The following is a 121,896-nucleotide window of genomic DNA, read 5'->3' on the forward strand; positions in this document are numbered from 1 at the left end:
AGCATCATCCCAGGACGGGCGGATAACAAACAAAAAAATGGAATCCACATTACTTCAATTGAGAGTTGGAGTCAGATGTCCCTGTGATCTATTAGTTTACTCTCTGAAGTGTGATGAGTAAACACGGCACAGCGGGGGTCGTTGTAGAAGCCGTGTGCGTGGCTGCCAGCGCTGCGTGGGAACGCTGCTCCGTCATGAAACGCATCCTGCTCCCTCTCGCAAGACCAAATGTGTCGAGGAGCGGGGTCCTTTGATGGAGCCGCCGGAGGACGAAGGGTGCGGACGGGGACGCTGCACACTGTTTGAAGCCTGCCACCAGCGCTATGATTTATTGATCGGGTATTTGCGTTCCTGTCGGACGGGGGAATCTGTGGCGGATTATTCTGGGTGCAGGATTCAGACAGTGTGTGGGATCCTTTTCATTTTCTGCGCCCTGTAAAAAAAAATCCTCATCACCGAGGAGCCAGATGTGTGAGCAGAACGAGTGTCTGTTTGTTTCATAAGGACTGGACTTAAATTGCAACCTCGGTGATTCTGCAACATCCCGTTACGTTTGTGCACATTCCATTTCCTGTTTTTCATTGTTCATGGCTGAAAATCTCCTGTCTTCTCATTTCCTGTTGGCGGTCACTTTGCGTTCCACACACCTGCTACCTGGTCAGTTTCCTGTCCCTGTGTTTGCCGCCTGGTAAACCCCCTTCGTACGGTACAGTCTGCCCATTCCATCGTTCTTTGCCAGATACCTTTGTTACCCTTGTACATTCCAGTGTTTTTCCCTATAGAGTTTCTTCACCGTGTGTGACCTTTGCATGTGTTTTTGGTTTTCTTATCTGGCCCGACTCTTTTTGTGTGTCTGATATATCGGACCGATGAGTCAAGACTACGCCCTTATATCTTAAACCTTGTCTCCTGAGTGTTCTCTGCATTTTAAGCCGTTTTCAGACGTGAACTCTGCAAAATGTCCATAAAATTGACTGAATTTGAAGAACGCAGCGGGAGATTTTCAGAACAGCGGCAACATTTTCCAGAACATTCAGGAGAGGATTGCCGCCGGGATGGAGCTGCACTTGCTCGCCGTAAGTGTTCTGGAGAATTTCCTGCTGTATTCTCACATTTTCCTGAATTGTTTTTTTACAAGGGGACTGGCAGGAAAGGTTTTGGAAAATGTGCGGACTTCAGTGCATGTCTGAAGGCAGCTTTAATCCAATTCCTTCAACAGTTTCACATATTCGAATAGGACTGCACATGCCATCTGGATACACGTCCTCATTGTTTGAATGGAACACAACACTGGAATACAATGTATTTACAACAAAGTTGTGAGGTCCTGTGTGTACGTATAAAAATCCATACAAATTTTAACACGTGAATCCGAAGAAGAAGAAAAAAAAGTAGAAAAAGTCAAAATTCTCAATTGAATCACTTCCAGATGTCCGGGACAGAAATAAGCTCAAACACAATCTGCCTCAAAATTGAAATGTTGCAGAAAAATGTCCAAACATCGCCGCGCCACTGTTTATCACCAGTCAAAATATTTTCCCCGACATCCTCCACATCTGTCCCCGCCCATGTCTGCTGCGCCCGGCTGCGCTGTTGACAAGATGTGCAGATTGAAGGGCCCATTAGAGGCCTCGGTGACACCGAACCCTGTATCACAGGCGGAGCGAGGTGGGGCTCCAGTAATCCCCGTCGACGATGTAAACAGTTTGAAATATCACAGCGTCCGGAACAAAAGAAGGTCATTATATACTGTACGCGTGGGGGAATTTTTCGCTCATTATTTGTGATATGAGGCTGCTGAGCTGCAGTCGGGCAGAGCACTCTCCGTAATTTCACATTTGAGTTGGAGCCATGCACTCATCGCCCGAGCTCTTGCCAATGAAGTACTCTGTGTATGGACGGTCCATTTTTTACTGCACATCACTGATTCAGCTCAGTCCTAATTAACAATTATGTCTTATCACATCAGCATGCGGGACGTGGTGCACCATAGTAGTTTATTATCTGCTCTAGGGGAGCGTATAAATCAGATTTTCAATTTTTTCAAGCAGCGGCGTTTAGAGCTACAGTGTTTAATATTTAGAAGAAATTATTCACAGAAATTGAATATATTGTCCATAACTATGTGTTCATATATGTACAAATCACCTGCAACTAGGAACCAGTGTTTTTTGGTCAACTCTGAATGAGTTAAATATAGTGACATGAGGTGGACCCGACCTCCGTGTGAGTCGCCATGTTTGCTACGTCTCGTTGAATACGGCTGTTGCACAAAACGCTCCAGAATACGTCGCATTGAATTTTCGGCGCCGCCCGAAACCAGAAATGGAATTTAGCAGTGGGCCGCGTTAAAGTGTCCCCTGTCGGGTGCTCAGGTGGTTGCGGTTTGCACCTTTACCACCAGATGCCGCCAGAAAATGACGAATATTCCCCACTGGGGCTTTAGGATGGACTGCTCACAAGAACAGGGCAGTCAAAACAATGGCAATCTGTGGCGACGACGTCTGCCGCACGCCATTCTCTTTTTACTGGAAACTAGAAATTATGATGGTGGGAAATGGTCAGCGGTAACATTCAGTCAGGAGGCCAAAATAGCAATGGCTAGCAAGAAAACAAAACAAAACGCATTCATTCATTCTTAAACTCGGCCATCGCATTATAATCTCTGTCGAGTCAGACCGACGCTCCTGTGTACATGCAACGTTTAAATCCAAATCGCATTACATTCGACGGAAAATATGCAGAGGCTGCCTGTGGTGCTGTGGTGCCTTGAGTGCCCGGGCCTTTGTTTAGTATCTGTCATCCCTTCGTCTTGCATCGCGTGAGGCGGCGAACGTGTCTGCGACGAGAGCTCGTGTGCGCTGTTGTTCTCAGTTTGTTATTAGAAGAAATGCGCCACGGAGTCAGATTTATCAGATAAGATTTGATTGTTTTACACTGAAGACAATTCGGCCTAAATGAAAGCAGAGGGGCCGCGGTCATGTGCATCTGGTTATGTCAAGACTTGACCTGAGCTCAACTCTCCAAAGTTGGTCTCTGAAGAGGCCACATTTTCCTCATTGTACAGTAGGCCGCGGATTAGTAGTCCAGCACACTCACATCATGTTATGTCACTTCCATTGAAATGGTCACTGCCTGTTTCTTCTATCCGCGGACAACGGATAGAAAAGGCGGTGAAGTCTGTACATCGTTTGAGCAGACCCTTCAGCGGCGTGCATTGCAAAGATAGTCTCCATTCGCGCCAACATGGAGGCGACAGAATCACTGCAGTGTGCTGCTAGATACCAGATTCAAACGCGTGACACGTGGAACTTATTAAGGATTCTGTCGGGACACATGCTGATTTCTGATCCTACTCCTTTGTCTCCAATGACATGTATCGCTCTTCTCCCCAACATGTAATAATGTCATTGCCAGCGTCAAAGATGGTTGGTTTGCTTTCATGTGTAATAACACATAATCCCTTTGACCACATCATATCGGACAAATTACAGTCTAAGAGTAGTTCTAAGATTGCGTATCCCCCCCCCCCAAATATCAATCCGGACCGAAATCCTGATGCGTGGCTCCACGTGAATCTCTGGCTCTGAACACGACTGGAGCCGAGGGGAAAGAGAAAGACGCACGAAAGAACAAAGGAAGGAACCGCTCGCCTTTCCCCGCGTGCGTGCTGTCCTCACCGCAGAAAACTGCGCCGCAGCGTGGAAAAGGCGCGAGCGTGGCAACAACAATTTGCCCGGCGCGTTGTCTCCCGCGAGAGAAGTGAGTCAGGCAGCGACAGGAAAGGCAGGAGGAGGAGAAATTGAGACGGAGGAGGATGGAGGGAGGAACTGTGCGCCATGCGTGCTGGCGGAGGCGAGAGGGGCAAATACATTTGGTATGCAACGTTTGACTTTGGCGCATTAGCATTCAGCGACGAGTCGTCCCTCCGCTGTGTGCTCGGTCCACAATAAATCACACGGCATGTTTACAGTGTGGGAGTGCACCGACGAAAGGGAGCCACGGCCTGATGCGAGGCCCAAGACGAGACCACTCTGAGCGCTTCGCGTTTGATTTTGATTTTGTGCACAAAAAGCCGGCGGCTTCGAAGCTGGTTCGCCCAAATGCTGATGGCATCCGGGAGAGCATCTTGATGAAATTGATTTGACTGATAATTGGCATCCGACGGACAATAAAAGCCCTTTTTGCCAGTACTGTGTCGTCCAGTAATTCAATTCAATTGCAGTTAACTGATTTTCCCTTCAGAAAGTTTTGGCGTGAGCAAACACTCGATTGTGATACAGTCTCTGTGATAGCATCTATGGCCGCTCCGAGCTAATAATAACGTGTTTCGTTTGGAGGAGACTTTCTGTTTTTTTTGGGGGGGATTGGTCCCACAGATCCAAGCCATTGTAGCTTGGTGAAGTGGGATATTGATATAGAATACACTCAGCTAGTGGCATTTTTTTCTTCTGTTAAAACGTCCCAAATATTCTGGCCCAAATCATATGATATGAGAGCAGTGAGAGCTTGTGGGATAAAAAAAAATTTGAGTTAAACACCAGAAAACCCCAAAAACAATGTGCTATAAAGCTCTGAAGTGGAAGTTCTTCCACACAGGTGTTTTTACTCATTTTGTTTCTCGGGCCTCTTCTCAGGCCTCTGTGGCCGCGTAGAGACTTTACTTGATCGACAGCTCCCATCCTCTTCACCTTACTATTATAAGTACGTACAGTGGATTTGGTGACTCCATGTAATTCCCTAGCATTGCTCGGCACGTTGCCGCAACGGCCCTGGTTAACCAACACGTGCATTTCCTTCTTTGACAAGTCAAAAAAGTGTCTGCTGTGTCAGAGGGCTGTTTTGAAAAAAAAAAAAAAAAAAAAAAATACGATGTGCTGTGTGTATTGTTTCTTGGCTTCTATTTTTAGAAACAGGTTAAAGTGGACTCTTTTATGATAATGTTTCCTAATTTCCTTCCCTCTGCCGGCCCACGTCACCAGCGCAGTATGCTGCTGCCTCAAAACAGCTGCCAAACTGCACGCGGAGCCAATACGCTCCCGACCGGCGACCATAAAATTCTCTCTCCGACCCCGTCTCAAAACGTGACATAAAAACACGCGCACACACACACACACACACACACAAGATCCCTTAACGTCAACAAGACTTTCGTTCACATTTTAGCCCTCCTCTTGTGAGCACTTACCGGAGGAGTCGCAGCTGGGGCAAAAAGGAGGCCCTGAGCCGGACTCGACTCCGCTCGCCTCTCCCATCCTCTGCTGAACGCATTACCTCCCATCAGCTGCGGTTCTCATCAGCGGCACCGGCGACCGAATGTTACACATCAAAAAAAAGCGACTGCGACCGATGCATAAACGCATGGCCCTTGTAAACAGGCGTATTGGTCTGGTGCGTGTGCACACACACACACACACACACACACACACACAAACACACACAACTTGTCTCTCTGGCACACATACTGTACAAGCACACACACACACACACACACACACACACAACTTGTCTTTCTGGCACACATACTGTACAAGCACACACACACACACACACACACACACACACACACACAACCAGCTAAGGTCGCGAGGACGGGCTCACGGCGCTGTGTGTTCATTAAAATGATTGTGCATCCTCTCTCTGAAATACATTTGTGGTTGGGTTTAGGTGAGAGATATGCCGGCTAAGTTTAAACAGTCCTTTGCGTCTCATTAAAAAGTTATAATTTATAATTTACATATAGTACAGGTTGTTGCTACAGATCAAATAGATTGTATAGTTCTCCAGTTTTGCAGACAAACATCGTCGCATTTATGTGTAGAATTGTACGGGGTTTCAAAATCTACTTTCCAAGTAGATCATCATTTCTGGCCGCGTCGGATAGCTGTGAGAGATTCTCCTTGTCGTGAGTCGGCTCAAATGTCCTTGGTCCAAAGAAGAAGTGCAACCTTTTTCCGGCCCGGAGCACGAGTCCGCACAGCGCCGGTTGTGTCACCTGCGCGTCGCCAGTCGCTCGGGATGCGAAGGTTATAGGTAAAACAGAAGTTTCAGCAATTGTCTCTCCGGAGGGGAGTGGTTGATCCGACCGTGGAAAGACCTTGCTGCGGGTAATTTCACCGCTCCGCCGCCGACGACGACGACGATGATGATGATGATGATGATGATGATGATGATGATGTGAGCGCCCCTTGTGTCTGTGACCGACCGTGCTGAAAAGGACATGTGTGCGCTGGCAGGGAGCGTGCCACCACCACCACAAAGATCTGATCAGTTGCAGCTATTCCCTTTCCTTGGGTTGAGTTAACAGGGGGGAAGAAAAATGGCATTCAGAGAAAGCCACAGCATTCCTCTGACAATGCCTGTGTCTATATAGCATAAACAGATGGGAGCTCTTGGCTATACGCTCAACGTTACCTCAGGATCTATTGTTTTTATTTATAGCGGCCTGCTGCTGCGTTGGCATCTTTCATCCTGTTGGAGAGAATCAAAAAGAACTGGAAGTTTACCGAAGCCCCTCCACAGCTAATGATAACGCAAATGGAAGTGGACAGTTAATATAACAGGTTTCATGCAGAGTGTCGAAACTCACCATGGAAACTGTTCGTTTTTGTTCATAATTCCGCTGGCTCTCCGTTCGCGCAGACAGTTTTTATTGTTCTTCTTCTCTGTCTTTCAGCCATAAATAACCACCTTTCCTGCGGCGCGCTGGCCATCGAACCTTTTCACCATTTCTTCTGCCCTCGCTTGTCATTTCCGGGGCCGTGGCAGTGCAACGAGAGCGGCGAACGGCGCGGACGCGCGCCTTAGAAGGGGAAAAAAAAAAAAAAAGGAAATCAAAGCTGTTTGGCCACGGCTCACCTACTGCGATTGCCTGCTTTGATTTCACCTGGCAAATGACGAGGATCTGCCTCTGAACTTGTGGCTTAAGAGAGAGAGAGGGAGAAAGAGAAGAAAAAGGGTGTTCCCTTCCACTCCAGAGATCAAGACTTTCTCTCTTTGCTTAGACTTGAGAGAGAGGCTGCAGGGGTCATCTGGGTTCAAAGCAAGAAGCAGAGCTTGCCGATGCACTCCCTAAGATGTTGGTTACTTGAAGATTTAAAAAGAATAAAGATATTGCAGCTCATTTTAAAGAGACAAAGCGCCTCGGGGTTATGTACCAAGGATTCAGGCATGTTGGTCCTAAAGATAATAGTGCAAGCTTTGATAAAACGCAGAATTTTTCTCTTCTCAGGATTAAATTGCTTTTTAAATTGGAAATGTTGTTCTCCATGCGCCGGCGCACACCGAGATCTGGGTGCATGTATGAGTGAGCTCGAGGAGTTATCACCTTATATACATTTAGACAGACGAGGTGCAGTGTAATCTTCCTTACATCACCGAGGCTGGCAGCTCGAATCTCCCCAGACATTTTTTACATTTTTTTTAAAATGGCATCAACGCTCCGTACAGCGGCGTCGATCGAACGACCCGCTCCTCCGTCTCCGTCACACTTAATGGAACCTGCCACATCGCTAACTCTCTCACGAAAAAAAGAGAAGGACAAATTATATTAATAGAACAAAATGCCAATGCCGCGTCTTTTGACGGACACGTACGCTTCTCACGATGTGCCCGTCAGCATCGCGTTTCCCTCCGACTCACTGCACCGTCAGCCCTGAAGTGAGAAGTAATTTACAGATGATAGTTCAGGACACTGCTGAGTAAGGGGCTTGGAGATGAATCTTCAGAGTTTGATATCTCACAGTAACGGTTGTATATTTTTCCTGATTGGAGGAGACTCAGGTGGAAAAGCAGAAATGTGAGGGAGGACAAAGAGGAAGGAATAGATGAATGGATGGACGGATTGGATGGATGGATGGACGGATCTATAGATGGATGGATAGGTAGATAGATGGATTGATAGATGGATGATGGATGATGGATGATGGATAGATCTATAGATGGATGGATGGATGGATGGACGGACGGATCTATAGATGGATGGACGGATGGATGGATGGATGGATGGATGGACGGATCTATAGATGGATGGATGGATGGATGGATGAATGGATGGATGGATAGACGGATAGATAGATAGATAGATAGATAGATATATAGATGGATGGATCTATAGATAGATAGATAGATAGATGGGTGGATGGATGGATGGATCTATAGATAGATAGATAGATTGATGGATGGATCTATAGATAGATAGATAGATTGATGGATGGATCTATAGAGAGATGGATTGATGGATGGATCTATAGATGGATGGATGGATGGATAGATAGATAGATAGATTAATAGATGGATAGATGGATGGATGGATGGATGGATGGATAGATAGATAGATAGATAGATAGATAGATAGATAGATAGATAGATAGATAGATAGATAGATAGATAGATAGATAGATAGATAGATAGATAGATAGATAGATAGACGGATAGATGGAATGATGGGTGGATGGATGGATGGATGGATGGATGGATGGATGGATGGATAGATAGATAGATAGATAGATAGATAGATTAATAGATGGATAGATGGATAGATGGATGGATGGATAGATGGATGGATGGATAGATAGATAGATGGATGGATGGATAGATAGATAGATAGATAGATAGATAGATAGACAGATAGATGGAATGATGGGTGGATGGATGGATGGATGGATGGATGGATGGATAGATAGATTTCCAAACTGGGAAATTCCATTGTTACAGTAGAAAGCTATCAGGCAGACAACACAACCACACAAATAAAATTAAAAAAATTAGAATACAAATGTAAAAATAAAAGAAGTATACAATACAAGAAATAGTTAAGAGTAATATTATGGGACAAAAGGTGGAAACAGTACTTCTGTTTCCATTTTTGACTCATCACAATACAGCACCTGCTCGCATTTCTTGTTTTCACTCAAGTTATCATTCATTACACGCTGTCGGATTGAAGTGTTCTCGTTTATAGACGGAAATTCTGAGTCCCCGCAAAACACCACCAGAGCACACTATAAGCCTCTTGGCTTCGTGCAAAGCCGTCCTTAAGAGAGCCTGCGTAAAGCATCACTTTCTGTTTCACCACACTTGTGTTTCTCCTCCTGGTTTTTTTTTTTTGTTTCCATGCAGAAGTGATTTGGCCCTCAGACGTGGCTCTGAACCTGTAATTATCCAACAGCCAGAGCAGTGTCCCTGTAATTCCTTTAAAACCATCCAGGATCCAAAGACGTACAGGGAGGTCTTCCTCTGTCACATACATCAGGCTCTGAAGACCCGCCCACCAGCACCGCCCTCTTTCTCTCGTTCACCCACACACACACACACACACACACACACACACACACACATGGTTTCACTTTGGCTGGATACTTTACATATGTGAAGCTGAGAACTTATAATGACTACGTACAGTTACTGTGATTCCCTAACACAGAATTTGTGCCATTAAATTATATTTTGTTCAATAAATCTCTCCCTACATCAATGACTCTATACAGTAACTCACTTAAATAAAGGTACAGAAGCGTTGTCAGCAAAAATATTTAAAGTATTAAATGAAAAAAGAAAAACTCACATGCAGGAGAATGGTCCCTGTAAGTGCATATATTGCTTTTTGGGATTATTGTTGCGAATGCATCAACACGTACAGTAAGAAGCGTTTTAATGATTTCCTTTAAACATACGATAAGCTTTTGGTTGATTGACAGAAAACTATTTTAAATAACTGAATAATTGTTCTCAAATGTGAGGATGTGCTGTTTAAAATTAATAATTTTGGACTATTGTTTGGACTAAACTACGACAAAATATGTTATTGAAGAAGATGATCTTGTTACCTCGACCTCTTTGATCTGCATTCCTCATTAGTTGTTTTTGTTTTAATCCAGGCATCGTCACTCGCAACTCTCTAAAAAATATATTTTTTGAATCCGCTCCACACCGTATGACTTCAACCGCAATGTGCTAAAAGATAAATGCGTCAGTAATAATAATTTAATGATGTTATACATAAGCAGTCCAGGGCAATTTCATGCATTGAGTACTTTTACTTTTTATACTTTAAAGGCACATTTCTAATAACTCATAATTATAATTATGTGCTAGTTTCAATGCAGTACTTTTACAGTGTGGTATTCAGTACAGGATACGAATGTTTTACCCATCACAGTTTCTTCATAATGTCTTCGTTTGTAAAGAGTTGGTCTGCATGTACCAGTTATTTCCATGATTGATAATAGGCACTATTGATTAAATATCAATATAATCACTTGCTCTTTAAAATGTAAGAAAAAGTTCTAAACTGAAAGAAACTCAGTGTTTGAGATTCTGAGAGAATACAGAGAAAGAGAAGCAGCTATTCATGCATTTCTTCTTTATTTTGTTATGTTATACAGTGCGACATTCAAAATGCACACGCATTCAACCCAATGGGACGAACAACATTGGCGGCCTCATGTTGTGATATTTCATCAGTCCCATCCAGAACTGCAGTTTTATTTTTTTTTAATACAACAACCTTGTGCCGGTTGCTCTGATCGGTCTAATGAATTCCTGAAACGTGTTACATCACGGTGTCCTGCTGCTGTCCGGTGAAAGGCTGCATTGAAGTTTGGCCCGACAGATGGAGGCTGTCTATTGAAAACAACCCTGAATCAAAATGCGGAGGGCCAGGCTGCTTCCTTTGTCTGTGAAGCACTTTAACAACTATTCTTTTTTCCCCCTCGTCCTTCTTCTGCCTCCTTCTTTGCTTGCTGGTCCACTAACGTCTTTATATCGTGCAGCATCCTCTGTAGTCCAAGAACTTTCCAACAGTCGTGACTACAGTGCGAGGGTTTGATGATAAAAAAAAAGGCTGAATATTGTTTTTGGAAGTGGGAAGCATGTTATTCATCCCTAAACAAAAATTGATGATACAAGATCCAGTCTTGGAGAGTATGATGATAAGCAGATGCTGATGTCATGAAGAAGAACGCTTTCTACCCCTCTCTTTTTTTCTTTATTCTACCAGTGATTTAAAGACTTAATTTTGGAGCAATGACATAATCACTGGATGATTACAGGAACAGCGATTGCATTTATTTATGGACTGCGTATGTAATTGCACATCAGAGGCTGACATGAGGACTTGCATGATCTCCCCACAGACACAGTGCACCGTGAGCCCTCTACTGGTCACCGTGGGACCTGCAGCTTTTTATCCCGCTCCAACCTAAATCAATAGAAAGCAATTACTGGAAAGACACTGTCGAGCCTGCCAGGGGTCGACGTGATGAACATGTCACCTGTCTCTGCACAAGAGGCTAGAGATGTGCAGATATGATTCAATCAGATTCAACTTGTCCTTTTGTTTCTCTTCTCTGACATTATCTATATTCACTGGACTCACAACAAAGCTGCAGACTATAAACTATATACATATATATTTTTTTAAATGAACAGAACTAACTGGGAGTTTGGTTTTTTTCCTGCCTTTTTCTCTGTGAACAGTAGTCACTTTCTTTCTAGTTTCTTTTACAGCTGCTGTTTTTCATGCAGCTGTGATCATTTATGTTTGGGATATTGAAGCCAGAACTAGTAAAAAAAATTTTTTTTTTTTACCAAAAATCAATTCACAGCTCAACTGAGTGATTTCGCAGCGGTGCCACGATATTCGACGTGGCCTCGTCGTTGTTCTTTGATTGCGAGGCAGACACACAATGTATTCGACACTGTAGGTGGTAGATGAGGAATGTGACACAGTCGATTACAATTATATTCCATCCATTGTGGCGCTAAACCCCATGGGAAATTAAGTCATTGTGAAATCAGATCAAAAAAATAACATTAATAAATGATTATGTTTAGGACCACCTCCACGTCATGGGGCTACTGTTGGTGACAATATTAAGTGATGCATCCACGTCTCTGAGGGGGGAGCTGGGTAGTGCGCATGCGCACGAGATCTCCCAACCACATGCTTTTTTGCATCAAAGCCGCTTCAATTAAACCGGAAAGAGCGGAAGGGGAGCAGATTTTCCCTCCAAAATAAAAGGGAGAGAGTCGCATTCTGGGGCAATCAATGATAAAAAATGTAATTAAATTTTGTTTGATCAGATATGAATGTATAAATGTGATACTTGTTCACAGAATAACAGTATAATGGGAAGTTGTTTTTTTATATATATATATTTGTGCAAATGACATTATTTCTGACATTATTATTATTTGACATTATTTTTTTAGGATACATACATTATAGAAAAATATATTTGCATTTCTGTCACCTTACTTGTTACCACGCGATGTTTATTTTGTGAAAATGGAAGGAAGCATTTGCATCCTTGATTTTTATGTTTCGTCTTTGGCTGCAGTTCTACGCATTCAAAATAAGAATTGTTTCTCAGCGTGTTTTATTTTGAAAAAAGTCAGACCGGACGTTGCGCGTGCGCCGCCGCCAGCTTGACCGCGCGGCTCACAATCACGACGGTCCTCCTCCTCCGCGCGGAGCATCGGAGCGGCTGATCCTCCTCCGGGTCGGTGCAGGCGTGTGGCGGGTTGTTGCGCCGGACTGCTGCTCGTCGTGTTTCATTTCACCACACAGGGAGAGCAGGGACGCACAGACACGGCGGAACCGCACAGCCTCTGACATGGGTTAGGACGAGAGGATTGTCCCCATGGATTATCCACTTTGTGCACTTCGGCGAGGAGGAGGATGATGATGAGGATGATGATGATGGTGGTGGTGGTGGTGGTGGTGATGATGGAGGGGGGACTTGTTTTCGCAGAGACACCCTGACAAAGACGGGGGGAGTAGAGATTCGGCATCCGCCGCCTCTCTGTCTCGCTTTGCATCTCTTTCTTTTTTCCTTTTTTTATTATTCTATTCATTATTTTTATTCCCCCCCCGCGCGTGAGTGCGGCGCAGAGAAATGTTTGCAGAAGTGCTGTGCGGCGCCGTGGCTCTGCTCCTGTATGTCAACACTCTGGGCGCCGATTTCTGCTACGATGACAGGTACTTTGGCTTGAATGAATGAATGAATGAATGAATGAATGAATGACATCCAGCCTCCATGTGGCTCATCATGCCACCGTCTCTCTACTGTACATAACCTTCACCTGTGATATGTCACAGATGCATTGTGTTGCTCTGAACTCTGAATGAGGCGGGATTTCACACTTGCATTGAAGTCTTTTTCATTGATACATCAAGAAGCAGCCTGAAGGCAAATGCCAATGAATCAATATGCTATAATGCTGTGATTCCCAATGTCTATTCTCCTCTCACTTGTGTGTGCTTTTAGTGACTTTTCCTGTATGTCATAATCACAGTGTTTTCACAAATTCCTATGGCAGCTTTCGCTATAATAATGTGTGTGTCTGTGTGTATATATATATATATACCTGCAGCGTGCCTTTTTTTGTTATATCTTTGCAATGTCCCTTTAGTTTTCTATAGGCTGAAATCAGTGGTGCAGTCTCGTCTCCATGGAGCCCGGACTTGTTCTATGAAGTCCTGACTTGTGCTGAGCTAAATAATTGATCTCTGGAGGAGAAGACACACACACACACACACACACACACACACACACACTCCTCGCTCCTCCACAGCAGGAGTTCCCTTTGTGGAAACAATGTGGAGCCCGCATGCTGAAACTTTTCTGTACGGCAGTTTTATTATGTCTTTACTAAAATAGGCTGCGAGTTGCCATCCTCCACCATCAGCGCGTCGCTCATGGCTGCATGGTCCCCCTACTTTCCATGTTTTCAATGGCTGAATGGTTGACACGCGTGCCCTCGGGCCCATCCACGGCTTTGATGTAGGTCAGAGCGCCATCCTCCCGTTTTTTTTTTTCCTGCGTCGCTCCATCCTCCTTCCTGTATCTCTACAGCCAACGCAGGCGGGTTCATTCGTGAGTTTTCTATTCAAATCATCACCACGTGCTTTGTGTATTTTACGACAGGTGTTGTGCAGGCTGTGCAAACGCAACCCCAGAGGGTATACGTGCTCACGCCGCATCAACCCGCTCCACATCCACTGGTGGTGTGTTTGCCTTTTTCCAGGCGCGCCGACCGCTCTGTGTGTGCAGAGCGTTTTTTCTGCTCGCTCCCCGAGGCCTTTTTTTTTTGTTGTCGCTGAAAGTCTGATGCTTCCCTCGTGGTGTGGAGCCACTGCCATGCGTTTTGCACTTTGCGCTCGCGGTCAGGTGACCCGGGCCTGTCCCGTGCAGGACAGACGGTGTCCGTGTGTCCATTAACCTGTCCGGGAGCGGCGGCACTTGTGGAGAGGTGAGAGGCCTCTGCTGCTGCTGCAGGAGAGGAAGACCTTCAGGCCTCCAAGGTCTTAAAAGACATAAAGGCGACGTTTTTGATTATTCAGCGAGGAGTTGTTAACATATTTATTATCGTACGAGGACTGGTTCCAGTTAGTGCAGGTTTCTTATGAAACAGAGGAATGACAGCTTGGGATTTACATTTTTTTTTTTTCTAACGAGTTCTGTCTCTTGACATGTTTTCCGTTGCAGGCTATATATATTTTCAGCTTTTAACACCGTGCGTTTGGTTCAGGCTCGCAATTAGCAGCCGTCTCCTGTCCCCTCGGGGGCTCCACCGGCGGAGGGGAGGGAGACCAGGGGAATGGCGCGGGCGCATTATGACAAATATGATTTTTTTTTCTCTGGCTAAGCGAACCAGTCCCGGACGTGGAGACTCATTTAACTTGCTAATGCCGCGTGCTTGTGTGTGGAAAAACGAGCTGACGGGACTTGCGAAGAAGCTGTCATTAGGGAAGAATAGGAAAATGAACGCGTGCGAATGACAATAAATCAATGTGCGTCATCATCTGCCTGCAGCCTGTACGCTGGATTTTACCCTCACCGAGAATCTGATGGTAATATATGGATGGTTCCGAAAATTGTTTGTCAAAATCCTCATCAGAATCCTTCAGAATATAGGGGCCAACATGCTCCGAACATAAGCACGCATAGCTGACGTTTCATTTAGCATGCATTCAGAAGTGAGCGCCTGTGATGAATAGTCGCAGATGCATCGCGTATGGATATTTCTCTCACAGTGCAAAACATTGATTCCTCTCCGTGGGAAGACGGATCGTGCTTCCGCCCGTCGACTTCAGCAGCTGTGAAACCGATGCATTGACTCCGCTCATCTAGTGATTAAAAGTTAAAGTTGGCAAGTGTGTGTGTGTTTGGGCGCATGCCTCTGGGCTGCAGAGCTGGAATAAAAGACCCCTGCAGGATTTGCGATCGATCGGGAAAAGGGAGTCTTGGTATGGCGCCGGAATACATAATGACTTTGCTGCTTTCTTCCTCGGTAGGGTGAAGTTGGAGTGTACAAGAAATGAAAAACCCATAACCGCCTGGCGCCACATTCTTCTCTATCGAAGGTGTGTTCAGCGGTTAAACATTAATGTGAGCAAAGGCCACGAAGAGGTCACAGTGAATGCAAAACGAAAAAAAGTTAACACGTGTTACAAGACATTTTATCCTCCATGATAAAAAAAAAAAAAAAAATCCCACGCGAGGCAATTCTCTGACCCTGCAGTCAGTCACGGCCCCTCCCTCGATAAAAACGACAGCCTGGAAGAGAGTCGCTGCTCGGTGGTGCCAAATCACCCCGGGGAGCTTTTCCCCCTCTCCCCCGGACACACTCGTCATTAGCGCACACACACACAACTTTGACACCTGCTCTGGAAAATGGGGATCATACATCACGTAGCTCATATCTCCGCTGCCGCAATCTACCGTCCGAGCTATAAGTGAAGGAGGAATGGGGAAAGCCCAGATAAACGTCAGAGGGAGACATACTGGCGCAATATTCTGTGACTTGCAGGAAAAAGGCCTGCACGGTGAAACGGCAACGTTGGCTCGATTCCCGGCGGCGAAATTCATATATCGCGCTCCCGAGGGCGACACGACAGCCGAATGGTTAACTGGATAGTTCAGTGATTTTGAATTGGGGTTGTATGAGTTACTTATGCATAGTTAATATGTCACCATATGGAGATGGTGATCAACGATGTCATCTAACGGAGTTTGGAGGAGAAGTGGAAGTGGCGTAAGTCTGAGTCCCACTGTTGTAGAGGGGACCACCGAAAAACCTCTTTTCCGCCACATGCCGATGCAGTATCACAACGTAAATCAGCTGTTGGACTCGAAGCTACCGCGGCGAGTTGGCGCAGCGATACATGGTACACGGTGATTCAAGCACGCTTGGAAAAAAAAGTGCAAACTTAAACGGCTGTCTAGCGGAAAACTGCAGCAGTGAAAAAATACGTCCTTCAGTGGATATAATTGAACGGATATTTTTATTTTAGGGTAAGCATTTAAACATGTGGCGGTGGTCCCCTCTTCAACAGTGGGACGCTTCTTCCATTTCTCCTCCAAACTCCGTTAAATGACATCGCTGATCACCATGTCCATGAGGTAGCATATTAACTATGCGTAAGTGACTCGTACAACCCCACTTCAAAATCACCGAACTATCCCTTTAAGGCGCATACCAATTGGGCATCTATGCCCTCAAGCAGCAGGTCCCCGGTTCGACTCCCATTTATGACATTGTCCTCCTCACTCTCTCTGTTTCTTGTCACTACCAAAAAATTATGTACTTAACAAATGATACCACCTTCCTCGAAGTTTCTGTATTAAAGAATTGTTTGTGCCACAGGTCAACGGAGGCGAATCTAGCATTGGTGAGGCCTGAAAGTCAACAGTTAACAGTTTATTCTTTTTTTTTTTTAAGCTATTCAGTTTTTTTCTGTCTCGACCCAGGCACACTGGTTCTGTGGATTACTGCTCCCCCTCAGTATAGGCTGATGGATGCGATGAACTGCAGCCACCTCATTTTTCTGTCCTCATTCAGTGGGTTTCGTCTGCGTGTGCAGGTCACGCTGAAGGACGCCAGCCTCCCTGGGCGTGGGGCGATGATTTATAAGGCCTCAGATAACTCGGAGAAGGCGAGTCACTTGCATCGCTCCATGCCCTGAAAGCTTTATTAGCAAATAAGTCAGGGAACGGTGGTGGGGGGGGGGGGGGCAGAGCCCGAAACACTTCACGGCTGATGTGGTTTTTGTTGTGTGCTCCGACTCAATGACGGCGAGGCCACACAGGGCGGGTGACTCATGTTGTTTAATGATCGTGTCAACTGGGGTGAGGAAAAGAAGATAGTGAATCTTTGTTTTTGGTTTTGTCAATTCTTTATTTGCTCTCCTGAAACTCGGGCGGTTAATATGCGTCTTGTCGTCTGTCCCTGAAGGCCAGAAGTTTATCTCCAGCCTTCACAGATCTCGTGTTACCGATCCGAAGTTTGTCCGTGTGGTCCCTGTCAGGTGGGAACCAGTCTGGGGTTTGGCCTATACCTGGGCCGACATGGATTCTGTGTCACTGTCTGTGCCCACGACCGCCCCTTCCTTGGCTCCTTGTGTCGGTTGCACTGATCCGGAACCCTCCTACTCCCATGGCCTCCAGTGAAACGATGGGCTGGTTAGCGTTGTGGTTGTGTTGAGGGTCCAAGGGCGGCAACCCAGCAGTCTGAGCATCTCCACTTTTTCCCCAGTCAGGGTTTCTCTGTCTGCGCCCTGTAATTACCGCCCTGCCTGCAGAGAGGCGGCTCACGACATGGTTTGGTAGACGTAACTGCTCCACTGTCTCTCCATCTCTTTCTCTCTCTCGTTCTCGCTGTCTGCCTTCTTTCTCCTACCCCCTGAAGCCTTTGCAGGCCGCCAGCTTCCATCAGCCAATGACTGCCGCCAGATGGTCCCGCTTGGTGAGCAGTTTAGGGTTTTTCTCCCTCCCGCAGTTTGGAGGCCAAAGGTTTGAAGTGGATTCGAATGGAAGATGTTGTGTTTTTGCTCATAATTGCCGGGATGGAGACATCAAAGATCCCAATGACACAGACGGTCGGGGCGCGACAGAGTCAGCGAAGGCGAGGCCCCGAGACCAAAGCATATACATACATAGTATCTTTTTTTTGTAGAGGCTGTAATCAATAATTTTGTAATAACTGTAGATCAAAGGGCTACGGGTAATGTGAAAGGGATCGATTTTAGTGAACCACAGAGAATTAGTACCTCGCTGTTCAGTTCCTCACAGCTACGGAGCGTTAACACCATCTTTTAGGTCATGGTTTTGGTTGCAGGGTTCACAACTTTACTGTTCTGGTCGAGAGCGGCTACAGACACAGTTTTCCTCCAAGATTTGTCGGAAAGCCAAACGTAGCTAAAAAGGAGAGAGAATATGTGATTTGCCAGTTGACCAAAAAAACCCAACTCTTCAAATGCAAGCTTGTGGCAACTGGTAGCCAAAAACCTGTACGGATAGTGTTTGACGCTTGTTTCTGCCGCCTCTGATTGGCCAGTAAAATCAGTTGTAGCAGGTTTAATTTAAACGTCAAATAAGAAAATAGGGAGAAATTATAAAAATGACGGATGACCAGTGTGGTTCTGGCTGTTTTGGTTGTGGTTATAAGGGCCCTGAAGGATCAGCTCAGTTTTCACCACAGATGGATTGGATCTCCATTTCTCTAAGCTCTCTGCTTTCCAACAGATAGACGATATGAGCTTTCTATAGTTATTTTCGCCCTCGCCACAATTGCAGATAAGCTGGTTTGGCCCGAAATTCATTTGTTTCTGAAAATACCGGCGATGAGGGGTTCAGATATGTTTGAGAGTTGTGTCTTTTACCCACAGAACCCTATAGAAGTAAGCATTTGAGACGTGGATGGGGGGAGTTCGCACAGACTGTCATCGTGCCCTGAATATATACATGTGTGTATATATATATATATACTGTATGTTATTGAATTTCACCTCTTAAACTAAATTTGGAAATGTTGGCCCTTCACAGTGGATGCAGAAATATCCGAAAAACCTGTATATTTGAAAAATGTGCATTAGAGATCAAACTTGAAAGTCTTTTATTGGTCCACTTCTTAACCTGATGAGTGTTTCAAATGCACAGCACAGCAGAACACGACACTTTTATCTTGGTTTACTGTGGACTTCCTCTTCCCCAACTTTCCATTCGTGGTCACCAAGTTTCTCCGGTACTGTCAAAGTCATTTTTCGGCCGCTGCCAATCAAAAAAACTTTGTTTTTTTTCCTTCTTTTTCCACAAGAAACTATTGAAATGTCAATTATGTTTGTCTACTTTCAATACTTTGTATATATCTGCTATGTAAATAGAGGGACACTGCTTCAGTGAAGTACAACATGTAATAAAACATATTATTGGGATTACATGATTAAAAACACATAGCAACCAATAAGTTTATTAGCTGTAGGGCAGTGTTGCAAAGGGCTACGAGCATGTGTGTAGACCTTATAAAGCAAGACTTTGTGAAGTGTTTAGGTAAAAAAAATAATTGACAAATTTGAGTTTGATGGCTGAATCAAATTGAATTTGACGACTGAATGGTTAGAGCACATACCGTATGGCCTTGAGCAGCCGGACCTCGGTTCGACTCTTGGCCAGCTCCGACCATTTACCGTGTGTCATACCCTAGTCCCGCCCCCCATTTCTTATCTCTAATGCACCTGAACTGTCAAATAAAGACAGAAGAAATGTCCCAAAAAGGTTGACTTTTTATTTTTTCCAGCTATCAAGCCAACTAACAGGATAACTATTCACAGATCAGGCTACAGTATATACTGTATGCATTGTGGCCAAAGCTGATTTGTGTGTGAACAATGCAAGTTTTCATGAGCATGTTGTCACTCACAGTAATCCTGAATTACATTTGACATGTGGGGAACGTAGGTCTTGTGTCGCCACAGGACCACCGATAACCTGCAGGCCCAGATGGCGTCTAGACTCTCGAGAAACACAATGAGTCTCAAATACCTGCGATATCCTGATGCGGAGGTGATCACACAGTGAGTGAGGAGGAGGCCTTCCGGCCTCACTGTGATTACAAACTGCTATCTACCATTTGATGAAAACTGAATATGTGTGGCAGCGCGCAACGGGGGAGTTGCTGAATCACCCCATTGATTGCCCGCTTCGGCTGATTGTCGTTTGTGATGTGCTGCAGCGGTTAGAGCGGGTTTTACTGTGGGACTGAAAAGCCGCTCACCATGCCCTCGCTGTGCTCCAGCCAGGCCACAGCAAGCCGCTTCAAAGCTGCGTTAATCAGGCTCTGATGCTTTTGTAATCACCCCTGCTGGTATGCGGTAAGATCAGAAATGGGCCATATGTACTGTAGATGTGGGGTCCGTTGGCTGCGTTAGAGATTGCCTTCGCTGCGCCACGCAAGGCGTTGACCTTAGTCCTCTTTGGATATTCTCAGTGCTCCTTGCTTGGCTATTTAATTAAAAGCCAGCAGATTATCTTCCCAAAGTACATCATGTGGTTATAGCAGCACACACACACATACAGTATACTAATGCTGGTACACATACACACTCACAAACAATGATAATAATCGCCTTAAATGGGGAGTAGCGTGTAATTCCAGACTGAATCATCTAACAAGTAAATCCTTCACATGGGCTGTGTGGTCTGGCAGACAGTCAACACATCTACTCAATAGTAAAACACATTAAAGCAGCCATCAGTCGTAATGATGATGAGATCTGCTGTTGTACCGACAAAATAAGATTAGCCGTGTGTTATGTACAAATAACGGCGCATGTCTATTCGTGAGAGCAGTGGTGTGATGATCAGCTGAGGCCCGGCTTTAGGTTATGCTCCCGTCATTAGACATGGGTCTCAAATGATTTTACTCTACGCAGGCTAAGTTGTTAAATGGGTCTAGACAAGGGTTTGGATTTCGAGGGGCTAATGCTGGCTGATGGCTCTTAAGCCGTGGCCACTCTCGGGCTCTTGGCCCTCTTCATATTAATGGGATTAACAGGACTGTGGATGAGAGGGGGCATGACGTGTAAGCAGAGAACCCAAAGCCATTAGAAACAAAAACTCCCCTGTCCCTCCCATATTGCAACGGGGATGCTATAGTTTGCCCCTTTTCAGTGAGGAAGAGGAAGACGGTTACACCTCTTTCGCCGGGCCTCCCAAATCTCGTTGGCCTTATTCTCCAACGAAGAGCACTGGCTCGTTTTCGATGAGCTTATGACACAAGTTGGCCGGTTTGGGGTGAAATGCCTTTGTCCATTGTAGGACCGAATGGGGGGCTGTGTGGTCCCTCTGTTCTCCCCTGGACCTAAAAAGAAGGAGGCCATTTGTTGCCACACAGAGGGGGAATTTAGCTCTGGTTGTGTTTGGCGCGTTTTGTTTATGAAGGACAAAGAAACAAGACCTCAGTGTTTGAGCGGAGCAGAAAATTGCTGCAGTTTTTGCGGAGCAAACCTGTCAGAACCAATCGGGCGAACTCATGCTCTGGTTGGCGTTTTCAAGAGCTTGAGAGCAGAGGGATTCACATTTGGTGAGGCCAACAGAAGCATCATTGTGTTACGAGGGAGCCAGTTGAACTTGTTAGTTTTGGGTGGCATGAGGTGTATCGCTGGAAGGACGAGGCATCGGTCGACGCGCTCTGGGAAATGCGGCCTCCCACGCTTTTAGAGCTGATTGGCCGCTTAGAATCCACCCATTTGCTTTTGGTTGCCATGTTTTAGTCGGTTATAATTAGAGCAATTATGGTCTTGTTTAATTATAAGCCACACTTATGCTAATGAAAAGGTGAAATCAAGGTTAAATATAGGCTGCATCAAACAGAAACCAAATGTATTTGTCATAATCCACTTGTTATTCTGGAGGGGTGGCGGTTGCGTTTGAGATGACGTTTTTCCAGAATTACCTGATTTGCTGACTTCATATTCTGAGGTGTGGTTGTTTTGTTTGCTGCTGTAGTGCCCTTTCGTTCCTGACGTGTTTACTATGCACTACCTTTTCAAAGAGTGAGGGCGTTTCTTATTCTCCACACATCGCTGAGTGGAGAAGCGTGGAAGCTTCTCCACTCAGCGATGCAGTCAAGTGTTTTCTAGCACAGAGAAAACAACAAGCCCCCCCCAAAAATCTAAATCTAGAACTTATTGACAAATTGTTCCCTTACTTGTCAGATTCAGGTTCCTTTCCTTAAAGGACACGTGTGATGGAATTAGTCTGACTGGGTTCAAGTGGACTTCAGATGTGATTACAGTATCTGGAGTTTCCTAAGTGTGGGAGGTGAGTCAGATGCTGCGCAGATGGGCCTGTGGTCTGGCCAAGTTTAGCCACTGTAGGCAACCTGCTGCTCCCGTTAGCCCCTAAAACAGCGGGACGCCTATGAACATGTGCCCATTGTGTCCTTTATGCTGATGCTGTGTGTTCTCTTAAGTACAGAGAGGAAGCATCATTGTCCATTGAACTTGGGAGGGATTTCTTTTTTTTGAGGACCCGCAAACAAGCTGACGGAGCAAGACGAAGCTCGAATACTTGTGGAACGGTATACTCGGACGGTCGCAGCTGTAGGAGTTTCCTCCTACCTCTCTCTCTCTCTCTTCCCTCACTTCCTATACCTCTGACCAGACCACAGCGGCGGAGGAAGAAGAGCATCTTTTCACAAGCTGCCCTAATTGATACTGTGGAGCCCTGGGAACCCAGCGCATGGTTTTCACTGCTCTCTGAAATGCGTGCAAAGCACAACAGCCTCTAGTATGCCACCCTCTGGGACACCACAGGTTATTTACGACCAGACGGCCAGTCTGGCTCAGGTTCCTTGTATAGTTTCATATAAGTATGTTAAAGAAAGAAATACCCACCGCACTTGTGTGTGAACCTTCCCCAAGTCTGTCATCAAATCTGAGGAAAGGGCAAGAGTTGAATCTAATCCAGAGCTGGGATCTCAGACCTAAAGGGGCTTTTCGACTAGATGTTTTTTTGTGGAATATGAAAGAATGAATTACTACTGTTGGTTCTGGCTTGTTTCCCTTACCTTAAATGATTGATGAAATGATAAGGTTTTTAATTAATGGAAGAATTTTGGCCTCATATTTATTTTTTCATGGGTGGATGTGTGTATTGGACATCACCAAATCCAATCAAATGCAGTTTTAATTGACTGCTTCTAATGCCGCGTGTCATGGCTCGGCGAGGCAGACGAGTCTGACTTGGGAATGGCTTGTGTTGTATTGTGTTTCACGGACGGAGCCAACTCTCTCACTCTCTCCCTCTTCCACTCTCTCTCTCTCTCTCTCTGTCGTCTGGAATAAAATCACACCAGTGACAGATTGATGGAGTCGTGGCGGTTTGCAGGCTTGATTTCAGCGGTTTATTTTGGCTGAGCGCTGACCCTCCGTATCTGTGGCCATGGTGTTTTTTCCTCATCGCTGACCTTTTGGCATGTGTGACTTTCCCACCCAGCCATTCTGCCAAGTGAGGCTCTTCCTCCTCAGCAGCAAGATGGATACACACAATTGGACCGAGTTTATTTTTGATCCCGCGGAGGAAGTTTGGGTTGGGAGAGAGAGAAAAAGAAAGATAAAGTACGCAACTGTTTTTCCCTTTCACCAGCCCCTGAGGTTTGGAGGATCTGGGGAGAAAGCGCCGTCAGCCGCTCTGACAGAATAATGAGATGTGCTCTCAAGAAAAATAAATTTCTAATCTTGAGAGAGATTGAGGGCGTGCTAAAGAGAAAAGAGCAGAGCTGGCGAGAGCGAAAGCGGATGACTGATGGAGCATTATGGCATTGTGTGAAGGTTGGCTCCCCGATGAAGTGTGGCCGTGGAGGCCTTGAGGCTATCTGTGTCGGCCCGCGCCGAGCATGTGCTGTGCTGACTGTGAACTCCAGCTTACGACACTAAGTGGGATGAGATGTTAAGAGGGTTCAAAACCACACCGGCTCCCCCGTGAGGTTGCCTCAAAATACGTCCAGCCCGCACAGCAGACGCGTTACCCCGCCATCACACATGGCAGACGCATCAGTGGCTGTTTTAATTAGGGAGCAGAGGAAGAGGAATCCATCCTCAGTGACGCCGCCTTGTGAGGTGCGAGTGACTGCTGTGGTTCGCTGGTGAAGACCCGACACTTCAGAATCCTTGAACTTCCTCTTATTCTTGCCCCCCAAAAAAGGGTTGCCCAGAGTGAGTCTTTTAGCCTCACGGTCAGACTTGATGTTTTATTTTCCTGGAAAACAAGCTCCGCTATCTCGGGAGAAGACAAATTACCCTCGGAGTGACATTTATATCAAGAAACTTTGCGAGGCGAGTCGGATTCTGTCGAGGATGAAGTGGAATTATCTCACCCCGCTGGCAGATTTCCTTCACTTGTTGTAAAGAAAAACACACTATCAGCACAAAGAGCACCAGATTAAACCCCTGGCGCAGCGCTCTTGTCCGCCTGCCGCCGCTCATTTAGTAGCCCCTCCGAAGCTTTTTGCTAATGCGGCGCGCTCCCATCACTCCACTTGATTGATGGAGCTGATGATACTCACGCATGACAGCTGAAGTAAAACAGGACGGGCCCTCGGGTACCGGCCCCCACGTGGGCTCGTCTGCTCCCCCCCGAGACACGGCCCCATGTTGTTTTGGGAGAACGAGGAACTCTCGACTGGGGCGGATAGATCATGTCACCTCCCAAACTGCACATCCTGCAGCTCTTATTCTCCTCAGGAACTACAGCACCTGACTGCCGGCATGCAGCTCATTGAGAGGTTATTGATTTTTTAGGCGGGGGGGGGTTTCTACGGGGAATAATCCACCGCAGTTTCCCAGTGGCTGGCCACTTATTAGGTGAATAGGGATTTCATTTATTTCTTCCCGCAACTGTTGCAGAGCTCATCCATTCATTCCATGAAGTGTAAATCCATAGTGGAAAATGAATGGCCTATACGTCCGCCTGCCTTCAGGGTCACGACAGTGTACATCTGTATAAAAAATGAATCCTCTGTGGGAGTGCTTACTCTTCCAAAATGGCTTTAATTGTATTTTTTTTTTATGGCTGGATTTAGCATTAAAATGTACGAGCATGAGGAAGTAAATACAATTTTGTGTGTGTGTGTGTGTGTGTGTGTGTGTGTGTGTGTGTGTGTGTGTGTGTGTGTGTGTGTGTGTGTGTGTGTGTGTGTGTGTGTGTGTGTGTGTGTGTGTGTGTGTGTGTGTGTGTGTGTGAGTTTTCTATGTGATCTACTGCACGTGGCCAACAAGTAAGGATCAGATTGATGCGGGAGATTATTGTGTATCTCACAACTCTGCTGCTGGGGACGTTTTTGGCTTTGAGTCGCGCGGATGAATGATGGATACCAGCTGTCACCGTGAACAGATGAGTTGGCACAGGAGCCGCGCTGGCGTGTTTGCCTAGTGCTCAATGAGCTTTTAATTTTTGCGGTAACGACTTGACATCCGCCAATACGGGGGGGTGTTGGGGAAATCACGAAACTAAGACTTCTGTCGAGGAACGGAAGAGCGGTGTCGTTCGTATGTACCTGTTTTCAAGGGGCTCTGGCCTGCAGACTAATTACTTTTAAATTCTTTTGCGTAAGTGGCACTGAATGTGGCGTATTTCTCCTATACAAGTACAAAAGAAAAGTTAGTTGCAACTTGGGAAAAAAAACATGAGGAACTAATCCTGTAAACTTTTTCTTTGTTTCTTCTGATATTAGACATCTTGACTCATTCAAAAAACCATTCCAAGTTGCCTCCTTTGCTAGTTTATTAATATTTATGGTGTTTATGTATTTAACACACGATTATCCCCCCCTTCTAATTTTTTGGCACATTTGTTTATTTCCAGTGTAAATTGGCAGTTTTTTTAATGGGCATTTTGTGTTTTTACACTAAATTCAAACTTGGCTTTCATCCTGTGCAATTACAATTCCCCCATCTGAGAGTTTCCACAACCTTCTTAACTCCGGTCGCAGTTTTTTTTTCAACAGTCAATATATTGTGTCTGCTAATAATGATTTGAGGAGAAAGTTGAATGAATGTGCTGTGAAGCTCTTCCTTGACACGTTGCCCTCAAGTTTTTTGTTTTTTTTTGTCATTCAGACAGTTCTACTGCATCACATTTCCAAGGCCCTAATAGTTTTACAATTCACTGTCTGAGTGAGTTTGCTGTTGGAAGGGACGTATCTGAAACTGTGCCATACTCACATAATCATCATTGTGAATGATCTCATGGTATTTATTAAGAGGACCTCTGGTTCTCTTCAAGAAACCACCTCGGCTGTCGCTCACCATGCCCGGTATCTGACTGACATTTGAAATATTGCTTCTTTTTTTTATTGTTCTTGGAAGCCATCTGTTCCCCCCCACACACACATACATACACACACACACACACACACACAATATAGAATTTTTCATCAGTTTTACATAACCTGTTCTTCTCTACTTAAATGCATTTAATCATTGTGTTCGGGGGGAATCCTTGGTCCTGGAGATGAAAGGCGGCGCTGAGTGCGACACTGTGGGGAGTAGAAACCTGAGCAGAGCTGGAGGGGGGAAAGCCACAGGTCCATGGACTGTCCCAGTGTTGTCCGCAATAATCAAAAGCAGATTTTGCGATGTGTGGAGCTGCAGGTTCTTGAAACCTGCAAATAATACTGTAACGATAATATTGGCAGAGAGGTACCTGCTCGTTTTTGAAAACTATACAGCAGATGGACGATACACAAAATAGATTTTCGAATGAATTCATTATATCGAGCTTTAATTATTTGCAGATTTGTCAGATTTGTGCAACTGTCAGTGGACTCCCAAGGGTGAGTCAGCCGTCGCAGCGTGGACGCCCACTGCCCTAAACCAGATTAAGTGTTTAAACCTTTTAGTCCCCAGTGGAGAGGCTGTTGAACTTCTCTAGACTAAGATCCATATGTTTCTTGTGTGGGATTTATTATTTTTTTTTTCTTTTTCATGCAAGAATATATAGTATTTTCCCAGGACAAAAAATGTCAATGCGATGATTTCTAAGCTCATGACTTCACTGAATTCTTAAAGGTTAAAAAAGAAGAACCTTGAAGGCAAGGTGGATTTGATCTGGATTGGAAGATCCATCAAAAGGATTTTGATTGATATCAGTACGTATCAAAACTGGTCAAACATCTTGATCCTATTCGGGAAAAATTGATCAAAGGATGAACATGTACAACCGACTGCAGCTGGAGATACAAAGACAAAACCCAGTTCTCTGTCTGAGAGCATTGTCTGGGTCTTCACCCCCTATGGTCCCTTACATATTCATAAACCTTGGTGTCACTTACTCACGGATGCTCGGCTAAAAACTATTTTCACATCTCTGCAGACAATGTGTTGCTGTGGGGGGGGGGGGGAAATGGTGCGACTGCTTCTCCAGGTAAGTACGTCATGACTGCACTGCGGATCCCAATGAGTCCAGACGCGTCAGTCTGAGCACACCGAGCATAAACACCATCCATCAACAACACTGGGTGCAGTGTGACGCGACCGTACAGTGTAAAACGAACTGCAGTAGTAAAGCCGCCATGATGCAAGTTCAGCTGTGTGTGGTGCAACCTTTGGCTGATCCGCGAGTCTCCATCTCCTTGCCAGCTTTGTGCAGTAGCCAGCGTTACTTTTCACTGGAAAAAAACCTTTGTGAACTTTACATTCTCCACTTTTATTATGGAGAGTTTTCATAATTCTAATCCTTAGCAGATAGTTATGAGGCCAACCCAGCCATTCCTTGTGTTGCTATACCGCTTATCCTTGGTCCAATGCCCTGGTTCCCAGTTGACATTCAGTGGTCGTCAAGTCTATCACAGGGCTGACATGTGTTCAAAAAAAGAGGAAAGTATACCGTCTACTCTTTCCTCATCCAAAATAATACTGGATTCTATCTAAGTAATAAATCACTTTATCCACTACTGTGGACAGATAACCTGGAGTACATCCATGCATATCTCCAGCATTAGATCATCAAGACAATATTTCCTCACACACACACACACACACACACACACACACACACACACACACACACACCCACACACACCTAAAGGGGCTTGATGGCACATAGTTGCGTGGCGATGTGTTTATTGCCGCCGGGGCCGTATTTATTTAAGCGCGATATGAGCAGGCTGTTTATTTTGAGAGCAGCTTCTCCCAGTTTACAGTTGGATAATTTTGTGAGATTTACGAGTGGGATGAGACGCCGGTGTTCAGCCCGTGAGTGTTTCGCTGATTCGTCTGCTTTTCTTGTGGATAACTGTGAAATTTAGCAGCTGGATCAGAATGAACAGAAGGTACCTGATACATTTTTTTCCCATGAACGCTCCCGATTGTGAGGAGAAAGTAGGACTGCCAATGATTAGAACAGGGTAATAATCCAGTTTCTGTTCTGTCCAGCTTTAGTCTTAAACAGCCCAAATATTTGGAAGTCTTAACGCGAAGCAGATTTTTTCACGTTGCGAGTTTTGCCGCGAATACTCGGCCTTATTCTTCCGAGCGCGGATGTCCGTTGTGTCGGGAGAACGAGTTCAAATATTTCCGCTCGAGCGAGTCAAATTGAATTTCATTTCATATGGAAATTTGCGTCTACTCGCTTCTTTGCATCGACTTTGTGCGTAATCTCATCGGGCGAAACATTCGTTTCGTGTTCCGCGTGAACACACCCTGAGCATCCAAGTTGAATTCTAACATACTTTTATTTTTCTCTCCATCCTTCATAGTCCTGCTTTCTCAGCGGCATTAATCGAACGCAGAGATGTTTACGGGCTGACTCAAACATATCGTGTTTTGCCTCAAAGTCCAGAGGCCAGTGGCGGCTTGTGATACGGTTACTCAGTTAGAGGCTGGTAATTGATTTGTTAAAGCCCCCCCACCCCACCCCACCCACTGCCTCGGTGAAATGAGCTGACAAGTACAGTCCCTAGGCGCTGCTGAGCAGAGGGAGACATGAGGGGAAAAAAGGGGTCCGTGACCCCACAGGAGGATCAATACTGCATGACGAGGGTCTGGAAATGGCGCTGCAGCTCTTTGTCCTCATTTCAGGCCCCGCTGCCTTCCACCGACCGTCTTTGCTGTACTTCACGGGGGTGTACCTCACTTCTCAGTGACACAGGCCATTTGTTTTAACCGGCCACGTGTTTGACCATGCGGTTGTTCACACAACAGGCAGAGAGCTGATTGTAAGCGATATCAAGGATATAAAAATGCAACGCGAAACCCAAACAAAGGTTTTTGCATACGCCATTGCATGGACTCGTGTTGCAAAGGAATGGAGACATCACACGCGTGCCGTGCGTTGCGAAGTTCAAATACCGCATTAGAAGTCGTTACCAAGATTAACAACCAACAATTCTGCTCCATTGGAAATAGATGAGCTCACGTCTTTGGGATGTGGGCTTGATTGCAGTGTAGCCGCTACAATACGTGATGTCTGGGGGAAAACAATTCCACCGAATGCTGACGTTTGCTCGGGTCGAGTTCTGCAAACTTTCCCAGCGTAACGTGGGTGATACGAATAAAGGAGGAGGGGACACCAGCTTTCACACCACTGACTTGTGTTTAGTCCTCTTCCCCGCCGCCCTTCGGCGTAAAAAACACCACTTTCAGTGTCATACAAGGATGACGGGACGTCACATCACGAACAGCTTCTACCCCTTCGTTTTGTGAGTGGCGGGTGAGCGGTCTTTTCCTGCTGGCTCCCCCCGCATGTCCACAGCTGCCAGTCGACACCCGACACATCCCCCCACAAAGCGCTAAAGAGTGTTTTTTCTGTCCCGTGCCAGAAATGCGAAAGGTTTTCAAGCCTGAACTGTTGGCTACTATGGATGTGTGCAGTGCGTGGTGTGTTAACCCAGCTTGCATGACTTTTTGAATTTTTAATATCTGCCCCCGGCCGGAAGAATGCATTCTGTTGCACTGGAGTAACAGGCGTGGGCAAGAGGGCACCGTCTCCGTTGCTTTGGGGGCAATAATCGCAGACTGTGCTAGAGCTGACATTGTTCACATTGGATTTGTGCGTTCCAGTCATCGGTTGCGGTGCGTTGACGCCGAACGTGACGCGAAGAGACGACGCCGAAAAGAAGAAGAAGAAGTTGTGATAATGATGAGAAAGAAAGTTTTGCTCTGCACCTGGGCCGTGTAGTCGATCTAAGAAAGAGGTGGTCCAGAGCATGTTGCCAAATTTTTCTTAGCCAAACCATTACTCTGGACAGCGTACGGCTCAGGTAGGGGGCTGAAATGAATCCTTCCTTCCTCTCTTAATTCACCGACTTCATCACGGGTCAAACAGGGCCGGTAAAACCTCTCCTCTGAGAGGACTCGTCCTCCTCTGAACTCTGTTGTCAGTGATCTGACATGCGACAGGTTTCATACATTCAAAACCCAGCTGCCTTGCTCACATCTGCATGCAGCTGTGTTTCACTTGAGTCTCTTTGGCCTCGACACATTCTGCCCCCAGTGTGTGATTTTTTCAGCGTTGCAGTTTGCTAGTAATTAATAGCCTATTTGTTCTGGTAATACTCTAGGGACGACAGACTGTCTTTCTTTTTTTAATGCACAGATATATATATATATATAGGCCTGTCACGATAACTACATTTTGTTGCACGATATATCGTCTGAGTATTATCAATGTTATCGTCCCCTTAAGATTGTTTTTTGAATCATGTGAGCTTGGTCGTTGCGTGTGCAAGTCCATCACGATATTTGATGTCGCTGCTGAAAGAAATGTTATCCGACATTTTAGAAAACATGCAAAGAAATCCATATTTTCTGACAATTTATAGAGCGAACCCGCGATTGATGAATCACAGAACAGACGAGAGGGGCAGAAGCAGCAAGACTTTGCGGGACTGTTGTCTTATGTCAACCAACACAATGGCTTTTATTGAGGTCAATGAAAAAAAACTTGATTTCATATTCACGCAACATAACGACAGAGTCAAGCACACCTATTATTTCCGTGTCTTCATTTTAATCCATTCATCTTAAGAGAAATGTCAGAAAAATCTTGTCTAACAGTCCAAAACACGACGTGGTTCCATGCAATTGGGAAAATATCCAAATCCTCACACCTGAGCATGACAATTTCTGTTTCTTGTATGAAAGTTAATCAGCTAACAAAAAAAAGTTCACGCTCCACTCGTGATTCCAGCGCCGACGCTGCTCGTCTTGTACATCCCGTCTGCACCATCATAATCCTACTACATCAGGTGAATGGGGATGGAGGTTTTATTCTTCCCCCACAGCAGTCTTGAATATTTCATCAATACTAATCTGCCGCAGCAGGTCCAAGGGGGATCACCATCCGGGGGCCGACGTAATTTCTCCGCACTTCGCTGTGTCGGCCGTTACCCCGGCACCGGTAACGAGGTGAACGTACTGTACACCTTCCGTCAACGTGTTGGGTTTTTTTTTTTTTTGAGATTATTGCTTCCTTGCTCCTTCGCGAGGAAATTGGGTTGACACAGTGAATTTCTCTCCATTTAGGCAGCCTTAATACTTAATGCTGTTTTGTCTGCCCCTGGGGCCCCGCTGAGTGCGCTTTGCACTTTTTCTGGGGCTGGCACACGCTCTCATTACCCCCCGGAAAAAAAAAGAAAGAACCAACTTCCCATGTTCATGTAAAACGGTGTAACCCGATTCCCCAGACTGGAAAGAGTCTGCGGGAGATTTTAACATCCTCCACACAGTTTGGTTGGAGGCCGACGCTGCTTCCCAGTGCCGAGTCACATGAATGGAACACGGCACGGCGTGCGCACGGTAAACACTATAAATATCCCAGATGACAATAAGAACATTTGCTCTAGGGAGAGGAATTCTGGGTAATCAAAGGAGACAAAAGGACTGACACAGTGATGCTATTCCAGGTATTCTAACGAGGCCAGTCAAAACTGAGCTCTCTACAATCATATTGATTTAAAAAAAACTGTCAAAGTGTCTTTTAATATTAGCACTATTTTCCTTTTGGCAAATAATATTAGGAAAGTGCGTCATCTAGCAACCACCCTGTTCTTCTGTGGGATGTCGGACAGGTACATAATAATAATAAGAAGGCACAGGGGTTACAGACACGTTAACGCTGAAATCCACCTAAACTCCATCGAAAGGATGGTATTGCAAAATGTTCACGAGACGCCATCTGTTGCACGCTGAAGGAAGCTGTATGCCTCACTCCCGGATGAGATCATCTATTTTCACCCGCAACGTGTCAAGCCGGGGGCCGCCCAAAAAAACAGAAAAACAAATCACACAGCCGCGATTGGATAACAATGGGCCCCTTTGAATCCTCTAAGACCAGCGATCGACTCCGTGTTCAGCGGAAAAAGTTGAAAGACACGTGTTTGTTTGTGCGCGCCAGCTATGAGTGCGTGAGCTTTTGTGAGTAAAGGTGTGTGTTTGTGTGTGTGTGTGTGTTTATGAGCCCGTCTGAGTGATATCCCACGGAGAGCGCGCCTTACAGCCGGATTCCTCCAGGATGAGTCTGACTGTTTGATGGAGCGGCCCCATGGCGTTCTCCCAGGCTCCAGCCTATAATGAGCACCGTGTTCTAACAGGTGGTCCACCAGAGCAGCGAGGACAAGAGGAAGTGCGGCGGTAGAGTGCATGTGCACAGGGTGTTCCCGGCGACTTTTATATTCCAGTAGTGGAGGACATCCAATCGTAAACAGAGCATTTTTTCAGATCGGCGATCGGCAGCCTAAGAGGCCGTGTGGCAAGTGATCAGACAACCGCAGCCCGCAGGGAAGACCGAGCCTAGTGACTTGTTTGAAGTGGCTCAGGTTTCGCGCACTGTCTGCATTCTACCGCGAGCGGGGCCACGGTGTGTTTTTTCCGCGATCCCACGATGGAGAACTTGTAAAACAGGGGGCCACGGCTTACACAGCCCGGAAGGAAAAGAGCGATAAAAGTGCTAATTGCCTCCAGATTAGGTGAACGTGCTCAACACTTTGGACGATATTAGGAGTATTTTGCTTTTTAACATCCGGGTGTCATTCGTCAGTCGGTGTAATTCCATTTTTATTTCTTCTGATGCACTGTTTTAACTTTACCTGCCAAATCGGTCACGTGCAGAAATCACAGACCAAATCTCCACCTCTTTAATTTCTTTTCGTCCGTGTGACACAAAGACAACCGCTTCATTTATTTATTTTCGCTTTTCTGCTGAATTCACACAGGTTCCACTCCAGGTTAGGAATCTTGAAAAGAGATGAGAAACATGAAAGGAGTCTTTTTGGCTCCCTCCCAGATGAAAGTTGCTGCTTTGCCTCATGTCGGAGGCATGATGAATAACTCCCCCATCTCACGAGTCTGCTACAGTCTGAGGTTTTTATCTGCATGATATGGAAGTGCAACGAAGGACCCTTATCTCAAATTACATTTCATTACCTTAAGTTTTATTGGGTTTCTAGTTTAAAGTCGATTACTTGATTCCTCCCCGTGTCTTGTCATAATTACAGCTCAACTCGGGATACGGATGAATTGAGCCTCTGGAAATGAAACAGGATAAGATTTATTGTGAGGCCGACAACAAGTGTGATTTGTTTGCTCGTTTCCAGACGTTAGTAAGTAAAACGCCATCTGCCGTGATTGCAAATGCCTGTGTCCTTCTGCTCTTTTTTTTTTTTTTTTTTTTTGGTTGCTGCTCACATCTTCACAGGCGCGTCCTTTCAATAAATTATTTTTACAGCCGCATTTCATACGTCTGCTGGTTGACCGGCGTTACAGTACGCGTCGGACACAAAGCAGCGTGTGTTCGGCATGACCAGCGCATGTCTTTTGTTTTGGAGTGCGCTCATTAAGCGGTGTGTTAGAATGCAAGGCCTCAGGATGGGGTCCGTGCCCCCGCCCCCCCCCCCCTCTGCATAGCTGCTGCAGCTGACTTTTAATGGAATCTGATTTGAAAGCTTGTGAATAATTCCCCTGGGGTTGTGGTTTGTAGGTCATTGTGCCATTACGGCTTGTTCCTGGCCTGTCTGAGGCAGGATATAAGTGTGTGTGTGTGTGTGTGTGTGCGTGCGTCTGGGCTGTGTGGTGTTGTGCGGGGGGAGGGGGAGCCAGAAGCGAGGCACGGAGGAGGCGGCGTCGTCTGCTCGTCTGGCCACGGCATCGTATAGCTCCTCTCTCTCCGTGCACGCTGTACAGTAGGTGGACACCCACCCGCCCCCCGCCCCCCGCCGCAGCCTTGACCCACAAATCCTTTCCTCTCGGCAACAAAGGGATTACGGGCGAAATCTACTTTTTTGCGAATTTACTTATGCACATGCGGTGTTTGCCACACAAGACCCCGCCGGTGGCTTAATCTGAGAGAGCAGAACCCCGCTGCAGATAGATTGTTTTTCTGTTTATTTCATGGACCGCAGCTGCACTTGCTGTGCTTTACGGCGGAGCAGCACAGACAGTAGAGCGCTGCAACGCTCCGTCCGTCCTTCAGAGACTTTGTTTTCTTTATTTGGGATACTTGAGAAGGAACACTGGGCTTGTAAGGGGTCCACCTGCAATAACACATTACTCCCCAGTGTGTAGGAAACATCCAAAAGCAGCACTCCGGATGGTTTTGGTCTTGATTTATTAATATTCTGCTTATGCCTGAGGGCTGCGCATGACATATTGCTCTGGGGTGTTGCAACATGAAGAATATACCTGTGCGAAGGGGCTCTCCGGCCAGACGCATTCAGTAGCACGTACCAGCAAATGACAGTTTGTTATTCGGATGAATGCGCGGAGCACAACTTTCACCTCGGAATGGTATTTCTGGCTCGCTCCTCTCGAACATCTCTGATGTCTTCCTTTCGGGGGTTTATATCTGGTTGTCATGTCTTTATCTGCCGGCGAGGTGGGAGGTGAGTGATGGTGAGCGAACGCGACTGAACACGGCATGAACTTATCGCCCCGTCTCTGGCCAGACAGATCGGGGCGAGAGCGTTTCACCATCGCTGGCTCTGCCTCGCTTGTTTAAACTGTTCCCCGTCTCGATGGTGTGATACGGCATATCCCAGGCTACTTCAAACAGTCCAGAGAGAAATAAGCCAGGGGATTTTTTTTTTTTTTTTGTGCGGTGAAGGTTTGAGCTTTAGAGATGCATTAAAAGCTTCTTGGCAGTGAACACGTTTTGGTCCCTCCTCAGACGTCTTCAGACATTTGGAATCAGGTCGACATGTTGTTCGCACGTATTGTAAGAAATGATTGTTTCCTCGCACATTTGGCCCGATGATGAAAGATGCTGTGTGATTTTCTTCTTGGGTGCTATTTATCTGAGAGGGGAGAGTTCTGAGCGCGTGGTCCGGACAGCGTTTGACTCATTTCCCAGACTTGATCCCAGATGCCGGACCTGGGTGGTCACACCCATAGCGACGCGTTGCACAATTGCCCCGTTTACTGCCTCGTTGTTTGTTCACCAAACTGGTGTTTTCCTGGTTCTATATTAAAAGAAAAATCCGACCCCGACGCAGTGGGGGCATTTACCGCACGATTTAACAGACAAAGCCACTAAACTGTCACAGTGATATTCACATTTCCAGATGTTTCTAAAGATGTCCTCATCAGCCCTCGCCACCTCCGTTTTCACAATGTGTTCACAATGCGAGCCAGATGGGTCGTTCTCGTCCAAAGGGCGGAGCAACGATGGTCCAGCAACATGGACGTGGGGACTCACTCTATTTATACACTGGCCTGATTCTGAGCCAGTTTTTTTTTTTTTCAAATGGACAATTTGAAAACAACAAGAAACAACTACTCAGACTTCACAGAAGGGAAACTTTGAATTCGGACCTGGTGTCAACCCGCAGGTCGGAGCCTTCATGCAGAAGCTTGGAGCGTTTCAGTTCCCTCGGCCCTCTGGGAAACATGAATGGGCCCCTGGTGACTTGTTGATTTTGTTGCACACAGTGTGAACCCAGGGTTAGACCCGCTCGTTCGTTTTATCACTTAAATGTGACCAAGAAAAAGGGGCGCTTTTACTGCTGTGCAACATCAACTATCATATTTTACAAACGTCATGTCACACCAATCTGATCCAAACCTTCCGCGGTGTCACCGTTTATTTAACCTTATCAGAGCTCATTTCAAACACGGCGCGTTGCATGGAAACGGGGGGGGGGGGGGGGGGGGGGGGTTAAGCTCGTCAAGCACGTTCCAGGCGTCTCCCCGTCAGACAAGCTGCCGAGTGCTGTTTTGAAGGGGTTTGCATGTTCATGTGCTATACATACCCGCCACTGACGGATATGCATATGACACTTGTCAGATACGATGCGCTGGACATCCCGGATGAACGGGCGATTGCGACGGAGCAACATCTCCAGCCTGCTTGCTCTTTGAACCCCCCCAGGTCTCATCTGCTGTTAGCGGTGGATAACAGCAGCTCCAAAGCGTCTTGTGTAAGAGACCTGATCACTGACACCGGGACGGAAGGGGACGGGGGCATGACGTAAGCGTCCGCTGGTTCTTCCTTGCCCTGATCTCTAATCCTTGGGGAGGTCGGCGGCTCTGCTCCGGCGACCTTAATTCCTTAAAGAAATGTTTCCTTGGAAGAGTCGCCGCCTGCTCCCTGCCCTCTTTTGGCGGCTGACCTGAACCGCCTCCCTGTTTTGTTTTTTGTTCAACCGATGAAGGACGTGGCTCCATCTGTTTCCTGCTGCCGAAGGGCTGCGGCATTTCGCAGTCAGATCGGATGAAGACAAATGAATAAACGGAAGGATGAGTCCCACAGCTTTATTTTTCTTGTTATGACAAGTGCTTCTGCTTGAGCGCGTGAGCCTGGAAATATTGACGAGCTTGTCAAGTGACTTTGAGGCTGTTTCTTTGGCAGGCGTCGTTATAAATGGGTAAACACAAATAATAGACAGTTCCGCTGACAACATTTTTCATCTGTACCTGTTCACAGCGATTCAACATCTCGATGTTTGCTGTGTGGGGGTTCCATTGTTTGCTCCCTCACTGAACAAGCCAACCCAAGATGTAGAGCATAAACAATTGTTGTGCTTCCCCCCAGGAAGCTGTCGTCCTCTCAGGAGTGTCTTCTTTATGGCCTGCCATCCACCTCACACACTCGAAACCCATCCGTCTCGTTTCTCGGGCTCCGTCCTCTTGTCTCTTGCCCCGGCACCTGTCAGCTCCCATTGTCCCTAGTAAACCCTACACAGGCAATGCTCCTGCGACCTTTTCACCGGCCCCCCTCCCATTTGGGGGACGGGTGCCTTTGTTCCTCGAGCCTTTCTTACCAGGTTTTGGTTGCAATCAGCAAGAGGGCATCCGTCTTCCCATTTAGGGAGGCGTGGTGCTCGCTGGTCGCTGGATGTGATAATGGACCACACATGGTTGTGCTCCAGTGACTCACCAAGACCCGGGACTCGGTGCGTGGGCACAGGCCCCGTGGTTTGCCCCCTTCTGTCGCTCCAGCCAACCCCAGAAAACGCTCTTCTTCTCTGGCTTTTGTCAGGGCCCTTTTACTGAGCCTGGGCTCCGCTGGGCCCCTTTGTCCTCCAATCTGGGGGCCCGGTGCCTCAGCGTCCACTCCCCCCAGCCCTTTGTTCACTCCACCTCCAATGTGCCACCAACAAGTATTCCAGAAATGCAATGAATGCGCGTCTTTCTATCAGATTGAATGTGCCTAAGTAAAGATGGGGAGAAAGAGGTTTTTTCATTTGATGTTGCTCGGGAGGTTCTGCTGACGATGTGGGCTTCGTGTTGAGCTGAGCTGATGATGTGGATACATTCATTGGGACGCCATGTGATAAAAAAATAATTTGTATATTACTTTTAGAGAAAATAAAGGGAGATTCTTCCCTTGAATCAGCATTTTGAGGGATTGCTGTTTACGCCATGCACTTTCCTATAATGTATTCTAAAATAAATTCACTAATAAATAAAGTATTACTGGTGAATCAATCCCTCATGTATGTTGGCTCTGCAGACAACTCAACTTAACAGCACACCACAGTCCCACGAGTCTGTATCCTTTGAATAATCTCCATAACAGACTGCATAAATCCCAGAAAAAGATTTTTTTATATGCATATATCAGACCTGTAGACATATTTATCATACTTGACTGAATTAAAAGAGCCCCCCAAAAAAATAAAAAAACAGGCGTCAGAAGTCTGGATACGGCATAAAAAGACTTAATATATGTCCCACTGTCTCCACGTCCACCAACATGTCTGACTTTACAACCATAAATCTTTATATCCCAGGGCTTATTAAGTTTCCTTTTTTTCCCTTTTTATCGGCAGAGTGGAGGGTTTTTGATGTTTGACACATGTCAGTGAGGTTTTCTTTCTTCTCTGTTTCATTATGTCGGAGGCCACGCTAATTTAGAAAACTTCTGTCAGGGCCCTGCAGCGATGGTACCACCCTGACGCTTTATTAACATCAGGCATGTGTATGGTGTACATGATGCCAATTCGCTGAAATCTCAGTCCCCTCCTTTGGCTAGAATTTCATTGTCAGGGCTTTAGACTGTCATTTAACGTACTTCATAAAAATCATTCACCAGTTTACCATGTGAATGGCACTGATTTGCTGCTGCTGCCCGCGCAGATCTGCAGCAGGGTGAAGCATTAACATGCAGTCGTTCATGCTGTGGTCCTCCCGCACCACATGGCCCTTTATTGTTCTGCCGCTAACCAAGAATTCAGAATGTGGAGACATCAAAGTGAAAACGGCAACCTCTTGGGTAGTCTGAGCAAAAGTGTTTTGTGGTTTTTTTTGTCTTCATTTCATTCATTCAGGTCACCATGCTGCCTGTAGTAGTTTTTTGAAGTCCAAGTAAGTTTTTCGAAGGCATTGTTGCATTGAAAAAACTTCCATCTACAGAGCGGGGTCAGATTGTTTTCAAAATATCCGTCTGATCCGATTCATGTAAAGTTTCCAACCCCTCTTTACTCGCCATCAAATTATTGCCACTAACTCGCTGTAACATCTGATCTCAGCCGTGCCAAACTTTTGTAACCCCTCATCAAAAAAAGAAAAATACAATCTTCAAAACCTCTGAGGCCAATGTGCTGCACACCCTTCCTTCCACATTTGCAGTAGGATTTAAAATTCCCCGTCATAAAATACAGACTTTGTTCAGTGCAAAGAAAATGTAGGTGTGTGCTCAGTATTTTACCAACACTAATGCTGCGTTCACACCGGACGCGACGCCTATTTTCCGCGCGGGTAGAGGACACGCAGAGGCAATGCAAGGACGCGACCTCGAATTCCGCGTCATTGAGTCGGGCGACGTGAATGGCGAGCGTCGCGCGAAGACGCGAGATCCGCTCAAGCGAAAATATTCTCGTGACGCGTGGACCCGAAAGCCAATTAGCGTTGAGATCCTCCCTCCGTCACTGTCGTCCGACGTCCGGTCGTTGTATCAGGAATGGAGAATCACTACTGTCCGGTGCGTCAGCGTCAGCGCTGTTTCTCAGGGCAAATGTTGAAATCGAGCAAACCCTCCCTCTAATCTTCGCCAGCCACTTATGAAACACCAAAAACAAGCAGGAGTCTGTTTAACCATTAACCGGCTCTGCCCTCATGACTGGCACTAACACTATAGATTGCTGTGGTCTGATACTCGGCCCAACACATTGATTACTGCTCACTTTATCCAATTGATTCTGTGGAGTTCATCCCGCCGTCGTTCACAGTTAATTTCACGACCTCATTAAAGTCTGACTCATTGGAGTTTTCTTATTTTATCATCATATAATCGTTTCAAACTAAATTTCTCGTCTTGTATATTTTGTGTGAAAGGTGATCACTGCCACTGTCAAACGAAAGGGCTTTTACAAAAAGAATCCAATCAAGCCGACTGTTGCAGTTTCCTGCCGCGTTTTAGTGCGGAATTCAATTTAGCCAGACAATGGGAACAGAAGAAAATTGCCTGCGAACGTTATTGACTCGGAGAAAGAAAGAGATTAACTTGGGGGAAAAATCTTTTGTGGTGCATAGACAGGAGTGACAATATAGTTCAATACAGAGGAGACATGAAGACATAGGAGGAAAACATTACTCTTAATGGAGGACGTTTTCCATTTCAGGGCCTATTGTCATATACATAACAAATCTCTGTTTTTGCATACCTTGGATAGATGGAATCAACTCTTTGTTGTGTTCATTTTTTCTTATTTTGGTGTTTGAGAACGTGGAACCACTTTCCACGTTGAAAACTAAACGAGTAACTCCAGAGTCTGTAAAAAGGCACAGGCACTGTTTACGGAGGCCGCTGTGGTTTGTGTGATTTGGTGGCTGTAAAAAATTTAAATGCGCAAATGAGCTCCTTCGCAAAAATGCAAATTGACACCATGTGGAAGACAAAAGCATTTAAAAAACACATAAGAGGCTATTTGGGTTCCTCCCTGACATGTTTATAGGTTTACAAGGTAGCGCAGTCTCACGCAACGGCCCGCCGACGCTGGAGATATGTGGGGTATCCTTCACGTTGATACGAGGTTTCAGGCCGGGGAGATGGACCTAATATAAAGTTTTGCTCTCCTCACTGTTTCTTTACTTTTGCATTCATCTGTTGCTCTTATAGTTTCTCTCTTTCAGTCGCACATTTGAACACTTGTTTACCAAGTGTTAGCCCCCGCAGCCCAGCTGATCTCTCGTCTCCTTTTTGTATGGCACATAAGCGTCAACCCCCGTAAGCCTATTTTTTTCCGCTTCCCATTTAAGTTTAAATGAATAACAGATTACGGTTGCGTCCTCCTTCCTGATAGCCTCTTCCGCGTACCAGCTCACACCGGCCCTGTCTATGTGAGAGCAAGCAAAAGTTAATGAGGCGGCAATATCACTTATGAGAGCTTCATTCGTCCGGTCTGTTGTTGAAAGACCGGCGCTCGCTCCTGAAGGAAACACCAAACCCCCCTGTCCTTCCACTTAAAGCCTACACACACACACACACACACACACACACACACACACACACACACACACACACACACATGGGCCACAGAGCTCTGTGTGAGTGGGTTACATGTGCCTTCAATTAGGGCTCGGAAGTGGAGCCCAAATGGGGAGAGTTTTGAAAAAGGCTGGGTTGAGAGCAGAGTGGGAATACTGGCCTGTTGTGATAGTATCTAATGAGATCACTCGGAGCTGCATCCTTGAACACTGCCACTCATTAATGCAATGACTCTTTGTGTATGTGCCAGTGTGTGTGTGTGTGTGTGTGTGTGTGTGTGTGTGTGTGTGTGTGTGTGTGTGTGTGTGTGTGTGTGTCTCCTAATTTGCCAAATGGGCTTCCCTGCTGTTTTCACATTGCAGGGAGAAGCAAAACATCAGCTCTTGAAGTTCATATGAAGCTGATAACACTATGATCTGGGAGCCAGAGAAAAGTAATCAGTCGCTGTCTTCCTCCCAGTTTCCAGCAGCGCGCTTCCTCCAGCACCGTCGGAGCCCTAAGCTGATTGTTTCTCGCGTTTGATTGATTGCGCCGGGCTTCTAGAAAAATAGCCACTAATCACGGCGCCTATGAGGAGGATGAGCTCCCGTGAGTCCTCCTGCACTGCGGGCAGCTTCTTCATATTTAAACAGGAGAGCCTTATAGCCGCGAGGGTAGACCGGGACACGACACAGCTGTTTCAAATGCGGAACATATAAGATGGTCGGGGGCACTAAAGATGTCCTCTCCTTTCTGCTCCACTGGCACTCTCAAAAGGCTCTCACTGCACTTAAGCGCCCCATGCAATAAACATCAGTGAGCGGAGGCTTTCCGCAGTGCTGCGCCATGATTCAGGCCCATCCTTCAGGGTAGCTGTGCCTCGTAAAGCCATGCAAAAAGGTTTGGGAAGAAGGATGGCAGAAGGAGATCTATGCTGAGCTCTGGCTTGTGCAGTGTATTGTTTTCCATACTGCTCTGCTGGTCCCATCTGTCTGGTACAGGTCCCAATGAACCCCTTCGTGGGTCAACATCCTTCAAGCCCAAAAGCAGAACGCTCAAATAGACCCCAGTGGTGGGTCAGGCTGTATTAGTCTGGCACGCAACAGAGCCACAAGCCCTGGAAGAGTTAGCCTCCCCTGAATTGATCTCCCCTTTCCACGTGAAAGAGAAGCACTCTAAACACGAGAGGAGGAACAAATCAAACTAATTTATTACCGCATGGCCAAGAAGGTCAGAGCGTGACAAAAGCCCCCCTGTTGTGAGGAGGAGTGCCGCGGAGTGGCCCCATCCCGCCAGAGTCTGGGGGACTACCGCAGCATTAGACATGGGTCAGGCTGAGGGGAAACACGGAGGTAGAACTAGTCTGGGAACAAAGACCTTGTTCTTGGCTTTTTTGTTGGGCTGTGACGTTTATTTAATAAACCCCGCTTGGTCAAATTTTCCATTTTAGTGATAAATTGGCTAAAAAGCCCTAAGATGACACTGGGAAATTACATTTTTCAATTTGGAGACCACATTGTTGCTATTTTCAGACGGTCAACGAAAATAAAGTCACGTAAAGTTCATCAGGAAGGCAAACGTTGTAATGTCCTTGTTAAGTGAAGACCTCTTTCATCGATCACGTTGGTGGATCCTAGGTTATTAGAGTGTCAGCGATAAAGACCTGTTCATTTTTACCGTTTGTCCTCAGCTAGGTAGACAAACTTTGTTGATCCCAAACTGGGAATTTCCGGACATGTCCTCAACTCTTTTAATTTGCCGCGCTAGCCGTGAGTTGTGTTTCCCTTCCATTTTCTTTCAGCGGACAGGTGCCTGTGCGTCACTTTGTGGAAATGCAGGGATTTGTATGTTCCAACGTCTCCCTCGGGGAGTAAGGCAACTCCTCACGAAAAACCACCTGAACTCAAGCTGTGGAAAGTTCGACTGCCCCACACTTTATTAGCACACCTCACCAACGAGGCGGCCGGTCGAAGATAGAAGTGAAGTGACAGATTCTGTTGAGCTGGAAGGAAAGGGGGGAAGAGTTAGTAGTTAGAAAGAGGGAGAAGGAGCAAGGGAGAGGGAGAGAGGCCCACAGGGGTGAACCCTGCAGCTCTCTGCTGTCTGGCCACAGGCCCTGCACACGCTGACAGATTTATTGGATGCAATAATCACAGTGTAGCCTACTATATCAGCCCGCTCCGCTCTCTGCACGGGCAGCTCCCGTAATTGGCTTTTACACCTGGAGCTCACTATAAACATCACACAGCTACTTCTTTTTCTTCTTTTTTTCTTGGACTTCATCGCGGAGGACTGAAATTATGAGTTTGACTTTAACGGGATTAGTTTGGGCGGCCGTGATGGACTGCGCCGGGAGATGCCTTTCGTCAGCAACGACTTCCGTGAGGGCCACTGTGGGAGAATATGGGTTGATTTAAGATGTATACAAAGTAATGTATGTAAGTTGAATGCCGCTCATTTTAGTGTAGTGAGTGATGTTATACAGTTGAGCGAGCTGGGAGTTTTTCTACCGTGTGACACAATGTAATATGATTTTTTTAAACACAGTAAGCACTTTTTAAACCAAATTCCATCTCCCGTCCTTAGTGTCGGACGGAATTTACTGTGCACGCAGCTCGTTCGTGGCCTACTTTGACATTTCGATGAAATCTCACAGCAACATTCTCAGCCACTGTGAAGGCAAATTAAACAGCTTTTTACATGAACAAATTCTAATGATTCCGACCGTATGAACGGATGTTTTTTATGGAGATTTTAAGCTCTGGATATTTTAGCTAAGGAAATATTATTTAAGTGTTGAAAGCTTGACTCCTATTTGGCCGAAACGTAGTAAAGAGAGACTTCCAGACAGCTTGATCACACATGGCAAGAAACCCTCAGACTTTTGCCGCACAGTCAACGATTTGGCAGATCTCACAAGTGCAACTTCACACCATGAGATTCAAAACTGGACTGCAGGGAACCTGGTTGGCTGGGAAGAAGTGTGGCTTACTGGTTGGTTGGTTGGTTGGTTTGCTGGCTCGCTGCTAAGCTCTGGTGATCGGTATTCAGGCCATGCCTTACTGTGCCTGTCCCGTGGAGGACAAAGGGCTGATCAGGGATGCGAGGCAGCAGCTAGGCTCGGGGTATTCACCGAGCTCAAACACTCTGCAGAGCCGGATGAGCTAACCCTTCTCCAGACTCGGTGTCTCAGTGTCCCAGTGTTTGCTTGTCTACTGTGCCATGAAATGGAGCGAGCGTGTATGATTGTGCCAGTGGAGCAATTGCAAGTACCCGCCCTGAGGGGAAGACCTATTCCACTTAGCTGGGGAGTGCTGCTGGGTGATAAAAAAAATTTAAAAAAACAGTGTTGCATGTTGCACTCTGGAAAACACTTTAATTTCTTTTAGTTAAGCCTTTTGTAGAAGATCACTCTTTGTGCATCTTAAATGCATGCACACACACATTCATAGTATGAAGATGATAAGGTAGGTTCCTAAAAGATATACTCATAAACACTCACAGCAAATCATTCATTCATCAATTGAAGTGCTAAAGAAGCAACAGACAACTTTCGTGCCCCTTGAGATTCCAGGTGGTATTATTCTTTGGTCTCTGTTGTAAGGACGATGTAATCGAGTCGCCATTTCCTGCAGAAACTGCGTCCAGGTGGCCAAGAGAATAACATGGTGAAAACAAGGCCTACGGCGGACCAATATAAGCAATCAGTTTTATCGTCACAATTTTAAGCCAAAGAGTTGTAAGTGGTGGTCTTTTCTTGATCAAATGGATAAGTTGTGACTTAAAGTGACACAACAAGATATTTCCATAGCTGGAGAAAGAAAATTTAACCATCTAAAATGTCAATATGAAATGTGTTACCACCCTTATATCATTTTATCAGGGAGATTCAGCCCTAATTTCCGTGTAGTCCCTGACCTTTATCGCCATCACCAGTTCCTCACCCATCCTCACTCCCCTGTCTTTCATTAATTTCAATGATGGAGGGGAGGCAGGTGTCCACAGCCGGCGATGATAGTGTAACCGCCTCTTCTTGATTCGCACTCAGGAATGCTAAATTTATGAAAATGAATCCTAGTGCTGTAAGTCCATTTGAGATTACTTATTTTGATTGGAAAATGTGATGAAGTTGAGCATTATAGACCACTGTTGAAAGTTGCACAACATTGAATTAAAATGAAATAGAATCAGATATTTCTTCTACCCAAACAATTGTCATCTGAAAACAGTGCCTCGTGGTTAAAATCAAACATTCGCCGTCCCCTCCAGCGCTTCCCCGGGGCTGTTTTTCTTTCATTAAGAGCTTTTAGGTTTCCTAATCACACATGTCAAACCAAAGAAAGCAGCCATTCATTCTAAACAATGGGGATTTTAGGGCGGCCTCAGTGGTGGCGTGTTTGCTGCAGTGATCTATACCCCGCATCCGTCCTCCTCTTTCACTGCCCTGTTGTTAAAGCTAAAAAATATATTAAAAAATATTCAGCGACACTTTTAATAATTACGGCTTAGCCTGAAGAAAATACAGAAATCAAAAGTTCTGAATATAAGCCAAAAGGAATCTGGACCGTTTTTCCTCCATGTTGAATGGGACCCAGGTGCTTTTTTCTTCATTTTTTTCCTTCTCCCTAGCTGAGCTCAATGTTAACGCTTGATTACATGTCATCTTGTTTGGGGAGCGTTGCCAATGGCTGGCGGGTCCCATCTTTATCCCCCATGCTTTGAGAAGCAGCAAATGGTAAATAGTAAGATGCTCTTCCCTTATTTTTCATTTTTCTTTACGCAAATTCTGTTCCTTGTTCCATATTTGTGCTTTTCCTCCTCGTCACCTTTTTTCGCATTAATAATTGATGTATTCAAATTAGCTTTTTGAGAGTTGCATTTCTTCTCTGATGCACTGAATACATTAATCTCATTCATCTAAAGACGCACAGAAAATATAGGACATGATTAATTTACATGCCATGAAAAAGATTGAGAGCAGCAAGACTAATATTTTCTTAATGGTATTATTTAAATGTATTATTTAAACTATGGTTTAAATTCATTTTCATATGGCATTAAAAATGGCATATAAACAATAAGAAAAAATACAATTTCTTCTACATTAGGTACCATCAGTGCAATGCAGCTATGCCTTTAATGACCTGCGAACATGCCCATGGGAAGAAACATTAGACAAAAGCGTGCCGGAAACCCTGAGCCGGGCTTCCCCCGGTGTCTCTGTGGGCAGTCCGAAAAATACCACTGTGCTCCTTTCAGATATTAACGCTGGGTGATGACATATAGTTGGCAGACCTTTGATCACTTTCTCCAGACACCCACCGGATTTGATTTTCTTTTCACAAACTGACACAAATGGAAATCTTTATGGGCTTTGTATTTTAAAGGGCTGTTTTTTTTCCCAATATCCATAGAGTGCACTGGTTAATCTGTACTTTTGTCACCCACTGTGGAACCAGTGTGAATATTATTAATTGATCTAGTCTAGTTTAGTCTAGTTCGTCACTTCTGGGTCAACGGGTACCATCCAATGGGAACTCCTGACCCATACACGCAAGGTTGCTTCACTTGTAATTTCAATTTTGGTTGACGTTTCTCTTCATCCATGTACGTACATTCTACTTCTTGAATGAACCTAAGTTTTAACCCCATATTTAGAGCTATGTAAAGCTTATTTTACCGAGAATCAAATCTGCTTTCTCTTGTGAGATTAACTTTGAGGAAGATGTTTTTTATTTTTATGGCCACGTCCTTGAGATTTTGGAGGGTTTTGAAAAAGGGTTTAGGTCCCTCAGCTCCGTTTCACTCACAGCTTCATCTCATATTCATCGATTAGCTGTAAAGGGAAAAACCCTGATGGCATCGTCCTTGGTTTTCAATCTCATCTCTAATATCGGTCTCATCTCTCACGTGTGCGACTGCTGCCCAGAGCAAATCAATCTTCAATCTCTGACAGCCTCTTTTTACATGGGATCCTGTAGTCGCTGGACTTTGGTTTATATTGTTTTCTTCATTCCGCTCATGCGTTCGCGGGGTATGTGAAACTGTTCCGGGGGTAAAGAGGTTACCTCTCACATGATTATTTCTCAGCAAAGGAGATAAAGAGATAGCAGGGACATTTTTTATGGAAATGCTTTTAAACTCTGCTCCAGCTATGCCGATGTAGGAAATTGATTTTACTCTGGGTTTATAATTACATTGTGTGCAGCTCTGTGTGAGCAATATTCCTTTGTTAGAGGTTTATTCATGCGAATTTTAGTTTTCGCAATGGAATGATACGGACAAGATTCTTTGGTTTAGGGGTATGAAAAAAACCCAATAATCTAACACATTTGCCAGCTTTGTGACAAACTGGGAACAGTCACTGCTTTATAAAAGACATGGGTCATTATAATGGTCGTTTTTTTCCCCATGTGTCTGATCTTTGGAATTGTTCACTTTTCCAGGGTCGTTGGGTTCACCTTAGTCATCCAAATGAGCTCCACTGAGTACGGGATAATGCGTACAGTAGACACAAAAGCCTCTATTAACCTCATCCTTCTCGCTGAATAGCTTACTGTATTTACACAAGTAAACAAGCCTCGGCTTAAATAATCAGAGACTTAAGCTTACGTAACAAAAAACTAGGATAGGAAAACAAGGATAAAACTTTCAGCTTTGAGGCCAAGTCGTGACAAGCCAACAGATTGTGACGGATTGAGGCGATCCCGAGGAGCTGCGGAGGAATCGAGGGTGGCAGCAAGAAGTAGATTATCGAGACGCAGCCAGGGGAGGTAGAGATGTTTTCGGGGGGCCTGCTCTCGTTAGCGGCGACATGATCCCCCTCGTTCCTGTGGGAGTCGGCGTGCAGGCTGGCGGTCAGGGGGAGGAATGCGCTCCCGGCTGGAAAAGGTCCCGCCTGCTGCCAGCTCCTACTGAGGAATGGGCCCGACCAGCCGCAGAAACTCAATCTTTCTCTCCGACTGGCCTCTTAGCTGGAGGAGAAGTAGTCGGGTCTGAGGACGACGGAGAAAATTCGGTGGATTAATGACTTGCCATAGACTGGGGGTGACTCACCATGACTGGTTTGGTCACGGTGATTTCATAGCGGACTGCGAAGCCACTGTGTTAATTCAGCTGTGCGTATCCCTTTTATCTGCGCGGACTAGTTATCACTATTATCCCTGTACGACCGAGGCAGTTCGGATTCCCAATCATGAACCAATTCTTTGTGGTTCAACAGCCAAAGATCTGGTTCTAGGACAGAAGTGGCACCAATTCCTTCCGATTATGTCAGGGGGGCGGGACTATCGACACCATCAAGAACAAACGCAAATTTAGTTGTGTTTTGTTCTGGGACATCGGAGACGTTTACCGTGACGCAATGACGTGGCTCTGCGACGGCTCTAAAAAGCAAACTGGTTCTTAAAAATGTTTGCGAGTTGAACCAACTCTAAACCGGCTCTAGTACTGCCGTAGGTTCACGTTGTTCAAAAAGGGGTAGGAGTGGGTAAAGAGGTTGCACCCCCCTTTTCTTTCCCTGTGTTCCTTCTCAACCACAGTACGTCAGGTGATCATCAGCCTCTGTGACATATAAGAAGGAGACAATCCGGCCAAGGCCATAAACTCAGGGGGCTTTTTTTGACTGGCATTGGCTTTTTTGTCTGCGCTTTGCTGCCAGAAAGAAAATCTGGTGTGGTTTTTTAGAGGCAATATATAATGTATCTGGCCCTCACAGGCTCCGCTGCAGTGTGCAATGGAAAAAAAAGGGCCACGCTTGGTTCCAAAAAGAGCTCTGAGATGCAAATGAACCATAATGCCTCTTATGAGAACATCTCACAGTGAAATGGAGATCTCACTTGACAAATGTGCCAGAAGTAAATAAACTGGCGCGTGTGAGTCATGAAGTGGAGAGACTTCGGGCTACCGGCTCTTCAGCCCGCCAGTGGAGGGGCCTGCAGACTTTTCTGAAGTTGGAGAAACCCAATCGTCCGTGTGCCGACATCCCAGGCATTTCTATTATATCCCAGCTGTGTATTTCTGTGCCCCTTCCAACCTCCCGAGGCCAGGTACTATTTATTTTCCTTAGAGCCATCATAAGGAGGAGCTGGTCCTATTCCCCCTTCTCCGAAAGAGCCAGTTCATTTTTGGGAGCTGATGAATTCCCTCCTGCGCCACACAGAACTCTCCCTGTGGGCCTTCTGGTATGGAGAGGTGGCAGTTGTTCGTCGGTCTTTTGCCAAAGTAAAGTGTTATGCTTTTGGAGCTGCAGATCGACGGAGGAAGTGGTTCATTACTCTTGAGTCAACTGTGGATTTCATTCTGTTTTCTCACTTGTACGTTTATTTTAATTAATATATTGAAAAAGCGCCGTTTACGACTCGCCTTGTGCCGTTTTCAGGCTCCTGCTTCGCTTCTCCAACCCTACTCCCCCCGAACTAATTGAGTGTGCTAATCGTGGCTGTCGTTGAGGACGCATTACAACCTGGTGGTGCAACGTGCCTTGTTATCGCTTGTCGTGTCCCATTTATCACGCGTTTAATTACGATGCTTCTTTGCCGCTATTGCCAACCACCTTCTCCCCCGGCGGAGTCTTCAAATTACCGGCAGCACCGTCCCCAAGTGAACGCAGCATCTGGTACGACACCTCACACCCGCATGGCTGAAAAGATGGGAAACACATTTCACATTTATGGAACTCCTGTCGGGAGGATCATGCCTTTCTTGTCCCTGTTTGGACCCCTAACAAAGGGGAAGTCAAACTGGCGTCTATCTTAGTCGTCATGCCTAATAATAGACGTACTGTATCTCTCTGTTTTGCATCGCCCCTGCTGCAGCGTCCTTCTGGCGTTAGGGCTACTGCGTGCCCGAATTTGTTTGTGGTGAAGGGTGTGGTGCTCTCGCTTAATCCCCGGGTCCAAAGCTGTGAGTGCTGTAGCTGCGGTGGCACCAAGGCCGCCCAGATGTTGAAGCTCTCGCACTTTGATTTTCTGTTTGTGAATGACGAATGACCACACTCTCTATGTTCTGCTTAGTCCACACTGGTAAAGAATAACTGTGCATCCTCCTCAGAGACTCTGCAGTGCGTTGCCAGTAGAAATGTGCACTAAACACTGTTTTCACCTCTTTTATTGAATGAGGCAGAGATATAAAGTAGTCATGAAATGAAACTGACGTTTATTAAATTGACAAAAACTGCATCAAATTAAATTTTTTCCCGTCTATTTACAATACTTAATGGGTTTTTTTATTTTCTCTTTACAGCCGGGCAATCAAGACCAATCAGGACCTGCTCCCAGAGACCCCCTGGATAAACATCTTCTACGATGACTTCTGGGGCACCTTGCTCACACACAGCGGAAGTCATAAGTCTTACCGGCCCCTCTGCACCTTGTCCTTCCGCCTCAACCACGCCGTGGGTGGGCTGGAGCCCTGGGGCTACCACCTGGTCAACGTGGCCCTCCACGGGGCCGTGACGGGCCTGTTCACCTCGCTGGCCCGCCTGCTGCTCGGAGGAGGCCTGTGGAGCCTGCTGGCCGGCCTCCTCTTCGCCTCTCACCCCATCCACACCGAGGCGGTGGCGGGCGTCGTGGGCCGCGCCGACGAGGGCGCCGCTCTGTTCTTCCTGCTGTCCCTGCTCTGCTACATGCGCCACTGCACGCTGCGGGGCCACGCCGGGCCCTGGCGGCTCGCGGCCTGGCTCCTGTGCAGCCTGGCGTGCGCCGCCTGCAGCATGCTGTGGAAGGAGCTCGGGGTCACCGTCCTGGCTTTGTCGGCGCTGTACGACGTCTGCGTCTTCCACAGGCTCAAGTTGCGGCAGGTCATCGTGCTCCTCTACAAGGTAAACACGTTTTTGTCAAACTTATCAGATTTCCCGCATCTGCCCTCTGACTGTCAAGAATCTCTTAAACAAAAAAGCGTATGAAAAGAAAGCAGACAGTAGAATGTTCTACTCCGAGTCTGTGCACGAGGCACATTCATAAGGGTATCGAGTATCATTAAGGCATTAAATCATCAGTAATGCGTTTATCTTTATCCGTACAATCTTAACCTTTTCAGACTCGGGACTAAACAGACTTAATTTGTAACGAGGGGTCACAGTCTGGTCTCGTACATCATTTCAGGATCATGACTTCCTAGTTCAGTTCACCTCTGTCACTGTCACGTGGCTCTGAACCTTTAACGGTGACATTTATTATTTTGTTCTCTAAGATAGGAATTTGTAACGACATTTAGCATCCGAATCAAGGACCAATGTTGACGATTAGGCCAAACTCGTAGCTGATTTCCCATGAATGCACGAGCAATGTTCATTTTTTGTTTTGATGAATGAGTACCTTTTTTATAGAGCACACTGTTTAAAAGTGCGTGAGTGTTTGTGTGTGTTTTTTGGAAGAAATAGAAATAGATGGCCCTCTCATATTTTCTCGCCACTTTTGAATCCATAAAGTACCCTTTTCCCCAACAACTCCTGTCAGAAGTATTTACTGTTTGCTGTCCAGGCAATGTCACATCACATGACTCTCCACCCATCATAACAAATTCGACAGGACACTGTGCGCAAACGTGAGAAAAAGTGCTCCAGAGCAGCCAGCGGGAGGTTCCTGTGGCAAGGAGGGAAAGGCGTCAGCGAGTAGAGAGAGACAAAAACAAAGACAGGGAGAATAGTTGAAGTGAAGTTCTGGTCCAGCCACTGTCCTTCCTTTCACTGCGCAGCTTTGTGTGGTAATGAAGACTGAGAGCGTCTGCTGCTGCCGCCGCCTTCTCCACACTGTCCTCTCGTGATTTAAGCCTCATCCGACTCCCGGTGTCCTCTGGAGTGCGGCTCATCCATCGCTGCAGGCGGACAGGCCCTTTTACTGGCCTTGTCAGGCATTGGCTAGACCGGAGAGGAAACGGGGCCAGAGGAGCCGGAGGAGATGACGGCTCAGAGCTTGACAGGTTTTCAACTCTTTGATTGAAAATCCCTGCAGAAACCCTGCTGATCTGGTTGTCTTTCGAAAAAAACGAAAAAGCGACAACAACAACACATGGACAGGCAGATCCTGGCGCGGAGCCGGCAGCTTTCTGTCTTGCATGGTTTGCCATCGTGGTTAACAAACTTGGCAACTTGTGTCCAGGGGCAGATGTGTTCACAGCACATCCACTTTAGCTGAGATGCTTTAAGTGGAGTTGATCGCTCTTCAGTTATGTATCAGGAAATTTAAGGGTGTCTAATGTGTGACACCTTTCATGCATAAGATGCAGCTCGAAATAATTACATAAAAGATGAATTTCAAGTTAATACAGTCTTCTGCAAACAATTAAAAATACAATGAAATAGTGCAGAGAGTAAAACCTTTAAGAATAACCTGTGTGTCAAAAAGAAACTACATGAAAAACAAGATTCAGAATTTAAAATTTAACCTGTTTCTGTTAAGAATTTAAAGTTTGGACGTTGATTTTGGATTAATTTGGTCAACAATGAATATACGAATATGCAAATCTACGTACCGCTCCGACACCACGTCTTTAAAGTAGTGCCTCCCAGATAAAACTGCACTTTCCATAGTGAGACATTGCCAAATCGCTGGCAATTTTCTCTCGCTCTGGCCAACGACACACTTTCGGGAATCACTTTTCACAACAGCAGTTGCGTTCTACTGACACCGGCAAGTAATTTCCAGTAGTGTAGCGTCAGTGACAATGTCAGCAACTTGGCATTATTTAGCACTGGAAAGTCCAACAAGTAAAATCAGCAATGGGTAAAGTTTCTTTTTTTTATACTGTGACTGTGAAAGACGCAGACTAAGTGTATTTAATTTTTTTTTCTAAACTGTGGCTGCATGTTAACAGTTTTTAACAAAAGATCTATTGAAATGCACTGGTATCAGATTTCTGCTCGGTAATCGGCCGATAGGCGAAGTCCATGTAGCCGGATCGGTATCGGGAAGAGAAAAATGTTATTGGAACATCTCTATTTAAAACATGCAAAGTTTGTGTCAGTGGTGAATAGACAGTTTTGCAAAACCATAACGTTAACGGCTGTAGGTTTATGTCATTATTTTCAACATTGCCCACTGCACCCATACAGGCCGTATAAATACTATAGGCTGTATATTTATTCAGATGTACGTATATGTATTGTGTCGTACGCTTAAATCACAATGGAAAAACTAGTCAGCATCGTGTCCAACCTGTTTATGGAATATGTGGAGAAACTAACACAGTGTTGGAAAAGAGAAATCTCGTTATTTATTTTTCCGGCGCGCTGAGGTGAAGCGAGGCTACAGCTCGCTGCCACCGGGTCCACTTGGCACCGAGCAGACGAATGAGGAACCGCGTGGGACGTCAGGCGGGGGGGGAAACAACAAACGTTTTTGTCAGTTTGCTGAGACGAGCCTGTAGAGCAGAGTATCTCTCTCTCTGGGAGCGAGGCTGCGATGCAACGCGTGGCTGGATTCTTTTCCTAACGTGCAAACTCAGAGCTGACAGTTGTCGTCGCTGCAGCGGTGCCGTGTGACGCGCCGACAGGGAGCTGTCATCATGGCCTCAGTCACGTCAACGCAGGCTCGTGACGTAATGGTCGCTCTGTGATCCCAGATTGGCGTGTCTAAGTATTGTGATCCAATCTCTTGTGCAAAACGGTCTTATAACTCATGCAAGCGCGTACGTTTGTCTTTTGTCTGCGGAGGAGGAGCGGTTACTTTGACTGATGAAGGGAAAAGGGGAGTTGTTCTTCAAGGGCCTTCGACTGCCTGCGCGATCATTAGTTTCTGTGAAAAGGATCGCAGTGAAAATAAAAGACTCGGCCTCGAGATATCTATCAGGTGCCGAAGACTTGGCCGCCAAACGTGTACGACTGGGGGAAAAAAGCCGCGTTAAAACATTTAAACACCGTGATAAGAGGGAAACTAGGCATGAAAGCATGAAAAAAGGAACTGGCACCATCTTTCTCCTCGTCTGAGAACTTCACAGCCGTGAATCAGTCGGACTAAAGAGGCCCCCCCCCCCCGCTCGCTGCGTGACAGACGGGCCACAGTGGGCCAGTGCTACGTTTTTATTGCCGAGCTCTCCGCTCAGCCCGAGTCATTTGACATTTAAACGCTGGAAACGGTTAAAATGGGCCTTTTCTTATCTGATTGCGGCGCACAGTCAATTACATTAGAGTTTTTATATCGGCTGCAAATCTCCCGTTTGTGTCGTCACGGCTTCTGTGTGCGGTCTGAAGTTTTGCGGGCTTGTCGAGATTCACTGCAACTCACCACGCGGAGCCTCGTGCTTTTAACTGGAGAGTCTAGGGGGTGACGCACGGGTATTATCTCGATTCATCGCTTACATGTTGCATGAATTAACATCTATATCGCAGGTCCCGGTGCAGAAGAATCATGCATTGAAGAAAAAAAAACACGATATCCGAAAGGATTGTTGACATTTTGCATTCAAGCACGGCGTATTTGAAATTAGGTCAGGACCAACTGTCGAGTTGAATAGACCATAATTTCTGTGCGCACTGTGCATGTGTCTCCTCCCGCAGGCTTTTTGTCTGTGTAGTGTCAGCGTCGGAGCTTACACGGATCCCGCTTCTTCCCATTCATGAACTTTAATTGTCCCTGGGCAATACAAACGTCTTTTAAAGGGCGATTAAACATTCAACATTTGCCCACAGGACTGTTCATATTTGCGTTCATCATGTCGAGCGCTGCAGAAACTCCGGAGATAAAACAATAGAGCCCCGGAACGGTAATTGAATAAGCGTATGTTGGGTCAACGGCGACGCTGGAGTCAAAGCTCTTGGCGTCCTTCAGCATCCGAAACTCCGCTGAAAGCTTTTTTATTAAAGGGATCTGGTTTAACCTCTGGATGCTTTGGTTGTGTTCTAGTGTGGCGGTTCGTGTTCTTTAGATAAATCAGGGTCAGGCATCGGGACGAAACAGATTTTTATGAATATGAATGTGGAAAACGCCTCTTTCTGGTAGCAGTTTTAACTTTTTATGACCCATAATCTCCTCTCTCTCTCTATATATATATATATAACTTTCTACAAGAATTACACCCCTTTCCTTTTTTCCCCCTTCCCTTCATTTAGTGTCAAATCTACCAGCGTTTACAGTGTGGATAACCGGTGCCAACAGTGTATATAATTAGTTCTCTCCGAGACATGTACTGTCATTAAGTTGTTTACTCAAGCTGACCTTTACAACGGTGATATTCAACAGTTGCCTCGGTGCCTGATTAAAAGCCTTTACGGCCATATGTTCTTATGTATTGAGCTACTCGCAGGCAGTGAGTTAACGGCATTCAGATGTAGCATAGTTGGCAGTGGCGAGTGCGCCGTGTGGCGTGACCACGGCTTTTGTGGGAAAAAAAGTGTTTCTTTTACGAGACTGTTCCTGCACAGCCTTAGTTAACCGGGCTCATGTTCAATTGGAGATGCTGAAACCCAATTAGAGCTCTTCATTTAGTTAAGGAAAGAATGCTTTTTTAAAAAATTATCTCAGTGTTAAATCCATATAGTGACGCAATAAGTTGCCTGTCCTGAGGTGTTCTTTCTTCGATAGTTGACCAATAAAATAAATGTTTAGACAGTTGTAGACGGCGTAATTGGCCTAATTGCAGGCTCTACATTGGGGAAAACAGGAACTCTTTGGACATATAATTCCAGGTAAACATTTCCACGACAATTTTTGTTTGATTTGCTGCTCTTAGTCATAACGGTCCGTCGTTTTCTTGTGTGAATGTTGACCTTTCCCACATAATGTTGCACTCGTTGTCCACATTTTGACCCGAGAGAGAAAGTGTTGTCGAGTTATTTTTGCACTGGGGAGGCGACACCGGTTGTTGACATGCGGTTTCAGTGCGAGCCAGAATCCCCGAGGGGGCTGACATGACCATGACAAGAGCCACCCTTTGAACACACAATACAGAAATCCGATGCTTTGAAAGCGTGAACTGGATAAAAAGACATTACCCCTGTGATGTCATGCCGATGCCTTGCATCCATCAGTGCCTCCTGAACATACCACGGCTCAAATTTATCATCAGAGGAATTCGAGACCTACCTCCGCATTTTTCTTTTGTTCTCGTCCCAACATCCGACAACGCAACCGCTGGAGACTGATTTCCAAAACTGGGACAAGACCCAGCTGGCCCTCGGTGAATGTCAAGCTCACACACTTTATCTTTTTTACACCTCCCGTTTTCTGTTCACACCTCGGCTATTAGTGCAAGGTCACTGCTCCAGGCGCGTGTGCGCGGAATATGTCTGGAGGGTGGGAGAGTTGACCTGGACTGTGAGCTCAGGTGTTAGGGAGCTGGCGAGGCCGGCGAGGCCTGACCCCTGGGGTTGTCGGAGATGGATCAGACTGGGGAGGGGGCAGATGTGACATGGGAGGTCCCTCCAAAGTCCAAACGCACGTGTATGGTGTGTGTTTCCATGCTGAAGTGTGTGTGTGTGTGTTTGTGTGTGTGTGTGTGTGTGTGATTGTGTGGGTGTATGAGCTATGGGCCCTACATACAAAATATGGCATTGCTGTGCTGTGTATTAGATGAGGTAAACAGGAAACACAGCCCACCTCATACATCCTCACCTGGGGCTCCACAGATGCTCCTCCGTGCTCTAATGGCTCCTGTCACTGTGTGATGGATTGGGCCTGGTGGGCTCCACTGGTGCCCCCTGCCCTCGCCCACCTGCCTCTCACATGGGGATACACACCACCGCTCCTGGTAGGGAGTCGGGCAGTCGGCAGAGTAATGCCAAAAAACACACTTATGCAAAAACAAAAAGGTAATACAGGTAGAACAGTAGGGACATTTTGGATATATGCAAATGAAAGAGGCAAAAGACAACTTCACTGCCCCCTAGAGGTTCCACTCTGTTTTCTGGCTCCTAGCGTTAACTAGCAGCAGCGTTAGCATCATGGCTAAGTCAGTGCCATCAGTCTGGCTACTGTCCAAAGCGGAAAACAAATGTCAAAAATCTAAATTTGAACGATAACCCTTCAGTTAAACATCAAGTATTACTGATAAGTAGGCTGGTTGTGTTACTTACTGATCAGCTAGGAAGAAAACAAACTGCATTTTGTTTTTTGAAGCCTCTCGAGTCGATGCCCGTCGGAGGTTCACTCTTGTTTTATATCTCTTTTCCCATCACTCCCCTTCTTCACCTGCCGTTGCTCCACCGTCAATGGGATTCTTTTTCTCTTGCGAGGTTGAGTTGTTTTTTGTCTTTTTGTCTGTTCCACCATCTGCCATTTCCATCACTGGGAACACACTGGGAGAAAGCTCTTCCCCTTTTTTGTTGCGGCCTTTTTCCGCCAAAGACCGCAGCCCAGTGGCCAAGAAAATGGTGAACGCAAGGCTTATATGGGACCATATTACACTGTTCAATCAGTTTTAACATCATAATGAAAAGTTCAAGCCTAATAGTTGTCTATTGACGCTTTAAATATAGGAAGCTACTGCTAGTTGAAGGTTAGCTTAGCTTAGCAAAAAAGAGTGGAAACAGCTATAGCCTGGAGTCTGATGGGGATTTATGAGGTTGCCAAGCAAAGACTTCAGGAATACGCTGTGCCGACCAACAAAGCACAAGTGGACAAACATGGTATCGATTCGTGAGCTTTAGACGTGGTGGCAGGTCAGGTGTTGCAACCTTTTTCAACAGAGCCAGGCGAGCTGTTTTCCCGCCGTTTCCAGTCAGCTGCTAGGCTAAGCTAACCACTAGCTGGCTGCATATTTACTTACATTTATCTGTCAGCAAGAAAATGTTCTTTAACATACATAGGTACGGTTTCTTTGTGTCCGTTTTCATTCTGAACAATACGAAGGCGGCAGGGTAACGTTGGAGACCCACAGATGATTGAACAGGTCTCTGGATGGCTGACTGTCATGGCTCTGGGATAAAATGAGGCGAGTGCAGACACAGTGATGGAAAGTGACTTGAGCAGGGTTGGCTTCAGTCGACCGTTCATCAGGCGTAAGCGAACCTGACAGGCTCGGTGCCAGCGACAAGCCGGCACTGGGACCCTGCCTCTGCTTCATACTGTGAGGAGATGTAAATGGATGCCAGAGGATGAAAATGCCTCAAAACAAAAACCTCCTTTTGACATAAAAAAAACAGCTGCGAAATCCGGCATGAGCCTCTAAATTTTTCCCTATTTCCCCCTTCGCTTTGCTTCTGGCTGAAAGCGGACTGCATAACCCGTTCTTTTTATAGTCTAGCGCGTCTGAGAATCGATAGTGGCATGTTATGTAATACGTCACTTCTGGAAAGGAATGTCCCACAGCAGCAATGTCCTGTAAGTGTGGCATTCTTGTACATGCACTGAATGTTCTTAATGGAGATGTGTACAGATTTGCTGGTTTGTCTGTTTGCCCCAAATTCATTTATCATCTTTATTCAAACAAGGGATGATTCTTTCACCCAAAAATATTACAGCCAATAGCCTACTCACTGCGATTAAATCATTTTAATTAAGTAAGACATGCTTTCAGTGTTTTGTCATTTCTCAACCTCCACTGAACCAGGTTAGAACCGTTCATCACATTGCACATTCAACGGGTCAATTGATACCTTGGATTTGAGGTGCTTGTGAAATACAATTTGGGCCTTAGTTGCAGTTGCTGACCATAGCTCTTAATTTTTTGTTGCTTTTCATGGTCTCAGCAAATAAACTGGCATGAAAAATCCTATGTAAGGCTTTGTATGGCCTTACATGGACATATTGTGAAATTTCTATAGACTTTTTGTCCTTGAAATATGAAACTGAAAGGGGTACTTCAACAGAAACCATGCTGAATGATTATGGTGATTAGTCACATTCAATTATCACAGTTCTACATATTTTTGTAGACGTTTTTTTTGATTTATTGTTAGTACAGTTAGTTAGTCAATATGAAAAACCGGAATGATTCAAAGCCAAGACAGCTGGTTTAGACGGCTCTCTGAAGTTATTTTTATTTTTTATTGGCTGTTTGTATAGTTGCAGTATACAGCAAGTATGGCTTTTATGGAATCCTATTTAAAACAAGCAACCAGATACCCAGCAAACTGTACAAACTGCTGCCAACACTGTCAAGATGGATAAGCGAAATGCAATCATTCAGATGCAGGACGGGCAAACTGCCACTTCAAACACGCAAAGGAAAGGGGAAACAAATCAGGGGCCATGTGCAGATTCATCTTCTCATCGTGTTGCATAATATTCCTGAAATGCTGCTGAAAAAGCAGAGTGGTCCAGTCGAATACCCTTAATTGGTTGGCAGTTTGCTGTAGAGCCGGAAGAAATCCCCCTATACAGACGGCTACCAACACAGAGGGAGGGAGGCGAAGAGGAACAGGGCATGTGCAAAAGAGATGGAGCCAAAATATGTTCAAGAAGAGGGGAGAGACAATATTGGATGGGGCAGCCAAGGGACAGAGAGACAAAGAAAAATGTATTTTCAGGCGGCACAGTGTGTTTGTGTGTAGTGCTTCTGCCAGATGGCCTGTCGCTGCCCATGAACCAGCAGCCGCTGTGTCGGAAGCTTTTTATCCTAAAAAGATTTAAATTCTAGCGACATGCAGTGTTATATTTGAGAGAAATGACCGCAACACATATATTGCCCAAACATGCTTTACATTCAACTTAAACAATTAAGTAGAGAACAAGATTAACAATCCTAATTTGTTCAATGCTGTATTAGGATTATTGTATAAATTATTGTCAATTGTTTTATCTTTCATGTCAAAAGTTCTATTTTTATTTTGATCATGGTTTCTATGGTTATTTGACCGTTGGATTACGGTATTGTCACATTGCGCTCTCTCGAATAATCTTGAAGTATTTCATAGCTGGGCAGAACTGCGTTATACGAGCTATGGATTCAATTTAGTTGCTCTTTTACGAAGTTCTGTATCTGCACTAGGACAAACAAACCACATTCAGTCTTGTGGTTTGTAGCTGTAGATGAAGCCAGGGGCCCATTACGTTTTTTGTAAGGGACCTGTTCACTTTTTTATAATTAATCTGTGAAGAGATAGTGCCGTGGTCAGACTACTCCAAATATATCCTTTCACGTAGTCTGTTTTTGTTGGTGTCTCATTATTATTTATACGATTCCTCAGATGATTTACGAGCAGCCGGGGAGTTTCCCTTTGACACGTACTGAATTTCGATCAACTTTTGTGATGAAGCACATGCAGATTGTGGGGCACGCCAGTGCAGCCATGGATGAGCGAGAGCTGCTCTTCAGCAGTATTGCTGCTCTTACAGTATCCCCTCTTAATTGTTTTCCACTCTCTCTTGTGGAGCTGCTGAGTTGCACTTTATTTTTGTCCTTAAACAGTCAAGTCAGTCGACCATGTGGACGAAATGGACTCTGGCCGGCGCCCAATTGTAATTTCTCCGCTGTGACACATTGGAATGATTATCGCGGCGGTAAGGCGAAGCCACACGGGACAATCCGCTGGTTGTAAACATGCAAATTGTGGAAAGAATCCCGGTCCGCATTAGGATCTGTGGAAGGAAATTCCAGTAGTATCGAGAGCGCGCGATGATTAAGTCCCCTTCGTTTTGCGTGATCAAAGCTTGGCTTTTATCAGCAGCGACGTGTTCATTCATTGGTGTAGTTTCTATACAAATGTAACTCTGCGCTGAATCGAATTGATCACACGCAGAAAATGTTCATAATCGTGACAAAGGGAGGAGTGAGTGTTCCGGCGGAAGGCACCCAGACATGCAGGTGCCTGGTTTCTGTGCCAGCACATCTGGGAATTCTTCCCTCCCAATCCCCAGCTTCATTGGTAGTCTCGGCTGCGCGCCGCTGTAGAATTGAGTTATCACGCTCTTGTGCGAGTTTCGCAGACATGCGGATGCTCGGAGACCTCCAGGACGCTGAGCGCAAGCATACGCCCACAGCACTGAAGGTTTCTCTTCGTTTTTTCTGCTTCGTCTTTCAGGGTGTTCCTTTCTTTTTGTCTGTTCTTTCTTTTTCCTTCTCCCTCTCGACTGATGATTTTACGAGTCTGATCTATGGCTCCACCTTACAAATTAGGCTTTGCCCCTTCTGAGTTCGCTCTACCAGATGGATATTGTGTGACTGCCTTGCATTTAACAGGGTTGTGGAAAATGAAATGTCTCTGTCTGTTTGCAGTCTCTTTTGTCTCATATCAATCAGTCGATCCACATTTATTCATGCAGCGCTTTACTGCGCCCACCAGATATCCAAAGTGCTTTGAAATGACATAAAAAAGGTCATAACAAAAAATAAAATCTCATTTTTACTGAATGCATAGTTTGGTGGCTGGAGTCGTGCCTCTTAAAAAACACTCTTTCACTCTCACACTTTTGCTTTCCACTTTTCTGTGAAGACGCACAGCTTTTATTTCTAATTTCATTTTACACGCACACTCACTCACCCGTCCTCATGTCCACTGGTAAAAAAAAGAAAAAGAAGCGAAACAGAATCGTTTCCTGATTCAGCTCCAGGATCAGAATTTTGACCGTTACCGCTCTTACGGTCGACGCTCGCTCCTGCCGTTCATCATCCTCCCTCACCACAAGCCCTCTTTTTTCCGCCGTATGGTTTGCTGAGCTTCTGCCGTGCTTGTTACTAGCCAGTACAAACAGCAACAAATGGGTGTCCTGTCACTGACATGTGGCGGTCAACCATTACGTGACACACTGGAGAGCAATTTTCTAAAAGTGGTTCGGGGCGAGGGGGGAAAAATTGCAATCGGAGCAATTTTTTCGACATCCAGTCACTGACGTCCCCCCGACAGCAGATCTGATGGCTTTGGATCCCGGCTCTGGCTCTGCGCGTCTCATTCATGCATGTTCTCTAGGAGCTTACTGCCTCTCTAAACCCTGCAATAAAATGGCTCTGATCTCCCAAATGCATCGTAATGACCGGGAATCCGTGCACGGGCGGCCCTCATCCCCGCTCGGATACGACTGGCTATGTGCCCCAGAAACAGTAAATCTCTCACTTCTTCTCTGTCTGTATGTTCTTTTTGCACTTTTTCTTCCATGTCCCCCGGGAGACCACGCACTTACCCCCAACCCCAAATTTCACCTCGTCCCTCCCCGGACCTTGAATCAGCATCTCGTCACAGCAAATTTGCAGGAGCCGTCGTACAACCTAGTTGGCCCCTCGCGGTAGAAATAAATACGGGAAAACGAAAAGAGCAGAAATCAGGAACAGCCAAGTTTGTTTTCCAAGCCGTGGCTGTGGTTTCACTCAATAAATGTGTCCTCTGAAATGTTAAGGGTTTGAGTCGACTCTTGGTTTTCCATTGTCACTATGTTCTTATTGTTTGGTCTGCCCGACTGTTTCTGTGCCTTCAGACGAGGGCTACTGAAGATGGATGTGGAGTTGTTTCATTTCGGGGCTTGTGACAACAACAAAAAACGACAGAAAAGCAAAATGGCACCAGCTTCCTTTCTTTCTCTTTTTTTTACCTGTCAGCAAGTCGTGCTGGTGCTGGAGTCAAACTTCAGGAGGACAAATTGCCATTATTTTTTGGGGAAAAAATAAAATACTTTTTGACTTTTCCCTAATTTTTTTCTACTCCGCTTTCAGTAACCATTGACAACTTGGCAAAGTGGAGGATTTTCCATTGATTAGCTGTTTATGTTCCTTTCCTGAGGCTCTTCCCTCAGCTTCCCCCCCCCCATCTTCCTGTAACACACTTGCTACAACACACTTACTATAACCCCAGAAGTTCGGATTTCATCCCCCTCCAGAAGCACCCTCCTGGTTGAGGGGGAATGAGATGTGTCTTTCCTGTGCCATTAGCTATCTATTGATGTCTGATTGCCACTGATGAGAAAATAAATCCACCCTGATTTCGGCACTTGGAGATGGGGGGGGGGGGGGACCCCCTCGTGGCCCCCTAACCCGGGGTCGTCTGGCTTCAGCATGAAAAGAAGACATTTTTCAGCATGATTGGGACATGGAGAATAAGTGTGTTTGAAGAGGTTGAGTTAAAGTGAGGCCGAGCAAGACGAGCTGGAATGTTGAGTGAAGGTTTTCGAGAGAGAAATGGATCCCGTGTTGGTTCAGTGATTATGGTTAATAGAGGCTGACCAAGAGAGTGTGAGCTGATGTGTCTTAAGATGTCCTGGTCAGAAATGTATTTTGCTGAGATTTGAATGCTTTCGCCACATATACACTTTTGATTCCGACTTTATTTATTTTTTTGGAGACGGGCAGAAAATGTTCTTTTCAAATTCAGCATGTGCATTTAAATTGTCAGATTCTTTATTTACCAGACAGGCACCACTTAATGTGAGTTGGTCCGTTCCCATGTTATTTTACCTCCTCTCACAATCCCACATTGAAAGAAACGCAAGTCTCTCATCAATAGTCAATAGTTGTTGAGGAATTTTTCATCTATCCTCCCTGAGAAACTCATAAGACGAGTGTTCTCAGGCACCGAGCAAGGTCATCTCATACGGCAAGCAGAAACAATCATTGAGCGGAAGTCTCTCGCGGGCAGATGACGACATCACTCTAAACTAAATACACTGCAGACACCGGGGATGGGCAGACTGTCTCGGGACGCCGAACACTGTGAACCTGTTGATCTGTGAAGCCAACCGGAAGTCTCCTCAATATTGAGCTCTTATAGTAAATACTTCTGCTCAAGACATCCACGGTTTCCTACTTCCTGATTCAGCATCCACTCATCACACATCAATTATTCCATTTCAATAGTCTCCAACAAATTCCTGCTCCATCACTGGTCCATATCCCGCCCCCCTCTGCTCTGTCTGAGGCGGTGATCCCCTCCCTCGCTCATCTCTGCAGCTCTATCCATCCAACAGCCAGACCAGCTGACTCTGTGGGTTTTCTGACGGGTTCACACCACGGGGTTAAAAGCTTTGATCACGAGCAGTGTGAGGCCGGTCCACCGCGGGGTTCGACTCTGTGACCCCTTGGCACCACATGGCCCCGCGGTCCAGCAGCGGGCCACTTGACTTCAGGTCAACCGGAGCTACACACGGTCATTTATAAAAGCGTTATCTGCCCCTCGAGTGACGGCAGACTCTGTGTAGTTTTCTCGGAATGATAAATTAATTGTGTGTGTCATGAGATGTTTCACGACCTGATTTGCGAGGAACTGCTATAGGAAGTAAGGCAAGGCATGTTTATTTGTATAGCACCATTCATACATAAGGTAACTCAGAGTGCTTTACAGAGGCATTGAATTACATTAAGACAAAGAAATTGAAATTAGGAATGAAAGCAAAATATTAAGACATTCAAATTAAAGCATTTTATTAAAATAGATATTAAAACCAGAGCGATAAAACATTATTTAATAGCAATAAAAGTGCATTTAACAGAAAAGAATGAATTATTAAGATTCATTTATAGGAAAGCTGCAGAGGACAACCGTGTTTTTAGGCCTGATTTTCTTAAAATTCTGAGTAAAAATCATCCAGATGTTATTTTTTTTAAATCTTAATCACATTGCCAAAACATGAGCCAGCTGTTGGTAATCCATTTAATGTTGTAAGGAAGCGACTAGTCGGCCTCTTATCTTGTCTTGTCCTGCTAACAATCAGGATTTACACCCAAAGGTTCTCCACAGCCTCGGAGGAGGAGGAGGAGGAGGGGGGGGGGGGGGGGGGGTCGCAGCGGCAGCAGCTGCTGATAAGAGGGAGGAAAGATAGATCGGTGAATTTGTGGTTCATCAGCCACAAGCCTGATGAGTTGATCCAGCAGTCGAGCAGCAAAGCAAACAAGCTGATTGTGAGTCCATCCATCAAACCTTCAGACAGATTTACGCAGATTTTTTCAAGCGGGATCTGGTTTTCTTACCCAAATTTGATTGTTCAGTGTGTGTGTGTGTGTGTGTGTGTGTGTGTGTGTGTGTGTGTGTGTGAAGGCTTATGTTCTCTGATTGGTACCCTGCATGTGCTCATTTTCACTTCCATTACAAGTCCATCAATGTGAAGCAGAACCTGATGAATGGGCCTCCGCAAGACAATTGATCTGAGTAATGATGAAGAGGAGGGGGATAGGTCAGACCTGCCACTGCTTCTTTCACAAGATTTTTTCTGAGGTGCTGAGTCGTGGCTGCGTGGCCGTTGGATGGACCGGTTAGACGTTGTCATGCAATGGTTTCTTTCTTTCAAAAGCTGCGGTGTGCATCGGCTAAGTAATCAAAAGAAGCCCATTTTTACCGAGAGAAAGTATTCTCCAAAGTAATTAATTAAATGTCTCCCTGAGCTCTTTCTACATTATTCTGCAACAAGACTTCTTTCACAACACGCTAGCGGATGTTGGAAAGGAAAAACAGAAAAAAGAAACTTTTTTTAGATTGAGTTTCCCTCTCAGTCAATTCCACCTAATCAAAGTGTAGAGGGGAACGGGGGCAGGCACCGCCACCAATAGGGTTTCCTTAATTGGCCTGTTTTGCATTCCATCTCTAAGGATATTTTATTCACACGCCTGCCTTATAAAGGCTAAATTGTTTCAGTTCTGAACTGATTGCACTTAAAAAAAAACAAAAGGGAGTAGGGGAAAAAAACAACACTGCCCTCATGCCTCCTACGGGTTTGTGCTAAAGCACTTATTTCAAACTAAACTGGATTAAAGACAAAAGACACAAAGCTGGAATGCCTCGGTTTTTCCTGCATAATAGAGCCGCAGCACCCGGGGAGCCGTTGCCTGGCTGGTAATTGAACTTATGCCTTTGAATGGGTAGACATTTTTTGACTGCAGGCATATTGAGGAGGATGCACATGCACATGCTTGTTTATCCAAGCCATAATAGACGTGCGGTTCATGTTGTCCCCTGGTAGTATGTCCTCCAGAACATCTCTAGAGCATTTCCTCTTTGGGAAAACCCCTCTCTATATGTTTTCCCTTCACATTTATTTTCCTTAGAAAGTCTGAGAAAGTTGGAAAGTAGGCCAAGAGAAGGAGCAGTGGGGTTATAAATGTGTGCTCAAGTGCAATCGAAAGACTTATTCATGCATCGGAAGAAAGAGAAGAAAGAAAGAAAGGAAATATCAATGTGCAAGTGCACCGCAAGGATATAAATAAAAACACAGCATCAATCCTTCAGCGTCAACACATGGATGTGGTTAAGGTGGTGGTGTTGTCTGGGAAGAGTCCGGATGACATATCTGTCTGTCACGGTGCCAGGTTCGGATGACTGTGTGTGGGAGCAGTGCCAGGTCGTCGTCTGCAGCAGTTCTGCAAGGACCTGCAGAAGTGTGTGTGTGTGTGTGTGTGTGTGTGTGTGTGTGTGTGTGTGTGTGTGTGTGTGTGTGTATATATACACACGTGTAGCATATCCTTAACCCCTGCAGCCAGAACAATGCTGCTTCGCAGAATAAAAGGTGCTGCAGAAATCAGCCGTGAACAACCACAGAAAAACCTGAGAGTAGCTCAGGTTGTCGTCTGGAGGGGGGAGGGGGGGTGGGGGGGGATCCTGGCACGGTGCCATGTCTGCATTAAACCCAATTTTCAAGTCACCCTGTTCCTCCCGTTGAGTGCTCGGCACAAAGGACGATGTCTCGAAAAGCCCTCGCTTGGGCCGGCAAGTCCACTAGAGAAACCCATTGAATAGCCTGGTAAATCCAAGCTGGAAGTCCAAGAGGCACTGATCGAGATGTACCAACACTCGGCAAACCTCCCTGGCGAAAAAAAAACCAACTTCACAAAGTGCAGCCCCCCCGGGGCCTCGCAGCCCACTTCAGTCCACTTCATCCCAGAGTCTCAACTCGCCTGCTCAGGTTGAAAGAAGCGTCTATACGGGACAATGTTTCTACGCTCCAGTGATTTTTAGGGATGGAATAAAATGGCACATTGAAACTCTCTGAGTGAGATTTGAAGATGATGACGGTCGTCCATCCATATCCGGAGAGTTCGTATGCAGTTCAGATGGCAGATTTTTCAAGTACCTTTTTTAGAGGACGGTGAATTTGAATGCCCCTGCTGTCCTGGGGACTTGCATCACTGTAGAGTTCTTCAATGCTGAGACTTCTATGTAAGTGTGAGCTTTTCCGTGTGCATGAATATGGAAATTTTCCTCTCACTGAAATTAGATACATGTAATCAAAAGCGCAGAGCATATACCCAATTTAATCCTATATTGTAACCACTAAGTGGTTAAAGGATAATACTTTCACTTACATGTCATTTGTAGTACATCTTTTTCTACATTGGAACATTTTCCATAAAGTTATTTGACATTTTCATTCGGTATCTGATTATTTTTAGAGGCTATAAGATTCACACAAAATATATAATATGAATAATTCAAAAAATCTTTTGAGACCTTAACATACAAAAGACAAACTTTGAACAAAATCTGAGATGATAGTGAAACCAAACTTTCTGGATTCTGTCTGACGGAATGACCATTAATGGAGTTTGACATTGTGGGAAATACATTCAGCGGCTGCGAGTCATATAGCTTCATAATAATTATAGCACTCTGGCAGATGTGAGAGTGGTATCAACCTCTGGGTTAGAAACTACAAGTTTACTATGTCTGTTTTTGAAGCTGGATAGAAGGATCTGTCTCATCTAGTCTTTATTGATGTGTCCATTTTTGGTTTTTAGCGCCTCGGCAGGCAATACCACTATCAGCAGTAACACTGATGAGGGCTCTGGTGAAAAGGACACTTAGACATGGTATTCATTTCTGTTTGGCAATAAGTATAGGGCCTATTTATTCATATTTTTACAGGGAAATTGAATCATGTTTTAAACTGGCAAAGTTTCCGGAACATAAAATGAATTTGCACGTGAAAAAAAAACACTTTGATCCTCTTTTGTTTAATCAGTTTGTCCTGTTTGTACCCTGGTATCACTTGTTTGTGTATATACCAACACACTTTCCATCTTTTACTTTTTGCAACATAAAGGTAACTCGGTTTGTTTGACATGAACTCCACTGTTTTGTGTCCAGTTGCCTAGCTGTGGTCTTCTGTTTTTCAAAGTATGTTGGACTGTTGTCACAGGCGATTACAGATGACCTGTTAAAGCGGTTCATCCGTGAGCAACTCGGCTCCATATTCTTATTTTAGCTTTATTAAAAAGCATCTGAGAGTAATTTACTGACATTTTATATTCTATATAAAACGTCTTCTTTGGAGATTTTGACTCTGTTCTCGCTCCAGCCCACATTTCTCCTCCCCTGGATTTCCATGCGGAGATGACGGAAACACCTTTGGCGGTTGTTCAAATTAATGAGAAACGGTGATGCGGATCGACACGGTGACCTTTTGTTGCCAGGGCGACGGACGAACTTCTTCAGCGGCGGTATATCCTCACAAAAAAATACTGAAGCGCCACCACGGGTTGTTGTCAGGCCTCCCCTGAAGGTTTTGGCAGCTGACCTTTATATGAGATTTTTTTTTTTTCTGTTGTATACAAATATTCAGCTCCCCATTGTGGTATATTTAAGCCACGCTAGTGCACTTGATGCTCCTCTGAGCTCTTAAGAAGAATACATATTCTGACTTGGGTGACTGAATGAACGATTGAAGTAATTATCTTTTCTTCTGTAATATTATGATTGTGCGTTCGGGATTTCGAATTTGTTGTGTTGAAGTGCGTTACATTGTCAGGTTCTCCTGTCATCATGCAAATCCCCAATAGGGCACCTAGGCATGGGCCGGTATAAGATTTTGACAGTATGATCACCTTTGGCAAAAATACCCCAGTTGCACAGTATCGCGCTCCTCTAAAATGTGTTATTTGAAAATCTCTCGGGAAAAACAAAAAAATGATTGCACATTTTTTGCCATTAACCAAATGGCATATGGAACGTTTTGATACATTAGTAAATGTTGTATGTTAACACACAGAACATGTTTATTGTCTTGGGGGGAAAAAACAACACTTCTACATTAAATTCTAATCTATGTTTGACTGCTCTGTACGCACCGCTGAAATTACCATAATGATTTGTTCGCAGATCAGCTCGAGGGGTTCGTCTCCTGTGTTTTTCAGCCGTACCTTGCGTTGCTTAAATGTCGGAGCTCTTTGCATTAGCAGGGATCGTTAGCAGGCAACAGCTTCTCCCCCCGTGGCCACGTGTGACCGGAGCGTAACTGAAGCCTCTCCCCCCACAGACCCTCTCTGTACATGACGACGGACAGGGCGAGGGAATCAATAGTACGACCCTCAAAGCAGCGGCGGTACGAAGTCTAGGATCACACATGACACACGTTGGTGCCCCTTGGCATGTGCACACGGAGACGGATCACGTCCGCCGGTCCAAAGGCAACGTGAGGTCGGCCTGTGATGCGCCGGGTTTAAGTTTAAATAATGACAGAGAGATTTAGATTCAGATTGTGGAGACCAATGGAACAAGACCAGTGCTGCATACCTCGTATTTTGATTGTCTGTGTTTGTTTTGCCTGTTTTTCATTTTTGATGTATTTTTCAAGTACAGCGCAAGTTATTGCTGCGCAAAGCTGCCGCGCATGCTTTAGAAAAAGCTCCACATGTTTCCAAGTTGAATTTTTTAAAAAAGGTCCAAAGAGTGGAACATGCTGTTAGAGAAATATGCCCAGTCATTTTTCAGTCTTCTGCCAGCAAAGTATTAAACAACCCAACGCACTATAAATATTTCATAGGCGTTTCCACATATGTATTTAGCAAAGTGTTTAATAGCAAGTCTGTAATAAGATAAATTGAGTTCAGAAAGTTGTGTTCTTTCTTTGTTAAATCTATAAATGCAATGGAGATTTTTTTTTTTACATGAATAGAAAGTTATGATATTAAGTCACCTTCGTTTAAAAACAGATCGTGTGGATGTTCTGGCTTCAATAAAAATTGTTAATGTGCCAGTTCTCCTCCTTCATTGGCTTAAGAAGTCAATAAAAAAAATCCCCAGAAAGAAATGGCACTGAACTGTTCTTTCTTCACAGGTTTCCCCCCAAAAAATCACTGCAGCCAAAACAGAACGTTTTTGACGAATCACATCTCAGAGCTACTTAACTTCGTCATCATTTACAAAACTGATCTTGAACACACGCTTTCCGGTACCGTTGGCATCACGCCGCCGTGCTGCTGTTTGCCACGTTGCTATTTAGTTCTCCAGAGTTGGAGGTGAAGTAAGAAGAGACAATGTCCAGTCCAAAGTCTGCATCAAATTACAACCACTCAACCCCCCAAAAAAACAGCTTTTAGTTGGAAGCCCTCAAAAGTGCAGTATATTTTCTCCGACAGATGTTCTTTTCCCCTTTCCCCAGTCTATTGAGGTTTTTCAGTCCTGTGTCTTGTGTTTGCTTTGTCTTTCAGAGAAAGAACGTCCACCTGCTGCTGAATGTGTTCCTGCTGGCGGCCTGGGGAGCCGTGCTGTTGGCCTGCCGCTTCTACTGGATGGGCAACAAGCCGCCCAACTTCTCCAACTCCGACAACCCGGCGGCCGACTCCCCGTCGCCGCTCTCCAGGACGCTCACCTTCTTCTACCTGCCCGTCGTCAACTTCTGGCTCCTCCTCTGCCCGGACACGCTCAGTTTCGATTGGTCGATGGACGCCCTGCCTCTGGTCAGGAGCCTGACCGACGGGAGGAACCTCCACACGGCCGTCTTCTACGTGGGACTGCTGTCGCTGGCTTGGTTCGGCCTGCGGACGCGGCACGCGGCCAGGGGCAAGGACACCAACGGCAAAGCGCATCATTACACCAACGGCAGAAATGGCAGCAGCAACGGACACAGTTACCAATACAACAATCACGAACATATGAACAATTCCCACGCTGGCACTAGTAGTCCCAGTAATGGCGCAACAAATGGCACCAAACATCATTACGAGATCAGGACTCCACTGCCGACCACCGAAAACGTGGTGGTGTTCTCTTTGGGCCTGTTGGCCATCCCCTTCCTCCCGGCCACGAACCTCTTTTTCTACGTGGGGTTTGTGATCGCGGAGAGAGTTATGTACATCCCCAGCATGGGCTTTTGCCTGCTGGTGGCGGTGGGGATGAGGTCGCTGTACGTCCGCCTGCGGCGCCGGTCCCTCAGGACGGTGCTGGTGTACGGCGGCGCCGGCCTGGTTCTCCTCTTTGGTGTCAAAACTGTCTTGAGGAACCGGGACTGGCGGAACGAGGAGATGCTCTACAAGTCGGGGATTTACGTCAATCCTGCTAAGGGTAAGCCCCCAACTCGCATGCACGCCGTCGTTCACATGAGCACAAACACCGTTTCATACACATGGCTTCATCAAATCCTCCTTTTACCCTTCATATTTGGTTGTCTGAGCAAACTTGACAGTTTCAGACTTTGATCAAAACCTGACTGTCCCTCCTGCACTATCTCTCTTAGTCTACTGCCGCCCTGAATAATTCAGAGTAAATCTTCCTCGGAGTGTCTTGTCTTCATCACTCACGCTCACCACAGGACATACGAGTTCCCACAGGTTCCACTAAGTGCCTCAGAGGCGAAGTGAAACCGGTGTGAATTTTTTACAACATTCCTCCCATTGATTTTTACCGTCCCGCCGCCAGATGCCCCCGTCCTCGCTCGGAAGGGCGGCAATCACCGCCATCGGCACCTTCGACGAGAGACGAAACATTCAGCGGCGTTCGCGCTCAAGGTCGTTGAGACGCAGATTCATATCGTGAGCGACGTTCTGAGGAGCTGAGGGGGGGGGGGGGGGGGCGCAGCGCAGGGACACGCAAGGCAACAGCAGGACACGTTGTGTCAGCTAATTTCCCCCTTTTCAGACGCTGCAGCGGAGCTGAGGCGTGACGGCTGTTTGTTTTGGCAGGCGGCAGCGTCCCCGACTCACATTAGTTACATGGCTAATGCGAGATTCGAAATGGAACCCAGCCCCTCAAACGTTGGACACACAGACATTGGATCGTTTTGAACAGGGGAATTTCAGAATATACAAAACAACTCTTCACAAATTCATCTGCGCGTAACTGGATGCACGGTTTGAATGAAAGACGACTGAGTTGTTGTTGTTGTCTGCCTGCTTTCTATTCATACTGAACGTTCTTCTGGGATTCCATATTTTGAACAGTTGAGTAAATAAAGTGCTCAAAGGCACTCTTGCATATTTTAGCACATGTCAACAAAAGCGGCATGAGCCGAAATTTTATCTTTTCTGTTGTATACGACTAGTGGAAATAGAAGAAGGAGCAGCAGCGCAGGGTTCACACACGCTCGTGTCAAACTTGTGCATCCATGCATGACACTATTATATGGATGTGTGTTATTGTCACTGAAATAACCTTAGAAAAGATGAAGGATCCGTTGATTATTTTCAAAGTAATGGAATAGTTGTTTTGTCCATAAAATGGTGATGTTTTGTTTTGTCCACACACCAAAGATATTTCGTTCACTGTCTTGGAGGAGCAAAGAAACCAGAAAATATTAACATTTAAGAAGCAGAGACTTTTTGACAATTAATCGATTATCAAAAGAGTTGGCGATTAATTTAGTAATCGATTGCGAATCGATTAATCGATTAACTGTTGCAGCTCTGATGAGGATATGTGGCCTCTAGCCACCAAAAATTAGGTCATGAAAACTTCTGCGTATTCCGCTGTCATTTTACATCCAACGAATTTCTTTTTGTTCTTATCAATCCCCCCGCAATTCTTTTTCACACTTCACCAGTCTCCTGCACAAAATGTACAAAAGCTCTGAGCAACCTTTTTTTTTTCTTTCTCCCCCCCAACCTGTCAGACATTGAATTATACCATTCAGCGGTAATGCCATTAGCCGTGCAATAGCACTGCGTGGTCTTTTTCTTTTCTTTTTTTCATACAGATTCCCATAGGAAGGACTGGTGGTTTTGGCACAAAGCTCCCCCAGTGTGTCATCTATTTTTACTCACAACGTCTCGGTGTTCCAGCCGACACAACGTGCTCCTTAGCGGTCCCAAAACACGTATCCCACGTGGGTTCTGAGGCCGTGAATAACAAAAGAAAATCAGTGCTTGCCACAGACATGTCTTGTGCTGCTCTGAGAGCTTTGTGAGATTCTGGAGAAAGAAAGAAAGAGAAAAAAAAAAGAGGCTGCTATTGCAGAAGGTTGTCGCACACTTTTCCATTTTTTTTTTAATTCTGTTTGATTAACTTTTCTCTTCTGTAACCCGACAGCGTGGGGCAACCTCGGAAATGTCCTGAAGAGCCAGGGCAAGATGGAAGAGGCTGAACATGCGTACAGAAACGCCCTCTATTACCGCAGCAACATGGCCGACATGCTGTATAACCTGTGAGTTTATGACTTTTATATTTTCTTATTCGTTCTTTTGAGCGAACAAATGCACGGGCTCCTTTTTTCCGCTCGCGTGCGCCCATCGATCGGAGCCGTCCCCTCAGAGGAAGTGTCTCGTTTTCCCCAGAGTGCTGTCTGTCTTGACGGTGTGTCTAATGATGCTGTTTGCAGCCCGAGGGGGAAAATGCAAAACACACACACACACACACACACACACACACAGACACACAGCCAATATTCGCAGTGTGTGCTTCAATAATCTGTGGGGTTTTTTTTTTCTTCAGATCAAATGAATGAATCGACAGCTTGTGTTCTTGCATGTGCTCCTAACTCCACACATCTCCCCCTCTGAGGTGTTTGCGCTCAAAGCTCCGAACAGACGTCTTTGTCTCTTCTGTCCGTTGCAGCGGTCTGCTGCTGCAGGAGAGCAGCAAGTTCGCAGAAGCACTCCACTACTACAAGCTGGCCATCGGGAGCCGGCCAACTCTGGCTTGTAAGTACAGCTCCTTTTCGTTTTTTCGTTGACAATCTCCAGCTCCCGTGGTCGCGGCTGTGTTGTGTCCAGGGCCACAGTGGAGCACGGGGCCTGTGGCTGCGCGAGGGGAGAGGAATAGGTGGCAAAGGGCAGCGGGTATTAAACATTCAACACGCAGCTGTCAGACCGGCTCTCGGAGCCAAGTCATGTCAACGGAACAAGTAACTGCATTATGTCATTTATTATGAATCCAGGCCGTGGCGCTCTGGCGTTCTTTCTGTCCCTCCCGCCTTCCCCTTAGGTTTTACTCCTCTCATTTGTTTGGCGCGTCTTTGTCCCTTCTGCATTTCCCCAGAATTCGATTTTTTGTTTGTTTTTTGTTTTACCCCGTACGTTGTCATCTTCCCACCCTGATTAGAACAAATAGCTCACACTCTTTGCCCGATCGTGCAATAAATTAGCGCCCCATTGTTCCAGGCATTTTGTCAATGACAGATGAACAGAGAGCCTTAAACGTCTGTTCCATTTCTTTTCCCTTTTCCGCCGGATTAATTATAGACCCAATTAAGATCATGGTTCGGCTAGAAAATGTCCATTCATTTTGCAATTATCCGATCTGTTGCAGGCGATAACAAGGTTAATTAATCACCCCCGAACGGCAGACCTGTTAACGAAAGAAGGAGAATGTGACAGTTGGCGCGTTTTGTTTTTTTTCAAGGTCACACCATCACTCACTGCCTAGTTGGGAGATGATTGGTGCAAACTGTAGTATTTTGTAGAGATTTTCTGCTTTGTGATGGAGCGTTACTGACGTCTGCCACATTTCTTTTCCCCGCATAGAAAATGCACTTCAGGAAGCCAGTGAAATTGGGAGAAAAAGAAATTCTCTTTAGTCTGTCTGTGGTTTCTGTTATCTGCTCTCCTGTCAGGGCAGACACATGCGATGGGGCGGAACAAGTCTAGATATTGACAATTGAGAGCAGTTCCCTGTCGGAAAGATAAGACTGTGAAGGTGTGAGGGTGTGGAGTAAAATCGTGTTGGACTTTTTTGAGATAACGAAAAAGTCCCAAGGACAGAGGAGGCAGTTAACTTCTTTGTTCAGGAAAAAAAACAACCAACTGTTTGATTCTCAGCCGCCTCCTTTTACTTGATAATATGTCAACAACCAATAGAGGAGCGGTCGAGATTGATCCAGGTTAATTTATTCCACCAGCCAGTTGTTTAGAGAGGCGGGACCACAGGGACTAATTACACCCGAGCTTCCTATCGATCACTCGACGCCGTCTTTGGCCGTTGAGGAAAAAAGTTTAACAAGCAAGCGAAGTATCCGCCAGGGCGCATGCAAAGGTCAAACATATACACAATACAGAGAGAGCATGGAAAAGATTACCAGTGGATCATTGTTCTACCCTGACGGTGGGCGAGGGGGAGAGGTTGGTCATTATTCACCTTTTTCAGCACCGGCCATTTCACTTTGAGGGAACTCCCAAAGGATCCTTGCAGCAACACGGATCCTCCTGGAAGAAGCTGTCCTGCCCTAACAAAAACATGCACGAACTCTGACTCTTAGTTAAATAAACAATACTAGAAATGATGCACATCTGTGGGAGGCTGGGGTGTGAAGGAGACAGGGGGCTCCGTCTTTCTGCGTACGCGTACTGTATCTAACGGTGGTCATGAATGAGCCTTGCGGCGTGGCAGCATTAACATAATGGCGGAGTACCAAACAGTGAGAAGTGTCAGGACGTAGCGGCCGCACGGTACACCTGCACAAATACGAAGGGGAGTTTCCGAGTCAGCTGAACGAGCCAGTCATCGTGGCGCATGAATGAAACAAATTGCGCTAAATTGGCTGATTGGCAATTTAGTTTTTTTTTTGTTTTTCCCCCAAACAGCGGCCTACTTGAACACGGGCATCATCCTGATGAACCAGGCTCGCCTGGACGAGGCCAAGCGCACCTTCCTCACCTGCGCCGACATCCCAGACGAGAACCTGAAGGACCCCCACGCCCACAAGAGCTCCGTCGCCAGCTGCTTGTACAACCTGGGCAAGCTGCTCCATGAGCAGGGGCATCAGGAGGTAAGGACCCGGCCTGCAGAAAATCTTTAGAGATTCCTTGTATATATGCCGCAGATTACTCGAGCGTGCTGGGACCTTTTAAGCTACAGCACTGCGTCGTGGTGTTGAAGGCACTGTGCTGATTTAAATGCCTCAGTTTGCCATGTGGAAAAAATATCCCATTCCCAAATGTGAGCCGTGGTTATTTCCCCGTTGTCGAAATAGCTGCGACAGCTCATTTATTTGTTTTCATAACTAAATGTGGTAAATGCGATAAAAAATCCAATATGCTACTTGTCAAACAACATAAAATGAACCACACGGAGATCGCATTCCTACAAAATAAATACGTTGGCTCTTGATTGCGTGTACTGCAGTTTCACATAAGCACACAATGTATTTCATGTATTTGACATATGGATAACTTATTCTCTCCAACAAACACCACTACTGCTGTAACCATAGGAGCATAATGAGTACATGCTGGAAAATGCTTAAAAAAAAAACCCCCACACAGAGTGTCGAGATAAAAATGCAGGCAGTTGCCCAAGGAGCCTTTAGGGGACGGCGAGAATGAATGCTCGGGTTTTATAGGGACATGTTTCAAAAATTGCCTCTGTCATAGGGGAACGCGGTGTTTTGTAGCAGATAATCGTCAGGCTGTGTCTCAACAACCCCACTCCTCTTTTCGTGCCCCGAAAGACCCCACACAAATAAATGGGCGGCATTTCTTCCAATGCCGCACATTTATATTGTACACGGGCACCAATCCCGCTGACTCAGTCAGGGATGGGGCGGTAGGACTGCAGATTCAGTCTCCGTAAATAGTTGGCGTGCTGGAGAGAGAAAGCGGGAGAAGAGAGAGAGCAAGACCCGCTTCCTCCAGCCGTTTGAGACGTTTGCTTTTTCGAGCAATAAAGTAGGTGCCGTTTTAAAGTCAGAGCCACGCTGACTCTATGTCCCAGAGTCAACTCGTGACTCCGCTCTGGTCGTCTTAACAGCCGTGACGCGGAGGAGAGACCCTTTCTGCTCAGACTCTGTACGGACCAGCCTCCCCGCGACCCCCGATTCCACGCTGCGTATTCACACTGTCAGGGCCCCGTGCTGCGGGGGGGGGCAGCGCCAGCTTCCTCTGAGATCTCCCCTCTCTGTCTCTAATGCAAACACCCCTTCCCCCCAACCTCTCCCTTTTTTCCTTTCTTCTCCTTCATGTATTTGTTTCATTCACAGGAGGCCCTCACTGTATTTAAAGAAGCAGTACAGAAAATGCCAAGACAATTTGCACCACAGAGCCTCTACAACATGATGGGTAAGTAGCTGCCCTTTGTCTCACGACCGCAAGCATAGTTATTTTGGGGATTCATTTAGTTTTCGGGAGAAAGTGTCTTTGTTAGGAGTTTTGCTTCACTTAAAAGCTCAGAACCTTTCCTGTTTCTTCCGGACAGGCAGCATCGTAACCGAACCAGACTTCCAGTACTTATTCAGGATTACTTATTGCCACTGAAACCACCGTTAACAGCTCCTCTGGTGTTTTTTTTATTTCACGTGGCTTTGAACGTGGGACAACGCAGGGGTCCGCTAACCTCCTCCGCGGAACACGTTTTGGATTTTCCTCCAAAAAGTACCGGTCAAAACTCCTGATGAGTTAAGGTTCGGAAAAAAAACACCACTGGTGAGAATTCAGGAGCTGTCAAGCCCCGGTTCAGATTTCCAGCTGTGAATAACTACAGCTGGAACTTAACGTATGTCCTCAGTTAATAAATATGTCGATGAAAACTAGGTCAACATCACTGTGGCCCACGGTTTAGGGTTGTTTTTTTTTAAGGAATAATAAATCAGTGAAATCCAACCATTTCAACCTGTAAATTTATTTTTTTTCATCTAAATCCTTGTTTTTGAGATTTAATTTGGAGTTCATGCTGTAAAACCGTGTTTTTTACCGAACGGCAGTGAGCTTCACAATATCATTTTACACGGAGCTAATTGGCTTTGTTGGATTACAGCTGTGGAACAGCTGCTGCAGGCTCATGGCTCATTATAGCTGCTCTCGCTTTGCTTCTTGACTTCTTCCTTTCCCCTCTCTCTCTCTCTCTCTCTCTCTCTCTGTGTCGGCATACAACCGCTTCCCGCTCGTACACGTGCAGCTACTTCCAACACACACACACACACACACACACACACACGGGGAAAACACGGGAGCGTCTGTTGTGATCCACACTCGGTCGCGCCCGAGTGTTCGACAGAGCCGCCGAGATTGCGTCAAGAAAAATGTTGACGCGAGCTCCAGTCACCGTTCAGGAGCAGCGGCGCTGCCACTGTAGCGGGGGGGCGAGGCCGGAGATCTGTGACTTCTGCAGCTCAGCGTCGCTTCCTCGCCGAAAACTAGTTTGCATCCATTTCCCCCTTCCGGCTTCGCTCACCTGGGCCGATGCCCACGCCGCCCGTCAGACGCCAAGGGGCAGAGAGCTTTCGTCAGAGGCAGACCTAGGTGGTGACCTGCACCCAGCTGGTCGGGCTCCAACTCTCTTCGGTGGGCCCGAGGAATGTTCCCCCTCACGAGGAGCTCCTTGGATTGGGTGTCACTTCTAATTGCGCGTTGATGTTCGCGCTAATCGCACGCAGAGGTCCGCTGCCGGCGAGGCGAGACAAGAATTTTAAATCCCATCAACAAATGAACAGGTCACGTCAAAACAGACCCGCGTATCCATTTTTTTAAAACACCCCAGGGCCCTTGGGTTCATGCCGTAACCCATCTATAAACTGTGTTGGAGACGGATTCATCTGAAACAGAAAACGAGTTCTTACAAACTGAAAAAGTGATGAAATTAATATGTGCATTGAGACAGTTGTGAGATTTCGTATGTCTTCCATTCGCCCTACTTGATGTTTACAAGGACATTTTTGATAATGCGACCACGGGCGTAGCACTGGGAAAAGGGACTGACTACCCAGGGACATACGAACACACACACACACAGTATCATCAGTTATTCAGCATCTTAGCTGCGGGGGGCCCACATAGGGACCAGAATTTGGTGCTACACCCCTGTATGCGAAGTACAGCATCATGGATTTCCATTATACTTAAATCTAAAACATACGACCCTACTGATGGATATCGTCGCTGAAAATATATTCTCATGCGTCACATTACATCTTAGGCCTCAAGCTGTATTATCTGGCAATAAAAAGGAAGTGACATCTTAACTTCACAGAATGTATCAGGAGGTATCAATACGCGGCCTTATCGCTCATTGGAGACTGTGTTTTTCGGATTAAGACGGTTGTAACTGCTGGAGTTGCAGTTGCTTATCACCGTTTCTCATCTTGACAGTGATTAGTCCTAATGCCGGCGGAATTAAAGTTTCAGTCCGCTCTAGTCTAAACAACTTGTCCAAGTCATCATCAGGCCGTTCGAGAAGTCCCGCTGTCGATTAAAATTCTAGCAAAATTTCTAACACCTGTGATGCATTCGCTCTTCTCCCCCTAATCTGTTATAATGTTGACTTTAACCGTGTTGTGTCCAATTACCAGCCAGTGTTGTCAAATTCTTGCAATAATGTAAGTGTTATTGGACGGCTATGAAAGAGAGGTCACTGTTGTTTCAGGTGTGAGCAGGCAGAGGGTCAGATTCAGCGGAGGGGGGGAGGTATCGGGTGATTGTCTGACAGACCGGGGAGCGCGAGGGAGGGAGCGTGTTACACGCTCACTTCGGTAGTTCTGTATCCACTGAACGCCTCTTTCTACCTTTTTTTTATGAACAGAGTTTGATTATTTTCAGATTCCAGAAATCCGACGTGTTCACCATTGAATGGGATTCAGAGGTTTGTTTTTTGTGAAAGACACTGAACGAAGGCCAAACATCATTTCTGAAACAAAGCTTAACAATATCACCGACTTATTTCAGTGCCAAATATCATCCAATACCTTGAAATGGGACTAACCAATAAACAGTACATTGGGGTATGTATTGACTTGTGCAGCCCACTGGAATCTGGTCTGGTCCACAAGAACAATGGGAACAGATGTGCGATGTCCTGCCCCCTGACACTTTGACCCCTGACTCGACCCCTCGCTCTGCTCCTCACAGGAGAGGCCTACATTAGACTGAACAAGCTGACTGAAGCTGAACACTGGTACCGGGAGTCGCTGAGAGCCAAGCCCGACCACATCCCCGCACACCTCACCTACGGCAAACTCCTGGCTATGACGGTAAGACGTTAGAGAAAGAAGGGATCAATCATTGTTCTGGAGTCAGTTCGCCGATTTGTGGCCGTCGGTCAGTTAAGGTCACATAGAGCTGTTTTCAGACATGAACTCTGGAAAACATATTTCCCCGGAGATTGCCTTTCACAAATGAAGAAAGTGCGACATTGGGATTCACAACATCAGGATCATTTCTGAATCCTCCAGGATGAGCCTGGTCGTAGCGGCCGCTCACTCGCCGCGAGTCTTCCGGATATTTCCCTGCTTTATTCTCACATGGGCACAAATGTTTAACTTGGGGGGTTGGCAGGATGAGTTCCAGAAAAATGCCATTTGCGGACATTTGCATTCTCACCTACAGCCCCATCTGGAGAGCTTCAGGAAAACGTCCGCACGTCACTTCATGTCTGAAAGCAGCTATCGACGAACCAGAATTAGCCTCACTTGTGCAGCCCGGGGGCCAAGTGCCTCACTCAACAACGGGTGTCGACGCAGGTGGAATGTTGATCAATCACGCGCCATTCACAGGTATTTCTGTGGACAACTGGTGACCCTCTGGCCTTCGCGCCGTCTATCTTTTCCCTTTCCCTGAGCCTCGTCTCTGCCTCTTCCCTCATTCTCCACCTGTCTTCTTTTCATTCTTTTCACTTTCTTTATTTATTACATTCCCTTTCATCCTCCCAGGACTCTCATCAAATCCCCTGCAGCTCTTTACTGACGGTCGTAATGTTCTCCCAAAGCCACTACAGTTAATCAATAGTGTGTGGGTGACGAGCGAGGGCGAGAGGGAGAGAGAGGGGCAAGAGATTGGAGGAGAGTGAGCACCAGAGAAGAGGATGGTCATGGTGTGTTTCTCGAGATGATCTTGCCTGTTTGGACATAAACGTAAAGTATAAACGCCTCATCGGCAGCAGGCTCGTACGTCATCGTTGCCTTAATATTCGACTGGGTAAGACCTGCAAACAAGTACAAGTACATGAAAGCTTTGGTTTGCCTGGATAAAAAACTTTGTAACGTTTACATTTCAACAAATCATTTTTAGATATTGTGAACTAGGTCGAGTACAAAAAAAGTTTGGTCTCCATTTTTTATCATTCAAATAGTTTGGCATTTGAGAGGATAACCTATTGTCATTAAGGAATTGTATTAACTAGAAAGTAAAATATATACAATACAATAAAAAAAAGTAAAATATACTACATACAGTCCATACTACAAAATATATCATGTTATTATTATAATTATTATTCATTCCATTGAATACAAAAATGTAGTATGAGTATAATATAGAATTATACTAGTACTCTAATTATCATTATCAGAATAATATTATTGCAGGTGTGTAGTACAAATGTGTAGTGTAATGTGCCTATGTGTCAGGGAGCAGTACTTCCTGATTAAAGATCCCGTCGTCATGTTTTTGGTCCATGCTTTTTGTTTGAAGGTCTTAAAAAGTAGCTCAAAAAGCAGCAACTTTGCAATTGCAATGTTGCCTTTATCAATAAAAAGATGAAATATCGAAAGTCTATAGAGAAACAAGCCTACATTTACCCTATTTTTATTTTTATTTATTTTTTACATCTGCAGAGATAACATCCTAACATCCAGCCGACCTGTGTTTCGGTAACCAAAGAAGCATCCGTCTGTGTCGATGGTGGCGGAAGCACTTTCCAGAGTCGCCGAGTTTACGGGGAGATGGTCGTGTGGCCGGGTCATGCAAGTCATCAATTACAGCCAGCAGCCAGATAGGCGTATTTGGAATGGAGCTGACCGAGAGCAGCCGAGCTGAAAAGAACTGTCAGGACGGAAATAAACAAATTAGAGGAAGAGTAGCACACAAGGTCAAAAGAAGGGTGGAGGCCTCCTCCTCCAGCTGACATCCCCCCTCTAATGAAAGGACGTGAATGTGTTCAGAAACCTGCAGCGGCGGGATCAGGGTTTCCACAGAAAGGCAAAGCTCTTCCTGGCTCTGTCCCTTTTCATTTCCCTTATGGAAAACAGAGTCTTTTTCAAGTTTCTTTTGCTTTTCATTTGTACTCTTTCCAAAAATTACGAATTTGTGTGTAGCACAAGTGACTTATATCGAGGAATTTTACTGACACATCAATTACCTAAACGTTTGCAAAAGATTTCCAACATCTTTAAAAAGCACTTTTTTTGTATGAATGATTAGTTTCACATTTTGAAATACTTCGGATATGCTTTTCAAGAATTAGATGAGAAGTTTGATACCACTTTCATATTTGTAGAATATAATATAGCTGATTAGCTTAGCATGGCTTAACATTATCTTAGCATATCTTGGCATAGTGCATGGACTGAAAACATAAACACATTCTTGCCAAGAATTAGGCGAAAAGTTTGATACCACTTTCATATTCGTGTGGTATATATGACGCTACTGCCTGGAGGTGATTATCTTAGCAAATCTTAGCATAGCACATGGACTGAAAACGGCTAGCGTTTTTTGTATCAATGATTAGTTTCACTTCTTTTTTTTTTGAGGGGGGGAGCATATTCCTGCCAAGAATTAGACAAGAAGTTTGATACCAATTTCATATTTGTAGGGTAAATATGAGGCTTCGTCCTAAGCTGATTAGCTTAGCATAGCACATGCATTATCTTGGCATTGTAATTAACATGTAATGTGTCACTAGTTTAATCCAAAAACCAAAGTGTAAAAAAGGTGACCTAGCAATAATGTGCAGAGGCAGGCAAAATGTTCTCCCCCTCTCTCCAGCTCTTTTTAGCTCTTGTGCTTTCTGGCAGTGCTATAACAACATAATACTATAATAATACTATATCATAATGCTATAATACTATGATAATACTAAAACATTAGTGAAGTGGATCATTGTGTGTCTAAATTAAATTGAGCGCCTGAACCACACCAGATTGATTTTCCCATCTGCGCTGAGCGACGGTCGGCTGAAATTATAGCTCAGCTGACGGTACAGATAAAAGTCATTTGTTGCGCTGACGTGAATTCCTCTCTGACAGAATCCACACCGAGAAATTATCTGAAACCCGACCGCTGTCAGCGAGAACAGAGCAGGGGAAGAACAAAGTTCTCCAGAGGAGAGTGTTAAGACTTGGTCGAAAGGACACGGGGAAGAATTCATTGGGCCGTGAAGAGATACCCGTTTTATTTAAGAGAGTGTTATTGATTTTGGAGGAAAGTTGGAGTTCGAACTTTCTCTCAGGGATGATTCTCTGTAGATCTCTGACCATGATGGATGGTGGAGGTGTTTCCAGGCCCTTGTGACCCCGGGTGCAAATAATACCATCAGAGAAGTTGTTTAGACAGTCGCCTCTTTAGCCTCGAATAAAACTTTTGAAAAGCGCGGATTGTTTTTTTCTTTTTCGTTTCCTGGAATGTTTGAGATAGCTTTTACCCATGAATCCGAGTCGGGGGAATGTTTTTCTTCCTCTGTTGTGGCTGTGTCCCTTGTGCCTGATGACAACAGCATTTAGGCATGATCAAAACCAGTGCAGGAAGTCAACCTACCCGCCAGCCAGCCCCCGCCTCTGTCATCCCCTACCTCCGCACTCCCTGTGGCACAACCGTGAGTGATGAAGATGCTTCAGATACTGTCTTGGGGGCGGGGGGGGGGGGGGGGGGGGGGCGGGGGGGGGTTGAGGGTTCAGATCCCTGCGGGAGAGGTGGAGAGGCTGCAAGATAAGGCTTGTCGGCGGGGTCGGCGAGGGGTGAGAGGACGACGGTGGAGCCGAGGTGGTAGCCGAGGCGATGGGAGCAAAGGGTTGCTGTGATTTGTGAACGAGGGGAGGACAAAATAGGAGAGGAAGGGAAAGTGAATCATACAGATCAGTATCACCCCCCCCCACTGCGCTGACCCCTCCACGTCTCCGCTGACACCGTGGGGAGGCAGGATGTCCTCCCCGGCTCTCCGCGCGCACCACGGCTCCGAGGAACGACACGCCCGCTGTGATGCTTGTGGCGCTCAGTCATCCACTTGTCATTTCCTTCGGCTAATCGGTTGCAGGTTTCGTTCGAAATATCCCCAGCACCTACAGAGCCAGAGCTACATCTGCAGTTTATCCGACGTGATCGGGAGATTTGAGGTGCGAGGCACGCACCAGTGAAGCCCAGCGACTAAAGGGAGGATATTGTATTCCACACACAATGATGTGGCCAGAAGGAGTGGATATTGTTATTAGCCAATAAAAGGGTAGTGTTGAACACTTTGGTGTCCACCTCCCCAAACTTTTAAGCTCGTGGCCTCGAGGTGTTTTGAATTCAACCAAGTGTTGTCATGTCATGAAATGTGGAAAGGGAGTGACAGCAAACACGCAGAATGCTGCTTCCATTGATCCTCATCTTTGCCTTGCGTTAACACTCATGTCACACATGCAGGAGTTACAATGTTTTGACCGTATATGACTCTCCGCTTTGCAACGTTGAAATCCTGGGTTGCATACAAAACAAGCATGCACAGGGTTAGAAACTAGCTCAAGACTGTAAAGTTCTGCACAGGCCTCAACCTGAGACCTGAAGACCAAACCCAGCTCAACCTGATGGTGTGCTGCCAAACTTAAGGCCCAACCTGCATCCTGAGCAGATCTTTTTCATATATTTCTTTTGTTTTCCCCCAAGACTGTTACCTTGCCAGGCATGTCCAACACGAAGGCTATATACTCTGGCGTTTTTCCCTCTTCCCACAGGGCAATACACAATTCATATGGATGCAGAAGATTTACACTTTCAGAGAGAGAGAGAGAGAGAAAAACTTTAGATCCCAAGCCCAAAAAATTCCCTGAACAAATTCATGTTTAATAAAGGATAACATGATAATTTCTCTCTTGCCATTTTCCAGTTTCAGAGCAACAATGAAGAAATATATAAAGTAGTGTAACAAATTATCTGTCCAGGGACTAATGACAACTGCAGTTTCTAACATTTAATGAGAATTGATTACCTTACTTTTCCAACTCCTTCCCATTGAACTTACTGGGAGCATGTTCTCCATTAACACACTTACACCTGTCATAATCCAAATCCTGCATCCACTCACGACTGATTTCAGAGTGTGAACACTTAATTCTGAGGTTTAACAAACAAACGCAGACCTCTTCTATTATAAAAAAAACAGCTGGGGCCTTAAAAACATGCTTTCCTCCATCTGTGAATTATTCGAATATATAAACACACTGGCGATGATGCGTTTCACACTTGGAACTATGAAAGCGCGACTTGGAATGCCGACGGCTATATTAAACATTTACTTAACGCAGGCTTTTATTTTCCACAGCATCAAGGGAAACCTCACCCGTATGTTTACGTTAGAAAATGATGTATGTGTTGAATCTACGGCTGAATATGTATACGCTTGACTAAGTGTACAGTCATTAACAGTAGACTGCACTGATTGGATTTGTCCATTATGTATTTCATCCTCCATCTTTTCTGAAGCTTCAGCATTTTATATCACTGGCTTTATACAACTCCAATTTAACATTATGCATAATTCATTTAAAGGCATCCGTCCTTTAGAGTGAAAACATTAATGGACGAGTGCACGCTGGTTAATTGTTGATCAGACGGCATCTGGTGCCCGAATCAGAGCGAGGAATGTTTGTTTTTTTCAACGTCCCAGCGGGCACTTCTATTGGCCAGCTGCTCTGTTCCGTGTGAGCTCTGATTGGTTACATGTCACTGTTACAAGGACCTGAGGGGGAGCGCTTTGGGGGTCCACAGGGGCTTCAGCGATGCTCCTCTTCGTCACGCTATATACGCCCAAGTTCCCAGTATGGATTCTTTCATCACTCTAAAAACACCACTGTACGCACATACTGTACACATACCCCAGTGTGTGTGTGTGTGTGTGTGTTTGTGCAGCTAAAGATCCCGACGCAGACACATGAGCCTCTCTCTGTCTCTTTCCTTCTCCTCGCCTCCCCGCTCCATTTCCCCTCCACCGCTCTCTGTCTTGTTTCACAGCGGTCGGGCCACACACGCCGGCGATCTGCGGTCGTGCGCTGGAAGTGTTATTTGCACAAGATAAAAAGTGTGTAATGAATAAGCCTCTTGCCCCCGTCTGGTCCATCGCTGCCAAGCATGACGGTGTGTACTGTCTTGACGGGGACGGACACACGAGCTCGAAAAGAATAACACCCGCCGGCCCATGTGTTTCGTGTCTATTTGTTAAGATTTATTGTTAAAAGTGGGTCTGCGGCTTGGAGAGGGACACTAGGTATACACAGAGGTATTTTTCGGCTGAGTGTGGTGTTTTTTGTACCGAGTTTGTTCTGGGGGAGCAGTCGGAACAGTAATGACACCGTGTTCGATCTGTTTCTCTCAGGGGCAGAAAACGGAAGCCGAGAGGTACTTTCTGAAGGCCATCCAACTGGATCCCACAAAAGGCAACTGCTACATGCACTATGGTAAGCACGGATTTGTATTTTCTCTTTGTAAATTTGTCAATTTGACGGATCCCAAGTCTCACACAAAGGCAGGAACTTCGCTCACCTTGTCATGTTGTTTGGACAACAGCGTGTTTTCTGACCCTGTTGCCATCTCTTCCTCCAATCAGCCATGTTTGTCAGTCCGTACGTGGTCAGCGGGGGAGTCGCGAGAAGCAACGGTGGTTTCCTCGGATTGTTCTCTTTGGTTTTGTTTGAAGTATGGAACGTGACAGTTTCGGCATCTCTCTCTCTCGTCCTATGTCATTTCCGTGTGACTCGCACACGACCTCAGGTTGCTGCAGGGAACTCTTGGATTTATATACCGTTTCAGTCGGATCGAGTTTTTGGATAATCTGACAAATGAATTACTTCCAGGCTTGTCCGTCTGAAACAGAATTTTATGATGAACCAATGTGTTCGCTCGCTGTCATCGCACCAGCCTGCGCCTGACATTTAAAGCGATCGATGAATCGGGTTAATGGTGAATTTTGTGCATTTTGTTGGAGGACTGTCTCTCTGAAGTTGTCGCCTTTTTAAAGGTTAAGACATCAGTTAATGAGGAGATAAACTGTATTGATCCACACAAAGTCAGTGTTGTTGCATAGGAAAAGAATAGGACGTGCAGAAACGTGAATTAACAATAAATTGGAAATTAAGAAAAAATGATACAACAAGCATAGAATGTGAAATTCTTTGGGCTCAGACTCAAACATGCATGTATCCATTTTTTAGTTTACAACTTCATATATTTACAGTTGAGCACAACAGCTTTGCAGCTGAATATGAATTATTTCAAATAGAATATAAAAGAGAGGCATTGAATGTAAATTGTAAGTTGCAGGGTATCTGGCCTTGGAAAGTATTTTAAAAAGTCTGAAATTTAATTTACATTTTAAATATTGCATCTTGGCCAAGTCTACCACTTTACGGGTCCAGGTCACATTAATTTAAGGACAAATAATCCCTATTGTTTTTCTACCTTTATTTGTACTTTTGGCGACATACCTGTTAACAGGTTTTCATTTGAATTCAGTGTGGTTTTGAAAAAGTTTTGGAAAAATCTCAGATTTAATCTAATTTCCCAAATTTTATTTTGTGAGCCCTCTTGAAACCCCTGGCCTAAGGTCTGTTTTCAAAGATTCAGTATTCAGTATTCAGCTCCACGATGAGCGTGGCCTTGTTGTGTCACAGTCCTTACACTCATGTCCCCTTTGAGAAATCTCTTTTATTTTCGAAAATAAGAGAGCACTCCTCGGGTGTTTAATGATGCAGGGGCTGTCTTTTCTATATCAACCATAGATTTCGCTCCATAACTGCAGAGGTGTTTCGTAACCCGGGGCTACTTCACACTCGGTCTGAAGTCTCATTTCAGGTCCGCCTCTCCACCTCAGGCCTGTACCAACAGCTTCAGTTTCATCCACAGTTATTAAGGAAAATATGCTTAGGTCCACTTGGTGGTTTAGCATCCTGGTACAGCAGCGGGGCTAACCAAAGTCAACAGGGTATTACTTTCTCTCTCTCTCTAAACCCGTACCTTTGCAAAGGGGGTCCACCCTCGCTTCCCCCGGCCCTGTCAGGCTTCCTTAATCCCATCTCATTACGTGGGTCCGCAAGAGTTCATGGCAAAAAGCAGACCACACCCGTAATAAGTTCGCGAAAACCTCCTGCGAGAATCATGTTCATCTTAAAGAAATAGATCAATCAGGGTCAGCTAATCGGAACAAATGGGTCTGAGAGATGGCCAGAGAGCGATGGTATGCTGCACTCGTAGATAGTGTTTCAGCGTATTATTTCAGGGGCAGACCGGGGCTGCCGCTCCACCTGGGCCAAAGGCAACACTCGGAGGCCGCGTATCCCTCGGTGCCTCTTTGGGGGAAGCCTCAGCAATTTTGACCGTGGTGCTGCTCCTCTCCTCCCCTGCCAGGTCAGTTTTTGTTGGAAGAGTCGCGGCTGCTGGAGGCGGCGGAGATGGCGGAGAAGGCCGCGCGCCTCGACAGCGGGGAGTTTGATGTGGTCTTCAGCGCGGCCCATATGCTCAGGTGAGTGTTGAGGTTGGAATTCATCTTTCTTCTTTTTTTTTAAACATACGATGGTTTTCATAGGCCGAGCGAATACACACTTGGGCAGCGGTTTTTCCAAGGCCGAGTAGAGAGGAGGTTGCGTATGAGAGAGGGAGGTCTGCTTGTCTGCACGGTTTATCCAGGGGCTTACACTTCTCCTCAGCCGGCGTGATTTACTTGGCTGTACTTTGTAATCCTCTTCCCTCGCCGCAGTGCCAGCCTGTGAGAGCTGCTGGTTTGTCTTCGTGTGCTTTGCAGTGATGTATCTTTATATGCTCCCTCTCTCTCTCACTCACTGCTTCTCTGCTGTTGCTGGCTCCTGTTTTTTAAAATCTGCTTCCAAAACAGAGCAGGCATTCGGCTGATGAGTCTGAGCAGCGCGGCTTTAGCGGCTCACAAGCTGTTGTGTTTTTCTCCACGCGAGCCATGAATGGGGGGGGATTTGTAAATACACTTGCGTGCCAACTTTACAGCGCGCTGCTCCCACTGACTGAATAAAGCTGCACAATTACAATTACCCATTACAGTTTCCTTATTTAAACTCATCCCGGGCAGCTCGGGGGCTTTTGCATTAAAATCACCGCGGCCACGCTGAAGGTATGTAGAGTTCTTTAACTTCATCACGGGCGTAGCACTGGGGGGAGAAAGGGGACAGACTACCCAGGGCCTGAAGGTGGGGGGGGTGGCCTGGACAGCCTGGACTTAAAAGGTTTTTTTTGTGTGTAATAAATGTTTTCTAAGTAATTTGTGTCATAACATGAATTAAAAATTGGTTGAGAGACTAAACTATGTATTTCCAAAGTTTCTCTGAGGGCCCTCTCACTTCTTAAAAAAGCTAATCTACTAATCTAAAAGATAATCTACTGACCGGTGACTTCGTCTGACTTTGTGTTCCCTCAAGAAACTAAAGTCTGGGTCCCAGAAGAGAAAAGAGAGAAAAAGAGATTAAAAAAAAACAAACCAGAGGAAAACAACTGTAATTTAATTTCTTTCAAAAGAAATGAAGCAACAGTGAGCTAGGAGCTTTCAAAAGAAAGGTGAGCTAGCTATTAGCAAACTCCTACCAACGGCAACAAGCAGGTAGTACAAGTTACAGTTAGCTAGCTAGCTAGCAAAAGCGGCTGTGTCGAGCTAGTTAGCTAACGGTAACTTTTACTACCTGAATACAGTGGGAGTTAGCTAGTTACTATGAGAACACTCACACAGTATCATAAATTAATCTGCATCATAGCCGCGGGGGGCCCCACAGACACTGCTTATGTGTAGGCCCCAGGATTTGGTGGTACACCCTTGAACACCATTACATGCCTTGGATTACCAGTTTGATCAAGCGGCCTAAGAGCAGCATGGCTACACAGCTCTTATGTGAGATTCCTACTCCATGCAGCTGCTTTATGCATATAGCTCCCCCCCCCCCCCCCCCCCCCCCCCCCCCCAACCCAACTGTGATCGTGCAGAGGCTCCATCACCCACAGCTTTCAGTGCTGAGAGCCTCTTCCAGGGTCCGGACCCCTGGCAGCTAAAGAGAGCGTCAAGCGGCGCTCGGGGGCTGAACTTCTTTTCCCGGCTGCTTGGCACGGGGTCCCACTCTTCCACAGCTCATGTTCTTTATGTTGTTTGTCTTGGACGCAGACACGGAAAGGCCCTCGGTTGGTGGGGACACAAGTGGATCTACATGGGGCGGGGGGGTTAAAAGGAGGGACAGAAGCTCTCAGATGTGCAAATGTCTTTTTATTGCTCTCTTGAGCCCGTTGCATTTTGATTACTTTGCTCCCAAATAATTTTCCTTCTGCCTCCTTTGAACAATGTTTATGACTTTTTTAAAAAAAAAACGAGTTCTGGTTTACAGTGTGAATGTAGGACTGAGCAGGAAAAGCCGTTAATGAAATGGCCAGTGGGAATAGGCGCATACTTCCCATTTCATGTGAAAAATTACGCTGTGACATCAAATCAACACACAATCTGCAACTCTACAAGACACACACACACTCAGTATGAGCACTCATAGTTTGGCTCATGGTTTCCCCATCCAAAACCACACATGTCCTATATAAAATCCTTTAATACACCATATCAGAAAGATTTGAATATTCCCAGCGTGTCACGATGTTAGTTATGCCAATTTGTGCATATTTGAAGTGTGTAAATTGGTTTGACTCGATAACCTTATTATGATTATAACAAGAGGAACTGATAGTAGGTTACATGAGGTGCACTGCACATTCAGGATTACCCTAAGGGAAGATGTTCAGTGTTGCGTTTCCAACAGAGACGATCTTACACGAAAAAGAAGAATGTAATTCGGTGCTTGAGACAAATGGGTCGACCGCGGGGTTTCAGCACAGATGTCTGGCCGCCGCGGCAAATGCTATTTGTTCGTTCAGTCATTAGTATCCAGCGGTGTCACACAGCAGCACTGTCACCGCCGTGACTTGTGCACGTCCGTGGTAAATGAAGCATCTCCATACAACAAGATGTTGCTGTAAGAACAGATCAGTGGTTTGAGTTGTTAAAATGAAATATGGTCATGAATTTGTCTTCCTGGGGTCTTGTTTTTTCCCCGTTCCTGCTCCCCATTCCCTGACTCTTCCTCGGGTTTAAAACCCAGGCAGCAGTTTACATACTTTGCCTCCATTGTCCTCTGCACCCTCACAACCCACAGACAACCCCAGGGAGTTTCTGCTGCCCCTTTTTGGTCACGGCGTGGCCAGCGCTCACCAGTTCGACCTCTGATGATGTGTTTATAAATGCGATAATGATATTATAGAGTGAGATTGGTGCATTTTCTTTCCTCAGAGGAGTACTGTGCTTTTCTATATATTACGCTGGCAAACAAACATATGTTTTGTGGGCTGCACTTAAAAAACCCACATTTATAGTCCCCGGACAAATTCGGCAACTGGAGTTCGGTGGCTGGACCTCCGCTGGAATGTGCAACGCTCCTTTTTAAACGGGGCTGGAAACATTCAGCTGTGCTAAAGATAAAAAAATAAACGGTATAGTTGCATCTGAAGTGTATCTGACGTATGTTGGTGGATAAAATGTATGTTTGAGATCGAAATTATGTTTTTTTAAGTCATGTTATAGGGTCATTGCATCCAGGTAAGGCAATGATGGACTGTTTTCCTATTATGTCACAGGTTATAGCTAACTAAAGCTGTTTTCAGTCATGAACTCATTGACTCCCAGTCCTGAGTTTAGGGCTGCAACTAACGATCATTGTCATAATTGAATAATCTGTTGATTATTTTGTATCGATTAATCGATTAGTTGTTTGGTCCTTAAAATTTCGTAAAATGGTGAAAAATGCTGATCGTGTTTCCCCAAAACCTCAAGATGATGTTTTGTTTTGACCACACGCCAAAGATCTTTAGTTAACTGTCATAGAGGAGCAAAAAAACCAGAAAGTATTGACATTTAAGAAGGTGAAATCAATTTGTTTTATAATTTTTTTTACAAGTCGATTATCAAAAACAAGTTGGCGATTCATTTAGTAATCAGTTACTTATCGGTTAACTGTTGCAGCTCTACCGAAGTTCACACATGCAGAACTCAACAGTAGATTTTCCCAGTCAGACGAGTTCAAAACAGCAGGAACATTTCGGGTACATTCAGGTCAAAGGTTCACGCAGTCTTCCAGAGATTCCCCTCCTGTAGTCTCACATGGGCTCGCTCTGACATTTTTCCGGAAATATTTTACCAGGGGGCCGGCAGGAAAAAGTTCAGGAAAAAGTCTGGACTTAAGTGCACGTCTGAGAGCAGCTTAGATACTAAACAGGGTATTCTCTATTCATTGATCAGCGAGGAAGCATTGGGAACACGTACATACTATTTGTGTACTCAGGGCTGCTGACCTGGTAATCCTCACGTAAAAAAGCTTTTTCCTTTTATCTGAAACCATACGGATGATGATTCCGTAACAGACTGCGACAGGACGAAATGAAACCCGTTCTCCTACGGGCCCCTCCCCCGCGCTTCCATTGATCTTTTACGACCTGAGGGGGGCTCCACGGGGCAGCCGTCAGCGACGCCGTCCTTGACTTCGTCAAAGTTTTTGTTTGTAATGAGCCGATTGTTACCATCGGTGACAATGAGCCTGCAGCTGTGGAGCGTGGAGGTGATTTCTCAGATACCAGAGGGTTAATAACAGGAGAGGCCCCACTGACACAGGAGCCACAGATTTGTGTAGAAGTAGCAGCACTGGATTTTGTGAAGGAGGATACGAAGCATAATGTGGGACATTTCTGTCTCGACTGCAGGTTTTATGTCCTCGGGAACAAAGTAGTCCTGTTTCCAGGGACTCATGCCGACAAGCCATCTGCCCCAAAAATCCTTTTTGTGGTAGTGCGGCATACGCAGCCTATTTTTGGGTGCACGGAGCATAAATGATTTTGTGCCTCCATACTGTTTTCGCATCAGTTGCAGAATCTCCCCAGTATGTCAAACCACACTTTACCCCATTAGCTGAACAGAAGTGTACGTCGCATATCTCTCGGTTTTTTGTCGATGAGTTTCCTTCAAGTGCCCAATAAACCAAATGTCCCGACCACGAGGTTCAATTAGAACAGAGAGAGTTTTGCAGTTGCACGGTCAGCACAGATGTTATCGAAAGAGAAAGGTGCAATCGAACGAGAGAGCTGCAGGCGACCGGATCGGCTTTTTCTCATCCCTCATGCCGTTTCCCCTCACGCTATTTTCTCGGTGACCCCTGAGCGCCAGTAAACACGCCGGGTTCAAGGCCTCATGCTAAGCCAGGAGCGATAAAGATGAGTAACGATCGCCTCTCTCTCTGTTTTCCCCTTCGCAGACAGGCCAGCCTGAATGAGGCGGCCGAGCGGTACTACGGACAAGCGGCGAGCCTGAGACCCAACGTGAGTACAACCATCGACGGGCTAATCACCCACATCACTGTTTACCCTGATGTGCAATCACAGTCTGTTTGTCCCGGCCCCCGGGCCGCCTCCTCACAACGGCCCCCATTGTCAGTGGATCTCTGGATTTGACTAAGTTCAGAGGTTTGTTTGTGCGCCATCCGTCATCAACTTCAAAGCTGAAGCCAGGGGAAACTTAATTGGAAAGGATAATGATAACAACACTCGTGTCAGAGGACTTTGACGTCTCTGAAATGAATGGGGGTCCGGCCTGTGAGGGGTCAGCTCGTCGTGAGCGAGGGCCGCAGAGGGAGCAAAGTAAATGTGTTTGGCGTCTGGTCGCCCTGTTTGTTCCTGTGCCTTGATTAGAGAGAAAATCAGGATCTATGATCATAATATATCTGTGTGACAGTGTTATACAAACAATAAAGTTTGGTTCTGCAAGCACACAGACATTTGGTATGATATATACAAACAATGACAAACGAAAATGAAAAAAAGAAACTTGAGTAAAACAAAAGGATACAATTTTCAATTCCCACAGAAACCATGGAGTTGAGCTCCTGTCCCCTTTGTAATTCCCACTGTTGATCTAATTCTTAACATCTAATTAAACCCAGATGGGAGATAAGGAAAATATTTTGTTTCTAATTGCGCCGGTTCAAACACGCACACATAAATAATGTAGGAGGACAACTGTGGGAATACAGTATGTCCGTGAGTTAAATTTTGAAGAAGTGGAACAGACTCACTGCTCACTCTCCGTTTACAGGCGTTGGGAGATTCGGGAATCCTCAAAGGAACCGTGTGGAGTTTTGACGTAGTGTGGGACGACTCAGTCGTAGGAAAATGAAGCTGAGCTCGGGGAAACATAAGAAACCAAGACTGTCCCTTTGAAAAACAATCACTTCAAGGTGCTGCTCATTTTCTGCCGTCTGACGGGCCGCTGTGACCCCTTCATGATGTTTCACACGCAAATGAACGACACTAGAAAACACATATGTTCCCAACAGACGACCATCGCAAGAGGTGTTGACGGGAAAACTTGTACTTCTAACAAAGTTATTTGTGAATATGGTGAAAACATCTTTTGGTGTAGGCAGCCTGCAATGGAATTAAACACAGTGGAGTCCCAAATCCAGTTCTCTTAATCCATCCATGATGCACATGATGACAATTGGATTTCGAGTGAACAAGACAAGTCGGGACATTTCTGACCAATGAGCCGAGGACCATTGTCTTGCCGCCCACCCCTGATAGGATATGTACAGTGAAATACACGCTGCGGATGTCTATGGTTCCCACAGATCTATTTCAGGATCACATTGGTGTAATCATCACATGTCAGTTCATTTCACATCTGTAAGGAGGAGGAATGATTTGAAAATCGAGCATCTCCATCCATCTTGTCTGCCGCCGCCCTTTGTTCTTTGCGACGCGACTCGACTTTAGCCGTGTACCCTGTCCGTCTTCATTTGTCACCTCGTGCTTAACTGCTGGCTCGACTCTTCCCTGGTGTTTCACATTAAGCACATGTGTCTGCCTTGCTCCGGGTAAAAAAGGGGACAATTCCCCTCCATTCAAGGGATTGAGTCCTTTAGTCCCACAGTCCCCTCTATCTAGACCAGCTAAGTCCCATCGGATGCTCGGTTTGCTTCGGTTGCTCCCCGCACCCCGTGACATCTGTCCCTTTGAAAAGCTCCGTGAAGGTATGATTTACTTCAAATGGCTTTCTGGAGTCCTTATGGCCAGGTCATTCCCCCAGATCGAGGCCAATTCAACTCTGGCAGGCTTTAATAGCGTACGTTGCTTCACGGTCCGGGCTAATATGCGCCACATCTGGCCCTGCCTCTGCAGCTACATGCCAGTTTTGGGAAGGGTAGGGAAGCGGAGAGGTTACAGAGCAGCAGGAAATGAGAAGGGGGGGGGGCTTTTTGGGAACAAGGGAACATTTTGCAGAGTGTTGCAAAGTGTCACCAAGGGCAAAGAAGAATGCAGGAATAAGGGGATAAATCTTAAAAAGTCTCGGCTCTGTGAAATCAGGGTGGAAATGCTTGGGTGAGCAAAGGTTCGGAAACTGAACTCGGAGATAAGTTCTGCATGGGCGGAGGGACTGATCCCTTAAGCTTCGGTTGCGGCTCCGCTGAGAGGAAAACCAGGAGTCACTTGATTTCCCTTCTGCTGAGCGCTTCATGTGTCATGTCACTCATTAGCATCAATCCTGGGAGATCTCCGAAAGCTCGCAACACGAGCGCGACGGCCTCTGCCTGTTTTTGTCGGCGTCTCATACACGTTCCAGTTCCTTTTGTCTCCATTTGTTTTTGTTTTTAATACGTGTCTTTAAAAGTAATTCCAGAGGAGCCTTCGCATGTCTCATCCATATAAAAACCTATTCCTTTCTGGACAGTTTTGGGTTTTTTTTTTCTTTTTTTTACCCCGTCTTCGCCAACAAGCTGTGTCATTCAATTCAAACTGGAATCAGTTTTATTTGTACGATGCCAGATCTCAGCGTGAACACTCCAAAGGCACTTTCATAGTAAGGTTGCGACCTTGCAATATCATAAAGGAGAAGCCCGACTGTTCCCACAATGAGCGAGCACTTGGCAACGGTGCGGGGAATAAAACTGCAGGAAGAAAGAGCTCTAGCGGAACCAGGCTCGGGGTGGGCGGCCATCTGCCTCGACCGTTGGGATGAGAGGAGATAAACGGGGGACGGGGGGGGAACAGTTGTGCAACAGTTTGTTTTTAAGCACCGTCGGACTGGCTCAGATCTGTTCGAAGGGGAAAACGTTCAAACCATTGTTACGGCATGTGAGATCACTGTACTTGCTGTGGGCTGAAGACAAGCATGTGCGAAGCAGGGACTGTCGCTGAAACATTCCTGTGCGCATCTGCCAAAAGAAAACAAATCACCAGGCGCAGGGAAGCGCCGTCTCGAGGAGCCGAGCCAGGGGTTCTATTTGATCATTGTCAGACTCTCGCTTAAACGTCTCCAAAGATGGCATGTATTCTGAGCCGTGTCACCTCAAGAACCTGACCGACCTCTCAGAAACACCCGGACGACGAGGGACGAATACACTTCACTTCGCATAGAATCCTCACCGAAGGCGTTAACATTCATTTCCCTATAAACACCTACACCACTTGTTACTTCCTCGTCGCAGTTTCAGTATTAACGTGTCGCTCTCGATTACATCCATATGTATAAACAGTTACATTGTGGCTAGAATTTTTGAAAGTCCCTAACTCGCGAGTTGATCCCCGAGCGTTATTTTGTGGTTTGACCTTTAAATTGCCGGAGTCAAACTCAAGGTAATTTATGGCACAAACAGCCTCAGTGCTACCTCTCGACCACTAAAGTCAAAACAACTCTGGCCGCCGCGGCGAATGATAATTTAAACACATAGGGAAAGTGTAATTACACAGTATTAAGCGGGTGGGGAGTCGCGGAGCAACAGCAGCGTAGTAGTGTTGCTCCTTCCTTTTGGAAAGGAGGTGAGAAGTGTCTCCTCTTCAAGGTACACGAGGATTATCACAAAGTCTCTTTGACTTCTTTCATCTGTTTCATTCTCCCTGTGAGAAAGACAGGGCAGCGTTACAGGACGTTCCCATTGAGATTCTCACACACGGAGCATCGTTCATCCGACCTTGACTCTGGAAAAAACAGATGTTTTGAGAAAGAGCTGCGAGACGAGGGTGGAGCGGGAGCGAGCGTCACTGTGGCACGTTTGACGGGAGCTTTTAGGGTGTGCGGATCTTCTCCATGTCGAAACAAACCTGGTCAAAGCAAGATCAACGTGAGACCGCGTGAGAGTTCTCACATGAACTCACATTCATGGAAAGGGTTTTAGACTCAAATAGTGTGGTTGCTTCTCCTCGTGTTCAAAAAACAGAAATGGCATTTTTTCGAGTTTGTTAGTTCCGCTTATTAAACTCTAAATCCATTAAGTGAACTGGATCAGATGTTTTATTTATAGCCCGCACAGTTTCGGGAAGAGGGCTTTTTTTATGTGTCCTTCTATAAGCTTATATACCCTTTTATATTTTTAACTAGGCATCTTACTGTTATTGTAGAATTATTGTTGATGTGAATAATTTGTGTTTCCATGAATTTCATTTCTAGAAAAATGCTTTTTTTTTTTATTTCTCATGCTTTGTGAGAATTACTCTTGATTAGCTGATGGGCCGTGAGAAAGAAATGAAGGGCTCGGGGGTAGAGCACATTGGTAGCAAATGTCAAGATGCCACAACCATGCGCTCTTCCATGTGACAATTATGTATGAGGTAACAATAGTTATAGACGAAAAGTCTCACACACACACACACAGTCGTAAAAGCACATTATCCACCGCTTTTACCGCCAAGTGTTTTATTTGAGCATTCATTGTTTCCTAGGAATTAACAATTACGGAAATTACAATCGTCTCAGCAGCAAAACGGTAGCTCCCCCACGGGACTCGAAACCTTTTCCACACGGCAAAACTAAAACGGAGCTCAAACGGGGCCCCTATACCATCGGCCCCGGACGCCAGTGATTGCGCTGCGAACACTTACGTCGTCGTGACCCGCCCGCCCGCCCGCTGATTTTTGGCCCGTTCGGCCCCAGCAGGAATATACAGTACGTTTGAGCTGCAACCCACTTCAAAGTGGTTGCTCACTCTGACATGTGTGGCCACAGACATGACACGGGGAAACGCAGGGCGAGCGTGGTCACCGAGCTCCAAACACTCGACCGCAGCCTGGGTTGTGATCTGACAAACAGGAACCAATAGCGTGCGGCGGAGCCTCCCGCGACGACCAGGCGTGCTATTACAAGTCGGCTTCCTTAAAAAAAAGGACAATATAACAGTTTTCAGTAGAATCTACTAGAATCTACTGATGTTTTTGTTTTGGAAGAAGAATTGTAATTTTAAAGGATTTTAATCTGTTTTTTTGAGTTTAGTGTGACTCGACATTTCTTGTCAAACCGAAAAAAACCCTAAACTCCATTCTTGTTGAATTATGTACAGTGTACTACACCCTTCAAAGTATGAATAGTTATGACTCCGTTTGCATTACTCATCTCGTCCATTCATGGCCTCTGATTTGAAATTTTTCAATGAATAATTTCTTTGGTTTAAAAAGGCCGTTTGTGTGGTGAGGAAATATGTTTTATCATGTGAAGGTCATCTCAGTCTTCCTCTCAATGAGCTGAATCACTACTGTAATGTCCAATAACAGGGTCGAGTCGTGTGTGTGTGCCGCTCGTGTATTGTTGGACCAAAAGCCTTCAGCCTGTCTGAGGTGTACTGAAACCTCTGTTTGTCCAAAAAAGACTAATATCGTCTTTTCTCTTTTTCAGTATCCCGCCGCTTTGATGAACCTGGGTGCGATCCTCCACCTCAACGGGAAGCTGCAGGAAGCCGAAGCCAACTACCTCCGAGCGCTCCGGCTGAAACCCGACGACGCCATCACCCAGTCCAACCTGCGGAAGCTGTGGAACATCATGGAGAAGCAGGGCCTGAGGACCATGGGCCCCTGAAGCCCGCCTCTTCTCTCCCAGAGTACCTGCCATGTGTGTGTGTGTGTGTGTGTGCGCGCGCGTCGGGCGCACGCCAGACCTGGACGACTGGTCTGGCACTCCTTATTCCCACTCCTCCCAATCCAGGAGAAAATGGAGGAGACTCAGGCAGGAGGATGTTTGCTCAGAGAGGCCGGGGAGGACTGTGCCGCCACAGTCCTCGTGATGACTCCTGAGCCTCTGCATTGCACCTCAGGCCAGCAGCCTTTTCTCCGAAGCATTGCTCACAGTTTGGCCGGCGCGACACCGGGTTTTTTTTTTGGACTCTTCGGAACTTTCTTTTAAAGAAGTGCTCTCGTAGGAGCCATGCTTTTGTTTATGTATTTTTTTCCTCTTTTTTTTTCTAACTAGAGCACTTAAACCAGAAGCGAAACCACAGGTACACCCCCTCCCCCCGTCAACATTTGAGATGAATAACTTTTCTTGAATAAGCAAATTCTAGTTCAAAAGGGTGAAATTTGTCCCCCGAGCAGAGATAAAAGTATAAAGAGGTCTCAGAGCGACGCACTGAGGGTATTTTCCATTACAGTTTAATAATAAAGTTCTTGGTTTTCATAAAAATGTTCAATCTTGCAAATGAAGAAAACAAGATGACATGAAGAATTGGACACCGACCATCCGAAATCTCCAGTTGATATCAGTGAAACCTCGAGTCCGTCAGCAAGTCTGTGTTGTTGATTTTTTTTTTCTTTCCACATTGTCATTGGGTTTGTTTTGCTCATTACAACATACCATGATGAAGGTAGGAAGAAATGTGCAACAGTATTTGTAAACCATTTGTAGCAGATGCCCCTGACGTTTGGTGACAACTTGAAAAAAAAGGGAATTTAATTTGTTAGCCATCACAGCACAACAGTAACCTCTACACGCTCCAGACAAGAGACTGGTGGCTTTTGCCAAATATGGCACGGTATGGCAAGAACACCTAAAAAGGCAAGAGGAAGAGGGACTCCATTCACACTGTAATGCCTTATAATAAACGGTGTGGATCTACTTTAACAGTGCACAGTAGCATGCAGGTGGCATCTTCTTCTTCTTGTTTTACCACTGCAGCTTCTCGTAGTTCACGGTCAAAGACGCCACGTCACCATAGTAACTCGTTTATTGGCAACGTACAGAAGCTATAAATTAAAATCAATAAGCTACCTTCCCGTGGAAGCCACGGACGGCACGAGTGGCAGGTACGGTCGCTTCGGCCACGCCATCCCCAAACGCGCCCGCCGCTCAAAGGAACGTGTGTGTGCGTGGAGCTAAAAACAGATGAAGGAAATATTCTTCTAACCAAATACAAAAGCTATGCCGATGCACATTTTTCCATCACATTGCACGACACAGCACGTCTGAGGGAAAAAATATTTTGATGCCTATGTTTGTGTTGGAATTAAAACTAATTTCATTGTGTTTATATAAATGAATCCTAATATATATATATATATATATATATATATATATATATATATATATATTAATTATCTTTGTTGTGTATATTATACAGAAAAAACATGCAGCAAAAAAGTAGCCAGTGGAAGCTCAGACGCTGAGAAAGTTTGGTTCTGTTACATCAAGTATTTTTCCCATATTGTCAATCCTCTGTTCTCAGTCTCATTTTGTAGATATTCTGTGTAAGTAATTAACATCTGCTCGTCCGTTGTCGTCAGCACACAGTAAATGAAATGGCACTCTCTCTCTCTCTCTCTCTCTCTCTCTCTCCCTCCCTCTCTCCCTCCCAGAAGTAAGAATATGTGCAGTATTCGTGTGATCTCACAAACCTCCCGAACTATCCGTGTCCTTTAGTTTATCACGACGTAAGTTATTGCTTTGTGTTACCTCAGCGACGGAACCAGCTGGCACTGTGTTTTTGAAATGAAGGAAGTCAGCAGATATGTTGCGTATGTTTGTGGTCAAGACTGAGAAAAATCTCCAGATACGGTTAAGTGGCCCCTTGGAATACAGGAACACCTGAAAGGGAGGGCAAAAGATTGAATATATATGTGTCACTTGCAGTCAAAATGGTGTTGGCACTGTTCATTAGCGATATGTTGATTAAAATCCCGATTCACATTAATTCCCGCCCCACATCACAAAAACTCTCCATGTGCTAATTTCTCCTGTGTATATAAAGTGTTTATGAACGGACACTGATAATTGTTATTGATTGAGTGAAGATGTAAAAAAAAAGGTTCACTCTGTGTCTCTGCTCAGGGATCTCAAGCGGTCGGTCGGTTATTGCAGAAACTTGTTCACAGAGCGCTACTAAATTAAAGATTTATTTTTGAAAGTTGTTGTATTTGTATAAATTATCGAGATTTGTAGCCTTTTTTCTTCCTTTTTCTAATATAAAAATGAACAATGTGCCAGAATAGACCTTTCCTCAATGTTGCTTTTTTTTCCCACAATAAATTTATGGTGTTCTGCCTTTGTTTTGGTTCCTGTGCAGCCATATTTATCATGCAGATGTCAGATTAACTTATGTATTTCATACGCGGTTTTGACGCTCGCCACCGTTCGAAAACATAGTCCCTTCACACCCTGTAGCAACGTTCCACAGTTCCAAGAGAGATTTCCCCTTTACAACCCTGTGGGATACCAGACTTAATGGGGTGGTCTCGCACGCTGTGGAACAGGTTTTTACGGGGCATTTAAAGTCCCCCCCCCCCTGCAAATTTGCTAAATCGTGTCATAAAATCAACTGAAATGGATCTCCTCCGCTTTGATCCTCGAACAACAAAGAGCACATGTAAATATTACCACATGGGAAGGGGGTAGCACAGTGTGCACATGGCTGGGGTGTTTCAGTTCCAACCGGCCCCCACAATTCAAACCCCGCTGACAAGCGAAAAAGGCCCCTACCCCAGAACGAGGCAGTCTGCCCTGTGATGTTTCTCACATGTTTACATGAGAGGTCTGCTCCCGTGATCGCAGCGCACCACGGTGCCCCGGTCCCCCCCCCCCCCCCGCTCGCGCCGTCCGCTCGAGTTTGAATCTTCTTCTAATAAAGCAGGTGCACCTCACAGATCTTGACAAATAAATTGAAATAGTGAAGCTTGCGGAGTCACGTCGCTGCAAAGGAAATGTGCTTTCATTTTGTGCAATATAAGCCTCAGTATGCATTTGGATTTCTTCCCATGTGAGGTTAAATATACTGCTGGCTTTGAAATGATATGTAAGTGCACATGGTGGTAGTAGCGGAGGAAACCGTTTAAGGACCTTTGCGAGCATTATTAGCCGTATGCTTGCAGCATGGCTCAATGGATGGGCCTGTCTACATCTACCACTTTGATCCCATTGGATGACTTCCATGAACGTTGTCCCCATAGGATGAATCAAAACAGCTTTGGTGATGACCTGAATTTGATCGAAAGCAGGTGAAGTTTTCACTCAAGCTAAATACATTGGCAGAAACCTTTTCGTTCGTCGCCATTCACGTCTCCCGGCGGCTCTAGTGTCCCGCTGACTCTTCCTCGAGCACCATGAGGCTTAAATTTGTGGCTTTGAGGCGTAATATCTCGAGGGCTTGCGGGTGGATTGTCATGAAATTTGCAACAGACGTTCATATCCTCCTCGGTAATTGGCAGATCAAAATTTCAATTTGTTCTACTTTGGTTTATGACTAAATACCCATGGAACTAATGATGTGCCCGTGAGCAACATCTTTACTTGGTTCTCGGTGCTTATTGAGTAAAAGTTGCTGCTTGCATATGCAAGACGGTAAACATTGTCAAACTGTGTTGCAGCTTACTTCCTCATGCACAGAGCGGCGAGCAAAGACGTGTCTAAGCAGACATGGCCTTTGACCAACTGTTCAAAAGGATTCTTAATACAGTAAACGGACAAGAACGTGCGCAATGCAACTGCAAATACTCTTCAAATCTTCTGTAAAAGTCTAACAATAATTGCGCAAACACTCGTGCTAGGTAATGAAGTGAACTGAACAGACTGACATTGACTTGATCTGTCCATTTGTGCTGTATTTCGGTATCATTTGAACAAACTACCCAATGTTGTCACGAGTCCTCGTGTCTTTAAACCTCTCGACTCTCGCTGCCACATTATTTCATTAGGTACTGTTCAGTTAAAGTGCTGATGAATCACACACGGGATCGTTTTCCTCGGCCCCGTCCTTTGCAGCAGAATGAAAGCCTGTAAATTAGAGATGGAAGTGACAAAGCTCAAACCCGACGGGATAGAAACTGCTAATTGTTCCCACGACGTACAAAATAGACGCGGCTGATTGGTTTCATCCTGAACAAAATCTATCCACTACCATTACTAGTACAACTATCTACTATCAAAATATTCACATTTCTCTCATGGAAAATAAACCCTGGATTCCCTCTGTCCAGCACCCGGAGAAATTAAGAACGTCTGCTTTCAGCTCGAGTGCACTTCATTGCTTCGTATGACCTCTTGTATGCAGGGGAGTTCAAACAGAGAGGAAGGAATTTTTCTTATTACGCCGTGATCTGGCAAATCTGCCTGCTGTTATCAAGCAAATATTTTTGCGGTATGCGCTGATGAAGTATCAGCACTTTGATCTGAAGTTCCATGAGCCAGGCTGCTCACAGCACCGGGCCAGCTCCTCGGGAGCGGAGGGGTTGTGCGTGATGCTGCGAAGCCCTCCCCTCTGGACCCAATAGCCGTTGTTATTACTTGATAGAAGAAAGTATTAAGATTGAAGCTCCTGCATGAGATGCAAACTCTGCTTCACATTATTGAAGTGTTTTGATGTTCGGAGAGGAAATTGTCTTTCCTTGACGTCACGCTCCGATGCAACGTGCGCTACCGCGGGGTCGGTGTGACAGAAGCCGTGCAGTTTCTACATGCAAAGGGCCCATTACAACATTACAGTTCACAAGATAGGGGGATTTAAAACCTTTTGTGTCAGATATTTCACTATACTGTAGGTAAATCATCACCATCTCTAATTGTCTATAATCCATCCGCTATCTATACCCCTTTGTTCTTTATAGGGTGGGGGGGGGGGGGGGGGGGGTACACAGGTCGCCAGCCCATCACGGCCAACATCCAGAGACAACCATACAACCTAACAGTCACGCCTATGGTCCACTTAGAGTCTCCAATCAACCTAACCCCAATCTGCATGTCTCTGGACTGTGATTGGATGAAATGTCAGCAGAGGTGTAATGAAACTTTTTAGTTTGGTATAAATTAAGAGACACCTAAAAGTTATGTCGGTCTCCCCTGAGTGGTATACTAACATGAAATCAATATGTTTTGTGAAACTTTATTTTTTATCATATCATGCCAAGCACAAATGAGTCATAATGAAAGCTTAATACAAAACCTTCCCATAAATCATCACCCCATTGAGTTCAGTCCAGTTAAATTATGACAGATTTATCCAAATTAAACAGTCAAATCATTTGCTTTCAGGACCATGTGTAGACATGCATTGTCATAACAGACTGTAATGAGTTTTAGATATTATCGCTGAATTTCCTGGGTGTGTGACACACTGGGTGGTTCTCTATCATCTACTCCATAAATCTTCTCTTCAGTGCAACAGCGCTCTATATTTGGTTTTCGGCCTTCACGCCAGCCCACTGTCAAGAACACATATAGTGTAACTGGTCTTCTGAAAAGTCTGAGGCTAAAGTTGCTGATGCGTGTGAACTCAAATCTTTTCAGTTTCAGTGCCAAGTCTCACCCAAATGGCTGTACAGAAATGTAGGAGTCCTTCCGAAGCCCAGCGTGGCTTCTGGCTAACTGTTGATGAAGCACAGCTCTATATCCCTGTTCGGACTATATCCACACACATACCTACCACAGTCAATGCACACTTAGGCTTTTGTGTGCGGTCTTGTGTGCTTGTGCAGGTGTACGTTGATAGCATAAAAAGGAGTCAGAGATACAACCCAGACCCCCATCTCCCTCAAATGGCCACCCCTGAGGATTTACAGAGCACTATTAACAGCCCAACTCTTCTGGCCTTCTGAACAATCCTTTTTGTGTGTGGTTTTTTTGGCAGCTGAGACCGTATGCAACTAAAGAAATGGCCCCCTTTATTTCCGGTCTACACCGACTTAATATACTTTGTCTTCCTCCTGCCGTCAATGATGTGTGTAGAAGAAGAACTGCCGTGTCCTTTGAGCTGGAACATTGCAGTGGGTGTAGAATTATGTGTGTTATAGGGTGTACATATGCCATACAGTATGTGTGTGTGTGTGTGTGTGTGTGTGTGTAGCCAGAGAGAAGGCAGGTGCGGCCTGTGCGTATCGCAACGTCGGAATTGATTCGTTCCAGGGACGGAGACAAGATGTGAAGATCTAGCAGCGCACTGACAAAACAACAGACTCCTCTCCCACAGCTGGATTTCAGTTCAGACCTTCATGTGGACCACATGCAAGCGTGCGAACCGGTGTGGGCTCAGAAAATCCTTTAGGCAGCGCTCGCTGCCGCCAAAAGATCAGTGTCATGCAATGGAACGATCGAGAGGAATTACTCATTTGACCTGCAGAGAGGTGATTCCAGGTGATTTAACACAAAGTGACAGCCACGGCGGAGGTCTGCAGCTGTTTGAGCAACGTTACGGGCGCACAGATTGCATATCTAAATGTACGACATGGTTTCATCGATAGACTTCAGCATATGCGGTTGTTTTTCTGCGCTGTTTTGGCAGAGATTCGATCACATTTCAACACTTACCCAGACCTCAACTTGGGGGGTGGGACTCAATCAAGGGCTCACAAAGCTAAATCTAAGGTCACAAAATGAATAACAGGATAGCACATAAGAAAATGTATGTTGATACACGTAGTGATATGGAACATTTTGTACTTTTTTTTGTCTTTGAATTTAATCGTTTTTCTTGAACTGTTTGCAACTCACAGACAATACAGGTATGCAACCTGTGATGATGGCTCATAAGTGAACATACCTTTGTTTTAAAGAGTCCGTCTGACCACACAGGTTGTTTGTTCAAGAACCTATGTCGTCATTTTAAAGACCGCAGGCCTCTAGTGATGGTACAGTTTGTACACGGCTGCTAGAGGTCAGCTAACCCTAACCATAACCCAAGGTAATTCTGCTGATTATATGCCATGTCACTGTAACCATAACCCGTAAATTAACAAACTCATCAACCATGCTTTGGTAAATCCCAAAAAATCTCACAATGCTCTGAGGCAAAAAGTGTTTTTAGCATACCTCCTGTCACCAGTAGGGGCGCTAATTAAGGAAACTATCAATTTGGTCGTATTAGAGCGCAAAAAACACATGCGGCGTAGTTCGTCGTATGAGTCGGAGGACTTGTTGAAACGGGCCACAAGGGCTGGGTACCATTGAAAATTGTAGTGAAGTTTATCTGGTGAACAGTGAGAATCAATGTGGTTCACAGTTGTAATGGAGAGACAAGAAGACACTTGGTTGTGGACGGTCTCGTTGTCCAATGTAGATGAAGGTCTGATGCAATGGACCCCATAATGTCCTTAACCAACAAATCATTAGGACCAGACAATTTGTTAGCAAGTTGTGTGCAGTTTTGCTGACTGAATGTGATGAAAAGGGCACGACGAGACGTGTTTACGGTGGTGAACAGTCACTTTTAGTAAGTGAACTTGATCTGGAAAGACACGCAAAGCCTCATATCACAGTGCTGTGGGAGCTGTCAGCCAGTCCACCACAACATCACATTAAATCACAGTGATTCGAAGGCTATTTAAGGTCTTGTTTCTAATATACTGTACCTGCTGCTGCTGCTGGGGGCCACTGGGTCCCTACACCTGCTTTAGTTCTCCACTGTTTGAATCCACCTCTGTCTGTGTTCACTGCTATTTCGTTCCCACTGGTTGCCATCCGCATGTTGTTCATCATGTGCTGTGTGTTCACATTGTTCTGCTGTGCTGCTGCAGCAGGGAGTCCTCCCAAAGGGAAGAAGTCTTACCATCGAGTCAAACTGTATCGTCATCTTCGTTTGCCACGTTGATGTAGTTGATTCTGATGGAACTGAATTGACCCGCATCCACTTCAGAACAATCTTTACAGTCATTGTTATCACGCTGCTCTATCAAGACTATCCAAGAAAATAATGAAGCAGAAAATGGTCATGTGGCCCAAACGGAAATTCTGCTGAGGTTTCCCATCTGTTCGCTGCTGTGGCCGTGTAGCTGGAGTACAACCATCTTCCCATATCTCACCCCTCTTTAACTCCCTAAGCAACCACATTATTAAATAAGCACGATTTCCGAATATCAGTGATCATCAGCCCCAATCGGGGGGAGGCTAATGACAAATGACAGGTCTTTGATGTGCATAACTTAGTATAGCTGAAGTCAATTAAGACTCTAGAACTTTCAAAGAAGTGATTCATCTCCATTGTCTCCAAATTCTCAGTTGGAGCCCAGGCTGGTCGGAGCCTGAGATGGTTTGCGAGAGCACGATTGACACTTGAGTCGGTTGACTGGAAGTGCAACATCAGGATTAGCAGACTGGATGAAATCAGCACTAAAAAAAACTTGATTAGAGTAGAGTGAGAGACACGAGCCACATCCGTCTTGAAGTCCCTTTATAGTCAACCTCCTGGAGTCCATCTACCTTCCTGTCACCGGAGCAGGAATCTGTCAGTCTCAGTACTGATGTTACTATTATTTGTGAGTTTTTGTGTCTATATATGTGTGTGAGTGGATCCTCTGTCCCCAGGTGAGGATCTTTGGCTGCACTTATGGGTCGCCTCCCGGGCTTGGCCTGGGGAGCCGGCAGCTGCAGCAAATTAAACAGAAAATGTTTTTATATTTAAAATAATTGGTGTTTTCAGTGTGATGACAATTTCATCTCTGGGAGCTTATTAAGCACAGCTTGAGTTTGACATTTGTTCAACATAGGTTTTTTTTCCGGTTGTATGTTTCGCTTCATGTAAAAATGAGAAACCCAACAGCATCTGCTACGGACCAACATGACCTATAGGTTGGAGGTTTTATAAGCTGCAGTTTTGACTCTATCGCAAATGTTACCGACAACTGGAGGCTGGCTTCTCTGACTGCTTCCCTCCGTGGCCGTCTGCCACCATCTGTTGATGAATAATTCCTCAGCACTCCATCAATACGTGCCTGACAGCTGCAGCCATTTATTTCGAGAAGCCGCGGCCATGCTCTTGTTCCTAATCATGTTAATGCACTTGCTGCACTCCATAAGAGCATGTACACCAATCAGAAGTTGTGACCTGTGCAGAGATTTGTCGAGTTTAAAAAAAAAAAAATGCCACACTTCACTTTGTTAAGTATAATAAGAGCTCTTGCCAGTTCATACAATGCACCCGGGCCAGTTTGCACCGAAGGTAGATGCACAGTAGCAGTGTCGCTGTACAAACTGCAGAGAGCTGAAATATATGGAATGACCACAGCGGGCGCACCCCGTGGTAGCCTTCACCCCACGCTGACATATGGCCTCATATTTTGGGGAATAAAGATGCATTTTAAGTTTGAGTCTCCCATTTCTCAGCCTTCACTCTTGATTAAGCTCATTATCATGCTGACGGGGACCTCTCGCTATATTTTGCCGGAGTGCCATCCGTCAGCTCTTTCCTGGCTGGACCCCCCCTGGAGCAGAGTTGTCCAGATTGTTATTTATCCTTAGCGCGGCGGGAAGGGCTGATTAAGTTCCTCGGAGACCCATTAGAGCAGCCAACCTGTCCCACTCAGCCACTGCCACCATCCATCATGCAAATCTGGAACACGAACGCCGTTTTCGAGTCTGCCACAGTCTGCTTTACTATACCCTCATGTCAAAAACCGCTAAAAAGTCTGCTGCTAACAACTCTCGACACTTCCTTTAAAAAAAAAACAACCCTCCCATAATAACAGAAATGGGACACCGGTTCGGCGAGCGAGGAAGGAGCAACAGGTCTCGTATCAGTAGGGTTTGGTTAGTCAGATTTGACACCGTCCCCTGGCGCTGCTCCACAGCTCTTCTCCCCACGGTAGCTGACCCAGGGAGCCGAGTCCCGGACAGACGGCGGGCTGCTGCGTGTTATTCTACCCTCGACTCTGGCGACGGAGGTAATTCGCCAATAGGCTTCAGGACGCTAAGCACCCTGGGTTCCAGCCTGGAGGGCCCCCTGACAGGTCTGATAGGAATTCCAATGGAAAATCTCTCAAAAGCTGCGGTTTGGACATGAGCTGGGTCTGACTGAGCTCGAGAAGTATCCTGTGGGCTATTTTTTTTTCCTCATATCAACAGTATGTTTTCTCTTTTTAATACTTTTTCAAATGTAGAATTCATTCGTGCTGATAATTATGTCTTCGACTACCGCAGAAGTTAGAATGTACGCTTAAAAAATACCAATTTGTCCTTTGAAATCAAAAGGTTTATCGCGTCATCTGAGGAATCGCTATGCAGGCATTTCATTTATTGGATTACCTTTTTGAAAGCCGAAATCTCTCGTGCATTCGTTTTTACCATCAACATTTTTCTTCTTGGAATCAGCTCATAAAACAAGACTCTTGATAAGGCCTTCGGGTCTGCTTCTGCAGAGGTATGAGAGCATGTACGAACCATTGAACACTAAACATTTCTGCAAAACATTTTACATTGATGAAGTGTTCATTTGGCTGAAATACATTCGGTGCTGTCGAAACAATTAACAGACGAGACCACGTTGCAATTCATTTTTTTGCCAAGATGTGTCTGTGATTTTCATCTGTTTAAAGCGGCCTAAATGCAGCCTTCCAAACACAGACACACACACACACACACACACACACACACACACACACACGTGTGGAGTCCCTCTACTGAAGTGTGCAAATGTTAATGTGTCTTCTGTCAAAAAGAAATCCCTTTTTACTCCTGAGCCAAAACACTTTTTTCCTTTTCTTCGCCCCCAAATCTGCTCTTTTTCAAACAATGCCGATGGCCCTAATTACAGGTCTGATTGTAATTGATGCCTTTGATTGTGTCGAGGCTTTGCCATCCACAGCCAATGCGAGCGGCTCGAGGCCACAGACCTCCGTCGTCCCGAGAAATCCCCAAAACAGCACGCACTGCATGCTTCTGTTGTGTATCAAACCAGCCCCCGGGGGAATGATGATGCCGTTGATCTGCAGCAAGAGCGTTAGGACTGATGTGGAAAAATCTGGTAAACACGCTCCCACTTTTTTGCAGGAAATGCAAGCTCTCAGTAAAACGACTTAAAAGCGATTAGGTCAGGCGGTTTCCAATTTGGATTCCGATGGATATATGTTAGAGCAAATTTCAGCCTGTTGCCAATCGAAGAAGTTTGGACTAGAACGTCATAGAGGTGGCAACGGACGTTATAAATCAAGTGAGAAGTAGAGTCATTTTCTCATAGACTTCTATAGAAACTGGCTTCTTTTTGCAACCAGTGGAGTCGCCCTCTGCTGCTCATCCGAGAGAATACAGGTTTTAGGCACTTTGCTCCACTTTCTGGACCCGATGACTGTATGTCCATTTTTATAAACAGTCTTTGCGTCTAAAATGAAAAATAACTAATTAACAACCCATGTGAGAGTGAACCTTTTTGTTTGGATAGTTGGTCTCTTTTTCTATTGGACACCAAGGTGTCACTAGCCCAAAGGAGCCAAACGCTAACTTCTTTTTTCATTCACCGTAAGTCATCGTCGTCAAATGAGAGGATTCGACGCGTTGTGTCATTCTGGTGGGAAAAGCAGAGGAGGGCGGTCTGGAAGCAATCAGAAGATGTTTATATATATTTGGCAAAATGATATTCACTTAAGCGCTGCGTATATAAAATGGAGCTGAGGCAACTGGTGGTTGAGCTGCTTAATATCGCAGCCAATGGGCTGTCAGTTTGAAACCAGTCGTATTTCTTCATTAGCCTGAATCAGAGTGCTTTACGGGGCTTTGAGGGTTTTTAATGACCAGAGTCTTGTGACTGTGTGTGTGCGGCACCATGACCAGCTTCTCCCAGAGTCTCTATTTTAACAGTTGTCATGTAAACAGTGTGTTTGTGTCCATTTGAGTTTGTGTGTGTGTGTGTGTGTGTGTGTGTGTGTGTGTGTGTATATACTGTTGATTTTTAAAAATATATTTTGTTTCTTGGTCCAAATCAAGTGCTGAGGCTGAGTGTTGTGCCAGTCCTGTCCAGTAATCTGATGATGGAGTTCACCGAGTTGAAAGTAAATAACATGGTAAGTGTGCTGCCGTTTTTGTCAACGTAGACTATACAACACACTTTATGTGAACAAAAACACAACCTAGATAGACTATTCTTTATTTATCTGTTGTACTTTTAAGAAGGTAAAACCTGTAATGTGTACTTACATGTGACAATACTCAACATAATACAAATTGTAATGGTTAAATACACACTTACTGAAACTTTGTGTAAATGCTTTTTGCTAATGTTCTCCATTAGATCATGATGTTTTCTCACTTTTCGTTATTTTCCCATTTGGGCTGCGATAACGAGGCAATAACCGTTTATGTTCCTTGGCACTTTTTCACTAAGCAGTATGTTGTCTGTTATCAGTCATCAGGAGCTTGGATATGGGAACGTTTCAGTCACAGGCGATGTGTCTCACCTTGTCAAGCAGAACGCACACCTCTAACTGTGAAGCATTCTTTTCACATCCTGAAAGAAATGAATTAAACCAGATTGACACTGATCAAACTATAAATTGTTTTTTAAATATCATACTGAATACAGATCCTCTCAAATCTCAGCCGAATGGTTATTTATCCAAGCAGATGTTATTGTGTGAGTTAATAATGTGCAGCAAATTAATTAGAGGGACTTTGATGAATTCAACCTTGCCGAGGGCTTTTGTGAAGCCAAATCATTACCGGTCACACACATGGAAGTGGATTTTCCCCTCAATTGGCAAAATAAACAGAGAAATTGCCTGTTTCTTGGTGGGCCACACAAGAGGTCAGAAAAGTCTGTCAAATCTCCTTTACTGCCGTTTGTTTTTGGTGGGGAAACAACGCTGACAGTGAGGTTTAGATAATAATGAAAAAGTAAAGTTTGTACTCTATTGTGTGTGTTGAACCATTCAACATGATCTTAAAAGACGATTTTAACATGATCTAACTACAGGAGCAGATTAGTCTAAAATATTCTGACATTTGAATGCCCTAATGTCTTTATTGGATGATTAAGAGTTCAAAATGAAATCTTGGTGTGTTAGAACACTTTTTACATCCAACCCAAAAACATACAGTGATTCTTTTTTTTTGCAACTCGCCGACAAGAGCCCCTCGCCAAACGATATGAGAACTCTTCAAAGACGTGATGAGAGAGGCCCGCAATCGTGACGCAGAAGTCGGTGTCAACTCCAGCCAATCAGGACCAAGACGGGGGGGGGGGGAGGCGGTTGGCGCAAACCCGGAACGGGAATACAACTTTGAAATCGTGCTGGTCCCAATCCTGTACTGGAACGTGAGAGACTTGAAGGTTTCTGCTACATGAGAAATAGAATAATTACAAACTGCACAGAAACAGCCATTGACATATTTTGAGATACAGTTCTGGGCCTGGAATCATTTTGCACGTCATTTTTTTTTTTACATTTTTGCATTTATTTTCGTGACGTCACATGGTTTGGGGACCAGACATACTAGTCAGGGTTTTGCCCTGGTGAAAGATCATTAGTAGTGTGTGAGACCCCCGTCGCCAGCCACTTGTGTGGTGTGAACTCAAATACACAGCAAGACTCACGATCACAAGACAGCAAGTCGTGTCGTGTGAACCACTCGGCGATCTGACAGCTTTGAAAGTCGTGTAGTGTGAACTCGTCTTTACAGGTTTAACCTATATTTACCTGCTGCTGCTGAGATTCATTGCGGATGTGTTCGTCATCATTTCCTTTTTTTGTTTTTAACTTTCTTTGAATGCAGCAAAATATGCAGTGCCCCGAGGAGAAAGACTTCCATTGTGTGAGTGCTGCTTTGTAATGACCCCAGGTATGGTTTGACTCACAGAGGAGCTCTTTGTGTGATGGACACCTGGAGGAAATAGTGAAGGAGGATGGAGGTGTTGCTGAGGCAGGACTGGTATGTGGTTCAAAGACTTCCTGCCTCTTGTTTCCGTGTGATTTACTGTGTGATTCATGACGAGTTACTGTACGGTATGTAAACATGAATTATGTTAAACTGGATCGGTCGCTCCAATAAATTAAGATTGTATCAATAAGAAATCAAAAAGCTAAGGCGTCAATCCTTTTTGACGTGAGTGCCACTCTGGTTGCCAGACCTGTGACTGGACAACGATGTCCAGTAAACTGCGAGGAGCTCAAACGCTCCGCCGCAATTACACGTTCACCACAATTTCCTGGAATTCCCTGGAGATCATAAATCACTGTCGGGTCAGTCGACTAAAACACTTGTCCTAATACAACATCAACAGCAGCAAATGACCCTTTAAATGAACATCTGTGGGCCATATTTGGGAAAACTTCCCCATTAGCTCCAAGTGCAGGAGACCACATGTGGAAGGCACTTTGTGATTCACGACGGACTCAAAGTAAAAGGTACAGGTGAGATGAAAAAGCAACAGAGTTTATATTGCCACAGTGGGAGTGGGCTGCTCTGCTTTGCCCAGGGGAGCTGTGATAAAAGTAGCTGAAAGAAGGCAGAGCCCCCAACTTTTTTGTTTTCCCTGTTCTTTTCCTTGTCGGTGGAGGGAGTTATCGCAGTGACCTCTCGTGCAGACTCCAGCTTCTGAAACCTCACAGCTGCGGTCTACAACAGTCCAGTCAACCAGCTCACGAGGATTGGTTTATTATAAATGTACAGCAGAATATGTCCAGAGTTGACATTTGGCATTTGACCTCCCATTTCCCCAGCTACCAGTTATTTAGCAAGGCAGAAATTCAGGGGTTGAATTGGAGGGTCAGACATGTTCACAACAGCAGTTCAAATGTCTGGATTGCTTTTGATGATGGTCTGGTCATTTCCTGACCTTCATTGCCTACCACTCAACCCTCCATGTGCCTTGCTGAGGTGTTTGGATCCGTGCTTCCACTTTGGAAGATGAAGTGACGAAGCTAATGGAGACAAGTCCCAACCCTGAGTCTTGCTTTCTTGGTTCTCCTCTACGGTACCCCCTGGTGTTTCATTGATCCTCCATCCAGCGTCATCCCTTCATGCTCAGCAACATGTTATCCTTCCCCTCATTCCACATCATCCTTCTGTCCCTGATCCTCGTCCATCCCTCAAACTCTGACTGTCATTCATACGCCAGCCATCTTTAATCCTCCACCACCTTACCTGTCAGTCCGTTAAATTAGCTGTTTAATTAAACAACGTGGCCTGTTTTAATGGACCATTCATTAACCATGGTTATTATGGTATAACCACGTTCTTCTCATTCTTGTCTGGTGCTAGAGTCGGGGGGGTTATGGGATGTGAGAGTATAGCAGCAGTCTCGGGTCGACTGCCTGAACTAACTTGCAGGTTTCTTTTCAGAAACACCAGCGCAGGAAACAAAACATTGCAATTGGTGAAACGTCTTCTGTTCACGTTCCAACTTCAAACGGCTCAAATTTTGTGCAAAAGATTGTAGTGTAAATCTGAAAGGTAAACACAAACATCTAGCAGTGCCTGCCTGCTCAGTGTTTGGCACATGTGAGCTGAGCACATGGTTCCTTCAGTGAGCCATTTAGCAGATGAGGAGAATAATGAAATACTGTTTTTCTGATATTGTGAGCATGCCACCCTGTCAACCTCCTCTCCTCGGTCTCTACATGTGCCTGAGTAGGTTGCACGACAACTCAACCAATCACAGCAAAGATTATCCAACGTGTGAGCAAAGCAAGACTTGGAAAATCTCCCGCCCCCAGTAGAGAGTTTTGCTTCGGTCGACTAAAGAAGCATGAGCTCAGAACTGAACCAAGGTTGATGGCTACTGGTGTGCAGTCCTTATCAAAGATGATTATATATTTTCACCACATAATCATCTCCTCTAATCACACGAGAGGCCTCTCTTCTTCAGACATCAATCCTGCTAGGCGATTAACTTTCTGGTCAAATTTCAAATTATTGTTTGCACACAAGATATGCGAGCCTGGGTTTTGTTTATGTATTGCAGAGGCATCTTAACAATTTGCCAGATGTAAGAGCGGTCTGAGCTCAGGGCAGGGACGTAAACATTGCCAGAGGTTGGTTGTGGTTTTGGAACTGTTGTTTCCAAGAGGAACCCGGACAAAAACCCAAACAAACAAGAACTGAAACCTGGCTTTCAGTCGTTATGACTAAAGGTAAAGAAGGGAAATTATCTTGAGAATATTCGGAAGTAAACAAGGAGGGAGGTGGTAATACCCAAGCATTTTTGCAGAATATTTTTGTCCGACCAAAAGATGTGGTCTCGGCCCGGATCAAACTGAACCATGATACTGGTCGTTTGCAGTACGAAACACTTTTTTTGTTTTGGACCAATTGCAGGACGTCGAGACGGAAACAAAAATGAGCCAAACAAAAATCGTCCGCGGTACCGCAACAAAATAGTTTTTCGCAGGATTGCTTGCAGTCTTCGCCGCAGACGATATAATGTTTGAACGAAGAGGGCGTTTTCTTTTTGTCCATTCAAAAACTAGTGTTCGGGACTGCGCCTGAAAGTCGGTGCTGCTGGTAGAAAAATCATAATGATATGACAGTGGCAACAAAATAAGCTGATCTTGATTCAGAAAACGGCCTTACAATATATACTAGGGTACAATATGAGCATTTAATGCCCCAGAACTGATATTATCAAGCAGGATTTACTCTCTCACCCAGACTGCAGTCTACAGCAAACAGCCCTTTTAATTTATCAAATATATTAGTTCTGAGTCAAGAGAGATCCTCACAAAAACACTTGTCTGCCCTACACTAACTGACATCATCAAGAACCTGACGCTCCACCATCTGTGTTTTATCACGGGCGTCTTCCCCCTGGACAGCTCCTTCCACTGCTCATAATTTTGTCGATAAACAACCCCAAAAGGTCGACACGGGGAGGGAAAAAACAGAAAAGCATAAAATAGGTCTGGTTTGGTAATCAGCTTGTAACAGATGTCCACGGCTTTGTACCAAGAAAGAATAGAATCTGGGAAATAAGTGCAGCTTATCACCTAAAAGTCTCCCAAAGGGGGCGCGACGCTCAGTTTCTTCTGAACGTGAAAAAAATGGAAAATGATTTCCATCGCAGAGACGTGCTCGTCCATCACGCCATCGTTAGACAGTGGAGACGGTGGCTATTTTTGCTGATGTGATGTGATCTTTCTGTTGCATCACTGCGATGTTTGCCAGCGTTTACATTAGTAAAAGAATGATTTACATTGAAAGAGCATGTACTTATATGCCTCTGTGGCAAAGTCTTCCGAATTACAGATAAAACATGGGAATTGACCGTAACCAGATATATTTTTTCAGCAAAAAAGAAAATGTGCTGTGGAATCTCACAAAAACACCAGATGAAAGTTCCAGAATGCCAAAAGTTAACTCGGTAACCGGAATCCAATTTCATCAGAACACGAGCAGCCATGTTATCACTTAGCTTTTGAATCTTGTTGCTTTCCACTGTGACTGAACCGGTTCTCAAATACAAAACTTTCCAAAGTGCCAATCTAAATCAAGGATTACACGCTTGACATAAAGTTTAATTTCAGTGAAGCAAGTTCTACCAATTATCTCCACAATTTAGCGGCCTGTGGCATTTCAACAGGGGTTTGCTCTGAGGCAGCTGGAAGCCAAAACTGATCATCTCTTTTATTTTTAGATCGCTTTGGACCGTACATTTGACATATGAGAATGCAAAACAAGCTAGAACCAACCAGATCAAAAATATTCAAGCATTAGACACAGCCGACAGAACGTCATGCATGTAGCAAACCGGTGCAATATGGATTAAGGTTACAAATATAAAGATGAACAGAAAATGACTTGTTATTGAAAAGAGCTCCTTTGTTGACATGGTTCTCAGGGGCTCTTTTCTTTCTCTCCCACACCTGGGTGGTTATCTGGCAAAAAACAATTCTCTTGTCATTCATCATAGAGTTTACCATCCAACACAAGCTCCACCAAACCTTTTAGTCTATTTGGTTTTCCATGAGTCTGAGACCACATTCCCCTGTGGGAATTGTTCATCGTGAACCGTTTTCAATTTTAACCAGAAGTCTTTCCTCTCTCTTGTGGTTGGTGCGTTGCAGAAGGCTATTTAACTTCCACATTAGTGAGAAAGGTCAGAGAACCATTTTCATTGTAAACCAAAAACAGAAAGCAGCGTCGTATTAAAAATGCATACTGGAATCCTCCATGTTCCCCTCTAAAAATACAAACTGCAGTGCATCTGACCCATTGTGACACTTTGTTGCATTATTTATCATTCATGAATTAATAAAAGCGAACATCACAAGAACCCTGAGCATCCCTGTGAGAAACCGGATTTTAAAGAAATGTGCACAGTTCAGCTCGGGGCAGCGAGAGGATGGATTTCCGTAAGTAATTTTTAACAGTTCTTGTAAACCTTACTTGTTCAAGTTATACAACGCATACAATATTTTTTCTGAAACTGCAGCTTAATATTTATTTAGACGCGCAGGCTGAGGAAATGTACCCAATAATTACTTTTGAAGGGCACAATTTGCACCTACTAAAAAAAGACCAGTTTTCAACCAAGTAACATCAATATGATTGGCTTGTTGGGAGTCACCAAATATTTCAGGCTGTGAACTGTTGAGCAGTTTTACCATGATAATAAGCCTCCACACTTCCTTTATTTTACTGCTCTATTAATGTAGCCAGGAGAGGAAAAGAGGAGAGTGAGAACAGACCCCCCCAAAAAATGCTGTTTTACAACTTTGGTTCCATTTTGTGCCGTGACTATGGTGTCATAAATAACCTTGTGTTGTTGGCATTCTCTTTCTTCAGATGAGGAGCTTGATACCATGCCTCTGTTACGGTAACATTACAACCAGATGCTGAAGTGGTTAGCTTTGCTATGTTTGGCCATAGACCTTGGTTGTTGCACAAATGAAGCAAAAGACAGGTCAATTATTGAGCTTTAGAGCTGTTGGTAGTAAGGCTGCAACTAACGATTATTTTCTTAGTCGATAAATCTGTCGATTATTTTCTCGATTAACCGATGAGTTGTTTGATCCGCAAAATGTCATAAAATGGTGAAAAATGTCGATCGTGTTTCCCCAAACCACGAGATGATGTTTTTGTCTTGTCCACACACAAAAGATATTTAGTTTTACTGTCACAGAGGAGCAAAGAAACCAGAAAATATCCACATTTAAGATGCTGAAATCAGAGAATCTTGACTTTTTTTTTTCATAAAAACTTATTGAAGCGATTAATCGATTTTATCAAAAATAGTTGACGATTAATTTACTAATCGGTTGCTAGTCGATTAATCGATTAACTGTTGCAACTCTGGTTGGTATCTTTGTACATTAGAGCCAGGCAAGTTGGCTCTCCATGTTATCGGTCTTAAAGCTAAGGTAACCGTCTGTTGGCTGTAGCGTTATATTTTAACCATAGAGACTTGAGAGTGTGTTCAATATTCATACCCATGAATTCTCGCCAAGACTAACAGTGGGAAACAACTGTATTAAAATTCAAAGTTCACCTATCTGCATCTCTGAAGCTGAACAATTATTTTAGCTTAAGCTAAGCTTATCAGCCGCTGACATTCATATTTACAGACATAGGTCCTACTGTAAGAATGTCGTGGTTCTTCTAATTCAACCTTCCGCAAGAAGGCACATATGCATATTAATAAAAAGTGTTTGAGTTTCAATCAGAACATGGCAAAGGGAGGAAAATCTTTAATAGAATGTGTTTGACACATTTTCCCTCTTTTCTTCCTCGTCTGTTGAATGCGGTTGGAGCAGTCTGCCATGTTCTGCCCACTCAACAGGTTCCTCTCTGTGTTACAATAAAGAGCCCGGCTTTCACACTTGTCATTCCTTCGCTAATTCAAGATGAGTCCTTACACTCCTAATTACTCACTCATTCATCCTCTTCACACAAGCCCTTTCTTCCATTCTGCTTCACATGCACCAGCGGCCAGGGAATGCCGGGAGAGCGTCCTCATTGTGGAGGAGACAGACGTTTTGGTGATGGTTCTTCAAACACACAAGTTTGGTGGCCGCTTTTACTTGGAGAGATACAATCGACCTTGGAGTGTCCCCTGTGGGAGAAACACTAAAGCTGAGTTACGCGGCCGAGTGTGGGAAGAAAAGTGTAATAACTTTCACCTGAATGCCTCCACTCTACCAAACACCATGGGTTTGTCATTCACGGGCGTCAGACCCCTCCGCATTCAAAGAAGGAGGCCCGCAGGGATCTCGCACTAATGAGGCGGCAGGCATTTCCCTGGCTTGTTACGAACCTACTGTGTGTGGAGCCTTTTTCTCTTGACTAGAAGCTTCACCCAGTACCAGCTACTATTTCTCAGAAGTGAAAGGGATTCAAAATTAATGATGCAATTATGCTAATAGGGTTGCCAGGCTGTTTCGTTCGCCTCCCCTCCTACTAAGTATCAATCCTGTTGAAGAATGGCCGAGTGAAGGCATCGCTGCTCAGACTCAGAACGTAGCCACGTTTGCCCGTGAATCTGAGGCGTCCTGAGAAGTGGCAAGTGGTGCGAAGTTGGTGACAACAATTGGCTTAGAAAATAACAAAACTCTTGTTTTAAAGTGTCACTCTGCTTTTCATGCTAATGTGGCTGAAAGTCTTGACTATTTGCCTTATATCCAATCAGGTTTTATCCACAAAGTGATAGCTTCATTGTCGACGGTATGATATCATTTATGTCGCTGCAGCCATACACACCACTATAGTACGAGCTGTTCTGGCATGAAGGTGCATTTTTCTCCTGTCAAGTGAGGTTCAACCTGTTCCATCCATCCTCAAATTGCATTTGTCTTGTCCGGACAGTCAGATTGAGTCAATGTTCTTGTCATTCACGGACACACTCAATCACAGGGCTGCGTGATTCTCAGCCGACCGTATACCGACACACCTTGACATCTGCTGGTCATAAAGACAGGTTGACAGAAGCTTCTGAGAAGACAAATGTCTGTGTGGAGATTTTTTTTTTTGGTGTCGCTCAATAGTGACAAATGGCCGCGTAATGAAAAGAGGCCTGTAATCACGCTTGAAGTTGCTTTTAACAGTAGCCACATTGGGAAAACCCAGGGAGGGAGTCACCCGTATTTTCACTGGCACTTCTACTATCATGTAATAGAGATTGCTGTATTCCGTTTCCATTCGCAACCGATGCTTAACTTCTCTCTGTGTTTTGTTAACCTTCAGAATAGCACCAGAACCTGCAAGTCAGCAGCAACAACCGATTATTCTAACTCTACATGTCAGCTCGCAGTCCTGTTTTTGCTTAAAACGCAATGAAGGGCTGAAAGAATATCTATGAAATTAAGGCGCAGACACTGGTAATATTTCAGTGGTCTACCAACCGCCATTGTTATACCAGCCCTTTTTAATGTTTCACAGAAAGGAAAAACACCACCGTGGTCGTGCTAATCCCTTCAGAAATGCAACGTGCACTGGGAATGGATTATAGTCATTTTTGTTCATTTCATGTTTGTAAAAATAATGTCTACTTGTTTGTTTCTGATTTCTGGACGCTGTGTTTTTTGTGTGTGTGTTTCCCTTCATTACCATCTAGGCTGTAGTCACTTTGTTGTCTCTATTGTTTGCTGTATTGGCTTTGGAGTCATTTCATCTGTGTGATTGCCAACAACACTCACAGCCTGGATACATATAGTGCCAAGTTGCTATTCACACCTTTTAAACAGGCAAATTAAATCAGCAAATTCATACAACACTGTACGCTAAATATGCATGTTTGGTTATGCGTATGAAGGCTGACTGTATTATCTAAGCATCTTTGGCAACGCAACACACAAAGTCAAAACAACACAGTGTAGCCAACCATCTGAGCAATGATCCCCAAACTAAGTCTTTAGATGGCGACGCTCTGGAAGGGCTGTGTTTGGATTAAACGGAGCAGTAATTGGAAATGTTACACCTGCGAGTCCCTGCATAATCATATATTAAGATCTTTCTACTCCTCATTTCAACTGAGACTAAATGTGTTCGAGGGCACGAAGACATTTGTGTAATTGTTTTACTTTGGCTCGCGTGAATAAGAAAAGGGTAATCATATAAACAGTGCATCTGTGTGCCAGCTGTGGATATTGAATTAAATGTTGAATTAAAACGCCTTGTAGTATTTGCATCTTGCACTAAAACTCGTGACACCTTATCATTTTATTAAAGTTTGATACTAGATTCGATTTCATTTCCTCTGCCGCCTTTAACAAGCTTATTGCAAATATCCTGTCAGCTTTACGAACAATAACTGTCACATTATACAACATCTAAAACCACACTACACAATCTGGATAATGGCTAACCGGAGCCTGACAACCAGCCAGTGGAAGAAATGAATACTAACTAATGGTATACAATCCTGTCTGTGTTTGCAAAGGTTTGTAGGGGGGACTGCTGAAGGTTCCCAAGAGATTTCCCTCCAATGAACAATACCATGGCTGGCTGGAGTGTTTGCTTTTGTCCGTCACCTGCCAGATGACGACAGAGAGGAAGCAGCCGACAGCGGCCTGGGTCAACTCCAGACCGCGTCCAGGGACCAGTAACGCAGCATCGGAGCCGTCACCTCTGCCCCCTGACTATGTGTGGAGACACAGTAGGCTACATGAAGGTGAGACAAAAGACCAAAGGCTTGTAACATTCATGCTGCTTTTGTGGATGAGATTACTTTTTTTTTTTTGCATTTAATCATGATTTAATGTATATTTTAAAGGGTCCACAGTTTAATTTTCTATAATTAATCATGTTACACTTTGTTTTCTCATGTTGAAATTGTAGTTAATGAAATGAAAACAACTGCGCCGGAGTCGTAATAACCATAATATTTTGATAAGCAGACTATGACAGCAAAAGAGCATATTTCAGAATGTGCTCTTGACACGAGTCTTTGTAGACGCTCTCCCCGATTCCTCACAGTGACATTTCATGTGTGTGATATACTGGGTGTGGAAAACCTAACACAGCACTTCCACCTCCAAATAGTTTATGATAATAATGATGATAATAATAATAATCCATAGTTTTATTCTTTTTATTTATTGTTTTGCAGTAAACACATTTCGTTAAAAAATATCTCTGATCCCATATAAAACAGATGCATTTTGTTAAATACATCCATCCATCCATCCATCCATGTATCCATCCCGCTCACAGGGCTGACGGGTTGACAAACAACCAATCACACCCACACTGACATCTATTAGAGTCGCCAATTAACCCAAGCTTCATGGCTCTGGACGGAAGCCTGGACAGAAAGGCTGTAAAACTAGAGGTGTAAACAGACTTACAGTAATTCCAATAACAAGACTAAGAGACTTGTAAAAGTCTCTGATGGGAATGTCAAGTGTCCAATTGAATATT

General features: G+C 45.2%; 1 protein-coding gene and 1 long non-coding RNA gene across 3 annotated transcripts; one reads left to right on the forward strand and one right to left on the reverse strand.

The window, feature by feature from the left end:
• Positions 1 to 12,442: 12,442 nt before the first annotated feature.
• Positions 12,443 to 100,904, forward strand: tmtc2b (transmembrane O-mannosyltransferase targeting cadherins 2b). Of its 2 annotated transcripts, XM_035641746.2 has the most exons (12): positions 12,444 to 12,982; positions 49,929 to 50,505; positions 69,900 to 70,752; positions 72,712 to 72,826; positions 73,237 to 73,322; positions 75,201 to 75,385; positions 76,595 to 76,673; positions 79,455 to 79,576; positions 85,891 to 85,972; positions 87,918 to 88,032; positions 92,861 to 92,924; positions 98,266 to 100,904. In XM_035641746.2, the coding sequence occupies exons 1-12, from the start codon at positions 12,900 to 12,902 to the stop codon at positions 98,443 to 98,445; spliced, it is 2,541 nt and encodes an 846-aa protein (XP_035497639.2). In that variant the 5' UTR covers positions 12,444 to 12,899; the 3' UTR covers positions 98,446 to 100,904. The 2 variants fall into 2 exon arrangements, 1 of the variants encoding a protein (XP_035497639.2); XR_004794769.2 differs by lacking the exon at positions 87,918 to 88,032 and having other exon boundaries at positions 12,443 to 12,982; positions 98,266 to 98,404.
• LOC118314949 lies at positions 50,292 to 57,025 on the reverse strand. Its single transcript, XR_004794772.2, has 3 exons — positions 56,695 to 57,025; positions 56,234 to 56,366; positions 50,292 to 50,498 (listed from the first exon to the last, which is right to left on the reverse strand). It is a non-coding gene; the product is annotated as an uncharacterized LOC118314949 (long non-coding RNA).
• Positions 100,905 to 121,896: the final 20,992 nt, after the last annotated feature.

This window comes from Scophthalmus maximus, chromosome 7, assembly GCF_022379125.1.
Source record: "Scophthalmus maximus strain ysfricsl-2021 chromosome 7, ASM2237912v1, whole genome shotgun sequence".
In the NCBI taxonomy this organism is placed as follows: Eukaryota; Metazoa; Chordata; class Actinopteri; order Pleuronectiformes; family Scophthalmidae; genus Scophthalmus; species Scophthalmus maximus.

Excerpts from the sequence above, each read along its gene's own strand:
- tmtc2b (XM_035641746.2), top strand. The coding sequence starts at position 12,900 with ATGTTTGCAGAAGTGCTGTGCGGCGCCGTGGCTCTGCTCCTGTATGTC. Across the intron at positions 70,753-72,711 it reads TTACGTCAATCCTGCTAAGG|CGTGGGGCAACCTCGGAAAT; the intron begins GTAAGCCCCCAA and ends GTAACCCGACAG. Across the intron at positions 79,577-85,890 it reads GCAAACTCCTGGCTATGACG|GGGCAGAAAACGGAAGCCGA; the intron begins GTAAGACGTTAG and ends TGTTTCTCTCAG.